Below are 132,707 nucleotides of genomic sequence, written 5' to 3' on the forward strand. Positions count from 1 at the left end.
GCTGAGCTTATTCAGGGGGAATTTGGTTTCCTCACTGGGGTGGCTTGATCTGCTCCTGGCCTGATCGGTGGGTCCTCTTAACACCACACTGGGGAACTGTGTTTCCAGTTTTAGTGGCTGGATCTCTACCTTGACCCCGGGGCTAAAGGCCTTATCTAGGCCTTCCTTATCTTTTCCACTTTCTCCTTGTCCGTGTTTCCTTTACCCCCACCTCCTTGGAACATGCATCTGTCTCTAAAACGTGTGCTGGGACTAGAGCTCCGCCAGCACCTACAAACTTTCCTACTGTCCAGAGAGGAAAGTCTGTCCCTTGATTCCTCACTGCTAAGCTTGCCTGCCGACCAGCACCTCCTGTTGCTAGCGTTCTTACACACCACTTGCTAGTTGCTAACACTGTTTCTCAGCTGTGCCTCTAGCTTATAAATCAGACTTTCTGGAATTGAGCATGGGGACGTGCCTTCTTATTAGCGCTTAGGTTGAGATCTGTGGGTGTAGGCCTGCCTCACCCGGGAGGTAGGCCAAGGGCTCCTTCCGATGTGGATCTTTTGCGCCTATTGTGTAATGAGATATTATCAGGCTCTCTCCTAGTTTCACTTGTGACTAAATCCTGGGCTTCAGAATAAAAATAGAGGATGCCATGGGTTCCAGGTGCTGAAGGCTCTCAAACTTGGGTGAGCATGAGAATCAGCTGGAGGGGCTTATAATACAGGCTTCTGGGCCTCCTCCCAGAGTTCCTGATTCAGATCTGGGATGGGGCCCAAGGGTATGCACTTCTAATCAGTTCCCACGTAATGCTAACACTGCTGGTTTGGGATCCGCACTTTGAGAAGCACTGGGTTAGATTATTACTTGTCTTCATGCTGTCTGGCTGATGGAAGTTTCTCTCAGTTAGCTGCAGCTGGGCTTTTTAGGCCTGCCTCACCCAGGAGGTAGGCCAAGGGCTCCTTCCAGTGTGGATCTTTTGTGCCTATTGTGTAATGAGATGTTATCAGACTCTATCCTAGTTCCACTTGTGACTAAGTCCTGAGCTTCAGAATAAAAATAGAGGATGCCGTGGGTTCTAGGTACTGAAGGGTTAACCAGGGATGGCTCTAGGAACACAATTAACAAACAAGCAAACAAAAAAACAACTTAAAAGTCAGTGTCTTGGTTCAGACTCCTCTGGCTTTTATGCTATACAGGTAGGGGAGAAAGTGAAGAAGCCTGCCTTGTCCTGGGAGCGGGGAGCTCAACCCCAAACTAGGCTGCTGGAGGAGACCGTGGGACCCATAGCTGTGTTTCTACCACCTGAGAGCAGCATTCAGTTCTGGTACAGAGAATAGGTATGTTTCCAAGGGTTCCACATGGCATCGGGTTTTGGCTTTCCTGGAATGACACGGTGGTCCGGTTGGAGTCCTAGTCTTGGTGAAAGCTTGGAGGAAGGCATATCTGTTCACTTCCTGTCCTGCCCCATCCAGTGGTTGTTTGAATTAACCATGCTTGGTGCTTGCTCTTGTAAGCAAAAAACTTATTTATCAAGGTGTAGGGGAATTTATTTTTATTATTTAAAATTCTGATACAATACACATACAATTTGCTGTCTTAACAGTTATTTTAGATGGTATGGGTCAGTAGTATTATGCACATTTAGATTTTTTTTAAATTTTTATTTATTTATGATAGTCACATACAGAGAGAGAGAGAGAGAGAGAGAGGCAGAGACGCAGGCAGAGGGAGAAGCAGGCTCCATGCACCGGGAGCCCGATGTGGGAATCGATCCCGGGTCTCCAGGATCGCGCCCCGGGCCAAAGGCAGGCACTAAACCGCTGTGCCACCCAGGGATCCCCTGCACATTTAGATTTTTGTGAAGCACCACCACCATCTATCTCCAGGACTGTTTTCATTTTGCAAAACTGCAACTCCCTGCCTGTTCTACAACAGTTCCTCAGTCCTGCCTTCCCTAGTCCCCGGCAACCACCACCATTCTCCTTCCTGACTATACTAAGTACCTCCCATACGTGGAATTATACGGTACTTGTGTTTTGTGATTGACTTGTTTTGCTTGGTATAATATCCTCTAGGTTCATCCTTATTGCAGCAGATGCCAGAATTTCCTTCATTTTGAAGGAAATAACCAAATAATATACTGTGGTATATATATTCCACATTTTGCTTACCCATTCATCTGTCAGTGACCACTTGGGTTGCTCTCATCTATGGCTATTGGGAACAATGCTGCCATGGACATGGATGTAAAAATATCTCTTTGGCTCACTGCTTTCAGATCTTTTGGGTATATCCCTGGAAATGGAATTGTTAGATCATATAGTAATTCTATGTTTAATTTTTTGAGGAAACATTGTGCTGTTTTCTGTAGTGACTACATCATTTTATATTTTCACCAATGGTGTACAAGAATTCCAATAGAGGAATTTAATTTGCTTCTTTGGGTTGACCTGACTTCCTTGAATTCCTGATATAGTCTCTTGTCCTGGAGAAGGCTGAAATGCTGGGACGGGTGGATCCTGGCAGGAAACACATGGCACACTTAAGGGGTAATTGAAAAGAGTTTAATAAGGGATAATGGAACACAGTCAAGAATAGGGTTAAGGAAAGAAATAAAAGATGGTGAAGAAGCCAGGGTCCAGCAAGGGTGGATCAGACCATTTCCATGTCTGAAAAGGTGATTGTTCTTGGAACCCAGAGAGTCCTGTAGCCATGGGCAAAGGGACTCTCAATAGGGGTGTGGCCTTAGATAGGGGAATGTAGCCACCATCAAACTGCTGCAAGGCAAAGAGAAAGCTGGAGGAATAAATGCCCTGATCCTTTTCTTTTCCCATCCTCTGATTGTGTGTTAATTACTTCTACTGGCCAAAGCCAGATGGCAAGGGAGACCAGTGCTATAATCCACAGAGAACCTTCCCATCACTGAGAAGAGCAAAGATGGGGGGAAAAATGACCCAGGAGAGCACAATAGGGAACAATCCATGCGGTTGGTGTTGGGTCTGCTAAAACCGTGTTCACTACAGCTCAGCAGAGCACCATATGTTTGCAGATCTTTGTCTCTGATGTTAGAATGGGGAGCCCGGAACGGGTTCAGAGAGGGGCAGGGGTCCTGCTCTGAGTGGATACTCACTTCTCATTGAATATGTTTTCTGTATTTGCTTCAGATCGTGGCAGGTTGTTTTTCAGGCGGGCCCTCATTCGTTTGTTTCTGACACTGACGAGCAAAAGCCAAGTTTCTGCATTTGTGTGTCACATCACACCTCTCAAATAGCCGAAAGTGAGACATAGTTCAGATAAGTTGTGACTCTGGGAGGGTGGCTAGTATGAGTCTGAGGCATGAGGAAGTAGTGCAGTCATAACAGTTGTTTGGAGTCGGGGAGGGCTTCATTATTCAAATATATAGGATAAGTATGAGGGTGCTGGATTCCTTGGGTGGAGAGGAGGAGTGTGAAGAAACTGATTGTCAATAGTGAAGAGAAAGAAGAACAAATTGTACTGAAGAAGGAAGGAAAAGTCAGAGGACCCAGAAGACTAACTTGCCTAGTTTACCATTTTGCAGACAGCCAACCATCTGAGATTCTTGTAGTAGGAGAAATGGAGAGCTGCCCAGACCCGTGGTGATGGGCTTCACAGGAAGTGAGAAACCTACCTTTGTAGTATCAGTCACTGGGCTTTTGGGGCTAATTTCTATTTCTTTTTCTTTTCTTTTCTTTTCTTTTCTTTTCTTTTCTTTTTTTCTTTTCTTTCTTTTCTTTTCTTTTCTTTTCTTTTCTTTTTTTTCTTTTCTTTCTCTTCTCTTCTCTTTTCTTTTTTTCTTTCTTTCTTTCTTTCTTTCTTTCTTTCTTTCTTTCTTTCTTTCTTCTTTCTTTCCTTTTTAAAGATTTTATTTATTTATTTATTCGAGAGAGAGCAGGAGTGAGTGAGGGGAGGGGCAGAAGGAGAAGTAGACTCTCCACTGAGCAAGAAGCTCAGTGTGGGGCTCGATCCCAGGAACCTGAGATCATGACCTGAACCAAAGGCAGACACTTCACCGACTAAACCACCCGGGGGGCCTTGGTGCTAATTTCTTACTGCAGCATAACTTAACTACCCTGACTGACACGGGGCCCTGTTCAATTGTCACTTCCTCTGAAGCTTTCTTTGCCATGTCACAGAGCGGGTTTCCCATCCTGGTTTCCTTCCAGTATCTTGTCTTGCTTGGACTATAGCACTTATTCTACTGTTTATACAGAAGCCATGTAAGGACAGGCACTGTCTTTTATTCATTTTTATTTTCTTGGTGCATTTCTCTTTTCCCTCCTCAGTGCTAAACACAGTGGTAGACATCCTGACTTTTGAAAATAAATGACATTCTCAGTGTATGCACTGTGATGGGCCTGCGTTAGCCTCTTCTAATAATCCTTTCTAGGCTGGAGCCTCTAGAGTAGAGGCATCGTTACTTTTATTTTTTAAATGTAAAATTTCTTTGATGTTAATGTGTTGAGTAATATTAAAAAATAAAAAAGAATAATTGCCTATAGTTCCACTGCCCACAGAATTCCTGATGATATCAGGGAAAGTAAAAGACATTGCTAGAAGATTCAAATAGTAGAGAAAGGTCCCTCTCCTCAAAGGTAAACATCTAAAATTATTTCTTTTGTATCTTTGCAGAAAAGTATGCAAATATGTATCTTTGTGTGTATACATATACATGTACACAGACATATATATATATTTATGTTAAAAGGATTAAGCTGTACATACTCTTGCATACCTTTTCTTCCCTAAACTAATAATGGTATATCAGGTGCATATTCTCTACACCAGAATAACTACTTCATTTAAAAAAATATGCACATTATCCGTGGAACAGATTTATCGTAATTTAAGTATCATTGGATTTTTAGATGATTTTTACGAACACTTACAAATGAAGAATGGAAAGTTTCTAGAATGAATGCGGAAGTCCAGGTGGTGCATGAAAAATGAGAAAGAACATTGGAAGGAGTAGAAACACCCTATAAAAATAAAAAAAATTAGAAGAACATAAGTAGTAAACTAACATATTTGAGGGGACACTTTGTTTTCACTCCTGATTGTAGATGTGTTGAATTTTGTGAAAAATGAATACAAAAATGACAGTAGGGATCAGAATGACCAGAGGGAGAGAGAATCTTGGCAGCAGCCTCTAATATTTACTAGACTTGAGAAGCACATAGGGAGACCAGGCCATCTGGACAACAGTTACCCTCGTCAAGTCCAGGAGTGACAAAAATACACGGTGGCATCTTATTGGGGTGTGGGGTGTGGGATAGAGAGAGGCTATATAAGCCTAGAGTGAGAGAGCATGGCTGTGGTGGCAGTCTCAGGCCATGGGTTTAGGGGAGGAGAGAGATTTCTTCATGGATGGTTGCTTTAAGAAAAGGAAGAAGGAATAGGGTTTATGGCCCAGAGGAGAGACAACTTAATTTGGGGTTAGTCCAGGGAGTTTAGGGTTTAGGTAAATGGCAGTGTGTATGTGTGATTGTGCATGCAACATCAACATTCTATTTTTAAAGAAAAATAGAGAAAGGAATGGTTACAGAACTAGTTTTGAAACACTTGGTGGTACATTTGGTTGAGCGCCTGACTCTTGATTTCCGCTCCGTGAACTCAGGGTCGTGAGATGGAGCCCTGTGGAGCCTGCTTGAAATTCTCTTTCCTTCTCCCTCTGCTCCTCATGCTTGGGCTTCCTCTCTCAATCTCTTTCAAGTGAATAAATAAATCTTTAACACACAACAAACCCCCCCCCCCCACTTCCTACTATGTGTCAGGCACTATGAGAGGTACTCTGGAGGAGAACTAGCTTTCCTCCTTTTGTTCACCTGCTCTCCTGTGAAGTAGTTTTCATTAATCTCTTGAGATTAGGAAACTGAGGGGCTGTGTATATTTTGAATATATTCTGTAAGCCTCTTAAGATACATGAGTAGAATATTCCGTGGGGGACAAGGCCGAGCATCTAAGGGGGAATGTAGAAAATCATTCTCTCTCTTATTTAGCATGCATGTGTCCAGAAAACAGCCCACAAAGTGTGAGTGCAAGGGCAGCTGGGACGTTAGAGCACATTGTTTGAGCAGTCGCTGAAAAGCAGAGGCAGAGCTATGGTAGAGATTTGCTCTCAGAGAGAGCTATGTCCTGTGTGGTAGGGACACAGCATGAAGATCTATCAGTGATCAGAGGCTATTGTGGTTGATGCATCCAACAGGGTCAGGGAGTCAGATTTGAAAAACAGAACAAAAATGTTGGCCAAAACATGTTTAGGAAAAGGAAGGTACTGTGAGTAAAGGGAAAGGGAAGAGAAGCCCCTCGGGGGACCTGATAGAGTCGGAGGGAGGATGTTGAAACTCCAGAAATAATGCTATCAAGAAAAGCAAATGTTGTTTAGTGCAGAGGAAAAGAGGGCTGGTGCAGAGTGGAGGTCAGTGAGCAACACCACACGGCTGAAAGGGGGCTCGTACTCTAGGATGATGGAGATGCACGCGGTAAATGGGAACCATCCTCTTTTCTATGAGGGCCGCTCTGATTCACCCTGAAACTCTTGTCCACACCTCCCCACATATGGAGAGTCTAGAGAGGAACGCAGAACCTAAAATGTTTGAAGTTATACAAAATCACTTCCACATGGAAAAGTTAGAAGAATAAATTATTTAAACTTAATGAGACACATCAGAGAGGAGCTTTGACAACCGTTTTCAGCTGTATTAAGGTTTATGAAGTAAGGCATGTTGACAGCACTGACCATGTCCATTAAGGAGACCTTAGAGAGGAAAGGCCAAACTCCATGTTACCTTGGACTTGATCACACAGAAGATGGTGATCCCTCTTAATGACAGTGTTTACATCTGAATGAAAGCTTCAGAAACTCATTCTATGCAGAACGCTGTTGTATCAACTATTCAAACGGGAGATGGCTTCAGTCCTCTTGGATCCTACAGGGAAATTAAAAATATTCTTCTTCTTTCACTTCCTCAGATTTTGGCCAGGTTGGGAAGGTGACAAACCTATGCAACTATATTTAGAAAGAAGGTACTTAGAGCAAGTGAATTCCGCTCACTGAGAATTGATAATTATCAGTAATCTCAAAGGGGTGTCTGTTCATGCAGGGTCTCTCTGGAGGAACTGAAAAACTCTGCAAGTTCATATGAATATTAACTTCTTGTGTGTGCCAATTAGGACAGAGCTTGCTATTCTGAACCAAACCTACAGAGCTCCTCAGGGTTCACCTTCAACTTATATAGATTATTTCTCTCTCACGGTGGCCATTTCCTAGAAGATCTATTTTGCAGGCACAGAGCAATCATGAATATCAGTCAGCACTTTAAGGAAGAGTTTGTATCTGTGTTAATATAAGATATTTACACTCTGTTGCTTCAATATTTTACATTTTTTATAATTAAAAAAATGAAGTTTATTATTTCTACCCTTGTAAGAGTACTGCATGATGATTGAGGTCAGGATAACAATTACTTTAGGGAACGTCAGTGACTGGGATGGGGCATGGGGGGAGCTTATTGGGAGATGAAAATAGTTATGATTCAGATGGTGGCCACCATTGTGTATACATATGTAAATATTGGTCCAATTGTAAGATTTGTGTACATTATGTATGTTATAGCGCGTTTAAAATTAGCAATACTGGTTCTTATTAAATATTTTAAAAATACAGAGAGATAGAAGAGAAAAAAATAATTTATTACTCAGTAAATTATTATTAACCTGGTGGACAATTTCAGGAGTTTTTCAATGTATATTCTTTACAAATTGAGATTATAATTAATACACAGTTTATATACCTTCCCCACATTTTTAACACCAGCATTTTCCATGTAATTATAAACTCTTGAAAAATGTCATTTTCTCCAGAGATATTAGAGTTGAGTCGGGGATATTCACAGATATAGGGGATGCAGTGGTGCCAACCTGTAGAATACAGCATCACCTATGTGGGGGACATGTAGTTTTGGGCAAAGGTACAGAAAGATGATATGCTTGAAAACTTTAGGCTGGTGAGAGGAAATTTTGGAAGGTCTGGATTCTGGAAGAATTGATAAGCAATTCAAAAGAGTTGTAGCTTTCTTTACTTTTAGAGAGGGAAAGAGAAAAGGGGGGAGGAGCAGAGGGAGAGGGAGAGAATCTTAAGCAGGCTCCACACCCAGTGCAGAGCCCAACACGGGGCTTGATCTTCTAACCCTGAGATCATGACCTGAGCTGCAATTAGGGATGAGACGCTTAACTGTCTGAGCCACCCAGGCATCCCAAAAGAGTTGTAGCTTTTTAAGAGAGGCTTGTGCTATACCTGAATCTAGAATGTACTACATTAAGAAACAGAAATGAGGACCTTTACCTCAGAACTTCCCTACTGGGGGTGGGGTGGGGGTGGGTGGGGGGTGGGTCATGAATGGGTTACAAGTGGGCTGAGATATTTATGTTTTAGTCCTTCTGCATATCTGGGTGAAGCTTGAGTGGCTGGGGCCCCTGGGCCTCAAGTAGTTTCCTCTGTTTCCCCCAAGCAACAGTCTAAATGTGTGCCACAAAGTGAATGAGGTTTGGAAGCCCAGCTCATGCAACAAGCTATCTCACCTACTGAACCCTTGCTTGCAGCATGAATCTGAACAGATAACATTCAATAAGCTTATACTCTAACAAAGAGTACAAGTTATTTTGTGGTTTTGGCTGGAAATGTGCAAATCTCTAGTTGAGTAATAGTAGCACATTAAAAATTTCTTTCTGGTCTCATCTCAAGTTTGTCCTGACAAGAACCTACAAGGTAGATGCTATGAATGAATTTATAACTAAAGAGCCTGAAGAGCAGCGAGGTTAATGGTTTGCCCAACATCCCATAGTAGGTGATGCAGTTGGGGATCAAACCCAGATTTTTTGATTTCTGGTCTTTCTGCTATTCAGATGGGTTTTAATCCTTGGTACTTTTCAATCCCTTCTTGCCCCCAGAATTCAAAGGGCCAGTTTGAAAATGCTGCACTGGATTGAAATTGAAATTGAAATTGCTTCATCTGGATTAGGTGTAGCAGTTGTGATGATTAAAAGCAAAAAAACAGTTTTTAAAATGTCAATAGTTTTTAGTTTTTTGGGGTTTTCATTTTGGTTCTTATCTTATTCAGTCATAGTGTATCTTTCCTCAAAGGAAGGTAGAGGTTATATTTTCCCGAGCTTGTACATATTTGACACTGTGTTTAGGTTCCTGTCATACAAAGCCAATAACTTGGCTGGGTATAAAAATTCATGTTTACCAACTTTCAACCTCAAAACTCTCTAAATGTTGCTCCATTACCTTCTTGCATTTAGTGTTGCAAACAAATTAACAAGCCCACTCTGATTTATGAGCTTTTTTCTGGTTATATTTTTCTGCCTAGATTTTGATAGAATGCTTTTTAAGAAATCCTTGTAATTAAAAAAGTATGACTATCAGTCTAAATATGGTTATTCATGATTTTGCTTGTAATGTAGTGACTCCTTTCAATATTTGTCTTTTCTTGGGTCCAAGAAATTTTCTCTACCCCTATCTTCAATTATCTCTTTAGTTTAAATAGTTATAACCTTGTTTTATAAAGATTTTTGCCTCTCAGAGACTGAGAACAAAAGTCAAACCTATTATTTTTCTCCTAATTTTCATCTTTATTTAATCTTTCAAATTCTGGGAAAGTGTATCAGATATGTCTTCTACAGTATTCACTTGATTTCCTGAATTTTAAAACCTTCCTGTGTTGGTTACAGAGCATATTTTAATTTTGCTTTTGCACTTTTTAAAGATAATCATCCTTGCTTGCCTTGCCTGTGTTCACTTTTATTTCATTTTAATTTCTTGTCATCTCAATTTCTCTTTCTTTTCTTTTAAATGACTTTTTTTTGTTCCTATTTCAATGCTCTGTCTTTTAGTGTTTTCTTGAGGGTGAAATCCATTAAGTTTCTCTGACACTCATTCCATTATCTTGATCTATGTAGATATCAGAATAAACTAGAGTAATGGGTTAAAGAAGAAGGAAGTAAAGGATGGGTCTCGAGGCACCTGGGTGGCTCAGTTAGTTAAGCTTCCAACTCTTGATCTCAGCTCAGGTCTTGATCTCAGGGTCCTGAGTTTAAGCCCCACGTGGGGCTCCACGCTGGGGAGCTTAGTTTATTTATTTACTTATTTATTCTTTTTTAAGATTTATTTATTTATAAGAGAGAGAGAGAGAGAGTGAGCGAGAGGGCATGAAAGTGGGGTGAGTGGCAGAGGAAGAGGGAAAGGACAAGAGAAAGGGTGTGGGAGAGAAGACTCCTTGCTGAGCATGGAGACCAATGTGGGGCTTACCCCCATGACCCTGAGATCATGACTTGAGCCAAAACCAAGAGTCAGACACTCAACTGACTGAGCTATCCAGGTGCCCCTGGGGAGTCTGCTTTTAAAAACAAAAACAAGAAAGGATGGATCTTCATTAGATAATGTTGGATAAACAGTAGAGGAATGTGATACAGCCACAAGAAAGTACTTAGTGCAATACCTAATAATAATAGAAGATGCTCAAAAATAGTAGCTATTGATATTTTTATTTTTCATGTGATTTTGTACATGCAATTTTATTTTGTGACTTAAGAGATTATCATTCTTGATTTATGAGGTTTAGAGAGGTTAATTGATCTTCTCCTGTTCACACTGCTAGTTGATGTTAGAGTTACATCTCCTACCTTTGAGTAATGTAAATAGATCATCTGAGACCTATAAGTTGTGTGGAAATGATGTAGTTTAATGTCCTTATGTTTCAAATAAAGAAACTAGCTTTGAGAGGAAGAGGATTGTTAGGATTTTATAACCACTTAGTAGTAGCGTCTGGACTAGAACTCACTGCCCCACACCTCAATTTTTCTTTCCTGTTTACAGAAATTTTATAGAAGTCAATCACATACTATTTGGCTTTATACTTCCTTCCACAGAATCCACCTCCCTCCCCTTCCCCCCTAAATATGCTGGGCTGATGGAGTTTTTGTCTGCACAGCATCCTTTCCTTTGGGAAGCTATCCCTTTTCTATTTTATGTAGTTCTGGCGAGACTATGAGTCATAGTAGCTGCCCATCTGGTTGCATATATAGCATATATAAGGTATCTTATAATGAAGAAAAAACTTCCCATTTGTTTGCAATGACTAAAGTTAATGAGGAAAGGATTAGGTTAGTAATATTATCAGGTATGATCATTGTGTTTACAGGCTAAACAAGTGAAGTATGTCTTTATTGGACAGTGTTGGACGAATAAAGCTATGGAATGTAAAATAGTAAGAAGGGTAGCTAGCTCTTTATTTGCCATTTCTCACCCCCTAAGTGGTTTCCACTAATGTCAGGGAAGGTGAGGTCAACAACATATATACTAGAATATGGGGTGATAAGGTTGTGACTGGGAGCTGTGGCATGCTAACAAAAATGTCATTTCTTCTGTAATATTTTTCTTTATCCTACTTAGGTGAGCACCTGCATTTTCTATGGGTAGAGGTAATGTTTATGCCATTTGTTTTCCTAAGTCCTTGAGTATACTTTCAAGCTGCAAAATAAAAAGAGAATGTACTTTAGAGACAGAAGAAGAAAGAAGAGTCAAATTCAGAAATGGTGCTCTACATAGACTTGACAAATTTAACCGTTGAATCCAAACAAATAAAACCCAATTCCACATGTGAAATAGTCTCCAGAACTCAAGCCAACTTTTGTGTGGCTGTAGCAGTCTAGCAAGCAATTTCAAAAATGGTAACCAAGAGGGAGGACTCTGTATGCAAATTGATGAGATTATCACAGGACTCAGATTGGAGCCCAGAAATTCTGATATGAGCACGTTCCCATGACCCTCTAACGAAAGCCACATTGGCGGTGGGATGGGTGGCACACTAATCAATTCCCTAGGGACAGAGTGCTTTAATGGCATGCCCTTTTGTGTAGTGAAAATTATGCTTCTGAAGCTATAATGGCAGTTTAGTCATTTGGACCCCTGGGGACAAGGGCTACAAGTACATGTTGGCTCTTGGGAGGTTATTCTGAGATCACCACTGACAATGATGGTGTGGAGGAGGTGGAGGAGGAGGAGGAGGGTGGGGAACAATCGGCCTTATCATGCACTGTGCCATTCCCCCCTGCTGGGAAATGGGCTGTCTCAGAGGGCAAGGAGATCCAAACAGACCTTCATCCATGATTCAGAGCTTGCCTTGCCTTTGCTGTGATGACTTAATTTGCTTGCTGAAGCTTTGGCAACCACCCTCTGTGAGTGTAAGTCCCTTAGTGCAGGGTCTGAAGTCCGTGAGAAGTCACTCTCACTCTGTTAGGGCAGTGAAAAGAATGTGTATGGTACCATAATAATATACATGTTATTATACATTTGTCTAAATCCATAGAATGTACAACACCAAAGATGAAGACTAAGGTAAACAGTGGACTTTGGGAAATTATTAAGGGTCTGTGTAGATCCATCTCTTGTAACAAATGTACCACTCTGGTGGGGAATGTCAAGGTGGGGGAGGATATGCATGTGTGGGGGAAAGGGGTAGATAAAAAACCATTCCACTTTTCAAGTTTGTTGTTAATTTAAAAATGCTCTAAAAAATAATCTTTAAAAAAGTCTACTCTACCTTGGTAAGAGATCCATGGGGGCTGCCTCTCCTTGCCTACTCTTTCCCTCCCTGTTTCTCATGTACTTTTCCAAAATATAACAAATATCAGATGTGAGGGGCTGAGTTGTGTGACCGCCACTGCCCCCCAAACCCCAGTATATCAGAATGTAACATATTTGAAGTTAGAGTCTTTAAGTAGGTGATTCAGTTAAAATGAGGTTATTAGACTGGATTCTAATCTAATAGGACTAGTGTCCTTATAAGAAAGGGAAGTGGGGATGCAGACATGCACATGTGCAGAGGAAAGACCATGTGAATGCCCAGGGAGAAGGTGCTCGTCTCCCAGCCAAGGAGAGAGGCCTCTGAGGAAACTGACCCTACGGGCCCCTTGATTTGAGACTTCTGGTCTCCATAACAGTGAGACGATAACTTTCTGTTGTTTTCAGCCAGCCAGTCTGTAGTACTTTGTTAGAGCAGCCTCCCCAGACCGAACACCTTGTTTCCTATCTCCCCATCCCCTGCTCACCTGGCTGATGCTGGGAGCAGGCCCACGCCCTGGGGGAACCTGAATGGTGGACACCAAGACCTCTGGTGCTTGCAGTGAGCTCTGCTGCTCCTTACTTCAGGTCTATACATTTCCAAGCACCAGGCGACAGAGTTATTATTTTTTTCACATTAGAAACGTCAAGCTGATCAAAGAAACAAACACTTTTAATGAAACATATGTGGGACACTTAGAAGGGGAAGATTTACAATGTGTCCGCTGTGAAACCAGAAGGCTTATGGAAAGTGTGAAGTAGGAGGAGAAAGATAACCGGCTATGATGCCAGAGGAGACATGGCCTACATATTAAACAGAAGGGAATATAATTCCCATCCATAAAATCACAATTCATTTCCGTATCTAACATAAATCACTAATACACACATAGGATATTTTCATCTCGCTGCGTTCAGTTCTTTCCACACTGATCACAATAATGTACACTTTGATCTCGGGAAAGGAAATTAAACTCAGACATCGAGATATAAAATTGTCAGAGTTGCTTCAAAACCCAAACTCTAAAAATCCCACCTCCCTTGTGGGAAATGCATTTTGAGAGTTAAGAATAATGTCTGTTTGTCTAGTTTTTGAAAATTAGACAATGTCTTAACTCTCTTTTGCCCCTTTGAATCTAAAATAAAGTCCCAGTTAGGAGTGGGATGGTGTCGTACAAGAAGAGAACAAACGGTTCCACTTTGGGGTGGTGTGTCACCAACACTGCATTTGGGATGATCATGTATCTCAAACAGCATGAAAGCTAGTTTTTAATACCTTGACTGGATATTGAATTAATATTCATTACATTTCTACAGGAGACTGCAAAGTATGTGTGGGTTTGTCAGTTGGTTTCTAGGGAAGGTAATAAGCACATTTGCTCTTGTATACAAATGTGACCAATACATGATTCCCCTCTATCATTTGTCAAAGGGCTCACCAGGCATGCCTTAAAATCAATTTGGAAATACCCATAAATAGGTTGTCCATGCTTTCAAAAATTTAGATATTCCTTTTCTGTTGGCATTTTCAAAGCTTGGGCTAGACTCCAGCTTGCAAAGGAAGGATGAAGCCAGGAAGCAGAGTGCGGCCCACATTTGCCCCTGGCTCGGCCCTCCTCTTCTTTTTCTGTCTCAGGTGGGTCCCCAGGAGAGGAGTCTTTCATCTGATCCCAAAAGAGACTTTTCATTCCTCTAGAAGGAGTAAGGTCACCAGGGAGTGGGGTCTTGAGTAGAGAGCTGGAGGTGAGGTGTGTGTGGATGTGTGCACATGGGTGTATGTGGGGTGGGGAGAGGACAAGAGAGGAGGTGCCAGTGGGCAGAACCTCCCCATGGGTCCAGACAAGGAGAGCCTGGAAGAAATGGTTGTTTCTGCATCTTCGTAGATCCAGGATGCCAAGTCAAGTCTCTTTCTTTACATTTTCATGTTCACCTGAAACTGAGCCAGTTATTGCCAACTCGTGGTCCACATATTCTTGAGGATCATGGAGATACTTAAAAAATGTGTGAAGGCATGGATCTTCAACAGAAAAAAAAGAACCATTTTGACCTGGATATATGTTTGAATGTATCAAATGTATGCAGATCCCCGAGGAAGTAATAAAACTGATTGCAAAGCATTTCTAAATTCAGGGTAATTGGTCATTATTTTCTCTATGTATAGATCCTAAAACACGACTGGTATGATTTGGAAGTCTGAATTTTTTTTTTTTTTTAACTTCCAAAGAGTACTCTTCCCTGAGGGGATGTTCAGATCCTTCATATGCCCCACTTCTCTAAGCTTATAACATTTTGGTTTTGTGATTATAACTCCAAACCCAACTAGCTGGGTTACCATTTGGTAAGAACATGCCAGTGTCAAAGACATGATGCATTGAACAGTGAAGGAGGTGTTTTTGTTCAGACTACTGCAACCCAGAGTATGTCATTAATAAGGAATGTCTCAGGGAAAAAAAAAAGGCAGGGGATATGGGGTTTTACGGAGGCAAGTAAATAAGGAAGTCATCCACGAATCTTACGGGAATTGTGAGGAAGGATAGAAACATGTTGAATTTTGAACATAAAAGAGAAAAGGGGTTTGTTGCAATTAGCTTTTGCCAGAAACAAAAAAGGGTAAAACAGCCATTGCTGTTTTCAGGAGCACAGGATTCAGGTGAAGTTTAACCTTGTCATTGGCAACATGGTCAGTTGAGTTGGATTAGCCACTTTGGCAGAACTTCTGTTCGGTCTATTTAGTGGGCCTTGATTTTACAGTCACAAAGCTCAGGTGTGCAAAAATTAACCTTCTTCTGTAACTGAATTGAACTAAGATAGGACGTTCTCCTTCCACTGATGCTGGGGCACTATCAGTTATTTCCACATCAACTTAATCAAGTTAGGGTATTGGCTACTTGAGTATTTAAACTCCTTCAATTCAGAACTGGGTCTTCTCTTCTTCTTCAGTATTGATCAAAGTACCAGGGGGTTGGGCATTGTTCTAGCATCAGGGGTAGGCATTTAGTCCCTCCTTGCTCTATTTATTGCTGAAGGATCTTCAGGGTCCCTTATTTCTAGCCAAACAAGTCCCTCTGAGTTCCTGTACATCTGCATGTTTGTCAGTGTGGTTCACTGCAGGCCTCCACAGGTCTGCTGACATCTCCTAGCTCTTCCTGGCTTCTCTTGGGTGCAGCAGGAAAGAACCCAGATTTTGTAGAGATCTAATTTAATTTGGGGAGCTACCTTTAAGAAATAGAACATAAACTTATGATTTTATTGGGTCGAGTACACTGCTGAGTATATTTCCTGGCTGAGAAGAACTTCCATTTTGACTAGGCATCAATGGAAGCTGAGTGCTTCACTTATAATTTCACACTTCTCATGACTAGAAGAAGTTTCCATGGGCTAGCATCTGTTTCTACACATTTAAAACCTTTTCCCTCCACTATCCATGTCGCTCTGGTTCTTGTTGCTGTAGGATATGTTCATATCATATTGTAACTTCTGGCTCTGCAACTTTGTGCCATGACTCTGGGTATTGGCACAGTGGATGCTAGGAGGATTTTTGGCACCCATTTGTATACTTGGATGGCTAGCAAAAACAATTAGACACAGAAATGACTGGGAACCATATAAATATATCTGACTAAACTCAAATATAAGTGTATTCTCAACTCAACTTCCTCTTAGCTGCATCCCAAATATGCCAAAAGCTACTCCAACATTATCTGATGGGGAAGTGTGTCAGGGGAGAAGTTGGAATGGAAGGAGACAATGGTCTCGACCAATTGGTGGTGAAGTTTCCCTTACTGTTGCAAATTTTTAAAAAATATGGGATTATGTGAGCACATTGCTAGGATCCTTTCTGGAGCTTTGTAAGGGGACATGCAAATGAGGGCACTGAAGCTTAAATTTCTTTAGTTTCATGATACATTTTATCTTGTATGCACAGGGAACTTCACATGCCCTTTCTGCTTTACCAGTTCTGTGGAAGATGCAGGGTATTGTTGGAGATCCTCTCTACAGACACATTACAGAGCCACTTCTACTTGACTTTCCCAAAAACAATGGTGGATCAAGGGTCTTCTCCATGAGACTGCTGATTACCTAAGTGTCAGCCTTCGCTTGGAGGACCTCTCTCTAAGCCTTTTTGGGGTTTCTAGAATTTCTTCCCTACCCCAGGGCTTGGCCCAGAGGGAAGAGGCATGCCATCTAAATCCTCAAACATCTAGACTCTTCTTGGGCCCTTGTTAGCTAGCTTTCTCTTCCCCCTCTGTGCTGTTCAACATCAATCTCTTCTTGAGCCAGAAAACTATTGTCACCTCATTCTCTTCTCCTTTCTGGTTTAGGGGTAATCGCTATGCCCCGAGTTCCTCAGACTGTCAGCTTTTTGAAGATCAAAGCTCCTTTTCTTTTTCAAAAAGCCTTGCTCATGCAATGAAAAGACTCAGTTTTCAAGACTCTTGTCTCCTTTTTAAAATTCAAAACACCTGTCTCCGTCTCCTACTGACTTGTTTTTTGCTGATTCAATGAGTGGAGGACTGTGGGGCTATGAGAGAATTTTAGGAAAAGAAAAACCAGATATTATCTTCATGTTTTATACTGCCACATTCATTTTGGGGCTTTAGAATTCCTAATTCTTGGTCAACAATTTTCCTAAGAAGACTTATTAAATGAAATTATCAATACTTGTCAGGTTATGGCATTGGTGGCTAATTTTCAGAAACTATATAAAATTCTTTTTCTGTTTATTATTAAAAATGATGTAGTGATTACATAATATATTGAAGCTATCTATATTGCTGCTGTTTTGCTAAGAATGCAGGTGTGAAATGACGGGTATGGTTTCCACCCTCATTTGGCTTCCCCTATGCTGGTTGGGTGAACACAGAACACAGAAGTATATAATTTGTAGGATACTTACTTATAGTATACACTACAAAGAGAAGTACAAACTGCCATGAGAGAGACTAGCAGAGAGATTTGATTTACATAATCTCAAAGTAGTTTGGGATTGTAGTGGTTTTTGTGTAATGAATGTTTGTTGGAAGACCATCCAATTAGACAATTGGATGACAGAAGGAAATGGAGCTCTTCATTCTTCCCTTCATACCAAGGGGCAGAGACAAGTTTTTCTAAACTTTCTCTGTGTGTTTTCTGTTCCAGAGGCCGATTTCTTTTTTCTTTTTGACCTAAAGACCTGGCTGATCCAGAACATTATCAGGATGATAAGGTATTAAACCCAGTTTTGAGAGATAGAATGTTGAGGTTAGTGCCAAGAAATATCTTTAGCTTCCAGACCAGTTTTGTAAGTGGTATTATGATTCCTAATAAGCTCAACTTATCCTATAGAAATTATTTTACAGATGAGGGAAGTGAAAACACAAAGAAGTAAGTTCTCTGTCCTAGTAGTTTTATCCTACAATTCAAGCCATGTCTTTCCTCCCTGACAAAGTGCCTCAGACTGTGCATTGCTGTATCCTGGTTGGACTCTATACTCAATTCATGAATTTTTGAGCAACTTCTTCTGCCGTGAATCCAGGCACCAAGACCATCAGATGGCCCCTCTAGGAATTTACAATTGGTAAGAGAGACTACCACACACACATACACACACACACACAAAAGTTAAAATACATTATGAAAAGTATTTCATAGGACAAGGTGCTATAGAAAAACAGAAGGATACATTCCAGTAGGGGAGAGAGATAGAAACAAGATTATATAGCTGTGGTGTCTCATACAATGGCCATAAGCCAAATGTGGCAACTTAAACTTTATTAAAATGAAATAAAAGTAGAAATTCAGTTCCTCAGTTGGACTAGTCACATTTAACTTCTCAAATCCACATGTGGCTATTGGCTATCATACTAGACCGTGCTGATATGCAGCATTTCCATTATCCCAGTAGGTTCTATTGGACATTGCAGGTCTAAAGTTATGTTATGATGATGTGACAAATCCAAGGAGGCCAAGGTAAACTTCTGAGATGACGGACAATATGTTTCTGGAGAGGAATCATCTTGGATAACCTGTACCAGTCAGTTGATAAAAATCACATTACTTATTTTTAACAGAAGAAATTAAATATAAAGAATTGGAGAATCTCCAATATTCTTCAGATATTGGAGAAATAAAAAGGCAAAAGGAACTAATATATCATTTTCAGGGCTTGGGAAACAAAGTTCAACAGTCAGAATGATTAACATGTAGAAGCTTGGAGATGGGTTGGGTGAAGCTAAAATTAAGTCTTTTTAAATTAAGGCTTTTGGAGGGCACCAGCTGGCTGGTTCTAGTGTCTTTGAACTTGGAAGGGAAGTCCTGTGGGGCTGTGACACAGACCTTTGAGGAAGAGATGCCATTCAGCTGGCGTTGGTGCTGCTGAGCTGGGAGGCAGGGCTCCCTGGGTCCTCAAAGTAGGAGAGGGGACCCTTGATGGCTGGCTTGCCCTGTTATCTCTCAGAGGGTGTGGAAAGGCTGGTTCTGGGAGTGCTGAAAAACTGAACTCTGGAATCAACTACAGTACTGGAGTGAACTGGAACTGTGGTGGTGGAAAGTGTGCCTGGGGTCATGCTCCCAGAAACAGGAAGAAAACAGGAGGCAAACACAAAGGACTAAATCCCTCTTCCCTCCTTCTGCCTCCTAGTCTTCTTTTAGCAAGCCTTTGGCAAAGCCTAACAGGGAGCTGGCTGGCAAAGGAGAAACGTGGTTTGCAGAGTCCCAGCCCAAACATCACAAAGCAGAATGTGGGGAAGTGCGGGGCGGGGTGTTGTATAATAAAGAATATGACTGGCCTTTGTCCCTGGCTTTTGGAAGGAAGATTTTAAATGCTTGGAAATTCCCAAGTAATAGGAATTTCTTTGTTATTCAAAAGCCACTTGGATCACACGTGAAATTATGCTATCAAGATGACTCAGATGGGGACTGGTCACCAGAAAGACCAACCATGCGATGACAGGGTTGGGACTTGAAGTGAACTTGGCCTCCACAGGAGGGAGAGGGGCTGAAGATTGAGTTCAGTCATGTGGCCAATGATTGAATCCATCAGGTCTAAAAAATGAAACTCCAATAAAAACTAGATGCCAAAGCTCCAAGGAGTTTTCTGGTTAGTGAACACATCAGTGTGCTGGGAGGGTGGTGGGTCCTGATTCCATGGAAAAAGGTACAAAAGCTGTGTGTCTGGGACTCACTCAGACCTTGCCCTCTGTGTCTTTTCATTGGCTGGTTCTGATTTGTATCCTTTATGATAAAACTGTGATCATCAGTATGGTGCTTTCCTGAGTTCTGAATCATTATAGCCAATTATTGAACCTAAGGGGGGTTGTGGGTTTCCTTGGATTTATAGCCAATTGGTCGCAAGTGCAGGTGGCTTGGGCACCCCCAAAGTTGTGACTGGCATCCAAAGTGTGAGCAGTCTTGCTGGGAACTGTGCCCGTGAACTTGTGGAGTCTGACCCTAGTTTGGGGTGGTTTAGTGTCAGAATTGAATTTCACTGCAATGGGGAGGGACAGGGGATGAATTTGAAGCCCTGAAGCAATTATTAAATGAATTAGCCCAGTCTGGAAAACCACTGATTCCTGTGACGGGGTAGTGTTCTCACGATTTATGCCTATGTAACAAACCACCCCAAAACTTACGCCCATGGATTTTTGCGAATCAGAGATTCAAGGTAGGCTCTTCTCTGCTCCATGACGTCTGGGGTCACAGCTGGGCTGACAGTTAGTTATGTAACGATAAAGCACAAAGCTTACCTATATGCTAAAATTAAAAGTGAGTCTTCTTAGAGTTTTTTAATCAGAAAATTTGGAGTAAAGTCTTCCAACTTGAACTTTTCTCCTTTCTCAGTTGCCCCTACTTCACCAGTGCTCTTTGCATGAGTTAGCGTGGCCTTTGGGCAATCCAGCTCTGCCTGTCTACAGCGACATGCTGGTCACTCTGCCCACCAGCCAGGCTTGGGAGCTCATAATTTTAGCTGACCTTTTTGGCCTCTGTGATCTTGATTACAGTATTATTATACTCCTCCCTCAAATGATGAGAGCACATCTCTACAAGCCAGGCCCCACATCCTGAAATAGAGCAGAGAGTATACGTGGTAGTGTCGAGGAATTTGGAACCAGACTGCTTAATTTATTATATACCAGCTTGGTCACTTACTAGCCTGTGACCTTGGACAAGATGCATAACCCTCCCTGTGCCTCGGTTTCTCCATCTGTAAAATGGGGTCATGATCTCAGTTCTCATCTGACTTTGTCACTAACCAGGTATGTGGCTTTGTTCAGCTCAGTATTGTCATCTGGACTGGATGGTTTGTGACCTCCCCTCCAGCTCTGCATTTCTAGATGGGAGAGTGTTTTGCAAAGGATGAAAGGAATAATACATTATAAGGCACTTGTCATTTGTTTGCTCTCCCCCCAAGTCATTCCAGGACACGGTGGTCCCTCTGTGCTCTGGGTCCTACCTTGCTTGGTGCAGTTGCTGAGCATCATCAGTTGGGGTGGGTTCCTGGTGCAGCAGCAAGAGCTCAAGGTCTCAAGTTAGATGGGATTTGAATTGTAGTTCCATTACCTGTTTGGCAAAATTATCCAGCCTTTTGAACCCTCTGTTTTCTCATATAAAACAACCTTGTGTTACTTGGGATGCATCTGGCTACAAATAGCTGACCGAAAGTGGCTTACAGAGGAAGGCCATCCACACCACATTGGACGAGAAGCCTGGGCATAGCTGGTTTGGGAATTGGTTCAGTGAAACCAGATTGGCTTTTCCCGGCTTTTTCCTTGTGGTCACAAGATGATGGTCATGGAAGGATGTCAGCAGACAGGAAGCAAAGGGTGGGAGCTTCTTGTTGTCTAACTGCTTCTTTGGTAAGGCAGGAAAATCTTTCCAAAAGTCACCCGCAAAAATTTCCTCAGTTTCCATTGGCCATGGTTGGGTTCCATGTTCATGCCTCAGCTGCAAGGAGTGCTGGGAAAGCCTGCATATGGCACTTGCAGCCTCCATCAAGTGGAGGAGAGCCCTGCCCATAGGAAGGGAGAGGAAGAGTGGCTTTCGAGCCAGCAACCAGTGGTGTTTGTGACAAATATCTAGCTTGGACGATTGTGAGGATCAGATGACTTAATTTATTTAATTTGTTTGTTAATTTTTGGCTTACCAATAATGCTTATATAGCAGTTATGCTATGCCAGGCACTCTCTAATATCAACCTATTTACTCCTAACTCCATGAAGGAGGTACTATTATGATCTCCTTTCCCCCCCATTTTCGTTGAGGAAGCTGAGGCCCTGAGAGATTAGAATAACTGGCTGAGGGCTCACAGCTCAGAAGTAAGTGATAAAGGGAGGCTGCAAACCTGGCTCCCGAGCCTGTGCTCCTAACCCTTGCACCACACTGCCTCCCACAACGTGTGTTCTAGCACATTTGGCAAGCTGCCTGGGGAGGCTGGTTCCCATCCCTCCCCTGATTCGGCCGCAAGAGCAGATGGATGCTGAGTGGAAGGGGCAAGAATTAGAGCAGAATGTTCCCCTTCCAATGCCCCCCTTCCTCCATCCGTTCCAGTTTCTTGTGTTTAGTTTTCCTCCTCTGGTGGATTCCTATCTGTTTCACAGGAACTTGTGAAATCTATTCTGAAATTCTCTTTATTTAAGGTATGCAATGGAAAGGGTGACTTTTTTTTCTCTCTCTTGGTTTTTGGAAGCTGGGACTAACGGGGAATACATATTTTCTGTTTCTAAGGGTGAACAGAAATGGGCTGATGGAGAGACACAAGGCCTTGTGGGGGGTCGTCTCTGAGAGTTCTCTTTTCCTGCAAAGAGGCAGCTCCCAGTGTAGTGAGAACGCTGGAGTGGCATGGTCTTCCAGCAAGATCCCTTTAAAATAGCGTATTCTCAGTACGCTGTTAATTAACCCGACGGGGATGGCATTGGAAACGGATGAGCCTTGTGGTGGCTCGTGCTGCAGCATGCACACAAAGATGGAGAGGCAGGAGTGGGGGTTGTTTTTGGAGGACCCCCTTCCTAAGGACTTGGAGGAAGTGAGCCAAGCATTTGTGACATAAACCAGTGAGTCAAGAAGGAACAGGAAAGGACTATCACAAGTTTCCTAGCTTGGGACACTGAAAACACAAAAACAAGGTCACGTGTCCACACAGTGAAGAAAGGAGTCTCTGAAAAGAGAGGAAAAAACAGCCAAATATAACTCCACATAAAGACGATCAGAAAAACATCCTTGCTGGTTTGACAACCAACCAAGAATAACATATGAGTTCACTGAGCTCCAAAAATGGGGGGAAAGATAGAAGCATAAGCCAGCTAATTTAAAAATCAAGAAGTACATTTCTCATCTTCATGCAGAGGAATGTTCCGGAGCAGATCCTCATAGAGTAGAGCTAGCCCCTTAAAGCGGGGGTTTCCTGTAGAGATGGAGCAGCTGCACCTTTGATGACTCCTTGGATATTAGCAAAACACTTGCTAAATATAGAGGAACATCAACAAGTCATAAATAAGGGAACAGGAGTGGGAAACTCCATACAAAAGGTGAGTGGGCAAGAACAAAGACATCCTTTTCTGCCAAGGCAATTATCACGTGCAGCATCGAAGCATTAATCACTGAGTCATTTAAAAGTTCAAGTGCCAAATAAGAATAAAAGTCCCATGCAGGAAACTGTCACATATCAGGGCCCTGGAGGCAAAGTACTACCTAGTATCTGTTTCCAGCACTCTGTTCCGTGGAGTGCAAAGGGAGCTTGACATTGGCCGGGACTCTGAGGACGTTCCGATGGCCAGGTGGCAAAGAGCTACTCAGGCTGCCAGTCTGGTGTTTTATTTACGTTCATTCTTTCTCTGTTGAAGTTTCCTTGACTCTAAGGGAAGCCATAGAACCTCGATCTTGATTTCCCTCAGGGATGTGGGATATGAGCTACCTAGACCATGAGCGTGAGACGATTGGACCACATTGAGGTGGACCACACTGGGTCAGATAAACGTTGCTGTTTTCTCAAAACAAGCCAAACATGTGCTGATTGATTTCTGCTCTTCCTGTCCACCCAGATTAAATCCATTTAAACTCTGAAGAGTCTTAAGACTTACTAAGTGCCACGTGTAGGTGGTGTGGTGCTTGGATCTACACCATACATCATGTCTACATCATCACACATCAAGCAAAAATAAGCATGGCCCCACTTCCAGTGAGTCTTGGTCTAAGGAGGCTTTGCCATAAGCAAATGGAAAGCTGGCAAAGCTACTCCCACAGTTTAGGTGATTCCTGCTGAACACAGGAAAGCATCTTATCTTGATATTCCGGGGAAAACTGGTGCCCAACCCCATGAACAGAGCATATAATTTCTAAAATTGTAACCTATCAATCAATTCATAGGCCCTCAATGGATCTGTAGAAACAATAACTCTTTTTAGCAACCTTATATAAAAAAATATCTTCCCATTATTTGGTCAGTCTTCCGTCTAGTGCTGTACGTCAATGACCAAGGTATTGAAATAAAACAGTTAAGCCAGAGTGGGGTGACCTAGTGAAAGAGGGAACAAGAGTGGTTCTCAGGTGTGGGTTTTTCCAGACAGTCACTTCTGGTCTCTAGGGAGCGTGCAGTTTTGATTTCTCTGTTCTACGATCTCTGCTTTTCTCCCTCATCTGATGGGAATCCCTGTTGAAACCTGATGTTGTATGTCAGAGGATCTAAGAAGCTGCCACTCTAAAGACAATCCATTATTTTGCGTTCTCAGTGAGAAGAAACTGTCAAACTATGTCATGCCTTTAGACTGTAAATGCATTCTGATTTCAGAGATGTGAAAATAGCAACAAAGAGAGAATTTATGATTTGAGAGAATACATATTCATCATTTTCTTGGAACGTAAGGAAATTTGGGGTCTAACATGCCTGGACTAAATGAATACACGCAAGGTAAAGATCCTCCTTCGGCAAAAACTTCCTTTAATACATATTTCCACAAAGGGCTCAACTGAGACTTCAAGACAAGCATCTCTGTGGAGACTTGTTTCAAATGTCAGCCACCAGAGCAGTTATTAAAATGCGGCTGGTGAATCAAGTCAACAAACCATCAAACATTTCTGTGGGTTCCAACCTACGACATGGCAGAAAGATGAGCAAAATAGATGAGAGTGGCAAGAACAATAACACGTCCGCCACAGTGAGAAGCGCATATGTGCACCTGGGTATCCAACTGCCTTCTAGGCGCTGCTGTCTGCAGCTCTGTTCTGCTCCGGAAGCCACAAGACTTTGGGAGAACAGCTCTGGAAATGACTATTTAAGACAAACCAGGACAGGGTACGAAGGGATGAGGTCCTTTGTGTTTCTCCTGTCGATTTGGCTCTCGCACATCAAAGTTCTTTGAAAAATTTCAACAAAGATGTTATATCCATAACAAGTACAAGAGAGTATGTTCAACATCTATTGTATAATTTCAAAAATGATGACAAAATACACCCAGTAAAAAGAAAAATAGTACTGATACTTTTGAAGCCTTGTGCATGATGTCTCCAAATGGTATTGATCCCTTCTTCTCTCCAGAGATATTGGCCATCCTGAATTTTCTGTGAATCACCTGCTTGTTTTTGAAACTGTATATGACTTCATTTTGCCTGTTTTGGAAATTTAGGGAAATCAAATTACACTGCATGTAGTTTTTTAAAACTTGCTTTATTATTGCTCAGCATTACACATTTTAGATTCAATCGTGTTCCTACGTAGCCATATTGCATTCTGTTGCATGACCGCCATGATTCATTCATACATTCTCCTGTTTGTGGGTGTTTGAGTTGTTTTGCTTCGAAGAACAATGGTACTATGAATATTCTCATACATGTCGCCTGGTAAACATGTACCTGAGTCTAGCTCGGCTACACAGCTGTGAGTGAAGTTGCTGTGCTGTGGGGTGTACACGTGTTTAATTTTACTGTGGGATGCTGAGTAGTATTCCGAAGTGGGAGTAACAAAGTGGCAACGTACTTTCAACAACAGTGCATGAGGGTATCTGGCATTCCGTATATTTGTTCTACATCTTACTAATATTTGATATTGTTAGACTTTAAAATTTTAGGCACGAGATGGGAATGAATGGTGTCTCTTTGTGGTTTCATCATACGTTTTCCTCATTGCTAATGAACATTTCCCTGGATGTAACAGATAGTCATCTCGTCTCATCTATGAAATGCTTCTTCATCTCTTATACACATGGGTTGTTGGTCCTTTCCTGGGTTGTCTGACTTTTTCTTACTGACATAGGAGTTCTTTATTTTCTGGATATTGATATTTTGTTAATTATAGGTATTGCAGATAATTTCTCCCAGTTTGTATCTTGTTCTTGTTCTTTTTCTTTTTTTTACTCTTTTTTTGGTGTCTTCTGATGAATGGAAGTTAATGTGGTTGATTGAATCACTATTTTTTCCTTACAGTTTGTTCTTTTTGTGAATTGTTTAATAATCTTACCGTATCCTGAGGTCAAACATGTTTTTCTGTCTCTTTCTAAAAGTTGTAAAATTTTCCCTTCCAATCCCGTCTATCTGGGATTGATTTTAATGAATGGTGTAAGGAGTAGATCTGTTTTCTTTTCTTTCTTCTTTTTCATCTTAATTTTTTTTTTTAATTTCTAACCCATTGTCCCAGCATCATCCCTTAAGAGTTGCTCCTTTTCTACTTATTTGTCTTGTCACTTCTTCCATGTATGTGTGTGCTCTCCTCAGATCTCTCTCTTTAGGCCTGGAGACTATTTTGCTGCCTGTGTACTGATACCACTGTTTTATTTTCTGTGACTTTATAATTCTTGCCTGGTAGGGCACACTATAGTTTTCACGTCTGACTGGAATAGGAATCAGTCTACGCTGATAGATAAATAGAAGATCTCCTTTAAATTCAAAAATCTCAGGAACGTCGACTCTAAAATATGCTGGCATTGAGTATTATAAGAAAATAAAAGGATGAAAAAAAATAAGTCTCTTCCTTCAATAGCTCTATTTGAGCCAAATGTACATTCTTTTGCAAATATACACCAGAAAGCTAGGATACACTTTGCTGAAGACTAGCGGTGTTGCCTATTTTTATCTTTACAAAGGTGTGAAGATACATTTGGGTTCTCTTCTTACAGGATCCAGAAATCAAACAGTTGAAATGGAAAGTGTTGATGACATACACACTTGCACCTTCACGGACTTCTACTCCCAAGGACATTGGTTCCATGCTCCCCATCCAGTCACTCAAGGCTAAGAAAGCACACCTGGGTGACCAAGTCCTGCCTCTACAGAGAGCTCTGGTTCATCCAATTTGCTCCCATTTTATTTTAATGAAAAAAAAAAAATATAACGGAATAGATAATAAAGTTCTCCCAAAGATGCCTTCTTTAGAGTTATCTAAAGTTTATCAGCAAAATAACTTTGACTAAGTTAAATGGCGATGTGTCACACACCCAAAACGTGTGAAGCAATTTGAAAAAATATTTTAAATATGCCATGGATTTGTAAATTAATGCAGGGCTCACTGTGCTTGAATTTCCATTTCTAAACTGCTTCATTTGCATGCAAAGAGTGGGCAATTTTTGTGTGTGTGAAAATTTAGCCTTAAGAAATGAAAATCAAAAACTCAGCAACTTGAAAAGAGCTGTTAGGCATAGAAATTGTTTAATCGGTTTCCAGCAGGGCCAATGGTGTTGGCATTTTGAAATACCAGATTGGATTGGCATCCTAGAAAAAAAAATCCTCAGCTCAGAAAAAGTCGCCTAAAAAAGCCACCATCTACAGAGTGGTGAAAGAAGATAGCCGAGATATGACAAATGCCAATGGAACAAATCCTGTGATCGAGAGAGAGCCCGAAGTGTGAAATGAACAAATGTTAGATGTGATAAAATTGCTGTCAGTGCTACCCCAATCATCGCTTCTGACAAATACAATGCCCGATCAGAAAATCAGGTGCTCTCTTCTGAGGGATTGTTCCGCGGGGATCTTGGAGGAGGACCCAACACTGTGGTGTGTCTTCAAGCCCGTGTTCTCATTGTGGAGTACGTTAAAAAGGGGGCTAATAATTCTCTCCATGACAAGGTTGAGATCCTAAGTTAGATTTTCATTCCAGGGTTTTTAAAATGCAAGTTTAAAATAAGATTTCATTTTAAACACAGCTCTACATTTTGTGAGGCTTTTGTAGCGCAGACCTTGAAAATTAGACCAGAATACCACATTTGGTTAGAGACCAAGTTTCTTTATTTACAGTATCCCAAATGAAAGATGGAAGGTTAGATCTACCTGTTTATAATATTGACAATGGTCAAGAGCATAATAGTAATAGGAATAAAGCCCCCAATAATAATCATACACACTATTCATTTATTTCTTACCTTATTTCTTACACACCTCTTTGGGGTGCCTGCTTTGGGTTGGGTATGATCCTAGGTGCTGGGGATGCAAAGTGCATTGCAAAAATGAATAAGAAACAGATCCTGGTGCCCTAAGAAGTTCAGTCTTCTCAGTGAGTCTCTTCCTGGTGCGTTTTACGGAACAGGCTATCTCATTTACTTACCTAATTTTCTCTCAAAGGGTCTGCTGACTACGAAGGGTCTAGATAACAAGGAAGGAAATTCTATCCTTTCTTGTTTTCTCTTTAAGACCATATGGAAGAGTAGTGAGCTCAAGGAAAGTGATGCTATTGTCTTACTGTATTTGAGATAGATGCTTTGCCCACGCGGATTCTTCTCTCGACAGGATGGCAGAGAAAACAGGACATCGACAGTTCTGGTTTCCCTTTCCAGGGCTGGGGATGGAATTCTTGGGTAAGAACAAGAGGATATCGTAAGTTCTTCATGCTAAGATCCCCTCTATTTGTTTTGTCACTGAAAAAGAACAAACCTCACGGCCTAACCCTTTCAGATATGAGTCTTGTTTCCTAAGTTCACAGTGCCATGTTCTGCACACGTCATTGTTTGTTGATTGAACACAAGGTTCTGTGTGATTAAAGTATTGTATTGCGTTGTCTTCTGTAGTATATTCTTTTTTTTTTTTTTTCTCTGTAGTATATTCTTGAAAGAGGAGAATCAAACAGCAAATGTTAATTTGTGCCAACCCTGAATGTATTTAAAACCGGTTATAGAATACACTGATGGGGAGATTGGAAGACAAGAACTCTAGATTTTTCAGGGGAAACATTATAAGAATGGGCCCTCTGTAGAGATTCTCAGGCATTGTCCCCTTTCAAAAAATCTTTCTGTGGGCAATCTGTAGACTGAAGTATATATGGTATATATGGTTCAGACTGACTTGAAGGGCTAAGACTTGAGTTCTGTTTAAATCCTTACCAACTTGCTATCAAGTACTGAATAATCTTGTGATTTACCAATGCATGGTGGATATAAAATAATTATTTTTTAAAATCCGGCTACACATATGTGGCATATATGTCCTCAAAGAGTCAGAATTTATTTTCTTTGTTGGCTTGGTCAAAAGCCCATATTTCAAGTGAAAGTAAATTAGTATATGGCAGATGCTTCAAGATTTCTGTTTAATGATATCAAACATAAAACCCACTGTTGGGACACCTGCATGGCTCAGCGGTTGAGTGTCTGCCTTTGGCTCAGGGTGTGATCCTGGAGTCCTGGGATCGGTCCCAATCCGGCTCCTTGTATGGAGCCTGCTTCTCCCTCTGCCTGTGTCTCTGACTCTCTTGTGAACGAATAAATAAAATCTTAAAAAAAAAATTAAAAAAATAAAACCCTTGTAAAATCTTGGTATGGATTCCAGGTAGTATACATTTCACAAAGAAGATGAGGCTCAGCATGGGATTGGGCAGCTCCCTCAAATCACACACCTCAGAGCTAACACACACCCTCTGCCTGTGTCTCTGCCTCTCTTGTGAACGAATAAATAAAATCTTAAAAAAAAAATTAAAAAAATAAAACCCTTGTAAAATCTTGGTATGGATTCCAGGTAGTATACATTTCACAAAGAAGATGAGGCTCAGCATGGGGTTGGGCAGCTCCCTCAAATCACACACCTCAGAGCTAACAGCTCATATCAGTGAGGAATGCTTCTGACTTCCAGGAACAGAAAGTCTGATCAATGGTGGTCGAGGAAATGGACACTGAAGTCTTTGAAATAATGAGGAATGTGGAGGTAGGTACTTTTCAGTTGGTACAATGGATCAGCAATGTCTTCAACGTCTAGGAGCCAGGCTTTTTCTACATCTTGTTCCTCCATCCTCAGTATATTTGTTTTCTGTCCTCATGGTTATCACCTCATGTTTGCAGTGTGGCTGCTGCATCTCCAGGCATCATGGGCTCATGCCAGCATCCTAAGCAGAAACTGAAGGCCAGATAGAGGCTAAGGATCTTATCCTCAGAAGCTCTTTATTTTTGGACAGTGAGAAGAGGCTGGAAAAATCTCACATTCTCTTCTCACTGTTCAAAACAGTATCACACAACAGCCCTACATAGCCACAGGGGCAGGGGAATGGGATCACCATGAGTTGTTAGATCAATTACTACTTACTTCATGGTGCTGGGGAGAGACCCGCCTTTCTTGAGATCTAGTGATACCCGCTTACTACCTGAATTCATTGTCAGAATTCTGTGATCAGGGAAGAAGGTCACGGGCAGTGTCTGTGCAGATTGTGGGATGTGATGGTATTTGGCTTTGAAGAGTTGAGAGAAGCAGTGATAAGAAGTGGGTTGGATCATGAGCTATGGAGACAAAGCTCCCCAGACTGAATTTTGGATTTGGTCCTTCCTAGCTGTATGACCTTGGGCAAGTTACTTAACTTTCTGCTTTGCAGTTGAATTATGTGTAATAATCCCTACTCACAGTGTTGTTATGAGAATTACATGAGATAATATGGGCAGAACACTTAGTGCAGAGCTCTGCATGTGTTTAAGCACAAGTCTCCTTGGCTATGTCAGAGCCTAAAGGAACAGAATGGAGGGCTCTCTGGTGTTAAAGACTTTGGACTTGCTTTGGGGAAAGCACTCTTTTGAGGGGCAAGAGGCCAGGTTTGGGGACTAATGGCTGTGTTGTTAACTTGCTAATTGTTTAAGACTGAGTTCCATCCTAGGGCTCCATTTCCTCAAGTGTAAGATGGGAATCATGGTCCCCAAGTTCCATTGAGTTCCAACATTGGGAGGCATTGGTGACCTTTTGGTAGCAGAGGGCTGGTGGGATGGGTCCTATAGGATCCTTAGGGGCCACTCCCATCACACTCATGGAGGAAACTGGAGACTTCCTGTGCTTTCTCGGATGACACTGTTTGCAGTTGTCCATATGATGATGGAATGTAATGGAGGGACTCGTACCCTCCCGGTGGCCCATATGCTTTTTAAAATTAAAAGTAGCCATCAGAATGAGTTAGATGCTTCATCCTTCAAATGACTAACGGCCTCATCTGAAGTGACTCCGTGGTTCTGAAATCCCCACAGGGCCTCTGCCTCACTGTCTGTCAAGACTTGATTTGATATTTGAACTCAATTTTACATCAATAGGGCATTCAGAAATGTTCTTAGTTAACTTTGTACTTAGTTTCAATAAAAACAAAGCAAATGCATAATTAGCATTTTAACAATAAATAAATTAGAACTTGAGATTGCTGTAACAATATACACTGCTAGAGAAGAATCGAAGAAGGCAGTCTAAAAATAAAGGCGAACTCATAAACACACTCCTCTTTCTCTCTGGAAATCAAAAACACACCAATGGTTTTATGACAAAGGACGAATAATGAAGGGAACTGAGAATGTTTCTTCCCACCTAATAGTGGGAAGGTAGTCGTGTAGAGTTGGATGAGGAACAGTTGTATCCAAAACAATAAGCTTGCCCTAAAAGCCTTGATTATTAGTTCCACTTAAAAAAAGCAACAACAACAAGGATAAATGTAAAACTGATGTTAGGAGATTTTTAAAAAGCTGCAACCCATGAAAACTAAATAGTCATTTGCAAAATACTGTTCCAATCAACAGAATTGTTTCCTTCAGAAGAACTGTCTGTCGGATGCTCCCCATACTCCGTCCTGGTACAGCCTGGAAATTGTTCTTCCTAACTGTGGGACATGGAGCTGTTCAAACGCTTCATGGAGTCTGCTGTGCCCTTAAAAATCCTGAGTGTCGTAGTGGGATAATCAGGCTCAGATTTAATGTCACAAATTCTCCAAGGCCTTGTGCAGGTAAGGAGGATTTGGGGCCAGTGACGAAAGCAACCTGCGCTGAGACGAGGAGCATGTTAGCTACGAGGGCTCCTCGGTAAGGGGGGACCCACGGTTCACACCAGCCCTTGGTGTTGGCTCAGACTTTTGGGACTCTGCTTATTCCAGACACCTTCTGATTTAGGTACAACATAGCATGGGGGCAAGTGTTAACCCGTGTTTTAACTTTCTCTAAATTGCTTTCTGGTGATGTATCCTGAGGCTCATGGGTCTAAGAAACAAACTAACAAAATGCACAAACAGAAATAGGTAAAATAATTCTGTGGAGTGAAGCGATTCATATTCTGAAAAGTATTCTTCTGTGTTAAATAATTTATAGAGGGAAATGGATTCAGAACAGAATCTTGAAAGTATTTTAGAATTTGGAGATACGTGTATGTGTGTATGTGTGTGTATTTGCATATGCACACATTTGAATTTTAACTTCCCTGATCTTGGGGTGAATCTGATAATGACATTTATCCTGGAACGAACTTAATGACTTGCCTCTTTTCTGTGCTCGTTTCTCCCTACCCTAGCCCTCTGGGCCTTGGCCTCCACTTTGGGAAGAATTTTAGAAAATGATTTTGCTTGATTAGGATCCATGGGAGGACACTTGGGTATATTTAAAAAGTCCCCATAGCCTGCAGCAAAGTGGAGTTGGGTAAAAGGGTAGAAACAAATTAGTAATGAAAAACTGTTCCCAGAGTGAAAAAGAACCTAGGGACCCAGGCACAGGCCAAGAGGACTGGGAGAGAGGCAGGGTACACTCAGGCCAAAGCTCGTTAAATAGAAATGGATCAGAGGGAGGAAGAAAGCAAGTGGCTTGGAAAGGCAGAGGAGCTGTGCATCCGCAGGGGCTGCGGCTGGCTCTGAGCACTGGGAACTCCATCACAGGGAGTCCGAGCTGGAAGCTGGCTTATAATCACCACCTCCAGGCCCATCACATCGCAGATGAGGAAACCAAGGTGGAGCGCATTGCTCAGGGTCCCAGCCAAATCAGAGCAGAACTCCCTGCTCTCAGCCTGAGGCTTCCCCACCATGGGGCAGTGGCCCTTTTCTTTTAGATTTGGTCTCTCTTGCTTACTGAAATTTCACTAGGAAATTAGAAAGGAAATAGAGGAAAGCACATTTTACTAGCAATTGACAAAATGATGGGGGAATTACAGCAAATAAAGTAAAGGTAACTGTAAGAAGCTAGAATTTCTCTCTCTCTTTTTTAAGGATTTTATTTATTTATTCATGAGAGATCCTGAGAGGCAGAGACACAGGCAGGGGGAGAAGCAGGCTCCATGCAGGAAGCCTGATGCAGGACTCGATCCCAGGCCCCCAGGATCACGACCTGAGCCCAAGGCAGATGCCCAACCGCTGAGCCACCCAGGTACCCTAAGAAGCCAGAGTTTCTTAACACAAGGGGTGCACTGGAATTTCCTAGGAAGCTTAAAAATAAATACAGTGACAGACATCCACATCAGACTAATAAGAACCGGTGTGAGTTAGGCCCTGACACTGATCATTGTAAAAACTCCCAGCTGATTATAATGTGTAGCCAGAGTTGGCACGAGAGATCTGGATTTGAATCCTGTTATTATTAGCTGTGTGATGTGAGGCAAGATACCTAACCTCTCTGAGCTTCACTTTGCTCCCGTGTGAGATAGAGCCTTTAGAGCCTGCCTTTTAAGATTGCCGTGAGATTAGGTGAGATAAAGCATACGACTTGCCTGACAGTAGAGTGTTGAGTATTTGCCATTAAAGGTTTGTTTCTTTTACAAGAATCTGAATCTTGATTCAGTGGTTAGAATTAGAGAATCAGTTTTTATTTTGTAAACTGTTAGTGGGTTTCCTTTTCTCAGGTCTTCTTACCTCCCCGAGCACATTCTCAATGATTCTCCTCAAAACTTCAAGAGTGGTTTTCAATTTCTAAAATAAGGCAATGGGGCAGAGTATGCAGTCACCAAGAAAGTAATGCTCCCTTCCCTGACAAGTGGGATTCCGGTGGGTTGCCTGGCGGAGGTGAGCTTCTTGGCTGGTAATAGAGGGTAGCGTGGGGCTTTCCAGAATGAAACCACATGGCACCTGATACACAAATACAACACTAATGGCATCAAGTCACATGTTGAGAAAACCTTTGCTTTCTCAATTTTCTTTCAGCGATACTTGTACTATGAAGACATTTTGCTTGGTAATATCACTAATTAAATAGAAGAGATCTCAGAGCCTTTTTACTTAGAATTTATCATTGTTTCACCTTAATTTCATTCCTGTTTGTGTTGCCTTTTATTTATGGTAAGTGGTTTCCATTTAGAATAATCAATGTATGTAAGGAAGAATGTTCCAGAACTCTTCAGTGAGCACTAGAGGAGTGATAAGTGGATGGGAAAAGTTCACGAAGGTGGGAAAGTCCTGGGTTCTCACCAGGGCTCATCTGTGAGCCCTCAGGCTGGAATAGAAACACACTCTTTCTGGGACTCAGTTTCCTCAACCCGAAACTAAAGGTGTTAAGCCTCCACAATGCCTACGATTGCTTCCAATTTAAGCATATCTGATATTCAAATTCCACACAATTTGTGCTTTTAAGGATAATCTTGTTCATTAAACACACACACACACACACAGGAAATGGGATAGAAGAGGAGGGTTTCTCTGCCTCATTTCCCCATAGAATAGCTCATGGGTTACTTGGCTGGGATCTATGCGCTTCTACCAGAGTTTTCTTCTCTTGCTGATAGACCTTAGTCATTAATGTTAAGGACTGTTGTGATCTGGACAATTACCTTCATTCAGGTGTAGCGCCCAAGCCAGGTGTCCTCGTTTGCGTATTTCCTAGGCAACTAGATCTGTGGGTTATTGCTGGGGTAGCGTATTTCCTTCTTTTTAGCCCTCTTGAGAGATCTGAAATGCAGGACAGGTTCTCACGCTGCACAGCGGTAGTAAAATGTTAATTGGTATAAAACGGCATCAGGTTGGTGGTTTGGATAGAAGGTGGCATCAGTGCTCTGCCCGGTGCTATGTGAGTCTTGGTCTGTAGCCCCCAGATGCTGATGGCACGGGGGGCGGGGTGCTGGGTGTGAGGGGTGTGGGACCCTCTCCATCTTCAGTGCTGTTCCCTGAGGTGGGTGCCCACTGGGAAAGGCCAGAACTGGGATGTGTCTCACAACGCAGTGCAGAATTTTATTATTTTTATTTATCATATTTTATTTTTTAAAGATTTTATTTATTTATTCATGAGACACACAGAGAGAGAGAGGCAGAGACATAGGCAGAGGGAGAAGCAGGCTCCCTGCAGGAAGCCCAATGCGGGACTCGATCCCCAGACCCCAGGATCACGCCCTGAGCTGAAGGCAGATGCTCAACCATTGAGCCACCCAGGCGTCCCCAGGGTGCAGAACTTTAATAGGTAGTACCAGGTTCTGGCAAGTGCTTTCCCCCAAGGCCTGGCCCTCTGAACCCTGGCCGTGTGCAAGCTGGGGTTTTCTCTCAGCACTGCTCTGGGTGGGAGGACAGAAGCAGGAGGGTGACTGGGCCCAAACTGTCCTCCCCACTCTATGCCTTCACTCCTCGGCTGCCGAGTCATTGTCAACCTTCATGAAGGCTGAAGTTCCAAGCCCTCCTTTCCTGGTGGTGACTCCTGCATCAGCCCTGTTTTGTGTGGTTCCCTGTATCCCTCTTGTATCCCAGGCACTGTTCTAGACTCTGGTGCACTAACGTATCTAATCCTTTCTACATTATTCCCTCCCTGCAAAGGAGAAGCCAGAAGCTTAGGAAATGACCTGGTTTGTCCCCAGGTGATAATGGGTTCTGAAATAAGCAATTTTACATAACCCAGTCCTGCAGAAAGTTTTTGTTTTTGTTTTTGAGAGAGAGAGCATGGGTGGTAGGGGAGGGGCAGAGGAAGAGGAAGAGAGACGCAGGGCTCAATCTCAGGACCTTGAGAACATGACCTGAGTCAAAATCGAGATTTGGATGATCAACCAACTGAGCCACTCAGGCGCCCCCTAAAGAAAGTTGTTTTGGACTTTTCCAGCAGAGGAGCACTGTTTAGGGAATTTCCCAGCAGGCCAAAGTATCTGGGATGGATATGACCTCATTTTGATTAGGGTTGGGAAAATACTAGTGACAAAACGCCATAATTCTTTTGGGGGCAAAGGGCTTGGAAGAATAAGGAGGTGGGTGTCTTGTTGGGAGTCAATTCGGAGGGAGGCGATTCATGGACCACACAGCTGTCGGCAGCCTCATAAAGGGAACAGGAGCCTTGGCTCTGAAGTTGCAGGTGGATCCGTGAATCTTATCGGTGGGTGGCTCTGGGCACGAGACTGAATTGTTTAGAAGTCTGTGGAAATGTGGTGGTAAGGAAATAGAGAGTTTGTCAGCAATGTATTCACTCACAAATACTTGGTGAGCATCTGTTAAGTGCCACACGCGATTCTCAGCGCTGAGGATACAGAAGTAAACCACCAGATGAGAGCCTGGCTCCCTGGAAGCTGTCGAGATATGCCAACATTTGAAGGTTGAGCAGAAAAGGAGCATGCAAGGATGACCGGGGAGGAGGCTGGAAATGGGAGGGAAGGGTGTCAGGAAAGGCTACAGAAGAGAGTGTTTCCAGAATAAAGATGGCCCAGAGCTTTATCGGACGGACAGGGAGTCTAAGGTGAGGGGGATTTGTACACCCTGCAGCCGTACGTCCTGACGACTCACAACTTTTCCTCCTTGGCCTTTTCTTGAGAGGCTCTAATAGTCACAGCCCAAGAGTGCAAATGATGTATGCATTGATGCATATGCTTGCAGTAATGCTGGGCTCGTGCTGCATTCTTCCGGGAGGCAAATTCTGTTGCCTGTGGTGTGCTGTAAAATGCAGCATTTGAAGTGGTATTCTTTTTTGGGGTCAAAACAGATCTGAGCACCATACGTAAGTGTGCCGAGCTGTGAACAGAGCAGCGATTTCCTGAGACGAGGTGTGTGTCTGCCAGGATCAACCACAGGCCTTGCCAGATCCTTGTGGGAGATGAAATGCCAGGGAGCAGCCTGCCACCACAAAGAGAAGCTGAATGGCAGCAACACCTCCAACGACAGAAAATTTAGAAAATGTTCCTTGGAAACCAATGCCTCTTTGTGCAATCATGACAATACCAAGACACCAACCCATTTGCTCCTGAGAATAATTACGCATGCCATTTGCATGATCCTTGAGAGCTTATAGAGTGCTTCCAAGGATGTTATCTTGGAGATTGTGTTGGAACTTGGAGCTTGTGGTCAGCTCAGATGAGGAGCCCTGGTGTGCCAGCTTGCAGAGTCCCTTGTTTCCTTTCCAAAGGGGTGCCATGGAAACCATGGCTGCCCCTTGAGACTGGTGTCCTGCCTTTAAATGACTTGCTTCCCAACAATTTTGGAAATGAGAAATCATGACTCTGAATCATGAGAGTATGGGAGAATTTCTATTTTCTCCTATATGTCTTAGAGTTTTCCAAATTTTTCTGTGAGAAGCGTGGCTACATTTGTAATTAGAAAAGAAAAAGAGTTGTTTAAAAAAATCAGAGGAAGCAAGCTTCTGAAATACACCACGGGATTGGCCGCCTACTTTGATCAAGCTTCCTGGGTCACAAGAGCCTTTGCATTTTTGAAGAGGGGCCTTAGAGGTCATGCAGTCAGACCCACTCATGCACCAGCGTGCAGAGAACACAACCAGCCAGAAGCAGTGTCCTACTTCTTTAAAATAGATACTTGGAAAGCTTTAACACCAGCAAAGCCAAGCCAGAGATATCGATCCTCTTAGATGAAGTGAGATGGATTCTGAATGTGCTATTTTCTCTTTTAAATAAGTTTTTTTTATTAAATAATATGTGCTTTTTAAAGGAAGTGTGGCAAATAAAAAGAAAAGGAATAATATTCTGGTAAAGACCATCTTGAAACTGTCCCCCCAACCTTTTTAAATGGAAATGGGTGGATATTTTTTTTGTTTTGTTTTGTGTAATAGTATTTATTTTTATTTGAATTTCTGGATTTCTTTTTCCAGAATTCTTAAATCTGAATAGTGAGAGTAACAACTAGGTATAAAAGTGTTTTGAAAAGCTTCATCCAGAGTGAAAGAAAGGCTGCTTTCTACAAGTACATATAGGTGAGATTCTTTGAAGGATATCCCACAAGACAGCTCATCAGTTTTTTGTTTGTTTGTTTGTTTTTTAGGACTTCGCCTGTTTTGGCTTCATTTGAATTTGAATTCTAAATTTTAAAAAAAGGGCAGATAAACGGTATATCACCAGACCCCTTGCCTCTCCAAGACTGGATTTCTGTATCATTGCCCAGAAAGATGACTTGGCAGGGTATAATATGCTTGGTTTACAACTATGTCCTCAAGATGTATTACTCATTGCTTCATTGTTATTTAGCATTTAGTATTAAAAAGTAAGAGACCAGTCAGACTTTCATTTCTTTGTGTATACTGATTTTCTTTCCTGCCTATAAATATGTAATATTTAAAACATTAACCTAGGAGTTACACATGATTGGGTCAGCCTTGGTGGTTTCCCCTACCCCAGTGATTTCCTTGGAACCTGATGAGCTGTTCCAACAACAAACTCTTATTTCTTTTTCTTTTTCCTCTGGAGGAAGATTTTTTTTAACTTTGATATGGACATTGTGTGTCGTCCAATTGCTGTACTTTTAAAGTTTGATCTCTATGTATTTTTCTTTAAGATTTATCTATTTATTTTAGAGAGAGAGAGAGAGTCTGCGTGTGTGCATGTGTGAGCAGTAGGACAGGCAGAGAGAAAGAGAGGGAGACAGAGAATCTCAAGCAGACTCCTCACTGAGCATAGACCCTGATGCAGGGCTCGATTGCATGACTGTGAGATTATGACCTGAGCTGAAATCAAGAGTCAGATGTTTAACTGACTGTGCCATCCAGTCAGTTATATTTTCTCTGGTTGTTTTAATTTTTGTCTGCATTCTAGGAGAACTACTGGGATTTGTTCTATAATTGATCAATTTTCTACAATGGCAATTATGTCCTTTACTGCCTCCAATACATTCCATTATTGCTTTTCTAATTTTCCTGAAGTCTTTAATATCTGACCTATATCATTTTTGCTGGCTTTTTACCTACATTATTTCTCTTGTAGTGAGTGATGTTCTCTTTTTGCCCCATGGAGAACAGGTTATTCTCTATGTAAATCCTAATCCCAGATCATTTTTTTCCTAATTCCAATTTCTGTAATACATATTTTTCAGAAGTCTGCTCATCCTCTAAATCTTTGTAATGATTTCTTTCACATTTTTTATTCAATTTCCCCTTGTTCTTTATGTTTTAATATTTTTTTCTTTTTGATTTATCCTCAAAGAGAAAGGACATTTCACCTACTCTTGGCCTTGTTCTTTGGTGCTGGTCACATGTCTTTCTTAGAGGTTGAGCTTGATTTGATTTCCAGGGGGACTCTTCAGGACTGAGATGAAAGTTTCTTCCATGTTTCCTGGCTTTAACATCCTGAAAAGATGGAATGCACAGAAGTGAAGCTCCTGTTTCTTCCATGTTTCCTGGCTTTAACATCCTGAAAAGATGGAATGCACAGAAGTATATGCTCATACTAGCATATACTGCTAGTAGAGCTTTCCATGTCTCTGCCCTCCCCCATTTATATTATGTCATCTGGAAAGATGATATCTCCTCTAATACTAGGCATTACTTCCAGCTTCTCTGGATTTCTTGAAAAATATCTAATAGGGGCTGTGGCATAATCTAAAGGGTACTTTCTGAGACATCCTAATCTGAGTATGCATCCCAGTTCTACTTCTGACCAGCTTTGTGATCTTTGCTGTATGACTCTCTATCATTGAACTTTATTTCCTAGAATGAAGATAATGGTATTGCTATTATTTTGTGTTGTGACACTAAAGAGAGAATGTTTGGAAAGTGTTTAGCACAGTGCATTGTAAATTTTATATATTAGCTGCTGTTATCATTATTAATATTACTATTCTGTCATTGAATACAGGTCTAAAGAGGCGTTGATTGGAGTGGAGGGTATGAAATTGCACACTGATCTCTTTGAACACAGGCACCTCATGGTGGAAAGGCAGCTGTCCAATTTCGTCATTGACACAGATGTTGAATTCCTGAATCTTGGTGGACAATGGGGGAATATTTTCAATCAGGCACAGAAATGGTGAGTCACAAAATGGGTTTCCAATCTGGTTTGATCTGCTTCTTAAGTAGTAGAATTTCCTTAAGATTCTGATAAGAGTTTGATTGCAAATCACAGTTTTCTTATTGCTGTGATGTTTCATCTTCTGGGTCTTCATAGGTATTTTTGTGGGAAGGTGGTGTGTCCAGAGCTATTATCCAGGTGCAATGTTAAGTTGGAAGTCTGCAGGTGTATTTCTCAGTTAGTTTTCAAATACAAATTACCAAATTTAACTAGTTAGATGCATAAAAACAAAATGTGTTGCATGAGTGATTTTCTTTCATTTCTTGGAGCTCTGTAAGTAATTCTGTTTTTATCTAGATTTTACTTGTTAAATGAGTTCTAAGCCAGGGATGATGGAATCTTCTCTTTTGTTTCATTGTCATGTCGATATTCTATCATTCTCATATCATACCATAATGAAATTACATGTTTTCCATTCTTATGGACCTTTTGTACCACTTATTTGTGTTTCCTATAAGCATTCTTTAGGATCAAAGACAGAGTTGAATTCAGTGCCCTTGGCATTGAGATTCGAATATATTGGAAAAGGATGCTTGAACTTCGCTGTATGATAGAGCACTCCTGCTGAAACCATTGTTATTCTAAAAAATATAAATCTTTGGATGTGGATTATTTCTGTGTGTTGTGGAAAGATAGATATATTTTTAGTTGTAGTGTTTTTGAGATAACCTCGATGTGACTCACCAGCGCTCAGATTCAAAGCTGCTCTGTTTTTCTGTTGGTGGAGAATGCTGGGAGAAGCTTATTTGGTAGTGGTGGAAAGAATATTGTCCCACTGGGTAGGGGTGGTACTGTCCAGTCTGAGTTTTGCAAAGGCTGTGTCCAATTACTCCCTAATAAATTTAGCACCAACATGGCACTTAATTGTAAAATGTTTTCAATTCTCTGAAAAACTCTCCTCAGACGTAGGTCATTACCATTATCACCCCATTGTTCACAAAGTGTAGTGTAATTCCATATGTCCCATGGGTTTTTTGGTTTCTTTAGTCAATTTATTTCCATTACTATTTACTGAGGTGACATTTGGTTGCTTGCCCCATGACAAATGGTGAGGTTAGAATGCCTTGTTCTGTGGTTGGGACATTGGGACATTGGACATGATGCCTTTCTTTTGAGCATAAGAAATACAAGGAAACACAAACCAATTAGCCCTTCAAGTGAGTGCCGAGGATGCCAGGGACATGTGGTTAAGTTACATAATGATGAGAAAGTCAAAAGAAGTACCATCCTGGGGCTGGAGAAAAGAGGTCACTGTTTTGAGGGATTTGGCTTTATCCTCAGGTGTGTTATTGTTCATGGGGCCCCTGGAGGCTCTGATGTGTCAGATATCTGTCCTGATCATAAACAAGTCAGTGGAAAGTTAGGCACTAACTTGAACTAGAAGGACTCAATATGGCCAAAGATTTATCCAGCAATGGAAAGTATCCTGGAGGGTATCAATACCTTTGCCTGCTTGTATCTTTTAGTCTGATCTGCCAGGAATTCCTTCTTGAAAAGTCCATGGTACAAAGCACAATCCTCTCCTAGTTTAAATCAGAGCTATGTCCTTGGAATTAAAGGCTTCACTGACCTGTAATCTTCTAGTCTTAGGGAAAAGGGGAGAGTGGAAAAGGAATGGACATTTACTGTGAAGCCATTTACTGTGAGAAATGAGGCACTAGGTTCTTTTCAAACATTGTTTTGTTTAATCCACACAACAGGCAGCTGGTATGACTCCTCTGGTGTCACCACTCCCCTGATGGTTTTATTGTTATCCCCTTTTTCATAGATGAGGAAACCAAGGGCAGGAGATGTGTTTCACCTACCAAAGATCCCATAGTATGCTTGAGTCTAGGTTCAGTCTTGGTGAGCCAATGGTTCTCAAACTTTAGCAGGTATCAGAATCACCTGGAGGGTTCATTAAACCACAGATTGAGGGGACTCATTCTCAGAGTTGCTAATTAAGTTGATTTGGGGTAGGGGTCAATAATTTGCATTTCTAACAAGTTCCCAAATGATGCTGGTTTTGCTGGTTTAAAGACTATTCTTTGAGAACCTCTGTTCCATACTGTACTGTATCTTTAGAAGCATGAGTCAAACTGGAAGGGTGGGCACAATTGACTAACTTCTTTGATTTTAGCCCTAAACAATAGGCCATGTCCCCTTAAAGGAACCTAGCCTGCTGCCAACGTTCCCTGGGTTCCTGTAAAAACTCTGCCATGGTTTTGGTCTCCATTTCTCAAATTAATCCATTTGGTATTTGATGTTGCCACCAAAGTCTTTGAACTTTTAGTGAATGAGATGCATGGTTGTGGAATATAGTTGGTGACTAGATTTATTTGCTTTATCTGGCCTTGGTTGAGACTTTTATCCTGGCAGTCCTGCCCATCTGATTCATAGCACCTACAGGGCAGTCATGTGAAATTTAGGTATAAGAGCTTAGAGGTGAAATTCCTGGATCATATCCAAATGGGCAAAGGCAAATTCATGATACCAGATAAGGAATCACAGTGGTCCTAGGATGGAAGATCTCCTGTATGTTCCATGATAGTCAATAATTTCTGAATTTACTATGTATTCTTAGTTAATACACATTCTGCATCTCTAAAAGGGAAGAGATTGATCCCAGGAATGGCTCTGACTGTGGCAAAGGGTTAGATTCTGAGTTAAATCTCAGATTCAGGTAGGATAGTGACTCTGGCTTTGTGCCATCAAAATGGACGCCTATTCTTTCTGGATCATCTCACATACTTTTATGGACCAAACTATCACCCACAGAACTTTAGCTCTGGCCTCTCCTATCTAAAGATGTATTAGGTACCTTTTCTGTATTTGTCGCACTGACTGACTTTGTTCTAGTTACTATGACTGTAACAAACAAGCCCGAAGTGTAGTGACTTAAAAAATGTCAACCTTCCTTTTACCCTCAAATCAGCAGTTTGGGTAGGTTTAGCCATGTTGGTTTATTTCTGGGACAGCTCAAAGTGAGCCACTAAAACCATCTTTCTGGGAGTTGATATTAGTTATTGGTTGAGCCATAACTGGGCCTATCTCACAAGATGGTGGCTAGATTCCCAGGAAACATATGTATAGAGAAAAGGAAATCCAAGAGACGGTCAAAGGAAATCGGAGAGGCAGAAGCCATATCATATCATCTTTTATGACTTAGCCTCAGAAATCCTATAGTATCACTTTCCCCACATTCTATTAATAAAGCAATTAAAACCTGTTAATCAGGTGAGGAGAATAAACTTTGCCTCTCAGTGGGAAGAACTTTTCATACAATGAAAAGAGTGTATGATATGTATATATACATATGTGCATAGTGTATCTGTGTATGTATGCAGCCACCTTCAGAAAATAAAATTTGAAGTGCACTTCTTAGTCACCAGAGATGGTGTTCATGAGCAACAGGATGGTCAATCATTAACATTTTCGCACATATTCTCAGATGCTGAGCACCTATATAGAGGTAGAGAAAATCAAAAGAGAAATAGACTTAGCTCCTGACTTAAGAAAGTATTCAATTTAAATGTCCAAAAGACAAAAGAAGAGAACACAATCCTTTCCATCACAAAACAAAGAAGTAGGAGCAAAACAAGGAATCATATTTATAATAGTACTATGCTTTATCATTTACGAAGAACTTTTATATACATCGTCCAATTACAACTTCACAAATATTTTGTGAGAGTATTTTATCAGTGTATAAAACATATTCTTAACATGTTAGAATTTTGGGAGGATTTTAGGTACTTTGGATAATAGAGTTGAGAATGGTTAACTTAGATTTCATGAGAGAGGATTCCTTCGTAGGATCCCAAAAGAATAAGAAATGACCTAAAGAAGAGGCATTTGACAGTTCTTTTGAAGAAAAGAAATAAGTAAATGCAGAATGGGGCAAATAGTTCAATTCCAGGGAGAAGCAAGAAGATGCAAAATGTAGCCTGTTTTGGGCAGAAAAATGGAGACAATGGGTGAAGAGAGAGGATATTTAAATAGCAGCCTAAATCCCTGATGAGGGCTTTTTTTTTTTTTTTTTTTTTAAAGATCTATTTATTTATTCAGAGAGAGAGACAGAGGCAGAGACACAGGCAGAGGGAGAAGCAGGCTCCACGCAGTAATCCCGACGTGGGACTCAGGATCCCAGGTCTCCAGGATCACACCCCGGGCTGCAGGTAGCACTAAACCGCTGTGCCACAGGGGCTGCCCCCTGATGAGGGCTCTAATTGAACTTCTGAGGCAGCTGGGTGTTGTTATAGGGTCACCCACAGGGCCATGATGTGGTCAGAGTGGTAGCTGTGGGAGGGAGGATTTTTACAGCTGGGTATAGGGCTTGGAAGCCCTTTGTCCCAGATCCACGACTGAGGTAGCAGGGAGGTTAGAGTCCTCAACATGACTGTGGAAATGAAGAAGAAGAGTATTATAACTGAGAAATATGGGGAATCTAGTGAAGGGTGATGAAGGGAATATCCTGTGCTTTCTTGAGCTAACTGAATATTTAGACATCAAGATTCCCTTATGTCCTATGGCAGACATGAGTATGTTACAGATAGTAACACGCATTTGACATTCACTCTTCAATTAGCTGATCAAGCCTGCTCCTTGAGGGCAAAGACCTTATCTTGTACAGCACAGTGTTATGCATGGGAAGAGCTGATAAATGCCTTGGATTGGCTCCCCCGCTAGGAGACTGAGACAAGAATTTGAGTGCAAGTTAAGGGTTTAGGAGGTGGGCCCACTCAACATGGGTGGGAAGTGAGTAATAGGTGTGACTTCAAGCCAGTTTACTTCTGTGGACAGCTGGAGCTCAGTCTTGCTGGGCAATTTTTAGAGATATCAAGAGTTGCCCATATTGAGGGGCAAAGAAGGTGAAAGCATTTATCCCCTTACCTCCATTCATATCGGTGAGAGTTGTTTCTGAGGCATTATCTTTCCCATGTTTCTCATTTTTCTTGCTGCTGTGGCCACAATAAGCCCCCAGAATCCATGACCAAGATTCAGTGTGTGTAAGAGTGAAAGCCACTGAGTGGTACTGGCAGGCATCAACTATGTCTGCTACAATACACACTGAATGAATACATGAAGGAACAGGAGAACACACACACGTGTGTGTGTGTGTGTGTGTGTGTGTGTAGGGCTCTTACTGCTTCTCACCCACCATTTCCTTCTAGAACACACACAGCCTTTTGGCTTTTTTAATTCGGCCCATCCTTCCAGCCTCTCAAGGTGCCTTCATGTTACTTCTCTGTCCTTGAGCATGTTTACAACATCTCCCAATTTAGTCTCATTTGCAAATTTAATTAACAGGCTATTTACCCCTCTTCCGGATCATTAATGAAGATATTAAATAAGACCAGATCACACATCCATCCCCAAAGCACTCTTCTTTTTCCTCACCCACCAGCCCTTCCCCTTGTATTTTCTCACAACTCAGCGACCATTCACTGTCACGTTGGCCCACAGGGCCTTCAAGCTATTTCTTGGTCCTTGTCATAAGTCATAACCAAGATAATCTAAGTGACTTTATCAAAGAACATTTAATGAGACGCTGTTAGATGTGCCACTCTAATCACACAGTATTAGCTGCATTTCCTTCGCCCAACTAATTTTTCAGTTCTCTCAGCAAATAGTTTCCTGAGGCAAGCATTCAGACAAATTTTAATAAGTCCTGGCATTGGCATGGGTGAACTTTATTGTGGGGGAATAAAAAACCTAATTATTTCTTCAAATGTCACTTGCTTTGTAACCACATTTCTATGAGGGGTGTGAAAACACGCAGTTCTATTCTATAGGTGGGCTTTAGGACACACAAAACAGTATCAAGTCCTGACTCTATCACTGACTGACTCCCAACCCCCACATATCTCTGCCATGCTATGAGGCCATTTAACATCTCTGACTGTGGAACAGCCCCCTTCCCCTAACTGTCCAAACGGCAGTAACATCTTGACTTTGTCATACAGAAGAATGAATCACTCCAGCTTTAATTCAACACACATTTCTTTTTACTCTCATAACAAATGGAACGAGAAATCATGAAAATGATAGTTCATTAAGGTACTCTAGTGCCAACATTTATGGAACTTGTGGAATTATAGAATTTGAGAGTTGGAAAGGACTTTAGAAGTCATGGGCCTGGGACATCTTCCTGGGTTTGTGGCCATCTTGAAAGTGTGTACATGCTTCCGTACGGGGGTCTCAGTCCCCTTTTCTATGTCTTTGCATCTTCTAGCCTCTGTTGAGCATGTTGATTGCTTCTTCCAATATGACCCATTCCATCAGTGGACAGAAGAGATTCTCAAAAAATCTTTTTTTTTTTTTTCTAATTTCAAATTGAAGGTAATCTCTTTGTAACTTTTGCTCATCTGTCCTCTGGTCTCTGGAACTACATGGAAGCCATCTAATCTCTTTTCTACACAACACGATTCTTGGGCAACTTGTCTGTCCTGCCAAGAGACCTTTGGCCTGAGTGTCTGTGATTCTTGCCACAGGTACTCATAGGAGGTGGTTACCATCATTCTACTCACTGGGCTGAGTTCCTCCTGGACACGCTTCAGTTTTCCAACGTCTTCCTTAATGAGTCAGTCACTTGGAACTCTTAAGCCAGGTGTACTCTAATCTGTAAATGTGCAGTTGATTTTTAAAGCCTTTAAAAAATCAATCAAGCAATCAGCAAGAGTTTATATCCCTTAAAAGCTTCATATAAATACTTAAATATAAAGTATGAAGGCAAGACAAGCTCTGCAGAAACTGGGGAGCTATCAGTATGCATAAGTTTAAGGGGGGAGAAGCAACTTTATTAAATCTTCATCTTGAAGCTCTCATCAAGAAGGGAACATGTGGTTTAAAAAAGTGTGCAGAGACATCTAAAACAATGCATGTCAAGTGTGGGGGATATGCTAACACTCTAGCATAAATCAAGTCAGTGGGACCAAAGGGCACTGGTAGTCATCATATTTGCTGCTGTCACGCATTCATGGGGGAAGATCAGCTAGTTGCACTTAAGGATGTTCTTAATGAAGTAATACAAAATTATGAGATTTTTTGAAGTCTCAGCTCTTGAGTATATCTTAACATTTCATAAGACTTGATGAGAAGGACACAGGAAGCACTTCTGCTAGTTGCTAAAGTATGACGGTCACCTGGAAGAAAAGTACTCATGAGATTGCTTGAGCTGTGAACTGATCTAGCTGCTTTTTCATGGAATACTGTTTTTGCTTGAAAGAATGACTGGCAGAAAAACTAGAGTTATTCAGATTTGTGTATTTGGCAGACACTTTCTCAAAAATGAAAAAAGTGAACCTGTCACTTCAAGGGAAAACAACTGACAGTGTTTCTTGCCTAGGATAAAAATTTAAGCTTTCAAGTGAAAATTAGAATTTTGGAAAACTTCTAACCGCCACCATGAACTTGACAGCTTCACAATACTTAAAGACTTTTGTGATAAGATTGGTGGTGATATTAACAAATGCAATTTTTTGATATTGTATAATTAAATGTGTCAACATTTGGAAGATCTACATAACTTGGGGAACCAAGATTTTCCAAATGACTAAAGCTGATAATATAAACTCATGCATGGGTGCTCGATCCATTTAATATGCAAGATAGACCAATTGATTTTAATGTGACTGATTATAAACGTTTGACTGATATGGTTTGACATTCTATATTGCAACTGACCTCTAAGAACCTACTCTCTCTTTTTTAAAGATCTTATTTATTTATTCATCAGAGACACAGAGAGAAAGGCAGAGACAAAGGCAGAGGGAGAAACAGGCTCCCCTCAGGTAGCCCAATGTGGGACTTGATCCTGGGACCGGGATCACGCCCTGAGCCAAAGGCAGACACTTAACTGCTGAGCCACCCAGGCGTCCCATAAGAAACTACTCTTGTTGAATGTTGCATAGTGTCAAAGAAGAAAATTCATACCTATCAGAAAAGGCTATGAAAATACTTCTCCATTTTCCAATTGTATTATGAGGGCAGATATCCTTAATTTACCTCAACAAATAGAATGTATCTCAACAAATTGTATGCAGAACTGATAATCCCACTGTCATCCATTACACCAGATGCTAACGAGATTTGTGAAGAAATAAAAAAAAAAGTAACTTTCCCACTACTTTTGTTTTGTTTTGAAAAGCATAGTTAATTTTCACAAAGATATGGTACTTATGTTAACACTTAAAAGGATTATGATTGTTACTTTAAAATGCATTAATAAAGAAATATTTTAAAATTTCTCAACTTTAACTTCAAATATGATATGAACTGATACTCTAACTTACATAAACAAAAGCTCACTGGCATCCTAAATAATTTTTTAAGTGTCAGGGGGTCTTGAGATAGGAAAGTTGGAGAACCGCTGAACCTAAACAAGAGTGGATGATGAATGGATAACTGAATAGAAGGAGGGAGTAAATCCCCTGGAAATGATGTGGTCAATGGGCTCATAATTACAGGCAGCTGAGAGGGCTGGGATAGGAGAAGGGGAGGATTAGTGGTGATTGGTCTGTAAGAAGCATGTAGGGAGGACACAGAGGATTTAGGACAAAGTCCAGAAAAGAGATTAGAGGATTGGAAAACAAAATTTATGATAAGAGGCAAAGAACTTGTATTGAGAGCTTCAAAAATGAGAAAATATTAATACAACTGTTAAATTGCTTATGTCCCTTTGGGCTAATGACTGGATTTAAACAGTAGTGAGGGGATCAGAGTCACAGAGATGGGATGAAATGAAGATTATTTTTGGACTGTAGAGATATTTATTTAGTAATAATCTCTTTTATTAGGTGTAATCTATGCAAAGTAATATACTAGGTGTCTAATTTCCTTTTTTTTTTTTTTTAAAAAAAGGTTTATTTATTTATTTGAGAGGAAGAGAAGAGGGAGAGAAGGAAAGAGACCATGGACATGTGAGCAAGGGGGGAAGGGCAGAAGGAGAGACTCTTAAGCAGACTCCATGCTGAGCACCGAGCCTGATGTGGGGCTCAATCCCACAACCCTGAGATCATGACTTAAGCTGAAACCAAGAGTTAGATGCTTAACTTACTGTGCCACCCAGGCATCCCTTTAATTTTCTTCTTTAAAAATCTTTTCCAGCTTTATTGAGGTATAATTGACAAATAAAATTGTAACATATTTAAAGTATACAAGAAGATAATCTGATACATGTACACGTTGTGAAATGACTACCACAGTCAAGTTAATTAATATTTCCATCATCTCACAGAATTACTATTTGATGTGTGTGTGTGAAAATGCTGAAGATCTACTCTCAACAAATTTCAAGTATACAATACAGTATTATTAACGATAGGCACTATGCTCTACATTAGATCTTCAGAAATTTGCTTTTTAACTGAAAGTTTATGCCCTTTAATATCTCTCCACTTCCCCCAACGCGTAGTTCCTGGCAACCTATACTCCACTTGTCTTTCTCTGTCTGGCTTATTTCATTCCGTGTAATGCCTTTGAGTTTCATCCATGTTGGCACAAATAGCAGGATTTCCTTCTTTTTTACGGTGGAATAATATTTACATATATACACAAAAATAAATTCAAAATGGATTAAAGTTTTAAACATAAGACATGAAACCATAACATCTTAAAATGAATTTATTTTTGCCTACGTATGATTATTATGGATTTCAACAAACTTTTTTTGAGTGGAGTTCAGTCAAGAAAGGTCAAAGTCTAGTATCTCCTAGACTTGGTCCTAGATATGATGTCATGTTGGGCTTCAAATTGATATGGACACTTGTCCTAAAAAACTTTTCTCTCTCTGGTTTTAGATACTCTTCTCAGTTATTTTTTTTTTTGTGTGTGATACTGTTTTTTTCAAGCCTTATTCAAATGATGCAGTCCATGTAAAGCATTAGAGAGAATTTTTTCCTGTATATTTTGCTTAGGCATCCCTTGAAGGCATCCTAAGACATCTCTTCACCAAGCCCTCAGTCCTGCTTTTCCTTGACCTAACATGGAAGCCTTACATGGAGCTTCTCCATCATGACAGCTTTATTTTATTTTATCTATCTATCTATCTATCTATCTATCTATCTATCTATCTATCTATTTATTTATTTAAAATCGGCTCCACACCCAGCATGGAGCCCAGTGCCAGGCTTGAACTCACAACCCTGAGATCAAGGCCTGAGCCAAGACCAAGAGTCAGATATTTAACTGAGCCACCCAGGTGCCCCTGTCATGACAGCTTTATAACTGACTTTTCCTCTGAGCCCTAATTTGACACATGGCCTTCTGTCCTTAAATTAGGAGCATATTTCTTTCATGTTTTTTTTATTTGAGTAAAGCATATGAGAGTTTTGTAAATCTTTATATTTTTATATTTATATCTCTTGATTTGGCTTTTTCCTCCAGCCATTGCTTTGGACCATCATTTCTTCCAGTCTTATCCTTGTCAAAGTATATAAAATAATCTATCTTGGTGAAGAGATTAACTTTCTTTTACTTTCAAAACCAGACACTGAGAATAGATCTGCAAACGTGGTGGTCAGTGGTTGGTCGGGGGGCTGGCTGGGCACACCCAGGAACACTGACAGTGTTCCAAGGCTTCTCAGCAGAAAACACTCATCTGACTCACTACCACTTTTTAAAAACTGTTTATTCCGTACTTCACATAGTTTACCTCATTTAAGTCTTACAATGGCCTTATTTCAATTTTTCAGCTGGAAAAACTAACCCTCTGAGAAATTAACTAACATTGAAAATTCAGAGAGAACCAGTAGCAGAACTGGGATTTGAACCTAGAAATGTCTAACTCCAAACCCTGCGCTCTCCACTCTCTCTACAGATGTTTAAAATATAGAAGCAAATCTCGACTTGTGGCATGTTAGACAAAGTCAGACTAATTTTAGCCTTGTGAATTTTTATGCTAGGAATTTGACATTACATGCAAGAAAATAAGAAACTGCTAATTAAAAATGACGAATAAAAATAAACAGAATCACCCTGCAAATTCTTCTTTTACAGGATTTCTGATTAAATGTTCTAGGTTGCAACTGAATGACTCCAATTCTTCCTCCACTTTCAGCTTTCTGTGAAATGAGACACTTTTATTTTTCTTGGCCCAAGATAGTTTAAGTACATCATCTACTCACTAATATTCCTATTCAGTTACTCCTATGGATTCGAGTTGAAATTATGTCCACATGCTTCAATGGAAGAACCAACTTCTTGATTTGTATTTGATGTTAATGGAGATTGTATAATTCACTTTGCATGTTATCTTTGATCGTAAGTAATAACCAAGCAGAAAATCCTCATTTTCAAAAGCACATATATGGTAAAGAACTTGTAACAAGTTTAAAAAAAAAAAAAAAAGGAAACAAGAAGAGAGAAACAACTCAAAACTCCACATACCCAAAACCTTCTTTAAGACACACATGGAATCTCTTAAATTACATTTGTATCAAATTAACTTGGGTGGTCTGAGCGTCATCAAGCATGCAGAAAGGGCTCCCATAAAAAGCTAATTTAGGAAAGTCGTTAGGGCATTGACAATAGAAGCAACCTGTTGCCTCCTAGTCAGTGTGTTTTCTTTTAGGGAAACTTGCTTTTTTCCTGCCCATGCTGGAACTATCTACCACTCTCTAAGAGCTCAGCCTTAACATCTTCATGGGTGGCTCCAAATGGTTGCCGTTTTTTACCATGTGCAGAATGATGATTTCTCTTTATGTCTTTTTAAATAGTGTAATGACTAAAATACTGTCAGGTAGACTTGTGTACATTAAAGTCAAGAAGCACTCAAAACTTCCCAAACTTCTTGCATATCAGCAATTCAGTTGTTCATCAGAAAGTGAATGCTAACTCTAGAAAACGTGTTTATCAGGTTGCTATCTAAAATGTCTAAGGGATGGAACTGAATTAGGATAGAAACAGCAGTGGATTGTCAATGCTGCCTGCTGCTGGGTGGGGGAGAGAAAAAACAGGAAAAGGGGTGGGGAACGGTTGCTGAAGTACCTGCTTGCACAGGATAATCACAGCTCAGCAAGGGGAGCCCCTATTTTTGCCTCCAGAAAGGCAAATGGTATTGATCTCAGCTAGAATTTACACGATGGCTTATCAAAACAAAACAAAATTCATAAAATACAGTTTGCCTCTCAGGACATACTTCAGAGGCCTTGGAAATTGGGTTGGTCTGTAGGACTGAAAAACAGATGCTTGATTCCACTAGTTCATTTCTAAATTGTCCATCCAGGTAAAATGTTGGACGTGTTCCATTTTATACACAATGAGTATGTACTGAATACTTACCCTGGCAAATATTTAATCATGGATATCGTGCCAGGTGCTGGAAATCCCATCTTGTGAGCCCCTCTAACGGGCTATTAGCCATTCTTGTCCCTTTAACAAATCTATATAATCAGGAAAGGAAGCTAAAAAGCTAAAACTGTGGTTTTTTTCCCTTCCCAAACTGAGAAATCCCAGGTCTTCTCTACTGTGAGTTTCTTCCCTATGTGGCCTTTGTACACTCACACATGATACCCATTCCCATAAAACATTCAGGGAAGGGGGAACACAACAACCTCACGTAAAGCCTGCTTACACATTCCAGCTTTCCCAATCCTATCAGTCTTTAGGTTTTTATGTTCTCTCAATCTAATTGTAGCTTGCGTCAGAGCTTCACCAGTGGGTTTTGCTATCACAGTGCATGGGGCTCCTGTATCAAAGAATCCTGGAAACTTCTCTTTTGCATCCATTGACCATTTTGCTCACTTTTGTGGGAAAGGCTTTGGGTCCCCAATGACGGGCTGAGTTGAGGGACCCTGGTCCTTTTGTGCATCTTAAATTTGATGAATTTGCTTAACCAATGCCACAAGCACAGGTTGTTAGCCAGATTTTTCATTGTAATCTTTGCCTTCAGGCTTTTAAAATTTCTCCTGAGATATATAGATGGGACCGTTTGGGTCACCTTAATGTTGGGGGACCAGTCGGGGTATCTTGGCCCACCCAACCTTTGGTCATGCTGTATTAAGACCATTGTTTTAACCCCTAATGTCCATTTTAGCTATCCCATTTCTAAATAACCATATAAAAATTTCCACCCTGCTAAACCATTCTCTTTTCTCTCCTCCGCCTTTCCCCATTCTCTTGTTAAGGACACTAATTCTTTATTAACATCTGAAAGGCCTTCCTATGAGAGGAAGCTGAGATGTTCCATAATGTTTCCCAAATTGTCCTTTGGTTCTGTAACAAAATTCTATGGAGTGCCCAAGGAAAAGGCACCCACCCTTCACCAGAACATTTACCATGATAGATGGGGGTAACACTTTGGTCCAGCACAGCAGGCTGGTTCTTCCCTCAGGAATAATACCCCCTCCCACCCCACCATCATGGGGGCCTGGATCACACACCACACACCACACACAGCCATCTTCGGTAGTTCCATATTGAACTGTGGGTCCTGCATGAACTCAAATATCCTCTTCTACTCTGCTGCATTCAAAACCAAAGACGTAGCCCCCAAAGTCACCTCTCTCACAATCCACTTCCATAAAGTTCTTTAGGAAGCTGATGATACCGGTCTACAAAATGAAACAACTCCTTGACCTTATACCCTGTGGTTTCAGTAGTTTCTTGATTTTGCCCTCCCCCAACACGGACTGACTCCTTAGTGACCAGATGTCTTAGAGGTACTTTTTGTTAGCAGATAGCAATAGCCAACATTTTATATCTCACTTTTAACTTACTGGTTTGCATTTCCTTAGGCATCCAATGAATCTACCTGTGGCACTGGCTCCATCTCTAAATAGGTAACTTTTCCCTTCAGTAACTGATTGCTGCACGGCAGCTGCTCCATGCCATGGATGACCATGTGTCCACCCAGGAAACCAATGTCTTTCACCACCCCTCACCCCTTTATCCTTTCTCTTCCCAAACCACATATTTCTATGAGCCAAGACCAGATCTTACTGACACTAGCTGTAAAGGGGGGAAAAACTCAGTTTTCCATCTTCCTGTATAGGGGAAAACCTAGTTCTTCACTATCATGTCTTTCTTTGTCCTGTGTATATCTTTTACCTTCACAGAGAATACTTCATCTCCGGTCACCAAATGTGGGTTCCCTCCATCTGCTCCTCAGATGTGATTAACTTACTAGAGCAGCTCACAGAACTCAGGAAAACATTTACTTACATTTACCGGTTTATTAAAGGATAGGATATAGAAGATGAATCAACTGCTAGCTGAGGAGATACATAGGACAGATTCTGGGAGGGTCCTGAGTGCAGGAGCCTCTGTCCTCTTAGAGTTGGGATGCATTACCCTCCAAGTGTAGATGTGTTTCCTAGCCTGGAATGTCTCTGAAACTTCTACTTTTACTTTTAGGATTTTATGGCAGTTTCCTCACCTAGGCATGAATCAATGGTTAATTCCATTTCCAACCCCTCTCCCCTCTCTGGAGGATGAGGGATGGGATGAAAATTTCTATCTTCTAATCATGGCTTGGTTTTTCTGATGACCATCCCTCATTTGAGAGCCATCCAGGAGTCACTTCACTAGAACAAAAGATGGTGCTAGTACTCTTATCACTTAGGAATTTTCAATGGTTTTAGGAGCCCTGTGAAGGGGGCAGGGACCGATACATGTATTTTCTAGTTATCTCATAGGAGCCTTTTCTTTATTAACATCCAACACTCATTCAACAATTACTTGGAGCTAGGCACTGTTCTAGAGGCTTTACTTCCATTAAATTAATTTAATCTCACAATCCCATAAAGTATAATAGTAACTATTATGATCTCCATTTTACAGAAGAGGCACAGAGAGGTAAATGACTTGTCCATAGTCACTTGTAAGTGGCAGGATTGGGGTCTGAACCTATGAAGTTTGTTTCTGGTATCCATGCTCTTAAACCCTGAAGGATTTTGTTCATGGGTAAAGCTCCCCTACTACTTGGCTTCAAAGGTTGGTGAGTGGCCCTAGATGCCATCCTCATTCACTGGCTTTCCTCAGAACAAGAGTGCATGCTGACCATGCTTCCCTGTAGCGCTCAGTAAGAAAACTCCTGTCTAAATGGGATTGGCTCTTTCACACACACTTTGCTTCATGTAGGGTGGGTGTGTCAGAATTATGTGGAGGATGCTAGTTAAAATGCAAATCCTGCCCCTGCTTCTGATTGGTATGCTGGGGCAAAGCTTGGGAATATGTGTATATGATGTGCGGTCCTCCTGGCTAAGGTAGGTGACCCATGACCACACTGGAGAAATTGATAACACAATAAAGACAAATTCCTAAAGTCTAATTATATTTCTTTTTGTTTTTAAAGATTTATTTATTTTAGAAAGAAAGTGGGAGCAGAGAAAGAGGGAGAGAGATTCTTAAGCAGACCCTGAGATCAGGGCTCTGAGATGGCGATCTGAGCTGAAACCAGGAGTTGGACACTTAACCTATTGCAGGCGCCCCAGCCTGAATATCTTCAAGTACCTTCCAATGGGTTTCCCCAGGGCATCCTGTATACTGCACAGAATGGTTACTTTGTGGGTCCAGAATTGAATTCTTGTTTTGTCTCATTTCTTTAACCCTTCCAAACTCAAGTGTTTTCATGTGCAAAATGGGAAAATAATACCCCTTTTGCCTATCTCAAGAGTGTTATGACAACACTTTGGAAACTCCAAGGTGCTACACAAATATAAGACATTAGTATTCATTGTTGTTTTTCCTGCTTATCGCAAGTACTGCCAACTTCACATATGCACTGCTAATAGCTGCTTTCAAATTGTGTTGACATTTTAGGTGATTCTTAATGGACTTTAGTGTATTTCACTTGGGGGCTCCGTGCTTCTGGGTCTGGCTAGCTCTGGGGCACCAAGATGAGGGAGGAAAGAACCCCAAGGAAGAGGGCTGGAAGCTACTTGATAGAGGTCAAGACCAAGGTCTGAGTCAAGGCAGAGTTGGGGGTCAAGTTAGTGAGGTGCTCAGACCAGAGTCTTGGCAACAAGTGGTCCAGGTCTAGAACTAGGGTTTGAGGCTTTGGATGTAGGACAGGAGCCTGGAATTGTTGTGAGGCTGGAGCTTCTTATGCAAACCCTCTGCCCAGAGCCTCTCCTTTTGTTTGCCCATGATGATCCTGTGTCAGCTACCAGGAGAGTGAGGGCCACACGTGGAGGAAAGAAAGGTGGTTCTGGAAGTGTGACTCTGCAAAGGGACTGTTTTTGCCCCTCCCCCCTTTTAATTTAGGCTGTTCAGAAGGAAACCACCACCAGGCTGATTGCAAAAATTCAATTAAATTCTTTTTAAACACCACAAAACCAGGCTAAAAACTGTGTTAAGTAGCCACCATTAAGGGACTATCAGTGAATACATAAGACTAATCAAACTTGCACTTATAGTAGTACAACTTGAAGTGAATGAAACTTCTGAATTTCTCTAGGATATTTATAAAGAAATTGTTCTCAAGTACTTTAAAATTTTTAAATATTTTATTTATTTATTTGAGAAAGAGAGTGAGCACAAGCCAGAGGGAGAGTCAGAGGGAGAGGGATAATCAGACTCTTTACTGAGCAGGGAGCCTGATGTGGGTCTTGATCCCAGGACCTTGGGATCATGACCTGAGTTGAAGGCAGCCTTTTAACCTACTGAGTCACCCAGGTGCCCCTGTTCTCAATTATATTAAACAGTTTCTTTATATTCCTATATACTAAGAGAAAAAATAAAGGCTTAATATTAGCCATGATTACATGAGGAGATTTCAGGAGAGTCTTTGTCCAGTTTTTTCCCAAAAAAGCTGATTCCAAACAAGCTGATTTACAATTATTCCTTAAATCAGCCTCTTCTCTGTGATAGCAACAGTTGTATTTGGGTGAGGGAGGGGCTATAGAAGAGTCAATGTCATTATAGTCAAGAGAATGTTTATTTATAAATACATTATTCCATGAAATCCTACACCTTCTTTAAAGAAGCAGAAAATCAACCCAAATTTGGATTTGTGCATGACCACGTGCTTGACAAGTGACAGATTTTTCAGCTTCTTTGAAAGGTCCAAATTGGAGTTATCAACGCTGTAGAGGAAGGGGCTCCAGATGGGTGTCTTCATCTGAAATATTATGCTCCACAGAACCTGACTATTTTAATCTGGCCTGAAACATAGAGTGGTCAAGAGCAGGAGAGAAGTCCATCAGCCCAGGGCTGCCAGGGTGGCTCAGTCAGTTAAGTGTCCAACTCTTGGTTTTGGCTCAGGTCACGATCTCAGGGTTGTGAGGCTGTGCTCTGTGGCAGGCTCTGCACTGGGCATGGAGCCCACTTAAGATTCTCTCTTTCCCTCTGCCTCTGCTCCTCCCCCATCTCTCTCTCTGCCTCTCTAAAGAAAAAAGTCCATCAGCCAGCAGTTTGGACTCAATATGCTTGCTGAGCGCTGCCTGTTTGCAAGGAGGGGACTGAATCCATGGATATCCAAAGCCATGTGGGCAAAGGGCTGTAGAATTGGAGGACAATGACCAATTCCCCTCTTTCTGGTAGTTCTTGGAAACAAAGTCCCTTTGCTACCTCCTGTCAATGGGGGTGGTAAAGGGGAAGGTTGGGGGCACTTTGGCCTCTAGTAATTGCCAAGTCATTATCAATATTTGTTTCATTGGAGTAAAAAACAGTGTACTTGCCCTATAGATGTGTTTCCAGATGAGCCCCTTAGATATCTCTTCCTGCAGAGTTACAACCCTAAGGGTCCCCACATAGACTTAGAAACTTTGGCCTCCGGAGAAGCAGGACAAACTGGAGGTGAAATTGAGAAGGGAATACAGATCATGCTAGTTCCTTTCCCATGTGCTTCCTGTAGCCAGCCACCCTCTCTTGCACAAACTCCCAGTACCAGCCAGCCTTGGCCTTCTTCGAGGGGGACCATTAGCTTTCCCTTCCCCTTAATCATCATTTCTCTTCCTGTTTTCCTACCTTCAGATTGCAGCAATCAGCTAGATGTCTCTAGGGTCAAGGGCATAGAGAATTCACAGGAAAGCAAAATATCTGTTAGCAGGTGAATGTGTGGCTACCCTCCAGAAGAACTTGCTGTTAGAAACAAGATATCCTGGGCAACAACAACAACAACAACAACAACAACAAAAACCTGCATCCCCAGAGGCAGTGTTTTAGTCATTGCACCTGGCATGTGAGTGTGTGTGTGTGTGTGTGTGTGTGTGTGTGTGGTGGGGGTTGGGAGGAAAGAGAGAGCAGTTAGTTACAGGAAAGCTACTCCTGGAGCCAATAGGTAAGGCTTGCATTAACTCTTGAGTTATTTATTCAACTATTTAATTCATTTTCATATGTTGTGTGTATCCATTCAATGATATCTCCTTTAGATACATCAATTTTGCCTCCTTTGGATGTACCTGAAGTTGAAGTTATATGATGCTACTGGATCAATGATTTTGCACAGGATGCCTTGTCATTTCCATGAAATAACCATGCATTTAAGTCAACAGTTGATTTGACTTCCCTCATAAGGAGATTGTCTTGTGATATAAACAAAGTATGTAAGGCCTAACAAGGCAGTGGCTCCTTCTATAAACTGCTGAGTCCCTAACACAACCCTATGTATAAAGAAGAGCTTAGCTAGCTAAATATATACTTTCTTGATGATGAAAATGACTTTTGAGGCAATTATGTAAAATATTTCAGGTGAAAGAGATTAGTATTATTTTGTATGTATATATGACCTGTGTTTGTAATAGCAAACAGCTCAGAGTTCCTAATCTGTTGGGAAGCCAATCTGTTATGGTACTCAAAGCATATGTTTCTATTTATTTCATTACATTTGCTTACTTGGAACATAGGGTGAAATCAGTAGAATTTAGAAGTGATTATAGAGCTGCATGGTGACAAACTCTATGATTTTAGCTTTTGGTTCTTTCATGTAAAAGTAGTGTATCTGTCAAAGTACCCAAGGGCTTCTCAATGGAATACTTAGTTTATCCATTTACTTCCTCAGTGAAGAGCATTGATTCCCTGGCATTCTTTGTTAGTTTGTTTTTAGTTTTCCAAGACCTGAGACATATTAAGGAATGGACAATTTCTTCACATATTGAAACTTTTTGGTAATTGCTTCTTTTGAACACTTCCATTCAGATGAATATTAAAATCTTAAATGAAAGAAGGGACTAGAGAAGTTATAGGCCAGAGAATTATAGAAGCTAGGGAAAGAGAGAAAGATGCCTGCCATTCCAGAATTCAATAGTCTATAAACTCCAGCCAATCAAATTAATATGAGAGTGCAATGCAGCTAACCTAGATTGCTTACACAACTTTCATCTAGTCAAATTCCTCCCAGAATTCCTGTTTCCATGAACATGTAGCTTTCCTGGACTCAGGAATCAATTTGATTTTTACCTTGAGGAAACACATACCATATATGTCCTGAAAAACACAAATGCAAATTCAATGAAACTCTATAATATTGAACCCAACTATATTGAATCCCTGTATATAGCAATCAAATTGGAAATCCAGGTCTATTACACGCACATGTAATATTTCTAGAGTATATCAAATTCTATCCTATATCAAATTTTTTCCTCGGGTTCCTAGAAATTTAATATAAGCAAGTTTCACTCTATTTGAAAAGGACATGATGCAATATAATGTGTTTTTCAATGAATAGAATTCTTGGTAATTCAATTTATGTTCAGAACTTCTTAAAGGCAACTCACTTCCTAGAGGCCTCACACCAGACTTCAGTTCTGAGAACCTAACTCAGGTAACATTTTTTTTTTCAGTGTGAAAGACCATGAAGAAAAATAAAAAATCAGAAAGAATTTTGGTGATTCATATACAATGATTTTAAAAATAACCATGGCACACTCTACAGTCAAGTAGAGAGGGGTTATATATTCGAGAGACCATGATAGTTCTTGATACAGGTATATAATGTATGACCATCCTCTGGGACAAAGAGCTTCTCATTGCTGGGTACCTGTGCCTTCTTCCTGCTTATATCTTGAGCACATATAGTAAGTGCTTAGGAAGACTTGGCTGAATTAATAAGTTATCTGATGACAGGGCCATGGTCACAGGCACAAAGAAAGCTTATAAGTCATTGCCTCCTTCTGCTTGCACGGAGCCAGTTTCTTTTTTTCTTTTTTTGCTCTTTTTTCATCTACACCTGTAATTTGAGGTTTCTTTCCTTCAATAACCCAAAATTGTTAGTTTCTATTGTTTTACATTTTCTGCCAGTGTTTGCTTTTATTTATCTTTCTTAGATAACCAATCTCTGATTCTAATTGGTTCTTATTTTATACACACATCTATATGTCACGTAACTTTGACTTTGGTTATTGTTAAATGAAATATACTGTTACAACCTGTGTTCGGCATCACCTGAGTAGTAAACCTGGCCCATTAAAAATGATATGCACTCATTAAAGAAATTCCATTTAAAATCTTGGAAAGCCTACATTAAGAATACTTTCTCGTATCACTCTGTCAATCTTTCCTGCACCTGTTAGCATGTTTAGAAAATGGCTTTTTATAATTCACTCATCTTGTTGCAAGTGGAAAAAGATTCACAAAAGTAATTCCGATTATTCAAATTGTTTTGTAAAACATAAAATTAAGAACATATCCTATAATAAGCACTAATAAACTCAGCAACTAGATATAAATAAAGTATAGGTTATTAAAGTATTCTAATATGATGGGAAGGAGTTACTGGCTCATATAATTATCCTTGCTGAATGTAAACAGTTACAGAGATAGTTTTAACTATTTTTAGTGCTTGAAATCTTGAAGCTTTCCTGGATAAGCCAGTAGGATTGGTACAGTTCCCATCATTACAGTTCTTGTTTTTTAACTCCCCACACATAATAAACCTATGAACTCCATTAACTGTAATCGATACGCGTGCAAGGATGTACAGGCCTTTCCTTGGCCCTCTCGCCGCCTCAGACAAGAAGCCAAAATGAGTATGACGCCAACTCCCATTCAAGTAATCAGGTACGCCATTTTTCATTTGAAAAGAAGTCCTCTCCAATAATAGAAATGCTGAGAGAGGTTATTACAATAATAAATGAGTTGGCAGGGTGATTTATGCCTGAAACAAATGTACCTTCTGATGGAATCCTCTTTAATTCCTTATAAATCCTAGGCTTAGTGGACAGGGTCTGACTCTGGGAATCTGCCAGTTGAATGCCCGCAGTACTTTGGATTCACTTGGTTCATTTCTTGTGGACCAAACAGCTGTTTTCGATAGTCTTCCCGGCAGGTATCTGTTTGGGGATTAGTAATGCTTCACATAGTCATACATCACAAGAAATGGATGTGTAATTACATTAACTATGCTTCATCTCTTTGGACTCACTTATCCCAAATCACTGATACTGGAGCCATTCAATGAGAATTTTCCATAAACTGGTTTACCTTCTTTAATAGCAATGACAGCTTACGTTAACAGAGTGATTTTAACTCTTCAAAAATGCTTCTGAAAGCCTTTCTCCTTAGATTTGTCTTAGAGTGTGCCTAAGTTTGTTCATCTGAATTCAGTGTTCCTGAGCAAGAAGACCCTTCCTGAGTCCACCTCAAAATAGAACCAAGTGTGAACATCTCTAGGATCTGAATTAAGTTCTGAGGAGCATTTGGAACCTGGAAAGGATCTGTGCAGGATCACGGAATTTCAAGCTGTTATAGATCCTAGGCATAGGGTCAGATCACTGGTGGTCACTGAGAAAGGGTCAGGAAAATACTCCACCCTGCAAGGAAAATTGTCATTCATACCTATGAATCTTTGTCATGTTTTCTTTCCTCTTAGAAAATGTTGTTGTTAAATGACAAATGTATCCTAAGTCTAGCTCAAAAACTTTACCCAAATTTTCCCCCAAGAGGGATTTCTTTTAATGTCCTTAGAAATTCTGTAGTATTTTATATCTTTTTAATTGCCTTTCTGTTTTAGTTGTCACATCACCTCTCCGTAGCTTCAAAACACTCAAAATCATAAATTCCATGAAGGTAAACTTTTCATATCCCCACATTACTGCATAGTTCTTACCCTGTCCATTCCCAACAGAGGCAGAGACTGTGATAATATTTTACTCTCATGTCACACAAAACATCTCCCACAGTACCTGTACGTAGTAAGAAGCTTAATAAATTTGTCTTGAATTAAGTTACATTTAATTTAAAGAAATGAATAATTGAAAAAATGACTTTATTGAATCTGAGACAATGGTCATGGTTACAACAGTCATTGCATTATAAAATATTTTGCTTCATTTGTCGATTTCATTCACTCATTCAATTACTGAGCGTGTACTATGTGCCAGGTATAGTTGTAGTCATTGGGGAACACAAATAAGATTGTGACTCTCGTTTTAGTGGGAAAAGATAGAATAAACAAAGAGACAAACAAATATGATAATTTCAGAGAATAATACAGTCCATGAAGAAAATGAAATTAAAAGATTGTGATGGAATATGCCTGGGTTCAAGAGTGAAGGCGGATCTTTTTGAGAAGGTGACATTTAGGCTGAAACCTGAATCATGAGGTGAAGTTGTAGCATGACAACAAGCATAATAAGTTTTTGGAAGCCCTGAGGAAGACCCATGTAACTGGAGCAAAACCAACCAGGGAGAAAAGTGTGGAAAATAAGAATGGAGTAATAGGAGTACCTAACAAGGTGTTCTATGGACTGAAGTGTTCTATGGACACTTCTATGGACTGAAGTGTGATGAGGGCAGGTACAACAGGAGGAAATGAGGATATCACTTCTAAACTGTGGGAAATGGAGTAGTGGGGTTGATGTGGGACTTCCCCTCCCCTCTCTCCTTCCTTCTTTCTTTCTCTCCTTTCTTCTTTTAAGTCGGCAATACTGGAGGTTGTTGGTGTTCTGATGAGGACGAATCATTAGATGGCAGGATAACAATGTAGATGGCAAAGATTACATTCTGGAAGGGTGGCTCATGAGAAGCCAGAGCACAGAGGCTGGCCAGGATGGGGTGTGGACAACTTCTCAAGTGGGGCTCTAATGTTAACTGATGGAACCATGAGGAGCTCCAGGTGGTTTGCATTCATTTTCTCAGAGGCATAGGAGGCATGGCCATTGGCAGAGAGGAGGTGTAGGCAGTTTTAGAAAGGAGAAAATACAAAGTTATGTTTTGGGAGAGTAGGAAGGTCAACCTCCCAGGGAGCTATAGTAGGGTTGTCTGGAATGGTTAACATATGCATTGATCACTGTATGTGGTTCATTTTGAAGTCGGTACATTTTAACAGATATTGGAAGAGTTTTGTAAACGGAACAGGATTAAAGAAAGGTCTGGAGCATGTTCCATTTGAAGAAGGACTAAAGGAATTGGGCTTAAAGTACTTTTGGCTTAAAGAAGAAATATTTAGAAGTAAGGTAGAGCACTTAAGAGCATGGCTGTGGAATTTGGCAGACTTTGGAGGCCTAGCTCTTTTGTTATTAGTTGTGTGGCCTTGGACAAGTTATCCACACTCTCTGAGCCTCAGTTATTTCATTTGTGGGCAATATAAATAAACTTCCTATATTGGGTTCCACATGAAGGATCCAATGGTATCTGCTATTTATTGTGTTTACGTGTGTGCGTGTGTGTGTGGCAGGGAGATATTTCTCTTTAAATAACGTAGAAGAGACATCAGAGCTTTTTTATGGAGAACTAGAGCACAGATCTAGAACATGGAAATTAGAAAGCATACAGCAAAGTAACTTTCTTGTAGCTGGAAGCTGTTCTAACAAGAAATGGGCTTCCTACCGGTGGAGCTGTTCACACTGTAGCATGGTGACCAAGCTTGGAGGGTTTTGAAGGGACTATTCCTGCCTTAGTGGGAAGGTTGGATTAAAGCACTACAATTTTGTGGTGAATGTATGGATATGCATGAGTGTATTTAGTACATATGCATGTAAAACTTCTCACTGTAAATAACCAGCACCACAAGTTTGATTTGTGTGTGCCCAAATACTTGGATTCTTATAAAGCCTGAGAAACCAACAGTATTATATTTCTGCCATGTTATATTACTGGATCATCCATTCTATTCAATCGATCATCCATGTATCAAGAATTCTATTAGGTAGATATATTATTCTATTTTATAACTCGGAATAAACATGAAGAGAGATGAGATTATTTGCCCATGACCTTATAGGATATTATATAAGAATCAAGACCCAGTCCTATGATTTGCCGAAGAATTCCTACCCAGCTCCATCTACTGAGTGTCACAGACTTTACAAGTTAAGTGCTATTCAAAGTTAACTTCTCTTATGAATTATGAAAAAAGGGGAAGACTTACCTTAAAGATGATCTTATATTGAATATTTTTTTATAATGCCTAATTATTTAAGATAATTTATCTCATCAATTCTGTTATGTTGATGAGCAAGCTTAGATTCAATTTGTAGAGTACTATTGTAAATTACTTGTGTCATAGTATTTCCATAACACAGCACTAAGGTATAAAGTATTATTACATCTAAATTTTATGATGAACAGGGAAAATGGCTGGAGACATTCATGAGAGATACTATATGCAGACTTTAAAAAATCATTTTATATTATTAACTCAACAGAAAGACTTCAGCTAATAGAGTCACATAAATCTGAATGGATTAGAGTTTTTGCTGAGAAAAACCACTTCTTATAAGACTTTTTCCATAATTGAAGGCTTTTACCAATTATGTTCAAATATTGTGTAAAAGGAAAAGATTTTCCATCACTATTTCTGGTTCCACGGAGAAAATATTTTACTCTAGTGAGAATCAGAGGAGCATTCAGGTTTTTTTTTCCCTCTAATATTCAATGCAAGCTGGCTAATGCTTCTTTTTAAATTAGAAGGAAATATTACAAAGCTCACTTTCTTAGAGATAGAAAATAATACTATTATTTAGAGGAAAAATGAAGACATTGTTAAGCAGATCAACTTCTGAGTTTTCTGGAAAATTATACAATCTAAGGAAAATAGCTGGAGCCTCAGCAGCATTTGGTAGAAACTGGAATGCAGTCAAAGGTGGTTGAATGGGGGAAATTAGAGGAAACGGATGAGAAAGCCATGCAGTGGATATAATTCAGTTCTGGTGGATTAGATGTGATGGTAACCAGATCTTTCTATTCAGTAATCAGCCTGATACTAAATATCTTCAGAATATAATGACTTACAGAAGAACTCTGTTTTTCTTTTTTCCTCTCCAAGAGTAATAGGAGGTAAAAATAAGGAAATGTTCCTCGCAGTTGTGAACAAGAGTAGAATTTAACCCAGTGATGGAAAAACAGCATCTCTGATTATTGGACTATCTCCCAAAGAGAAGGGCTCCATTAAACCATTAAAATGGCTAAAGACTGACTCATGCATATTTGTCTGCTCTCCTTTAACATCTATAAAATGATTACATAAGGGTTTTTGAAAGAAAATCCTAGGGCTGTATTAGTTTCCTAGGGCTGCTGTAACAAAGTACCACATACTGCGTAGCTTAAAATAACAGAAATTTATTGTCTCACAGTTCTGGGACCAGAAGCTCAAAATCAGGGTGTCGGCAGTGACTTGCTTCCTCTGAAGGCACTTGGGAGCCATCAGTTCTAGGTCTCTCTCCTAGCTTCTGGAAGCCTAGCTTCTGGTGTTCCTTGGCTTGAAGGTGCATCATTCCAGTTACATGGCTGTTCTCTCCTTTTTTGTCTTCCTATTATTTTCAATCTGTGCACGTCTGTCGCCCAAATTTGTTCTTTTATAGAGACACAAGTCAGATTAGGATTAGGGCCCACCCTAATGACCTCATCTTAATTGTATTACTTCTGTGAAGACTATTTCTGAATCAGGTTGCATTCTGAGGCACTGGACTGCTCTAGCTAAATGTGTCTCCCTTAACCTCCCCACCAAGTTCATATATTGAACCTATTTCCAATATATATGATGGTGTCTGAGGGGATTCTTTGGGAGGTGATTAGGTAGTGAGGCTGGAGCACTCATGAATGGGATTTGTGGCCTTAGAGAAGAAACCAGAGAGTTCTCTGACCTTTCCACTATGTGAGGACACAGTGAGAAGCCAGAATTTAAGAACCAGGAAGCTACATACACCAGACACTGAATCTGTCAGCACCTCAGATCTTGGGCTTAGCTTCCAGAACTGTGAGAAATAAGTTTCAGCTGTTTATCTGTCCCTAGTCTATGGCATTGTTATAGCAGCCCCCAAATGACTAAGACAGGGGAGTTTGGACTTCAACATATCTTTTTTTTGAGCAGACACCATTTAACCTACAGCAAGTACCTTAAACAAATATTTTCTTCCTTTTTGAGAAGAGTTGATCATGTGTGAAGAAGGCACAATTCTTTCAATTTCTTATTATAGCATCAGAAAGATAAATTACCATGTTAAGGTGCTTTTTAGGATTATTATAGGACTTTGGCACAAAGTACATCCCAGAATGTATTCTTTGACTGACTAATGTTGTGATCACATGGTGTGCTCATTTTCCAAAGCTCTTTACAACCTTTAACTCACTGTGGCATCATTCAGGGTGTGAAAGATGGCCTTGTTAGCTATAGCCAGAGACCATCTCCTCTAGTGCCCTTGTCACCTTTGACCAATTTGCCGAAAAGCACAACTGAGCAGAGGAAATTTGAAGTGAGAGAATATGGACAAGTGAATTTACATGGGATTTGGAATCTTTGATTCCAGGGCTCTGGAAGAGCTGGAAAGGAACATTAATGATGAATTGACTGGTTTGTTTTTTTCTTGAATCTTCTGAGGTTCCCATGTTTTCCCACTCTTCTGGTCTTTGATCTGAGCAGCATGTTTGCTTGACTCACTGTCTGCCCAGGTGGACTGTCTCTCCTCCCTCCCCTCTCTTGGCTCATCCTAACTCCACTTACCTCTATGGACTGTACTTACTCATTTCTGTTGTATGAACTCCTCCTCTTATGATTTCTCAGCTCTGGTTAATGATCTTGTAGCACATCTATTTGCATTTGTCTCAACTTGAGACAAACTTGTTTTATTGTTGTTTAACTCCTGAACACCTTGTGTATATTTATAATATCTCCCCAACCAGATCTGGAACTTCTTTTGGCCAGGGACTGTTTCTTTCTCCAGTACCACAAAGCCTGGTACACAGTGGACACTTAATGAACTGATCGTTGAAACTGCAAAATGCTACTCATTTCCAGGGGGTGGATTTTCCTTGTGATTTAAGCTTCACTTAATGCATGTGTCTCTCAAAATGGAAATGACTATCTTCAAATAATAGGTCACATTTTCAGGGACTCTCATATTACTCCCGTTAATCACACCAAATGAATCCTTAGAAAATTCTACCAATCCAGGAAGAGGGAATGTCAACCTCCCTGATTTTTGTAAATGACAGTATTACGGATTAGATTCCTTGCCAAGATCCTGTGATTATTGAATAAGTATAAAAATAAAACTATAGAATACTTGATATGATTGGACGTTTTGTGGAAACCAGTGAAAGAGCTGGTTTTGTATCCAGAGTGCCTTAGGGCTAAAACAGAGCAGCATGAGTAGACAAGTGACTGGCCAGCATCTGGATGGCACACCCTATAGGGCTGTCAAGACGGTTCGATGTAGTAATGTGTATAAAGCTCAGAGGCAAAAATCAATAAGAGCTATCATCTTTGTGATGGAAGTGCCACTTATTGACTGTACATATACCCAAATGCATACATCTATGAAGTGGAATTAGACACCATTGAAATAGATATTTTAATTTCCTGAAGTGTATCTATCCTAAGGCTCACAGAATTGGTAATGTTGGCTTGATAGTCCATAGGAAATTGAAATAATGGAGTCTTTTGGTAGCATATGAGTTGACCCTATGCATAGAGGCTGAACCTAAATGCCAGATTGAGGAATAAATTCTAATTCTTTGATTATAAAAGCCTTTTCCCTGAACACAGCACCTTGCCATCTGTCTTTTTAATCTCTGCAAGGAAAACCTCAGCCTGATTCCAAACTCTCTCTCTTCATAATGGGAAATCTCTCTGTGTTTGATGAACCTAAGTGAAAAATGCAGTCTCATATCCATGTATTTATTAAATCTTTGGTTGCATAAAGGCCTCACTCCAAAGTAATGTTCAAAATAAATTGCTTCTATGATTGTATTGTTAGAATGCACATGTATGATTTCTTCTCTCTGCATTCTAAGATGACAATGTATCTTGGGGAGCGTTAATGATGCAAATTCAAACTACCTGAGCAATCAGCAACAGACAGATCAGAAAATTGTAGCGATTGGCCTAAAGACTCCTTGACTTCTTTTTAGAGCCAGGAGGGCCCAGAGGCCTCTTCCAGGAGTTTGGCTTAACACTTTTTTTTTTTTTTCCGCCTCTGCAGAGACTCTAAATCAGAAAAAATTTTCGCTCAGGACATGATCGTTTTTCCCTGTGTTTAGTGGTTCACCTGAGTGCTTGTTCAAGATGCCAGATCTGCCATCATAGCCAACAAAACTGTCCATGGATCTTATAGCCATGCTAAGTCCCTGACACTTTATCCCTCCCAGCTGTATACATGAAAGTGTGGCTTCTGTGGCAGGTCATTTTCAGTTGAGTCTGGTGCTTGCTACATGAGCAAACAGGACCTACCCACTAATAGGTTTCAAAATGCTCTTGAGGGCTTCTTGCTACTCTTGGACTGTTCGTATCCAGATGGTCAGAAACCCTCCCCTATATTGCCAATGTTTTTCCATTGCTTAGCAAGCATTAAGAATTTTGCTTTCTTACCTCATTTAGTTTTCATGATGATTATCAGAGGGAGAGATATTTTTTATCCCATTTTATAGATGGAGAAACTAGGGCTCAGCATGATTAAGATATCCACCAATGTTTACATAGCAAGGTAAGTAGTAAGATTGAGATTTGGATTCAGTCGGACTGAATGCTAAAGATTGAAGGCATGATCATCCTGCCATATCTTTGAGGTATGGTAGGGAGCAGTTAGCATTCCTCTTGGCTAGAACCAAAACCCAGCTCTGCTGCGTCCTCCTCATGGGATCTTGTGCAGGTTTCTATATCTCCCTGAGCTGTCCCTTCCTGCTTGTGAAATGAAGCTAACGAGACCCTGCTATCCAGGGCTATTGGGATAATTAAATGGGATAATGCATGTGACGCATCTGATGCCTAATGTGTCCATAACTGGGAGCTAACGCTATTGTAATGATATATCGCCGTTACATAAGTGCCTGGGTCTAACTCTCTAGTTTAAGGGTGAGCCTTGCTGTTTCTTCCATTCACAGGGGACAGTCACAAACAGAGACTGTGTGAAGGGAATCTATTGGAGATGTCCTACTTTCTTAAATACAGTAATGCGCTAACTGCATGTGGTCATTGGCTTACAAGGTCCAAAAAAAAGGGCTTCATTTCCAAGGATGGTAACTCCAATCATCCTACCTCATAGTGGAGGGACAGTGGAGAGTAGGATTCAGAGTCCTGGTCTGAGAGCAAGGTGACATCGCTTCTAGTACCTAATAGGTCACAGCAAGCAGCGTTTTGTTATAGCTGGACCTCAGAGTTCTCATTTGTAAAATGTGAGAGCAGAACTAGGTAATTTGCTAAGGTTCTATGTACTCTTGATGTATGTGAAGGGAGTCTATATCTTTCCTAAATGTCTCTATCATTTGCTTTTAACAAGAGTGGTGGGATTGGGTTATGGAAGAAGAACAGCAGGAGAGCTATGTAGAAAAAGAGAAAAGTGACAAGAATACAGATATTCATGGGATGGTGGTGGGGGTGGGTTTAGGCTCAGGCCAATAAGTTAGGAAAAATGAAGGAAAGAAGAACCAAAAGAAAAGGCCAGACATAAGAAACAGTTGCAATGCAAACAAGGAAAGGCTTGGGAGATAATAACTCCTATATTTGGTGAAAAACATTGTGATTTGATGCCTTTACTAGAACTTGATAGAAGGACACATTGTATTTGCCTAGTAAAACTGAGAGGACATGGTGCTGGACTTATTTGAGTCAAAAGAAATGCTTGTAACAGATAAGAAGTAAGAATTCTTCAGGTGACTCAATATTCTGACCCAAAAATCAATCTAATAATTGAAGCGTAATGAATGATTTTAAGATGAATTGAAAATGGGGTCAGGAATAAAACCATTAAGCACTTGATCTTAGCCAAAAGGCCAAGAAGCAGAATAAAATCATTAAGAAGTATGTTTAATAAAGCATAAATAGGGATCCCTGGGTGGTGCAGCGGTTTGTCGCCTGCCTTTGGCCCAGGGCACGATCCTGGAGACCCGGGATCGAATCCCACATCAGGTTCCCGGTACATGGAGCCTGCTTCTCCCTCTGCCTATGTCTCTGCCTCTCTCTCTCTCTCTCTCTCTCTCTCTGACTATCATAAGTAAATAAAAATTAAAAAAAAAAATAAAGCATAAATAGTCCAGAAACAGACTAAATTATATATAAAAGCTATTATATCATGAAGATGGTATTTCAGATCAATGGGGAAATAATGATTTCAGTAATTGACATTGGAACATTAGACCAATTATTAAAGTATTAAAATTTCTAAAACTTAACCTTATTAAAACTAGGTGATCTTAAAAGGTTAAATTTCTAGTTCACGTTTTTCAGCTAGATTAAATTCTAGTTAGATTAAAGATTTTCAATGTAAAAAAATGAAACCATAAATAACCAGAATAAAATTTAAGACAATATTTTAATAATAATGAGGTGGAAAAAGTCTTCATAAATGTAATACCTTGAATAGAAATAATAAAGATAAAAGATTGAAAAGTCAGAACACATGTAGTCAAAGCAAAACTAAGCAAAAATACAAGAAGCAAACTCTTATATGATCAAAAATATCATTGACAAAGAAGGACAGGGTGAGAAGTATATTTGAAGCATACTTGTTAAAGGGATCTTTATCTTTAAGTCATACTGAAGTTTGTCAAGTCATTTAGAAAATGATGAATATTCCATTAAGAAAATGAGAAAAGAGGGACACCTGGGGGCTCAGCGGTTGAGTGCCTGCCTTTGGCCCAGGGCGTGATCCTGGGGTCCTGGGATTGAGTCCCACATCAGGCTCCCCCTGCATGGAGCTGCTTCTACCTCTGCCTATGTCTCTGCCTCTTTCTCTCTCTGTGTCTCTCATGAATAAATACATAAAATCTTAAAAAAAAAAAAAGAATGGGAAAAGGGCTATAAATGGGAAATTTACAAAAAAATTTATATGGAAACCTCCCCCAAATTAATGAAAAAATATGAAAGAAAATATTGAGATATCATATTGTACAAGATGAAGAAAAGATAAATCCTACTATTTGTGAAGATGTCAGATAATGAACAACCTTCTGCTCTGTTTTGGAGGTATAAATTATGTAGTCATTCTGAATGATAATCAGGCAAAGGTACTGTATCATGTACTGATGTTAATTATAAAATATTTCTTATGAAAGTACTAGAATATATGAAACAAAGACAATTATTTCAGTTACAGGAAGTATAAACCCAAATGACTATCAATAAGGAACTGACTTAAAATATATTATATATCCATATAATCGAATACCATGCAGCCCTTGCAGTGCCCAGGTGGATTTATTTTTAATCATACAGAAAGCTGTCCACAAAGTAAAAAGATACCTCATGAAGCAGTTTGTATAGATATAAGAATTTATCTTTATATGAAGATGTATAAGTTTTCAATAAAGTGATTTTAAAAATAAAATAGGTGAATCACAAAAACATTTAAGTTTGTATACAAAGAGAAAAATGTTAGATGATGTGCACCAACCTATTAAAAATGATAATATCTATGTGATAGATTGCATTTTGTCATTTTTGTCATTTTCTGAAATTATTTGTGGTGAGCACACTACTTTTATAACAAACATTAAGGCTATCCCATTTGAAAGATAAATATATGGGAAAACATTTTTAATAAAAAAAAGTAATAGCAATTAATATCAAACACATTTTTGCATGTTTTTGTGAGTTCTAGAACAAGAAAGAAGAAAGTTTCCAAGTTCTGGCACTCTGGCCAGGCCCGGGTACATCTGAGAGAAAGCTCTCCGGCAGAGCTGCAGGTGCCATAGTGGGATGGTGTGGCTGTATCACGATGGTGACTGGCTAAGGCACGTGAGTAGGATGCTGGTAATGTCTGCTGCAGGGCCTGAGCTAAAGCAGCTAGGGTGAGAATCTGGACTTGAAGTTGCTTTCAGTTTGATATACTCCGAACCAGCAAACCAGCAGTGCAGAGGACGTATGCAAGATCAGGATTTAGGTAAGTGAATGCAGGTATAGTGGATGCCTCCCTGCCAATCCCCCTCTCTAGTTTGTTCTTGACATGGACTTGGAATCCAGTGTTCTTTGCAGCCCCTTGGAGCGAGGTGCTGACTATATAGTTGGAGCCATAGACTCTGCCCAGCTTAAGCCTAGACTGAGGGATGCATTCTGTTAGTCCTCAGGGTTCATTCTATTGTTCTGTATGCCAATTCCTGGACTTTTATATTCTTCTCTGTCTTAATTTTTACTAAGTCATTGGGTTTATAGCATGTCTGGTTCTCACCTAGCATAGAACCAGTGTTAGAGATTGACGTATAATTCATCTTACTCCTAAAATGGATTTAAGAAGGCTAAGAAAAACACACAAGGTGATTTATAAAAATACAGAGATAAATAAATGAGAACACCAGGACAAAGGGAGAATATGAAAACAAAACAATAAATCTAAGAGGTGAGTTAGTGTACAAAGCCCACGACATGTTTACAGTGAGACTTAGATATTTGTGAGAATTGAGCCACACTTTTGGGCTCTGAACATCCTAGTACTCAAAGGAAAATGATCCCTTAAAAAGTGACATAGTGCAAAAAAAAAAAAATGACAGTGTTTTTAAGGTTAAAAACCAAACACACACAAAAATACAAAGCAGAAAACAGTTGACCGGAAGCACAGCATTTCTGAGACTCCAAAGGAGGGCACAATATGATGTAGTAAAATACCATCTTCAACACCAACCTCAGTAAATACCATAATTCAGCAGTGAATTTTTTTCTGTTATCCCCTTGTTCCATTGTTTCGTTGACGATTCTATTTGTGCTGTCAAAGCCAACTTTGGCATGAAGCCAAAGCAAAATTTAATAAAACTATTTTAAGATGCAAATCAATGCAATCCAAGCATGCAGTTTTCTGATGGGCTGGTTTGAACTAAGGGCAAATGTAGATTATCTAGAGAAATCGATAGACTTTATATTCTTCAGGCAATATACTCTGAATATTATTTTTCACAACCAAGCTTTTGATATAACTCTTTGGATAGCAGAGAGTTCAAGGTGATAGTCTCTGGAAAAATCATGCAGTGAGATTGTATGTGTATGTGCGTGCGTGCAGCTGGTTAAGGACAGATTCATATATTCTAGCAATCAATCAACCAAACCAAAGGATAGAGCTGACATTTTCTTAGGAAATTTAAGAAGTATACCTAGGACAGGTGCTCAATAAATGACTCCTACTATCTATCCATACAGATATTTCCATATTGCCTGTTGGATTGCTAACATTTAAGTAATGTCTATATTGATATTTTTAGTATAGTTAACTCTGTGTCTACTGATTTAGTTATATTTTATCCTTCTAGTTGCATGGTGTTTTTTTTTTTTAAACTATTGTGGATATTGGTATGCTATTCAAAAGAAAAGTGCCTTGTAACAAAAATGTTTATGAGCATGAACGTTTTGATATCTTTTTGAAACCTGTACAACGAATTGGCTTCACAGCCTGGCATTTTCAGGGGATGTGTGAGCGAGTAGCCTCATTATTGATAAATATTTTAAAACACGTGGTATTTACCCAGAAGGTCCCAATGGCTCAATGTGCCTCCTGCAGAAATGGCATGTAATAAAAAACTCCAGAATGAAATTTCAGAGGAAAAAAGGATACTGCACTTAAACAAAAATTCAATAAAAGAAATGTTAGAAAATCCCCAAAGCCTTCCAACCAAGTTATGGATTAATTGCTTGGCACGTTTCCTTTTTTAATTCCAAGCTGCCTTTTTGTTAGCTGAGTAAACAAAGCATCTAGAATAAGTCAACTTCAGCCAACGATGACAGCCCATTAACATCATGACTGATAATAATGATAATCCCCAAAGGGCTTGACAAGGTCCACATACAGGCATATTTGACCAGCAAGGACCATGTTGAGAAAGAAGGCAAAAAGAGCTCTTGTTCTTTCTGATAAGAAAAATAGTGATGTGAATGGTCATAATAAAAGAAGGGCCTATCTTTTTCACTGTGTCTGGATGCCTACACAGTAGATCCAGGAACTCTTATGAAAAAGGGTGTAGGATTCGGTTTGGGGCTACAGCTTGCAATCAGTCCTGTGGGGCCGAGGAAAGGGAGGAAGAATTCTTAAATCCTTATTCCAGCAGTCTTTACAAGGCTGTTATACCAGAGGGTTTCAGGGCTGGAAAGGGATTGATTGCTATATCACAGAATTGGTAGTTAGTACACTTGTTCACGCCTCAAGGAAAATGTTTTCATTAGAGATCATTTTATTTACATAATGTAGATCCTATCTCTCTCTCTCCTCCCTGAATTCTCTCTGATTTCCAAAAGAGCTAGGGCTTTGCCTTGTACATTGTTTGCAGAAGGTGTATAGTGAATATTAAATAATGTTCAGTTGCAAAGAAGAGATATTCAGAGTAGGTTCCTTAAAAAAAAAAAAGCAAACAAAAGAAACCACAAAGCACTTCTCCCCTCTAAGAAGAAAAAGCTACTTCAAAATGAATCGACATTTAAATTTTGGTTCTAATCCTTGGTGATGCCCTATTATGTACGTTTCCATTCTCACTATGTTCTGACTTTTCCCAAAGATATCATGATGGAGAGATTCATGTAAGAAAGAATTCTCCTAATGGATAGAAAACCATCTCTTGAGCAGAATGGTTTAAGATGAATCAATAGGCAACCAAGCCAGAAGCTCTCTGACCTTCAAAGTCTTGATATTGTACTCATATAGTTTAAAAGAAAAACTTTGCCCAGATGAATCAACATTTCATGATTGAGATTGTTGCTTGCTTCTGTGAATGCCTGAAACTAGTGGTGGACGCTTATTTTTCTTTATCCTCCCTGGGTATTGCATTCATACTGAAATCCTGAATTATATCCACCCATCCTATTTCAATCAAGGCAAAAAAGGAGTGCTCTTAAAAAAAAAAAAAAAGACACTGGGGTTTTCAAGCTGAAAGAGACAGCAGAGGTTAGTGCAATTCTTTAATTTGGCAAATAAGGAAACTGAGTCCCAGAGGGGCTCAATATGATCCAAGATGATGCAGCTACTCAGTCGCAGAACTTAGACAATCATGTATTTATTAGGCAGCTCATTAAGGCAGTAAAGGATGGAAAAAAAACAGTCATCTTTTATCTTTTGGAAAATAATATACACCCGGATTATGGTCAGGAATTTTTAAAGCTAGATTAACCTAAGGTTTAAGTAAAAGATTCGCCTTTGGTTATTGGTAGAAAACTCATGTTGAAAACTTTTATAACAACATATGGTTCTATTTTCTGGACCTAGAGACAGTTTGATGCACTTCTTTCTTCAGGAAATGTTTGCTGAGAAACTATTATGGCTAAGACACTGTGCTAGGTGCTGGGAGGATCCATACCAGTGCCAGCATCCTAGCCTTGTTCCCCAGAAGTTATAAATTGTTAAACTGATTAAACTAGAGCCCATGAGACTCAGGTGGCTCCAGTGCCTACCTAAGCAAATCAAATCTAAGTCCGTAAATACCTCAAAATGATGCAATTGAAACCTAAGTACAACCATTCACAAACAGCCAACGACGCTTTAAGATGCAGCCAATCAAATAATTCCCTTGTTTCTGCAGTATTTCCCCCAGCGCTTCCAGGCAGAGTACTTCTAACCCCTTCTAGTTTTGTGTTTCCTGATTTGAAACCATTTTTGCTTCAAATAAATGCTTAGGATTTTGGATTTTTTAAAATGCCTCAGTTTATCTTTTTTTTTTTTCTTTGAGAGGGAGATGGGGGGGGGTAGGGAGGGGGAGAGAGAGAGAGAGAGAGAAAATCTTAACCAGCTCCATGCTCCATGCCCAGTTTGGAGCCCCACCTGGGCTCCATCTGATGACCCTGAGGATCACAACATGAGCTGAAACCAAGAGTCCAAGGCTTAACCAACTGAGCCACCCAGGTGCCCCTAAAATGCCACAGTTTATCTTTTTAATAAATTTCAGCATGGGAGATAACAGAAGTGAGTCATTACATAACTCAAATCAGAATGTGACTTCTGACCTCTATGATGACATAAAGTACCATCGCAAGTCTGGGAGAGAAATGAGTAGCTTTTAATTGGGGGAAATTGGAGAAAACTTTCTTAAAAAGATGTGAACTCTGGGTGGCATTGAATGAGAAGATTGGACAGATGGATGTTGGGGAAAATCCTTCCAGAAGGAGGATGCGTGAGGAACAAAGGTGCAGAGCAGGGAAGTTTGAGGTGCATTTGGGAGGAATAGCAAACTAGGTGATTTGAATAACAGAGTAGAAATTTTTATAAGAGGTGGAGATGAGATAGGTATGGGATAGAAAGTAAAGCCTTTGGCCACAAAAATAAAAACCCAATTCAATGTGCTGCTTTTCACTACATTACATTTTAAATACCTTCAGGAAGCGGCGGGTTACACATGTACAGACCCTTTCCTTCTGAAGAATCCTAAGGAATCTGATATCCTGTAAGTTCAAATGTGCCTAGTTGTCTAGTTCTAGAAGGAATTGATCATTTATCTAGTGTAGGACTAGAAGCCCACAGAATCTAATGGGACTACTTGATTGCAGGATGCAGGTTGGACCACGTAGTTCATGGCACCCGTGTATATTAGGAGATGTTGGGATCCATACACCATGTCTAGTGTGACACAGTGGTCAACTTTGCAACCCTCTGATCAGAGGCTGGAAACAGAAGACATTGTTACCCTGAGTTCAGGTGTTTCTTTCTCCTCCGTCCATTCATTGATTATTCAGTGAACAAAATTTAGTCAGAATTTTTAATGAACCAAGCAGTGTGCTAGAAACTCGAAGGCAATGATTTTTAAAAAAAAGAAAGAAGGGGATCCCTGGGTGGCTCAGTGGTTTAGCGCCTGCCTTCGGCCCAGGACATGACCCCGGGGTCCTGGGATCGAGTCTCACGTCGGGCTCCCTGCATGGAGCCTGCTTCTCCCTCTGCCTGTGTCTCTGCCTCTCTCTCTCTCTCTCTCTCTCTCTCTCTCTCACTGTGTGCCTATCATGAATACATTTAAAAAAAAAGCTGTAAGTGTGCAGATCTTCTAGTGTATAAATGCCACGCGGAAAGGGAAGTGATGGGTCATGTGGTGGCTTCAGCGGCACACAGTCCAGGTGGTTCTGGCTTCGGGGAGAACTGAAACAATTGCTCATTGGCTGGACCCTGAGCTCTCGGGAATGGGGCGGGGGAGGGTGGGGGGGGCATCAGGTGGCACAGGGGCCAGGAAACAGGCCATACACCCCTGGCAGTCAGCTTAGGAAACTGGAGCCCAGTCATCTTTCTTCCCTTCTTATTTTCCTTCTTTTTTGTTTCTTTGGACAGCAATGGTATAGTTTTATGTTCAAAGCTAGAAATCCAAACAGCGGTAGTGTTATGGGACAGCTGTGATAAGTACTTTAATTATTTAGAACTGTGCTGTTCTGTGGTAGCCACCGGCTGCCCGTGACTCCTGAGCACATGATAGGTGGCTCATCCAAACTAGGATATGCAGCAAGTGGCAAATAAAAAGTTGATTTTGAAGCTGTAGTCCAGTGATGAGGATGTGAAACAGCTCAGCAATATTTATATCGATTATATGCTGAAATGATAATATTTTGGATGCATTGGGTTAGATAAAATGTATTGTTACATTCAATTTTACCTGTTTCTTTTAATTTTCTTCAGTGTGGATATTGGGAAAATTTATTTACTATTTATTTATTTATTTATTTATTTATTTATTTATTTATTTATTTATTTATGATATTGGGAAAATTTTAAATGACATATGTAACTCACATTCTACTCTTGGACGGTGCTGGGTTAAAGTAGCTCTGATGCAGTTTTTAAGAGTGAGCCAACTTATATGTGGTTAAATACTTCACTGAAATGTCTTTCTGAGCCAAAGCAAATTTGCTATTAAGACGGCATCATTGTTGTTACATGAAGGTCAATAATTTAGACAAAGGCTGGTAGTCGACTTTGCCTGATGGCTGTACAAGGAGTTTACTAAGTGAGTGACCACAGGCTCAAGCCTAGTTAAGAGTAATAATGTAACAGTCATCGAGGAGCATCTTTACATTTGAGTAACTAATGGGAAGATTATGCAAAATACAAATGTGCGTTTACTGTCAGGGAATCTTTACCTCGTAATATTTATTACAGCTAAAAATAATATGATTGGCAGTCAATTCCTTCAAAATTGTGAAATTCACACTTTAAAAAACTCATTCAGGCCCTCACAATAAATCTAAATTAGAGAGGTTTGAGCTTATTTCTTGTGGCATAATCCATCGGCCTCTCCTTATTAATAAAGCTGAGTGCTACTGTTATTAAAACAAGGCCAAATAAATTGTCTCCCAGTGAAGACTTGCTAGGCCATGTGAGCCTGAAAGTACCCTGACACAATGACACAGGTTTAAGAAATGGGTACACGGGCTCATTAAAAGTACAAAGAGTCAGAATCCTGGAATGGGGTAGAAACTATTATTACTGTTTTAATTTTTATTATGGGCAATTTATTTTAGCTGTAACTGCAACACATTTCATAAAACAATGAGGCATGCATGCCAACTGGAACATTCACTCCAGGGTGATGGCAGATGGAAACATACACCACTTCGTTTTAAAATCAAGGGCTCTAGGTGCTGATCTCAGCAGAGGAAGTGGCAGAGATCTCAAACATCACCCACAAATTTTAGCCTGTTAAGCTCTAGATCTCAAGTGCTCTTTTAAAAGATGCAATATTCCCGCCAAAAAAGCCAACTGTATTTTCCTCTTTCCTTGGGGGTCTAGCAGAAAATTCATGTTTGAACTATACCGAGACAAACAGGCCACCACTCATCGGAATAAGAAGGAGCAGAGACAGGCATAAGTGTTTTAATATGGGGACCTTATGTCTCTGCATTGATTTATTCCATTGCTCATTCTGGTCCTCCCTACTCCCTAACCGACTCCCATAACCCCTCAGAGTTCCACTGAAGAGTGCCATAATTATTTACTCTAGGCCCGAACAGAACCTCCCGCAAATTCATTTTCAAGATCGACCATCTTTAATTGAATCATTACTGTTTTATCTAAGCTTAGAAAATAAAACCAGAGAATTTCCTAAGCTGCCGTCATACAGAAGCTGCAGGAAATTGATTACAGAGAGGGCACGGAAGCTGTTGTATTAACTTTCTTACAAGAACGCCTGATTGTTTTAGGATTTCAGGATGGTAAATGGATTCCTTTGGTGAGTACAATTTTAGTGCACAGAATAGGGTTTGTGATGGCCTATACACTTATGAAGTAAGACATTTAGTAATGTAATAGTCCTAACATTTAAACCTCAGATGTATTTCCATGCACAAGTGGTTAAGAACTTAAAAACAAGTAATTATCAATAGCATGTGTATGCAATAAGAGAAGCATCAGCTGAAAAAAGTTGTATTTATGACATTGGCAAGGAGGATACATTAATTGACTGCAGAAAGGAGCCAACATAATGTTTACTCTGCATTTTTAAAGTGATAGGAGGAAGATCCTAGAAACTCAAATGCACTTAGCTTTATTTTGTGAAGGAAAGCCTGAAGGAACACTAATCAGGGAAGAGCTGTCTGGGGTGGGGTGGGGTGGGGTGGGGGGATCTGAAGCCTTGAAATTTCATGTTAGTCACCCAGAAGGAATCAACATGTAGATAGTCTCACAACTAATGCACAAGATCACATTTTCGGGTCTGTTAAGAGACCTTGGTTTTCAAAAAGATGGGTAGTTAGTGAGAGGCTTTTGAATTGGAACTTTCTGTAATACTTGACCCTGTTTTCCCTCCAATGAGCTCCTGTTCATCTGGGCTTTCTTCATGGAATGAATTCCCTTCTATTCTAACTCTGCTTACCAAGGTTCCTGCTACATTTTAAGGCTTCATTCAAGCCTGCATCTTCTAAGAAATCCCAGACTTGACTCCCCACACCAGCCTTGCTCAAGGTTATCTTTCCTATACCTAAGTGCCACAGCCATATTGTCCTCTTGCACATTTTGTCTTCATTGCACTTATATATTGGGCCGATGTCCCTAATTAGAGTATAAATTCCAAAAGGTCAGCTCTGTGTCTTACTTGATTTTGCTTTCTGCCTCCTCCTTACCCTCCCGCCCCAAGGTGTCAAGTAGAAGTCTTAAACATAGAAGTTATTCAATAAATATTTGTTGAAAGAATCAATGAAATTCAGTGCTAAGCTTGCTGTGGAAAGAATCACATATCAAGGACCTTGCTTTCCATTAATTTAAATCGACGAGTCAGCTATAATGGGTCCTTGACATTATGATTACCAGTCTTGAGTGATCACACTCCAGAACTGTCCATTTTATTCTGACACTTCTTGCTGCAACCCCGGACTCTCTTTACTCAAGTACTAAATAGATGGAAGAAAAGCATCCAAAATGAAGGAACAATAATATAGTTTTGAGAATTTTGAGGTAGCTCTTGAAGTAACTGACATCCTATCAGGGTGACTGATGCAAAAATTGAGGATTACTATTATTTTACAAAATTTTTAAATCTTTAGTAAGCAAAGACTTTTCATGTACATAATTTATGGGAGGCAATTTCTATTCATCAAGTATACCCCAGTAAAGCTGAAAAAAATTGTGGGAGGAGGAGAGGAAAAGATCTCAGATTTCATAATCTAAATCTTACTATCTAGTTACCTTGGTGTTGTGTGTATATAACAATTAGTAACAATTAAGACATAAAATACTCAGGAACCTCTATCTAAAACAATTTTTGTTTGCTTCATCTAGCTAGTAACCAAAGTGATTAAAGAAATCCCCAAGGGGCACCTGGGCGCTCAGTGGTGGAGCATCTGCCTCAGCTCATGTCATGATCCCAGAGTCCAGGATCGAGTCCCACCTCTGGCTCCTCACAGGGAGCCTGCTTCTCCCTCTGCCTACATCTCTGCCTCTCTCTCTGTGTCTCTCATGAATAAATAAAATCTTAAAAAAGATAAATCCTTGAGTTATCTCGATGATTTTCTTAGTTTGACATTAATTACTAGAATGAGAAGCGGAATGACCTAATCACTCCTTAAAGAGAGATTGTTTGGCACATCAAGTTCTGGTGGAAAGCTGTAGCATATATCGTGATTTTAAGAAGATATGGCTACTAACCCAGGTTACAAAGCTTGGAAGATCTTATAATGGGAGAGACATTATCTTGCTATTTCCAGGTCCTACTGGCCGTGTTTTAAATTATCCTCATTCTTTATTAAGATTTCCTTAGTGATGCCACCACTCTAAGTGTTCGCTATGTCTTGTTTCCTTTACCACATCCTCCAACGAGCACTTCAACTTTCCTTCTCTTTCTGCTTTTTCTTGCACTTCCCCTAATGTCATGTGCTTCTCAGAGTATAAACCTTGTCTAAATCAGTTTCGCCGAAGTGACCAGCTTGTTTTCTCCCAGCTGGAGAATAATCCTTATTATCCCAGTGGTGAAAGGAAGATGTGTTCTTTGAAGCTGAGGCTCTCTCAAGGACAAGACGGTGCCCCATGGTCATGGCCAGACCTATATCACTCCCAGCAGAAGGCTGGACTTTATCTATCCTTCTCTTCAGGGTGGTCCTGCAGATTCTTTCAGGTCCAGGTCTGTGGGGCGTGTGGTGGGGAGTTATGCTCCCATGTACAATTTTGCAACATTACCAGACTATGTTTTTTACTTTTCAACTGGTTTCCTGGATCAATGATATTATTATTTTTTTACTAGAAAATCCTAGCTTGCAATTTTAGAAGGCATCACCTTGCTCAGAAGGAGTGAATATTTCCTTGTGTTTCAGTTTGTTAAAGGAGGTGATACACTCTAGTAGAGTAGAGGTCTGATGATCTCAGTTGGTTAAAGCCCATTGTAAGAAAGGCCGATTTCACTGGGTCTCATCCCAGATGTGTGGATTAGTAGACTTTGCTCTATGTCTATTTTTTCAAGCATTATCTTGACCTCTCTCTTCTCCATTAGAATATATGAACATAGTGTTTCATCCTTCATAAGGGTGTTGCAAACATGAAATGAGTTAATACTCTTATAATTCTTAAAACTGGCTCATGGTAAGCTCTCAATAAATGTTGTATTCTATTGTTATGTAATTATTATTATTCATCTAGTATTTTAACAGATGATTATTTAGCACATACTGTGAGCTAGGCTCTGTGCCGGGTACTGGCCATTCACAATGGATTGACCAGTTACGATTGTGATGAAGACCATAAAGAAGTTAGAAGGCTGCCCATATGGGTCATTCTTGGTCCAGTTGCCTTAGAGAAGACTCTTCTGAAGAAGTGGCACTATGAGCTTAGAATAAGGGATCCAAAGATTATCCTTATTTTCTAGAAGCTCTAGCTCACTCCTTTTCAGTGCCGTGTAGTATTCCATAGGGATACTACTCCATAGTACAAGTACACCACAATTTATTCAACCACTGTCATGACAGACAATGTTGTAATGAACATTCTTGTTCACATCTCCCTGTGCAGGATTTTTTTGTGCAGCATTTTGTAAAGGAAGATACTGTGAATTGGAATTGCCAAACCAAATGTCTTCACTATAAGCTTTGTAAAAATGTCATTAACGTGTTGGTTAAATAATAAAACTTGGGATAGGTGTGGTTCTGTGAAATTTGGATTTTCCACTCATTACCAAGTGTTTATGAAACATTGTTTGGGACAGAAACTGACCTAAGGGCTGGGACGTGGTGCTCTATCTCTAGATTTTCCTTTTCCGTGTAACAGTGCTCTCTGAAAACGCTTTGGTAGGGCCTGGCTTTGAGCATTTGGTCAAAGCTAGCTGCTGCTGCTTGCTCATCTTACCACTTTGATGGAAGTTATTACTCTTTTGTAACTTAAACTATTTTCTGTCATTATTTGTTCAGCATTTAGTACTTACGACTTTGCCCTTGCATTAATATTATCTTTGTATACTTGTAACCAGAATAACTATTAGTGAGCTTCCTGGGGCAGTTCTTGTAGCTGCACTGTTAAAGCCTGGGGCCATGGTGGGAGCTGGCAGGGATTTGAGAGCACTGTTTTCTTTTTTTCTTTTCTTTTCTTTTCTTTTCTTTTCTTTTCTTTTCTTTTCTTTTCTTTTCTTTTTTCTCTTTTCTTTTCTTTTTTCTTTTCTTTTCTTTTCTTTTCTTTCTTTCTTTCTTTCTTTCTTTCTTTCTTTCTTTCTTTCTCTCTTTCTTTCTTTCTTTCTTTCTTTCTTTCTTTCTTCTTTCTTTTCTTATAAAAATATATGAAACCTACCCTCAACACATTTTTAAGTGCATAGGACAGTATTGTTAATCACACACATAGAGTTGTATTGTAGATCTTTAGAGCTTTTCCATCTTGCATGACTAAAGCTCTGTACCTATTGATAGCAACCCTCCATACCTGCCCCACCACCTCACCAGGCCCTGGAAACCATCATTCTACTTTCTACTTCTATGAATTTGACTATGCTAGATACCTCACATAAGTGGAATCATTTAGTATTTGTCCTTCTGTGGCTGGCTCATTTCACTTAGCATCATGCCCTGTTTTCTAAGGTGGGGTTATGGTCGGGCAGGTCCTTATGACCTCTATAGGATCCCTCTATTTGGCTAGTACTATAGAGCCCAAGTGGAGGAAAGCTGTATTAAGGGTTTGTTTCTATGATAGAGGCTTTCTACACATTCCCTATTTTGAGTCTCTTAAAATCCTGAGACCTACATTTGATGATCAATGTTTGAGGACAAGGAAGAAACACAACCCAGAAAGGCTGTGTTGCCTCATTGCAAGTCACATAGCCAGGAGGTGGTGAAGCAGATTTTCTATAGGTTTCTCTTACTCTTAAGTCTGTTTTATTTTTTAAAATTTTAAAGAGATTTATTTATTTTAGAGAGAGCTAGAGCACACAAGCAGGGGGAGGGGCAGAGGGGGAGAGAGAGAGAGAGAGCATCATAAGCAGACTCCTTGCTGAGAATAGAGCCTGATTTGGGGCTTGATCTCAGGACCCTGAGATCATGACTGAGCCAAAATCAAGAGTTGGGTGCTTAGCTGACTGAGCCACCCAGGTACCCCTAACTCTGTGTTTTAAAACAGTATTCTCATGCTGCTTTTTGGTGGATGTCTGAGTCCTCTAGTTTCTAGCTATGAGAAAAAGATGTGCATGGTTTCTAAATTCATGTGTCTTGAGATGTGCCTTTGAAAGTCAATGATTTAAGGCACCACCCACAGCAATTGCCTCCCCCAGAGACCTAGGATTCCTATTTGACTCCTCTCTTTCTCTACATCCAGTCCATATCAAAACGAAGCAAGGGCTATTATTCACTTTGACAGACTGGGCTAATGTTGGATGGTTGACTTCACATGCTACCTAAAGTTAAATTTCAGCTTTGTAAGTGAGACCATCCCAGGGGTAAAGTCAATGCTCTTCTGATCATGGATGGGAGGAAGCAGGCTATTCACAGGCCCACTTTTCACCCTCCCTCAAGCCCCCAGCCGTCTCCCAACCTGCCTGGCATTTTCCTGACCACCAAGCTTCCTGGCCTGTGGAAGAATGGATCAGCTTGTCCTTGTAACGGGTGAAGGCAAATTGCTTGGCCCCTTGTACATGAGCAATAACAGATATGGTGGCTCATTACCTTTCCTTTTTATTTCCTGAAAATTTCTTCCATTAAGCATTCTGTTCTCCTGTCAAAATTCAAAGTATGCTCCAGCAGCCCCTGTGTAGCCAAATATACTCTGGGTCCATTCATTTAGCATATTGTCGTTTTCAGACTTTATGTCCTGTCAGAGAAAGACACTCACAGAAATAAAACAAAAGAACAGAAGTCTCCAAATGAATGGGCTTGCTTCATGGAGGAGAAAGTTGAAGTATTAAAATCGCTCATCAGATGTTCTGAAAAATCATTTCAGCTGCTCGAAAAAAAAAAAAAAGAAACAAAATTTTATTTTGAAGGATGTGTTCCAAGAACTTCCCCTTTGATTTTTTTTTTAAACCATCTGTCATGTTTGTTTCATTCCAGCCTTGAAGTAAATAGATTTAGAGAGTATACGGCGGCCATTGAAACCTTCCGCAGAAGAACAGAAACAGCCTGCTCTGTCAGTGCCCTTCTGGTATACTTTAATCAAAAGGCTTTGAAATTAGAAAAAAAATCCATAGACATTTTGCTTGAGTTGGAATATGGTGTGCAGAACACAGAATGTTATTTTGACCTATTGTGGAATGTCTCAAAACTTTTTCTTTTACTTTGGGCAGCAAGGAGACACTAACACAGAGTGACTTTTTATTGGCACCAAGGAATTTGTTTTCCCCTTTTATGCTCTGGTTGAGCCCTTGGAACATGCGACTTCATTTTCCAATAGAGGTGAACCTTAGGAGTGCAATTCTTCACCTAGAATGAAGAAGCTTGGCTTTTCAATTCATCTTGTCTACTTAACCTCATGATATAATTTTTACTTTTTCACTGACTCCACCACAATGAGCTTGTACTCCTCCATAAGAATCCCCAAGGTATTTGGACGCTTTTCTTGGTGATTTCTTTTGAACTCGATGCTTTTTGTTCCTTAAACACCACCTGGAAAGAAGACCCATGGACTGGGTATCACTCCCTCCTATAAGACAGAATAATTATTCCCTGGAATGAGGGGGCTTTCATAGATCAATAACTGCCTCAGAGCAGGAAAGACAACAAGAATGTGAGAAACTCATTATAATATAAAAATATTCTAGATAAATAAATGGCAAGTACTAACATGCTCAAAATAATAGTGTGGAAGTGACTGACAAAGTGCGAGCTTGTAAACTCAGATACATAGCTGTGCAAAAGCTCCGTGATGATTAAAAATGATGATTCTTATAGACTATTTCAGTGATAATTTGTTTAAAATAGATGGGCCAACTCTACCACTTATAAGTGTTGATAGAATGAAAATTAGCATACGCTGTAAGATGTGAAGTAACCTGATTAATACTTAAAAATATCAGGGATTCATTAAAATGTAAATGAAATGTAAAACCTAATGTGACAACACCGAAATATTTACTGAAGAAATGATATAATGTTTGGGATTAGCTGCAAAATAATCTAGCCTATGTGTTGGGGAGGGATTGGGGATTCGGATTCAGAAGAAACAAGATAGACTAAGCATTGCTAATCACTGGGAGTGGGTGAAAGGTACACAGGGGTGCAGTATATACTCATCCTACTTCTGTATATACTTGGAATCTTCCAGAAGAAAATTAAAGCATAAGGATTGGGGAAGAAATCAATGTGACAGATTGAGGGGTTTGGGGGTATTGGAGTGTTTCATCAAAGAGCTTGAGGTAGAAAAGCATAGTGTGTAGGCAGTTATAATTTATTTTATGATTTTCCCTTACATGTTGATAAATGAGAAGGTCGAGACATTCGAGAAGACAATGAGTGATTCTGGTGCCTGACTCAGATCAAAAAACTCAGGAAGAAAAGAGAAAGATGCTGCAAGCAATTTTTTTTTAAAAGAATGATGTCTTGTAATTCGGATATTTGAATGATTGGTTTTCCCACCTAATAGAGGGGGTAACCTCATTCATGAATAACTTTATACCTATCCCAGGATTATGCACAGAGTGTTGTCTGCAATCAACCTTAGTAATGGTTTGGATATTAGCTGAATTATAACTTAAAAAATGTATATCTGGTTGAACATTTCAGATTCACAAGGTGTGCGTAGCTGCCTTATAACAAATAAATGTACCCAAACAATGTTAAAGCTGGATTATATGTCGTTGTTTTTATTGATAAGTAAGAATAGATGAATGAAAAATTATATCTTTTTTTGCTATCCTCACTCCCCCACCCTTTTATTGGCTCTTGGAATGCCCTGTGCTTGGTTTACATCAGCCAATATATATAATTTAGAGATGCTTGACACAGCAAGTTCTCATTTTCAAGCTAAACTGAAGGGGATGGCTTATGTCACTGACAGATCCACGAGAGTTAGTTTTTCTAAAACAGTATTCTGTGAAGCCTTCAGATTTTTCAAAATGCTTTCAATTTGGTGATGTTGTTGGAAAAATATTTGCTTCCAAATCAGTGTGCAGCGTAAAACAGAAGGGCTCAGGCCTCGCTGCTTTGCATTAGCAGGAATGAGGAATATTATTACTGTCTCAATGCCGTAGTAATTCCTGCTGCTTTGGAAGCTGAGTGGTTCCCTGAGAAAACTATTGCTAGTGTTTTTGCAGCACTTGAAAATACCAAACCTGCATTGTCACAGTGGACACACTGATACTTTGATGAATATCTTGATTTTTTTGCATCATTTCTGGGGTAAGATTTGAAAACAGAAATTTGCATATTTGTAATAATTCTATTATGATGACAGCACAAGGGATCCTCAACCCACAGCCAGGCACATGTTACTATTTCTGTAGAGCCTCAGGGACCAGCTGTATCCTTGGAAGTCTGCTATTTGGCACCAAATAGAAGCCAACTACAATCTACTTTCTTTTCTCAGGAGGAATATTCTGGAAGGATCAGAAAGGAAGAACTTTTATGAGTAGTCTTCTGAGCAACATTCAGAACAGGGGTTAAAATCAGGTATTTTTACTTCCTATTGTATCACCCTTCCATACTGAGCATCCTTGAAGAGGCTACCCAATTCTCAATCCCAGGCCAGGGCAAGATCCTCAGAGGGAAGAATCAGAGGGAAGGGGATAGGACAGAGCATGGCCATTCTCTGCATAAGTCTCAGAAGTCAGCCTGGGGTTCTTGATGGCAACTGTTTTCAAAGGAAATATTTATGCTTCCTTAAAAATAAGACACCAGGATAAGACAGCAATGACTCAGGGAGTTTCACTTAAATTACATTTTAAAAGGATCCAATAGAATTTTTACTTTCTGTCTGGAGATAATTGTGGACCTGACTCATTTTCAGCAATTCAGGGAATTTCGACTTGTGAATCTAATTGCTCGGACTGGACTCAAGATATTTAGGTCTGGAAAATTCCTCTCAGAAATAAATGTTTGGGAAGAAGAGGTAAAAGATGCTCTCCTTAGTTTCCTCTGGGAAGTAGGTGAGACTTATCTCTTGTGCTTCCCCAGTTTCCTCTTTCTAGACCTCATCGCATCTCTTTCTTCTCAACAGCTCCCAGTCTTTTCTCTTTTTCCTTCTTCCCTCTCGCCCTTCCCCTTTTCTCACTCCCTCTTCCTGGCTTCCTTTCTCACACACAATCACATTCTTTGTTCTTCTTATCAAAACCTACTTCCTGATAAGGGTCTGATAAAATTTCACATGTAAACAAAAATGTTACCCCTCTTTGAAGCAAATATGCTCGAGTTATTTGAAAAGAAATCAAAATATCAAAAAAAAAAAAAGAAGAAGAAGAAGAAATGAAGCCTTAGAGTTTGAGCCATCGGTAGTAACAGGTGTGGGAGGATATTCTGGGGTGGAAGAGTTGTCCAGGAGGCAACTGCCTCCCCAAGAAAGCTTAGGGTGTTACACTGCTGTTGTCCATGGTTCCAACCTGGGAGATGCTTGTGAGCAGCTTAGGAGGAAGGGCAGCCTGAAGGGAAAGTTGAAAACCAAAAAAAACCAGACTTGAGAACATGTCCTCAAATGACTGGCAAGCCCTAATGTGTAAGGTGTCTTGTTTTGTTTTGTTTTGTTTTGTTTTTTTAAATGAAGCAATTTACAACTAGCTAGCAAAGAACAGGTGAAGTTTGAGTCCAAGTAGCTGAATGGCCCTTCCAAGTTTGCTCTGTGTTTGGCCACACCCTCTGGGATTTCCTACCCAAAAGCCTGGTGCTCAGAGTTTTAAACCTGTTGACAAATGCACCTCAGGGCCTGGCTAACACATCTGCTCAGTCTATAATTTGTAAGGCAAAATTAGAGCCAAGAGCACATTTGGTATTCTGCAAAACACAGATGAAAAACCCAGAGTTTCATCCCCAGCAAGTTGGGGTGTGACAGCCCCTGATCCTCCTGTTGCCAGTACCGTAGCTTTGATCTGGTTTCTAAGGCTGAAAAGGCTCCTTAACCAGTGGGAAGCTGGTAGCGCTGTTAATTGAGAACCACATCCATGCTCGTGCTTGGGAAAGGCTTTAGAGTCAACTCATTTCAGAGAAAACTCAAAATTTGGAAATTGAAAAAGAGGGAGTTGGGTGGTTTCCATAGCAACTTTGCCATCTGCCTAGAGCATCATGGGGTGGCCTTTCCCCACTTTTTACAAGAAGAAACTTAGGTATTCTTAGTGGAAATCCCTAGGCTTTAGCTTCAATTCAGGCAAATTCAGGTCTGGGTAGAGAAGGCGAAGTGGGCAGAGAAGGCAGACACGTGATCCACCGAGAAAGAGAGAGCAGAGGAGCTTTATTTAGACTGAGAAAGTACCGGTTTGAAGCAAGAACTGAGATCTACAAAATTCCACATTTAAATAGGCCTTCCTTTAAAAGCTAAGAGTTCCAATACCTGATTCACTATGACCTAAGGCAGAGTGGGAGGGTGCAAGGAACTCCAGAATTTTATCTTGAGCACTCTCTGACCATTTCTAACTCCGAAGGTTTCAGAAATAGCAAAACTGATGCTCAGGGGGAAAAGGAGGACCAGGTGGAGGACCAGGAGGAGGAGGAGGAGGACTCTGACACTTACTGAAGTCTTCCCGGTGGCAGCTCTAAGAACATAAAACCTCTGAAACCAAAGGACTGAGTGTGAGAATACCTAATGTTTCAGAAATTCCACCAAACTTGTTCTGTGGGTAAAGGGCAATTCTTGTAAGTTTTGGGGTTCCCCTTCTCTGATCGTATTACCACTCATTTTGGTAGCAATGTTTAGACTATGGGTTTGTGATGTGCAAATTTTGCAATTAAAATATATTTCTGCTTTTATCTCTCCTTCCACTTGTGTTGAGATGCCTATGATCAGCATCTAGCCATGTCTATTAAGTTTGCCTTAGACTCTGCAACATATTTTTCTTAAAAGACAGTAGAGGGCCATTAATGGGCTTGCCAGTTACAAGGGGAAAACAAGCCCAAGCCCTGGAATTAATAAAGATTTCAGAATTTGTCTCTTTATACTAGCTAAGGAAAAGGAAGCTTTAGAATCTCATCCTAAGAATTCTAAAAAGAGGGAACCCTCTTACACTGTTGGTGGGAATGTGAACTGGTGCAGCCACTCTGGAAAACTGTGTGGAGGTTCCTCAAAGAGTTAAAAATAGACCTGCCCTATGACCCAGCAATTGCACTGCTGGGGATTTACCTCAAGGATGCAGATGCAATGAAACGCCGGGACACCTGCACCCCAATGTTTACAGCAGCAATGTCCACAATAGCCATACTGTGGAAGGAGCCTCAGTGTCCATCAAAAGATGATGGATAAAGAAGATGTAGTCTACGTACATGATGGAATATTCCTCAGCCATTAGAAATGACAAACACCCACCATTTGCTTCAACGTGGATGGAACTGGAGGGAATTATGCTGAGTGAAATGAGTCAATTGGAGAAGGACAAACATTATATGGTCTCATTCATTTGGGGAATATAAATAATAGTGAAAGGGAATAGAAGGGAAGGGAGAAGAAATGGGTAGGAAATATCAGAAAGGGAGACAGAACATGAAGTCTCCTAACTTTGGGAAATGAACTAGGGGTGGTGGAAGGGGAGGAGGGCGGGGGGTGGGGGTGAATGGGTGACGGGCACTGAGGGAGGCACTTGACAGGATGAGCACTGGGTGTTATTCTGTATGTTGGCAAATTGAACACCAATAAAAAATAAATTTATTATTAAAAAAAAGAAAAAAAGAATTCTAAAAAGAATAAATCCGAAACTCTTATTACAAAAGGGATTGTAATAAAAAATAGTTACAAAAGAATTTATAATTGAAAGTCACATGTCAGTCTTTTACTTTCATCTTGATGAACCTTGTTTTGTTAGGTTGCTAGTGGGATCCTCAGACATGGTGTGGGGCATTTCCCTCTTTAATCCCAAACTTACCTCCTCCTATTAAAACGAGCCCCTCTATGTTATAAGGCGATATTTCACAAGGGAGAACCACAGAAACTGTATGGAAGAGGTGAGAACATCAAACATCATGGAGAATAAAATCACCTATTTAAATTGTGGGATGGAGTTATTGCAAACATCAGCAATTTTTCACCAAGGTAAAATGCTCTATAATGGGGAAAAAAAAAAAGGGTGTGTGTGGGGGAGTGGAGAGACTGGTCAACCACATTCCCACCTAGAAATTTTTTTGCATGAAATGTGCTGGTAATCCTGGGAACACCCAAGTGGAATAAAGGAGTTTGAGTCCCTGTTAACATAAGTCAAAAAGCCTAATGGATATTGTATGCTACGAGAAATAAGATTGAATGAGTTACATATATATACTCAGTGTAGTGATTTTGTTATTATGCTATGATCTAGTTATTAATGGTTGTCTGGGCCTGTAATAACTAAAATGTTGGAAAATTAGTTTTTTTTTTTTTTTGCTTAATTTTTTGGAAGGCTGTAATTTTAAAAACACAGAGTCCCTAGAATAAAACATAATTAAAAAGGAAAATGTGAGTTTCTGTACTCTAATAGGTCATTTTTCATTAAGATTTTTGGCTGTATAGTGCCCCAGCATTTGTAGTTCTTTGATTTTTATGTCAAATATAAATACAGATATCAGATTAGATTCTCTAATTAAATAATTAAGATGGCAATCCAGTGACATTTGGAAGACAACCAACTAGTGGACCCAGCAAACCTGCCTGATTGCATAGTATGCAAATTTTAATCATCCAAATTTGCAATAGCATTATATAAAATATTAATGACTTCATGTACAGAAATAAACATAATGTGAATTCCAAGAAAGGTAAAAACCTTAAGAAATGCTTCTGTAATTTCAAAGCTGGGGGAGCTGAGTGATTTATAAACTGAATGATGCAGTTGCCACTTGGTAAACTCACTTGAGCTTGAGATACAGAGTCATTATGTTTTTTACCTTCTTAGCAACCTCTGTGAGTGATTCTAATGACAATTGTACTATTATTTTAACATTTGCCATTATTTAAAAAATTATTTGATTTATTTATTTGTGAGAGACACAGAGAGAGGCAGAGACACAGGCAGAGGGAGAAGCAGGTTCCCTGCGAGGAGCCTGATGTGGGACTCGATCCTGGGACCCTGGGACTACGCCCTGAGCCAAAGGCAGATGCTCAACTGCTGAACCACCCCGGTGTCCCAATATTTGCCATTATTATAATTTAAAATCTTCTGCCTAGAACATGTCTGATTCATAGTTGGTGCTTAATAAATATTTGTAAATGAATAAACAAGTTAACATTTTACCTCTTATATGAACATCATCTGAGCATTCATTAAATGGTGGTGGTACTGCTAGCCTCGAAAAGTACTGAAAAAATAATATGGTAGTGAATTTGTGATGAATACTATTATTGTGTATCTATGATTTTGATTGTATATGTATGAGAGAGAGAGGATAGAAGAACGAGAGAGGCCGTTTTAAAATTTGATATCAAAGCAAAAAGAAGATACAAGGGTTGTAGATTTTTGTATCTTCTCCTGTTTATACTTACTCATATGAAAGCTCAATCTTGACAAGTGTGAGTTTTGATTCCGTGAGGTCTTCAGCCACACATTCTTTTCATAAAATGTATTTGTCTGGCATATAAAGTTGTTTAGAAGAGTCTAGCTCTCCCAGGAGAGGATGTTTGGAACAGATGTTCACTCTGTTGAACTTAAGGCAGTTACCCCTTCCTTTGTGTACCTTTAAACTGATGTAGAGTTTTGAGCAAATTGCTGACTTGTACCCCAATTCCATGTTTATGGTACTTGGTGATCTTTTGTCATCTACTTCTTCCTTGATATTGTTATGTAAGATACAACCATGTTAGCAAAGTAGAACTGTAAATTTGGCAGCTCCTAAAATCCAAGATTATGTTTTTTAAGCATATGGAATAAATAGAAGAAAGAGGTCAGGCTTAAATGAAAAGCTTTTTCTTACATTGTTATTGAGGTCCCTGAGGATGCTGAAACAGTATCTGGCACCATTTTAAAACTAAACACTGAAACTGGGGTAGATGCTATTTGGAAGACAAACATCATTATTAAAGATAGCAAGGCAGAGCATGGATCTTTCTTTACGGTCTAAATGGAAATTCAACTAGTTCCATTTTCAGTAGCTGTCTATTTCTCTTTCAGGGAGGAGCATGCAACCCATCATCCATTTGTTCATCTTATTGGCTCCTCTTCGAGTTGAGGTATATAGGGCGTAAGGCCAGACTTGCAGACTTTCAAGATAACATTCAAGTTGGGAATTTGAGTCCATGGAGATAGTAGTACAGGAGGCCATTTCACCCATTTTTGGGCAAAAGTTTGGAATGTCTTCACGGACATTGGCATAGATTAACAAAATAATTGATCCTAATTAGACCAAACTTTAGATCACTCATCTATGGGAACAGCTCTATTCAGTGTCCATAGAATGGTCTGAGATCTAATCTGTGAGGCTGATTTAACTTATTAAGATAGTGTGTCTTCTGCAATGTGATAATTCTCCTTGTAAATTATTGTAAGTAATTTATTTAGGAATTTTAGTATTCATTTAGTAAACTACAAAGCTTAAAGCTGTCCTGTAAAAGAAGAGAATATTCATAACTCAGGTTTTCTTAATTCAACTGCTTCAAGAGCCCAGGAAATATGTACTTGCAAATCTGTTTAGCAAAAAATATATGTGTATTTATTTAAATAGAACCTAGATTATAATAGTAAACATTCTTTAATATCACAGTCACATTAGAATTTTTGCAATGGGAACAGTGGTCAATTTTAATAATCCTCAATTCAAATGATTAGCTATCCACTTTCTGTGCTTGGCTATTTAGACTTTGTTTCATGCTGACTTTGTTGTCATCAGTGTGTTTGGATGATCATCAATTTTGCAGAGCTTAACCCTTCAAGATAAAAATCCTTTTGCCTCTCCCCTGCGTGGTTAAATGGGAAAATCTGCCAGGACTGATGAGCAGCCCATCAACTATACATGGTGAGCCACAAAAAGACTATAGAAAAGATTATAAACATCTATAGTATTAGTTACAGGGACATTATCCATAAAGCATGTAATCCTATCCAAACCTTCCTATGACAGTTTCACAGTGTGCCAGAATTTTTAGGATATTTTCTATTTTCAACCCGTGATCCCGTGTAATACATAGTCTTGGCATTTCTTATCACTGCCAACCATGCATTTCTCATTTTTAAAAAATGTTTGTTCCAAATTTCAATACTGTGCATCCTTTTTGCCTTAGACCAAATGCCTATCACACATTCTCATCATTTTAATTAAACTCGGGCCAATCCAGGGCAAATGTTTGATTTTGACTCAAAAGGTGCATGCAAATCACAAATTCTATGCGATTCAGAATGGAAATACTTGCTGTAGCCTTCTTGCAGTGTGTGGAATGAAACAGTCTGCCGGATTTGTGATTGCACATCGACGGAGAAGACCTGCTGATTCAAAAATAGAAAAATAAACCCATGTCCACCTGATAAGTAAGCTTCATGTGTCTGTAGTTGAAAGATCATCAATCTAAAGAAAAGAAAAGCCTGGGCCTGGAATGAAGCAGTCCTCAATTTTTAACCCAGCATCAGGTAAGCAAAGAGCTAACTGGCCACACACAGGAGAATCTCTGGGCCCTGGGAAATCATACATCATGAGATCAGCAATCAGGAGCTCTGGAGTTCCTTTTCCTCTTCCAGCACTCTCTACATGGACTTTGACAAGGAAATTATTCCTTTTCCTGGCTTATAAAGCAGAGGAAACACTAAGGAACCATGCCTATTACACATTTTTCACAGCTTGTGTGGTCAATTAGAGCCTTCAAAGAGGCAGTTCTATAATTGCTGAATTCATTTTCATGAATCAAGATTTTATGTAAACATTGATAACTGGAAGCTCAACAAAGAGAAATTCATTAATAAAGAGTGTCATCAAAATAGGTGCCTTAAAATCCCTTTTGGTCTGTTTGTTGCCATAGCGAGTTACAGCAGCAATACAAAAATAGTCTTTTTTGTGTGGGGGGGACAAGGGTTCTGCACACATGAATTTGGGATATACTTGTCTGTTAGGCACATCCTACAATTCAAATCCTTACAAACAAAGTTTTTGGGCTTTCTAGACTTTGCCTATGTCTAAGAGGAGGGGTATTGTAAGATTTGTGGGGACCTGAGTTTGTAGCATGGGCTACAAATGTTAGAGCAAGGAAGAGGTGGGTGCTGTTAGTGTTCACAGAATAAACCCTTAGGGTGGTTACAGCTTGAGCAGTAATGAGGAGAACACTAGTCCTTGAGTTTACTTGAGCTTCCTTCTGACCCCATTCACCAGTACTGCTGAATACTTAAGTGTCTGTATGCCCTGAATGAAGTGCCAGTGTGAGCCACATTTACATAATACTATTATTTAGCAACTTGTAATCAACTGGCTCAACCTTCCATCTAGTGCAACAGTCAGTTCAATGATGTATTGTACCTGCTTTGTGTCATTACTAGTCACAACATATCTATGATGTAGATGCTATTATTGCCTCTGATTTCTAGATGAGAAAATCAAGACTTCTAATCACTCTGATAACCATCTTCATCTTCCTAAACAAGACAATTGTTCCATTATTAGGCAACTCAAATGAGAATATTAAGCTGAAATCTTCCTTCTTGGCCTTGTTCTGTACTTTACAGTAACAGACGATTAAGCTAATCCTCTAACAAAGGATTAAGACCACTCCCATGCTTTCAGTGCTTCAACAAAGCATCTTGGGCCTCTGCTATCTTCTGGGCCCACTGAAAATTTAAGTTTCTAAAATTATTGTCACTTGTTGTGTTTTTAAAGGAGTTCTTTTGAGGGGTAGCTGAGAAATAATAAACTACACATATTTAAAATGTACAGTTCAATAATTTTTGTGTATATCTGTGAAATCATCACCCGAATCAAGATAATGAACATTTCTACCACCCCCTACCAAAACTTTCTTGTTCTCCCTATACTTAATCTAATTTGAACTGTTTTGAGACTTATCCATGTTGTAGAGTATTGATAGCTCATTTTGTTTTATTCTTTTTTTTTTAATTTTTATTTTTTTATGATAGTCACAGAGAGAGAGAGAGAGAGAGAGAGAGAGAGGCAGAGACACAGGCAGAGGGAGAAGCAGACTCCATGTACCGGGAGCCCGATGTGGGATTCGATCCCGGGTCTCCAGGATCACGCCCTGGGCCAAAGGCAGGCGCCAAACCGTTGTGCCACCCAGGGATCCCTCATTTTGTTTTATTCTTGAGTAGCAATTCAATGTATGGATAGATCATACCTTATTTATGGACATTTGGGTTGTTTCCAGTTTTTGCCTATTATGAATAAAGTTCTATCAACATTAACGTTCAAGTCTTAGGATGGACATATGCTTTCATGTTTCTTTGATACAAACGTAGGAATTGTTGGATTGTATGGAAGGTGTATATTTAACTTGAAAAAACTGTCAGTCTGTCTTCCAAAACATGCTACCATTTTGCATTCTCATCACCAGTGTGGTGGTGTTCTAGGCGCTTCACATCCTTGCCAACATTTGATACAGTCTTTTTAGTTTCTAATAAGTATATAGTCATATCACATTGTGGTTTTACTTAGCATTTTTCTGAGATTAATTACACTGAGCATTTTGGCATGTGTGTATTTGCCATTGTATATCTTTTTGGGGTAAGGTATCTGTTCAAATCACTTACGTATTTAAAAACCTGGATTATTTTCTTATTGAGATTTAAGAATTATTTTTTTAAAAGATTTATGTATTTATTTTATAGAGACAGAGATCAAGTGAGAGAGAGCAGGGGGAATGAGCAAAGGGAGAGGGAGAGAAAAACTTCAGCAGACTCTATGCTGAGTGCAGAGCCCAACTCAGGGCTCAACCTCAGAACCCCAAAAACTGAGCCAAAGCCAAGAGTTAGATGCTTAACCAATTGTGCTACCCAGGTTCCCCGAGATTTAAGAATTCTTTATATATCCTAGATACAGGTCCTTTGTCAGATATATATACCGCAGATATTTTTTCCAGGCTATTGCTTAAAGGCCAGATGTTTTTAATGTTGATTAAGACCAGTTTTTTTTTTTCTTTTATGGATCATGGTTTTGGTGTTATATCTAAGAAAACTTTGTTTAATCCAAAGTCACAAAGGTTCGCCCTATTTTTCATCTAGAAATTTTATAGATTTAGGTTTTACATTTAAACCTATTGATCAAAGTAAATTTGGGGGGTATATGAATATCCAGTGATTCCAAAAGCATTTGTTGAGAAATTTGTCCTGTCTCCACTGAAATGCCTTTATGCCTTTGTCAGAAATCAGTTGTCCATATATATAGCTCTATTCCTGTACTCTTTATTCTGTTCCATTGTCTTGCTCTCTATTTTTACACAAAGAGCACATCGTCTTCATTATGGTAGCTTTATAATAATTCTTGAAATCAGACAGTGTTGTTCCTTGAAACTTGTTCTTTTTTAAAGTCATTTGGTGCATTTTCTATCCTTTGTATTTTCATATGAATTTTAGAATCAGCTCATCAATTTCTACAAAAAAGATTCCTATGATTTTGGTTGGGATTGAATTAAATGTAGAAATTAATTTGCAGATATCTGACATCTTACAATATTGTCCTGATCCATAAACAAATATTTTTTAAAAAATATGTAATTTCTCTCAGAAGTATTTAGTTTTCAGTGTACAAATCATTCATATTTTTGTGGTAATTTTTCCTGTTTATTTTATATTTTTGATGTTATTGTAGCTGATATGTATTTTTAAATGTCAATTTCCCATTGTTCCTAGTATGTAGAAATACAATGAGTTTTTTATCTGAATTTTCTAAGATACAGCCTTGCTAAATTTATTTACTAGTTCTAAATTCTCTTGGATTTTCAACAAGGACTATCATGTCATCAGTAAATATAATTTTACGTTTATCCTTCTAATCTAAATTATTTCTTTTCCTTGCCTTATTGTATTGGCTGGCGTCTCCAGTAAAACACTGAAGAGAATATGTGAAGGAAGAGGTCCTAGTCTTCCTTCTGATATTTGCATGTGTCTTTCTTGTTTTATATTCTACAAGGTCAGCCTAAGTCTTTTGTCTTTCTATTCCTAGTGCTAAGTGCAATATTTAGGACATAGCAGATACTAGCCAAGGGTGATTAACAATTAATGAAAGAAGAATAGGATCCATTCCCTGCCCACAGCTTAATGGGTGAGAGAAGAGAGATAGACATCGGCATGCAAAATTTTACTATAGCATGAAAGTGTTTTTGAGGATGATGATAAGGTGCAGAGAGGAATACTTTTTGTCATCTGCTTGTGGCAGGGAGAGAAAGGGAAAAGGGGCTCCTGGAAGATTATCTGGAGAAGGTGATGGTGAGTTGGATCTGGAGGAATCAATAGTCAGGAGAAGAAGAAAGAGAACCTTAAAGTAGAAGATATATTGATAGCTTATAGTATACTTGGGAAAACAGAAAAAATGCAATATGGGGCACCTGGGTGGCTCAGAGGTTGAGCGTCTGCCTTTTGGCTCAGGTCATGGGCTGGGGGTCCTGGGATTGAGTCCCGCATCGGGCTCCCTGTATGGAGCCTGCTTTTCTCCCTCTGCCTGTGTCTCTGCCTCTTACTGTGTGTCTTTCATGGATAGATGAATGAAATCTTTAAAAAAAAAAAGAAATGCAATATGGAAAACTTTCAAAAATTTGAAATTTGGCTTTCATATTTCCTTTCTCCCCTATTCCGTTTCCAGACTTACAGTCCCAGTGCCCCCAACTCTGCTTCTCATGAAATAATTCCTGACTCACTCACCACTCTGGAGCCTTTCAGTTTATCTGCATGTCCTACCTCAAAAATATAGCCTCCAGAAATGAATCCAGTTCCAGGTGTGACTAACCAACCAAAGTGCAGGTACATATTGCTCTTTTGGTCTGAACGTTGTAATTATAGGATCCAAATGCATGTGACCCACTTACCTACACCTGCTTTCTCCAAATATAATTTTAATGTTTTAAGGGAACTAAACCTGGAAGCAAACTCTGTGCCACTTTCATAACATTTGATTCAAAAACCCAAGGGGTCTTGTTCATCTTAATATTTCTTGTTATGCAATCTAGCCAGAGTCTAAGCACACATTTCTTCTCTCATTTAAAATAAACTGTTTTGACTTTTGGGGATGAAGAAGACTTTTACTTCAGTGGGAATTTCTGGGAGATATTTGCATGAAGAGGGGGCCAGGGAATTGTCCTGTTGTTTTTAGGGAACCTTGATGGAGTCTGGTGGAGTCCTATATAATTGTTTTACTCCATACAATGAGAAACTGATATTAAATCCTTCCGATAGAAAATAATTACAAAAGATCAGCATCTAGCATTTGTCTCAATAATATAGTATCTAAGGGACCAAATATCTGCCCTATTAAATTATTCTTGGCAAAACATACTTTCAAATTCTCAAAGCTAAGGAGGATGGATGATAAGGTCCTATTTCATTACTATTCATTATTTCTTATTTACTGTTTTTCTCTATGAAGCTTGCAACCCACCAGGTAGTCCTTTAAAAAACTAACACCCATATACCTTCCCATACACTCAAATGCCCATGTGCACATTCACGTGCATGCATATGCACTACACACATTCAGAGAAGTGCCTATTTATCCATTAGCATAAGCCAATAGGTCTTTTTTAAAAAAGATTTATTTATTTATTTTAGAGAGAGAGAGAGAGAAAGAGAGGATGAGCAGGAGGGGCAGAGGGAGAAGGAAAGAACATCTCCAGCAGATTCCTCACTGAGCCTGAGGTGGGGCTCAATCTCAGGATCCTGAGATTACAACCTGAGCCCAAACCAAGAGCTGGACTGCTCCACTGACTGCTCCACTCAGGCACCCTTAAGCTAATGTGTCTTAAGAGAAGTGTGCTCTCTTGTCTTTTCCTTGCCAGACACCTGGATAGATTCTGAGGTGGGAGGAGTTTCTCATAAGGGCCTCTGAAATAACATTTCAGAGGAGCTGCTTTGTTTTGTTTGAAGGGAGATAAATTTGCAAACATCAGCTCTTCATTGACATAAAGTCATGGAAACCCATCTCAAGAGTCCATTGCAACGGAGAAAAACAGAAAAGTCAGTAGCTGACTAGTATGATGGTAGGTGGCGACCTCTACAATCCTTTCCACTGCTTAATTTATATAGGATATTTAACATGATCAACTATGTTTATGTATCCTGGCCTATCAGGACATAGCAAGGAAACAAGGGTACTTAGGACAGTCAGACTGACCTTCAAATCAGGATGAGATAGGGGAGGCCCCATTAGCAGGCAAAGCTTTGACAAAGCTGTTAGTAGCCATATCACCCTATAGAGCAGTGAGCTATCTGTTCAGCCTTGAATGTTCTTACTTTCCTCTTCCCATTCTTCTCTAACCCTAAAAATTGAATCAAACTGTACCAAATCAAGTTGAAGACCTGTTGGCTGGTCTTGAACCAGCCTTTTTTTTTTTTATTCCTCATGCTGTAAGTTTAGTAGGCCATGTGGAACTAGAAATTTTTTGGTCTACTCTCAGCCATTGCTTAACCTCGTATTTCCTTTACAATAGTGGTTTCTCTGTCTTTTGCGGGGGGGGGGGGGAACCTCAGGAATAGACATACCTTAAGTAGCTAGAGACTTGTGGATCAAAGCTAAGGAGGAGATGTTCCTTAGCTATAATCTACCTGGTATTGGGCTATCCCAAACCTATTGTGTTTTTCATACTTGTGTTGTATTGTTGCCTTCTTCAGCCAGGTCTTGACCCTACTTTTTAGAGCTGCAGAAATGCCTGGATATAACCACTTTCCTTTCTGGTATACTTAAGATTCTTTTGTGTTCTCTGGGAACATATTTTCTCCAGCCAGCTATGTCTAAGAAGACAGTGTTCTACCCTGCTACACCATGGAATTTTCTCTGACTTTAATAGAACAAGAGTGGATTAATTCAAGAAGGAACTACAACTCTCTCACCTCCTGAGCCCTCTACTAAGTTACTACAGTCTTTGCTGAACACACATGGGATGCCTTGCCCACATTATTCTCATTCTTTGGCCAATTAACAAGAAGTGAAGGAATGTTATGAATCTAGGGATATTGTTTCTGACTCTTTAGCAAAGAAAAGCCCTAAATTCACTAGGGCAGTGATACAAACAAATGACAAGTGGTGACTTTCATGAACCTCAACCAACCACAGCTGCATTAAACTAATGACCCAAGAAGTCTGGTATTTTGTTATCATATAGGATACAGCCCAATATCAACACTCTGAAGGAAAAACATGTGTGAGAGAAGCAACCCAGCTTCTGCCAAACATTGGGATAAAGGCTAAATAAGCAGCTGGTGATTTAAAACAGAGATACAAAAAACACAAGTTTGATGATTCCTGACCATGCATCTCTTTGCAATAGGCAGAGTAAACAGAGACAATTCCTCATCACACAGAACTCTACCACCTTCTCCATTAAATTAGAGAGCAATGTATTTCTCAATCAACTGAGAGGCAAAAGCTCCTGATTGGTGACACATAGTTTAATTTGGGGGATCAAAGTCTGGTTTGGTTCAATTCAGTTCAGTTCAATATAAAGAAAAGCATTTATGGAACCCCTACCAGGAACTAGACTATGTATTATGAAGAATGTGGAGTTGACTAAATTTCTGCTTTCAAAGAATTTAGCATATCTTAGGAAAGTGTATCTCAGGAAGAGATAGAAACATTTAATTATGAAAGGAGAGCTGTGTTATAGACCGTCTGATGGATTGACAAAGTGCTGTGGATCCAGCAGAGAAAACTGTAGTATCTAGAAGGAGAAAAGTGAATTGGGACTTGATCACTGAGTAGAATTTGAGCCAGTGCAAGTGGAAGGAGGTGTGGAGGCATGGTAAGGAAGAGTGCTTGGGAATTAATTAATGGTTTGATAAAAAAGCATTGAGTCATGAAGTTCATTGTGTGTTTAAGAAACAGACTCCTCTGACATGGCTTATATAGAGTGTATTGGGAGATAAGCTACCATAACAGGCTAGGGCTAGTTGTGAGGGATTTTGGATTATATGCAATGAGTTTGGCTTTCTGATTGATTGAGAAATTCACTCATTTGATGAGTATTTCTTGGAAATCTACCATGTAAAGGTTTACATTGTTGATACAATGGTATATGAGAGACAAGCTCTCTTCTCCTATGGGGCTCCTATTCTAGTAGGGGGTTAGGATGTTGAAAAGTAGACAAATGAAGAAGATAATTTTAAAGGAATATAATTGCTGGGAAGGAAATAAGGCAGAGTGATGAGAGAGAGACAGAATGATGGTGGTCCAGGGTAACCTCTCTAAGGACATGATATTTGTGCTGAGACCTGATGAAAAGACATCAGTCATACAGAGATGAGGGAAGGGAGACAGTTTCATGCAGAGAAGTAGTAAACAAAATCTAAGAGAAGAATATGTTTGGGGAACAAAAAGATGAGGCTATTGAGATCATAGAAAGTGAAAGGATGTGGCAAGAGATGGGTTAGAGATGGGGGCAGAGCTTGTTCATTTAGGGCCTTGCAGGCCATATTAGAATGCGGGTTCTCTTCTGGGTGGAATAGGAAGCCTGGGTGGGGTTGAGGCAGGGGAGTAGCATATGCTTGCTTATGATTTTCTCTGTCGTGAACTGATGGTAGTGGATCAAGAGTGGAAATAAAGAGAAATGCATGGAAAGGCTCCCAAAATTTGGGTGAGGTGTGACAGTGACTAGGATGAAGATGGTGCCACTGAGAAGAGGCAATGAACTTGGCATATATTTTAAAGTTAGTTCCAACAGGACTTGGTGTTGAATTAGATATGTTGGAGAGAGGTGAAGAACAATCAAAATGGCCCTGAGAGTTTTAATTGGAACAGGTGGTTGTGTCATTTGCTGAGATGAAAGACTGGAGAAGAGATGGGGTGATTTGAGGGGTACATTGATATTTTTTGGCTAGATTATTAAGTTTGAGTTGCCTATCAATCATCAAAGTGGTGATGTCAAGTGAGTGGCTATCATGTGAGTTGTTATTCTGATATCAAGATAAAGATCATGATTGGAAATAATAAACTTAAGCAGGTACTTAGCATAGAGCAGTAGATAATGTAGACTGATTTCTAAAAAGCTGTGTGTTTTTTAGGTGTCTTACTAATAATACTAAAGGCTCTGCAAGTATTGATATCTCTGTGAAAAGACTATTTAATCATTGACCAAATTTCCAAGCTTAAAAATACCGTTCCATCAGTAAGAAAAACACTAATAAGAATGAACATATTGACTAATTTGTAAATTTTCAAGGCCTTGTGTAGTGTAAATGCCTGCATTTGCTGCTATGGATTCACTTTATCACAATGAGATATAGAATGGTGTCCAGTGGGTATTTTCTGGACCAGTAAAGTTTTGTAAACTTGGACATTGAGAAAAATCTTATTGCTTATTCATGAAATATTTTAAGCTCATTAGGAAAAGTAAACATACTAGCCCAATCATGACACTGCTTAAAAAATTCAGAATTGAAGTTTCCTTTTAACAGTCTCTGAATACCTAATTTTTGGGCCACTGGATTCATGTAAGAAAATGATTGAGGAATATATTCAAGATGCCTTAGGAGAGAAGACAATACCATATAGAGGTTCTTTAAAGCTGAGGATATCATAGGAACACTTCATCCATGTTAAATAATAATTGCATCAATAAGAACAAACTTTCTCAACAGAAATTTATTAGATCTTCCAACTCCATGTGAAATCTTTCAAAGGATTCTTTATTCAGCTGCAATGCTGTCTTGCATGATGGGCAAATGAGGATGAAATAAAGCCTGAGAATGTGGTCAGGGAGACTGAAATGGAATAAACAGACCAAAAAATATTGAACCAAAAAGTAATGCATGAGCTGAAGTACATCTGGTGAGTATGCATACCGTTGCTGTACGCTAGAAACCATTACAAACCATTTGGAGTGATCAAAAAAAATTGCTGCCCAGGTGCAGCAGTTTATATTTTGAAAATGAAATAAATCTAGTGGATACTGTGGACGAAGAACTTGCAAAATCTTATTAGAAAAATAAATCTGTTTTGAGTTAGAAGAGTGAAAAAAATCCCAACAAATTACTGGAGAAGAAGTGTTGCAAAACTCAATATATTCATGTTTATTCAATAATCACACACATGTTCCATTAAGAAATGTAGAAAAAAGTGCAATAAATATTGACTTTCACAGCAAAATGTAGAAGTATATGTGCAAGGAATAATGAATCCTTTTCATGACAGTTTCAGAAAAAATAGAAACTTTGAGGCATTTACCCAGGTTGAAGAATAAGAAAGCTGTCCTCTTTAGTAGCAGGGGAAAAAAAGCATTTCAAGTTAGTTGTAGAGATATGATTCATTTGACTTGATTCTTTATATATAGTAGAATGAATTTGTGTTGGTTGTTTCTTGAATGTAGGAAATCATGGGGAAGACCTGGACTTGGAGCCCCTTTGGTTTGGGAGGGGAGCAAAATCATGGGCGGATGTCCCCTCCTATGCTGTTGATTTTTCTGAAGTTCCCTACATCAAGACTCAAATTCAGTGTTGCTTGCCTTAATGGGTTTGGGGCTTTGGTGGAAACTGCTCTGTGTTCTAAATATCTCGTGTCACCCCCTGGCAATATTTCTATCCAGAAAAAAATCGTGTTAAACTGAATTTAAAAGCAAACTTGAGTATGAGGGGCGATGACTATAGAACATTTTGGAAATACTTGTGCTTTGCTAATCAGAGCATAGTGTACAGTCTTTTAAAAGGGGGAAGTGACACACTAATGTGTATCAAAGATTTTAAAATGTTCATAGCCTTAATCTATTAATTCCATGAGATCCAAAGAAAACAGTCAGAAATATATGTGTAGGACAACTTCCATGCAAAGGCATTTAGCTGTATTGTTTATAATAGTAAAAACTTGGAATTGACTTAAATTTCAAAGTGAAATGATTTAATAAATTAGGTTATGATTCATGGTAGAGTACTGTGGAACTTTTGGAAACTATATGACAAAGAGGTATTTATTTACCTGCAGGACTATTCATGATGTATTGTTAACTGTGAAAGCCAAAACAATATATATCACAATATGGTTTAGCTTCTGTTGTGTTACCTGTGTGATATTGTTTATATGTAAGCCATATAGAAAAACGACTGGAAGAAAGTACTTGAAGAATGTTAACTGCTTACTTGTAGGGGCTGGAATTATGTATGATTTAAATGTTCCTACCTTTGTGCTTTTGTCTATTTTCAAGATTTCTGTGCTGATAGTTGCTTTTATAGTTTTAGAAAAACTTCATGTTATTGAAGAGAAAACAAGCAGAAGGTTAAAGGCAGAGTTCTGCCCTAGTTATTGTGAGACAGAGGCAGAACCTCAAGTTTTGTCTTACTGAATCCGTGGGTGAAAGCAGTCCTGCCCTCCCTGTCTCTACGTGGCCAACAGAAGAGTGGAGTCTTAGAATGGGTCCAATTTCAGCCAACAGTTCTAAAATGTGAATTATTGGTTGGACCTGAAAAGAATATCCATTTATTCGACTGCAAGGAGCTAATCTCTGGAAGCATCCAATCTGCTGTGTGATTCCTGGTGGGACAACTGAACGGCAGGCTCCACCTCCAGAAAATCGCTTAACCCCTAACCCCCTACAGTGCAGAGCTCCCACTGGCCCCCTGCTGATTTCTCAAGAGTTCCCAGGGTTATCATCAGCTTGGTGGGGCATAACGCAATAAGAGAAATGGGCCCTGGGTTTTACAGCTCCATGTGCAAATGTGGACACAATCACTTGCCCTCAACATTATAAGATCATATAATGATGCTTGGTAAATTGCTTTGAGATCCACAGGCAAGACTGTAAAATTCCATTACCAGTCTTTAATCAGTATTTGTATTCACTCATGTAGGAACCATTGAAAATCATTGATCCTGAACTTTATGTAGTCATCAGCAAGTGAATCTGGGAAAGTTTAGGTGCCAAGATCTTAGCAAACTAACAAGATAAGCAACTATAATAGCATTAGGCAGATAAAGGCATGTAAACCATTATTTATTAAGATAGAGGAAAATCATTAAGGAAACAAATCTGCTGAAAAACAAGGCTCTGTGAGAGCAAATCAAAATTAATGGGAATGACTACTACTGATCTGGACAATCATTTCATGTCTCCTTCTATTGGAATGGTACCTGAGAGTTGATTTTATCATCAAGAACACTAATTTCCCATTTTGAAAGTTTTTGACCAATATTTCATACGGCAGTGTGAGCCTTATAGCTAATCAATAACAATTCAGAGGAATTCTTTCAATACTTTTTGTCTATGTCATATTAACATCTATGTGAGGGTGGCTTGTACTATCAATTTCATTGGTTCTACTCTGTTCATCAGAATGTCAAAGTCAGCCATCCATAGTGCTATTGGAGCTCTACTATGAGGGCATGGTGATACATTCTGTCAAGGGTTTCTGTTGGTTTTGTATGTAACTATTGATTTTTGAGAAATTTTCACTATTGCTATGTGCCTTATTTGTCAGTTAATATAGCACTGGAGCTATATTAGTGCTGTAGAGCTAGTTTTGTAGACATCCATACATCCATCCATCCATCCATCCATCCACTCATCTTACCTTTCTTATGCCTTGTGTCAGGGACAATTTCAGATGCTTTACAAAATATAAAATTAAGTAGTAATGGTTTAGAAAAATAGGACAAAGGCAGAATAGTAAGAAAGATTAAATAAAGGCAAGAGTGAATTTAGTAAGTCATGAGTCCTCTGTATTTTCTAGAAGTGGGCCAAACTTCTAGTGGCCAATGCAGAGAGAGAGGAAGAGAGTCAGAATCATCAACCCTTGTTTCACACAGCCCTTAGCTTCCCAGGAGGTAAACAAAACAGTGGCAGGTACAACAGATAAGTCTAGGGCAACAGTAAAGCTCCCTCCATCCTCCTGCTCAGCCAGAGGAATTCTGAGTTGATTTTATATGGTATGGGTTCTGTGCAAGATTTAAGATCAAAAGATTCTCTTCCACTAAAAGACACACTCAACAACCACACAATTCATAGTGGTCCAAAGAGTAAAACTGACCCATGTACAGGTAATGCACATCCATTCTTGGTACCAAAGCTGAAGATGTATCTTCCATGGAAACTCATGGGCAAGATGATGATGTTTACAGTGAGGAATGTAGTCAATTACACCCTCAAAGAGAATTATGGAAGGCTAGTATATGTTCCTAGTTGAAGGTTTAAGTATCACATTCATCCATTCGGCTATTTAACAAATATTTATCAAACACCTCCTATGTGAATTGCATGCAGCCTGAAGGAAGGAGGTAGGTGGGTGGTAGCTGGTATACTACTGAATATAAAGTATGTTTTCTGATTTTGAGAAATAATTCTTTTTGGTATTAGCCATTTATGAAAAGTTAAACAATAATGTAGATAATAAGATTAGAACCATTAAAGTAAGACAATGAGAGCTTTGTAAACAGAGAATAGAAAATGAGTTTTGCCAGTTATAGAATCTTCTTGGAATGAGGTCAGCCTGAAATTCTTTAAAGAATGTCCAGGGTTTCTATAAACAGAAATGAGAATGGCATGCAGGTATGTTGGGGTGCTGTACACATAGCTCACTAGACAGAAAATAAAATTAAAACTATTAAGAAAAAGTGCTGAGCATGACTTTTTGATTGGAGAGAGACAATGAAGAAAGTGAGGAAGGTTTGCAACTTCTGTGTAAAAACCCAGAGGTTGGGATGCCGGAGTGGCTCAGTCAGGTAAGCATCTGCCTTCAGCTCAGGTCATAATCCCAGGGTCCTGGGATGGAGTCCCACATCCAGCTCCATGCTCCATGCAGGGAGCATTCTTCTCCCTCTGCCTATGTCTCTGCCTCTCATTCTCTCTCTCTGTCTCTCAATAAATAAATAAATAAATAAATAAATAAATAAATAAAATCTTAACAAAAAATTCTAGAGGTTTATTGATATTCTGCTGTGGATGATATTGGTATCTGCCAATGTGAAGGATTGTATTTTCCGCCTTGGCATAGACCAGTGACATCTATTGTTGAATTTTTGACTAGAGAAGGCATGAAGACATTCTAGAGGGAAGCAAGGGTGAGAAAAAGAGAGCAGAAAGTGGCTTTTGAGATCAAGGCTATCCTTACCAATAAGTTTTGGTAAGTCATTCTCATTTTTCCAAAAAAATCCAGCACGATCCCATGTTTCATTAGATACGTGATTTTTAAAAAGTCACCCTTCTGGGATTGGTGTACTGTGTAGGAGAGTAGGGATTGGAATTCTAGATATTAACTGTGTTACCTAGAGTAAATAACTTGGCTTTCTTTAGTTGTGTCAGTTCCTTAATTTCCAAAATGGCGATGATAATCAGTCATCTCCCTGAGATGAAGATTAAGTCAGGGTTGTATTTATGAAAACTGGTAAGATTTTCATAGCTTTAGAATATCCTCAAAATTTGAGCAGCGCTTTTGAGCTAGCTACGAAGTCACAATGGCAGAGACAGTGTAGCTCCCAGAGCCTAAAATATTTACTATCTGGCCCTTCACAGAACTAGTTTGCTGACTCCTATTCTAGATGTTATACAATGCTTTATAGTATAAAGTTATCTTCTCCTCTTTTGAAAAAGTTACCCTTTAACATCTTTATTTTCTCTCTCTCTTTTGAACTGAAGAGGGATTTTAATTGATACCTTTTACTACATACCTGTTCCATTTTATTGACTGTATAAAGGTGACAGTTTGATGCGGGTATTGCAGTCAGCATGCAGAAAATCAAGAGACATCTATGTTCTGCTGAAAGACTGATCCAAAATATAATTAAAATAAGCATCATTTAGGCACAATATGGGCTGAGACAAATGGTAATTCCCAAGTTTTAAAGTGACAGTGTTGGAGATTTTCCAGACTTTTGTGGCTTTTGCTTTGCCCCTCCTTCCTTCAGATTACAAATAACATCTTAGACAAAAAGAGATTGCTATCAAAATTTAATCTGTCTCTTTTGCCCCTTGCACCAAAAGAAGTTAGTAAAAGAAACACACACAAAACCCAAAACCAGTAGGAGGAGGACAATAATAAAGATTAGAGTAGAAATAAATGAAATAGAAAACTTAAAAAAAAAACAACAATAGAATGGATCAATGAAACCAAGAGCTGGTTCTTTAAAAAGATCAAGAAAATAAAAAAAAAATCAAGAAAATTGATAAACCTTTAGCCCAATTCATTAAAAGAGAGAGAGAGAGCAAGAGGGAGAGAGAAAGAGAGAAGACTCAAATAAAATCAGAAATGAAAGAGTAGAAATAACAACTGACACTATAGAAATACAAAGGATTATAAGAAAATATGAAAAATTATATGCCAACAAATTGGACAATGTAGAAGAAATGGATAAATTCCTAGAAACATATAACCTTAAGAAGAAATAGAATCAGGAAGAAATAGAAAATTTAACTGATTGATATCAGCAATGAAATTGAACCAGTAATTTAAAAAAAAAAAAAAACCCAAAAAACAAAAATCCAGGACCAGATGGCTTCACAGGTGAATTCTACCAAACATTCAAAGATGAGTTAATACCTATTCTTGGGACACCTGGGTGGCTTTGAGTATTGAGTGTCTGCCTTTGACCCCAGGATCAAGTCCCACGTGGGGCTCCCTGCATGGAGCCTGCTTCTCCCCCTCCTTATGTCTCTGACTCTCTCTTTCTCTTTCTCTCTCTCTCTCTCTGTCTCTCATGAATAAATAAATAAAATCTTTAAAAAATGCCTATTCTTCTCAAACTATTATAAAAAATAGAAGAGGAAAGAAAGCTTCTGAATTCATTCTATGAGGCCAGCATTATCCTGATACCAAAACCAGATAAAGACATGACAAAAAAGAGAACTAAAGTTCAATGTGTCAGATGAATATAAATGTAAAAAGTCCTCAACAAAATATTAGTAAACCAAATCCAACAACACATTAAAAAAAATCATTGACCACAATCAAGTGAGATTTCTTTCTGCAATGCAAGGGTAGTTCAATATTTTCAAATCAATGAATGTGATACATCAACAAGAGAAAAGATAAAACAACATGATCCTTTCAATAGAGGCAGAAAAAGCATTTGATAAAATACAGCAGCTATTCATGATAAAAACCATCAACAAAGTAGGTTTAGAGGGGACATATGTTACCATAATAAAGGCCATATATGTAAAGCTCACAGCTAACATTACACTCAATGGTGAAAAATTGAGAGCTTTTAAGATCAGGAACAAGATAAGAATGTCCATTCTCATCACTTTATTCAACATAGTACTGGAAGTCTTAGCCACAGCAATCGGACAACAAAAAACAATAAAAAACATCCAAATGGGTAAAGAAGAAGTAAAACTATCACTGTTTGCAGATGACATGGTACTATATACAGAAAACCCTAAAGACTCCACCAAAAAACTACTAGAACTGATAAATGAATTTGGTAAGGTTGCATGATACAGAACAATAAACAGAAATTCTTTCTATACACTAATATAAATAATAAATAATAATAAATACACTATAAATAATAATAACAGAAAGAGAATTTAAGAAAACAGTTCCATTTATGATTGCACCATAGATAATAAAATACTTAGGAATAAGCTTAACCAAGGAAGTGAAAGACCTGTACTCTGAAAAATATGAAAGAGACTGAAGATGACACAAACAAATGGAAAAATATTCCATGCTCATCAATTGGGAGAACAACTATTGTTAAAATGTCTGTATGACCCAAAGCACTCTACAGATTTAATGTGATCCTTATCAAAATGCCTTGTCAACACCATTTTTCACAGAACCAAAACAAATAAAAACAAACAAAAAAGAACTAAAAAAATTATTCTAAAATTTGTATGGAACCCCAAGACCCTGACTAGCCAAAGCAATCTTTAAAAAAAAGAACAAAACTGGTAGTTTCACAATCTAGGATTTTAAGATATACTATAAAGCTGTCATAATCAAAACAGTATGGGACTGGCACAAAAAAAGACACAGATCAATGGAACAGCATAGACTGAGCCCAGAAATAAACCCATGATTATATGGTCAATTAATACATGACAAAAGAAGAAGAACGTACAATGAGGAAAAGACAAGTCTCTGATAAATAGTGCTGGGAAGATGGGACAACTATTTGCAAAAGAATGAAATTGGACCACTTTCTTACCCCATTCACAAAAATAAACCCCAAATGGACTAAAGACCTCAATGTGAGACCTGAAACCACAAAAATCCTAAAAGAGAGCACAGGCAGTAATTTCTCTGGCATTGGCCATAGCAACATTTTTCTAAATATGTCTCCTGAGGCAAGGGAAACAAAAGCAAAAATAAACTATTGAGGCTACATCAAAATAAAAAACTTCTACACAGCAAAGGAAACAATCAACAAAACTAAAAGACAACCTACTAAATGGGAGAAGACATTTGCAAATGACAAATCTGATAGAGGGTTAGTATCCAAAAAATAAAAAAGAATTTGTATCACTGAACACCCAAAAAACAAATAACCCAATTAAAAAATGGGCAGAAGACATGAACAGACATTTCTCTAAAGACAACATACAGGTGGCCAACAGACACATGGAAAGATGCTCAATATCACTCATCATCAGGGAAGTGCAAATCAAAACCACAATGAGATATCACCTCACACCTGTCAAATGGCAAAAATGAAAAACACAAGACACAAAGTGTTGGCAAGGATGTGGAGAAAAGGAACACTCTTGCTTGTGATCATGTATCAGGCATAAATATGGAGAGTCATCCAGAGAATGGTCATCCTTCCCTCCCTATCCTTTCCTTTCTCTCTCTCTTTCTTTTTTTATTTTTTAAAAAATCATTCCAGGGACACCCGGGTGGCTCAGCGGTTGAGCATCTGCCTTCAGCCCGGGGCGTGATCCTGGGGTCCTGGAATCGAGTCCTGCATTGGGCACCCTGCAGGGAGCCTGCTTCTCCCTCTGCCTGTGTCTCTGCCTCTCTCTGTGTCTCTCATGCATAAATAAATAAAATCTTTAAAAAAATCATTCCATTCCCAGTGTTTTTGGTGGCAGTTATTTCGTTTGAGGCATATTTCCTTAATGCTTTAGTAATGCCTGACCTGCAGTAGTGCTTAATACAGGGTGGATATTATGTTTTTAGTAACTTAGATGAAAAGGATACTGATACTATATTCCCACTCAAATAAGCAGTCCACCTTCCAGTTTAGGATTTTTAGGCTATCATTACAGTAACTTAAGTCAATACGTTAAAAAAAATCAGCTAACTACATTTCCAATGTTACTACATGAGGAAAATCAGAATATCAAATACAATGTTTATTATTTCTTCATACAAAAGGGAAAAACACAAATTCTTTTAATTGCATTTTTAATAATAAAAAGGAACATAATCATTACTGGCAGAAGATGTATTACTTTCATGGGGCTCTGCACGCCAGCATTTTGTGCTATTCTCTATTACAGTCACAGCATTAATTATTGGGGTCTAATTAAGCAAAATTACACTATAGACCCTAATGAAGTCTCTAGATTCCTAAAAAAAAAAAAAACCCAGCTATCTTTCTATATAATTTTAAAATTAGCATTAGTAATATAAGTCAGCCTAGCTGACTTTTTCTGCTCAGCTTATCTTTGAAATACTTTTTTTTTTGGTCTACTGGTGGAAGTTTGGGAGTTGGTTTTTAATTTTGTTTTGTTTCTAAATCTATCTTAGTGTTTTTAAGGAACTATCCACTAAAAAAGATTCTGAAGCAGAAACGAAAGGAATAGGGTGCTCGAGAGGGGACTCAGAAGGGTTTATTTATTTATTTTTTATGAGAAATCATTTGGAAAGCTGAAAGTAGAAAGATACCAAGAGACATTAAATATGGTGCATCTTCTCCTTTCTAAAGAAGAGGGGCGGCATGTGTGATGGAGACACTTCATTATTCTCTTCTTTTTTTCACTTATCTACTGGCCTTCAGACCTCTGTGTGTTTGCTCATTCAGCCTTTCAACAGTCTTTGACTGGGGTGCCCCATGGGTCAGGCCTGCTGGGGTTTGTCTCCACCTACAGCCACGCACAGGCTCAAGGGTAGGCGTCCCCACACACTCTTTTAGCTCGTTCTGTGGGATCTTCTGGCCCTTTCCTCTAGACAGGTTCTTTGATTAAAGGCAGTTACAAGTTTCTTCTCTCCTGGGAGGTACCAGCCCTGGATCATAACCATTTCTAGTCCTCTTATAAGCCTAAAATAGTCTTATCTTCAATGTTGCCACTTGCCTGTCTCCTTTTCTGGATTCTTCTAAATGCCTTTTCCTTTCCCACACTTCCCAACAGGCTCATCCTTGATTGTCTGTGTGTCTCTCCTGGCTCTCTTTCCCTTGGTATTCACAGCATATCTGGCCATTAGTCCTGCACTGACAGTTCCAGATTTGATCTCCTTTTGGAGTGCTCTGCTTGCCCACAGGGCATCTCTTCTTGGAAATAGCTTCACAAAGCATAGATTTTATCTGCTTTATTTACTGATGTATGCCCAGCTCCTTCTTTTCCTTCCTCTCTTCCTCTTCTGTTCTCTCATTTCTAGCCCAGTTTAATCCTTGCCCTCCTTACTGCCCCTGAATTGGTCTATCCAGGGGCACAATGACATCCATCTTGTGAAATCTCTGACCCAACCTCTCCCCTGTTAAGACCTTTTCTTCAGAGCACCATGATTTCTAATGTATGTCATTCATTGCTCAATATCTCTTCCCACATTAGATCATGAACTCCATGAAGTCAGGACTAGATCTGCTTTGCTCACCAGTGCTGGACAAATAGTAGGGGCCCAACAAATATTTATTGAGTAAATAAATACATAAACTCTCTATGTAATGGTTAAGTGAGTATATTTTAAGTTATTTATTTATTCTTGGTATTATAATCCATACTGTGTACAATGGTCACAATTTTCATAAAAGCCATCACATTCTTCACATGGCTTCTCTACTGAAAAAGCTCCAGTGACCTCATTTTACTGGTGAAATTAAAGCATTCAATTACTGCCCCTGGCTTGTGAGGCACCCAGCCCAGAATAATCCTTTAAGAGTTTGGCCACAGGGTAGTCTATACTGTTGCACAAGGGAAATCTCACCTGACTGCAGATCATCATATAGACCCGCTGACCCATCCCAGAGTTTGTTCCTATTCTCTGGGCTATCCAGCTGACTTTAGGTTTCACAGTAAGTGGTCATCTTGTCCCACCCCTTGGCTTAATGCCCATTCCTGTCTCTGGGTTCAAACATCAGCTGCCCTCTGACTAAGAGTTTGTATTGTTTTATTTATTTAGTTTTTTTTGGGGGGGGTTATGTTGTTTTAAAACCAAGCTCTCACAGTGGTCACTATTCAAGCTACCCCATGGTGGCCATCCATCCGAGCTTGTCCAATCTCTTTGGCACAAGTGCCTCCAGGGTTGGGACTGCATACCTAACTCGCCATTACTTTTGACATAGTTTCTGTGCTAAACAGAATATAGAAGAATCCATTCTCATTCCTGCACTTTTGTTCATTTTGACTCCCTCTCCCCTCCCAACACAAACTCCTCTCTTTTGTTTACCTCCCTGAATCCTCCTTGTTCCAGTTTTTTCATAAATATAGGTCCAGCTTCTTAGGTCATTCTGAAAACTGTGCTTGACTTGTATGATCCATGCTGGTCTCCTGTTCAGTGGCCTGTGCTTTCATTTAGACACATCCTGCTTGTTATGTGTAGTTACAATCTAAATGTCAAGTTAGGATCCTAACAATTCTTATTGTAAAGTTATGAACAACCCTTCCTACCCATCTCCCACATGCTGGAGATCACCCTATGTTGGGGGATATGCTTTGATGAAACTTCCTGGTGAGGTGCATGAACCTTCAGAACCAAGATGCCATGTCTGGGTTTGGAAAAGTGGAGCTGAGGGAAGATGTGGTAGGGGGCAGAGAGAGAACTGATCTGCTCTGGTACAGAGGTGGGGAGAAGGAGAGAAACTGCATTGGGGAGGAACAATTTGAACCAGAGAAGTGATAAGTAAGAAACTTCTTTGTGAAAGACTATTGGTTTATTCTTTCTTTCTTTCTTTCTTTCTTTCTTTCTTTCTTTCTTTCTTCCTTTCTTTCTTCCTTCCTTCCTTCCTTCCTTCCTTCCTTCCTTCCTTCCTTCCTTCCTTTCTTCCTTCTTCTTTCTTTTTCTTCTTTCTTTCTTCCTTCCTTCCTTCCTTCCTTCCTTCCTTCCTTCCTTCCTTCCTTCCTTCCTTCCTTCTTTTTCTTCTTTCTTTCTTTCTTTCTTTCTTTCTTTCTTTCTTTCTTTCTTTTCCTCTCTTTCTTTTCTTTTCTTTCTTTCTTTCTTTCTTTCTTTCTTTCTTTCTTTCTTTCTTTCTTTCCTTTCTTTCTTTCATTTATTCATGAGAGAGAGAGAGAGAGAGTAAGCGACATAGGCAGAGGGAGAAGCAGGCTTCCCGGGGGAGCCTGATGTGGGACTTGATCCCAGGACCCTAGGATCACACCCTGAGCTAAAGGCAGATGTTCATCCATTGAGCCACTCAGGCATCCCAGACTATTGGTTTCTTTATACACAATCTTTAATCAAGATTATTTCTAAAAATCTCACAATGCTTAGTGTCATAACTTTCATGTGGTCTGAGTGTTATGTAATGTGATACTTATAAAGAGTTATTTTAACTAAACACAGTGTTACCTCACACCTGTATGAGAGGTACTCAGTAAAACAGAAGAGAAGTGAGGCACGGGAGCAAGTTGCATGGACCATGTTTCATGCTGATGTGCTGGCAAAGATCTTTAAAAATGAATACACAAAACCTGTTCAAATCACACACAGAAGTTTTAGGGAGAAAAAGATGGAATTTAGCTTATTTTCTCTCATTACGCCATTTATGCATATATATTATAATGCCAAACTAAGCTTTTTGTCAGAAGAATTAGAAGCATTATTTTCGATAATGCAATTTTTCTTCTGTGCATGCTATGTCTAGTGAGAATGGCAATAAGAAAGCACGCATCCTATCCATGCCTATATTCACAGTCTTCACATCTTATTCCATCTAATCCCATCCACTTGGCTTCTCCTCTGAGACATCATTGTTCTTATCATAATGTTCTGGCCTCACTTATTCAACTACATGCATGATCTAGTCTCTTCTTGCTACTTTGGATTCCTACCTTTACATCTCCTTGGCTCAGGACCCACTTAATTGCTTATGACACAACACCTTTCCTGTGTTGACTGGTTGCTAGGAACTTCCTTTCTTACATGCTACATCTGTGGGCAGCCCTCTACCTGGTCTATTGTTCTACAGACCCCATATCTTACTTGAGAGGGTGTTAACTGTTTCTGAAGGAGGATAACTGGAGTGGCAGGTCAGCCATGATGGTGGGGGTAATGATTCTAATGCAAGGACCAAGACATTGGTGGTAAAGGAACTGGCACCCTCTTGAAAAAGTTTGTCACTGCTCATGAAATAGAGCAGTTTGAATCAAAAGGAGCAAATATGGAAAAAAATGTATGTATCATCCCTAAGTGAAGTGGAAAGAAAAGTTTTCTGGCTAGTGTGGGCAAAAACTTTTCTTTTTCATTAATACGGGGTCACCATCTGTATTGCCACAGATATTCTCTCAACATTTTCTTTTTAATTGAAATCTTCTGAGTTATTATTATGTTTTTTTCCCTGCTTGGATTGCTAATAGCCCTAAATAATCACCTATATTGGGTTCATCTTGTCTTTTTTGGAGGCCTGTGTAAGCTCAGGCATCTAGAGATTTAATTACAGAGCTCTCAACCCTTCTTTGTTATTTTCATAGACTGGCCCCTGTAATCAAGCCAATGCTTGGCAACTCTTCACTGGAAACTCCTTTGACACCCATCAAGTCATTCTCTTCATTAATACCTTAATAAGTCTTCAGAATCAAAGAATAACTGAAAAATAAACATAATTTCAGAAACTAGAGTAAAAATGAGCTTTAAGTGACAGGGTGTTTGATATGCCACGAATGGGAACAAGAGAAGGATTGATTAGGGGTACAGGAAGGGATCAGTAAACCTCAAGGGATATTAGACAGAGTGGTGGTGATCTCCACATTTTGGAACTTCTAATCCCATGAAAAATTGAAATTTGGGAGATTTGTGTAAACTTAAAGGTTAACCTCTAAACTACCTGGAATATTTTTACTACATTTAGATTTAGATTTCTGGAAAAGCAGAAAATTTTAAGAGACCACCTTGCAATGTTTAGAATCTGAGTGATTGCTTGAAATTACATGGGCAGTGAAGTGTTGTAGTAATAATTGAAATGCTGCATGACATTGCCAAACCTCTTAACAAGACCCAGGAAGCTGTACCTTGAGTAATGTAGTCAGATAAGAAAGTTATTGATAGTGTATTTAAGCCCAGTCCTTCTGAAAATGTGATTTGAAATTGTGTTCATGTGGCTAAATGAGATTATTTTAGTAAACAAAAAACAAATGCTACCCAGACCCAAAACAAAATGATTGAATTCAGTGAAGCAAGCCTTTAAAAAAACTTATGTGATATTTAAAATACAGATTGACTAAGGTTTTTCTTTTCTTGTTAAGATCATGAGAATACAAGCTTTGAGTTTTTGATCTCACAAGAAAGATATCCTCAAGTAAGAATTTACTTCTACTATTATTTCCACTTGCAAGTAAACTCGCTTTTTATTCCAAAAGAAAAGAAGCCATTTTAAAGGAGTTCCCCTACCCACATGCCCAGACCATCTTTTTCCTACCAGATGTACAACCTACTAGAATCTGCATCCATCCTTTCCTCTCAACCTTCTGTTGGAATAAGGAGTTATTCTTCCTCTTATCTAAAGCTACCTCCTCTTCTTGTGTTCTAGATCTCATCCACTCTTGCTTTTTCAGCACCTTTCCCTCTATAATCTCTCTTCTCTGTTGCCATGATTTACCTTTCCATTAGCATTTCACTACTCTAGTCTCATCCATCTTAAAATCACCCTCCCTCCCTCCCTTAACTATACCTTATCTTTAGCTCCTGTTCAATCTCACTCATTCTCTTATAGTTAAATTTCTTGTTATTCATTTCTCAACCCGTTCCAATCTTCATTTAATTCCCCTAACTTTATTGAAATGACTCATTTAAGGTCATTCATGACAATAAATACAATGTCAATAAATACAATGAACATTCTTCAAATTTCATCGTAGTATCTTTCATAAATGCTGACTGTTAGCACTTTGAAACATTTGCATATCTTTTACCTCTTGATTTCTATTTTGTATCTTTGGCTAGTCCTTACCAAACCCTCATATTGGGTTATCCTCCTTTACCTGCCCTTTGGATTTTGAGGTCCCTCAGGTTTGGGTCTGCTCTTTTCACTGTACATTTTTTTCCTTAGATGGTGTCTATCACATTTGAGACTTCAGTTACCACTTATGAGTCAAAGACTTCCAGATGTTCAGAAATCCTTTCTGACCTCCAAAGTATATAGATAACTGCAATCTTGTCACCTCTGCTGGGAGGTCCCAAAGGCATCTCAACCTCAGTATGGCTGAACCTATACTCATAATCCCATTCTGGAAGCCTGACTCTTCCCTAGTGTTCCCTTGTTCAGTGAAAGTCACTGTCATCCACTCACTTGTCCAAGCTAGACACTTAGGAGCTCTCCTTCCTAACTTCCCCTGCTGAATTCATCATCAAATACTGTCAGAACTTCTGAGTATCTCTAAAATCTGCCCATTTCTCTCCATCTCCATTTTCTCCACCCTCATCAAAATATTGTGATTTCTTGCCTAATGGCCTCCTACCAGTGATCCTGTTGCCCTCTAAACCCTAGCCAGAGTGAAAATTTCGGAATACAGACTGGGTCATACTACTCTGTAGCTTAAAACTCTTCAGTGGCTAGTTGGAAGGATATTCCTAATCTGAGTTTGACATTTCCCTGGACTCCTTTTCCACCATCCTTTCCTTACTCTTTGCCCATCAAGTATAATGCTTTCTTCCATGGTTTTCTGTTCAACTCCTAGACATCCTTTGGATCACTGCTCAAATACCACTTCCTCAACGGTGTCTTCTCTACACTAGAGTCTCTCTCTCCCACTCTATGCTTCCTTTAAAGGAATTGCTGCAGTTTGTAATGATGTATATGTTTGCATACTTATCAGTAAATGTCTCTCCTCCAGAGAATCTGCTCAATTAATATCTATTGAATAAAGAGGACTGAAACATACTTAGCAAACTATGTGTGTGGATGGGAAATTCTCTTTCCATTCATAGGTAGTGAGAGAAGCAGAAGGCAGGAGAAAGCACAGCCTGGACTCTGTAGCTTAGGACAGGAGTGAGCCAAGTCCTAGTCTTAGCTTAAGGTTAAGGTTACACAGAAAAAGTTAATAGTTATACAGTCTGGAAATGTTCCAGGACCATTAGTTGGGAAGTATCTGAGAGAATGCAGTGGTTAAATTTGTATGTGAAATGGGACACTGAAGAGCTGGTCACTCCATTGCAGCTGGACTCTCCTCCTACCCACTCCCTTGACTCTACAGTCAGTATATCATCCCTTGCAGCCCCCACAGATCCATTTTGCAATCAGTTTATATCTCCTAGCTGGGACTCTTCTCTTGACACTGATCCTGAAGTGACTGACTGCAAATTACAAGCCCCCAAAGGCTTTTCAAATTTGGGCTAAAACAATTGAGCACAATTTAAGATGATTGGATGGTAAGGAAAGTATGTTCCATAGACTGTTAGAGCTGAAAGAGAATATTTAGTCCAATGTTATCATTTTGTAGATGAAGAAACTAGGGCCAAGAATAATTAAGTAATTAGTTTAAAGTCTCATACTAGTTTTTGGAACTGGTAAATCCAGAATGCAAGTACACACTGGCTTTGCCTGCTACCCTTGCTAACCTTCAGAGTCGTTTTCATAAGTGTTCAGGGGAAGAGCTTCAGGTTTCAATTCAGTTATGGCTATGGTCTGGACGCTGGTCCTGTAACAAAGAAAAAAATAAATAAGGTATGAGAAAATGCATTAAATCAAATCTATTTAATGTCTATTTTCAGTTATAATTACTTGCCAGCTTTAAAGATAGTATCTTGTATCTTTAGTTATTGTTAGTGGTAATGTATGCGAGTTGTACAAGAATGTGATCTTCATGCATCTATATCTTGTATTTAAAAAAAGGAATCAGGCTTGTTAAATATCTCCATTTTTTTCCAATGAATGTATGGATTTTTATGTAAGCTCAGAGATATTTATCCTTCATAGTGTAAGTGAAAACTTGCCCTCAATTCATGAAATTGCTAATTATTTGACTCTCCTTGTAGGCAAGGCCATACTGAAAAAGTGATAACCTATTTGGAGACACATGTGCAATGTCATGACAATTAGTTTCTACTACACCAGCAGTTAAGACCTTCTGTTTCAAACCTAGAAGGCAGCTGCCAGTGACTAATTGCTTGTTTTTTTCTTTTTGAAGTAAATGGACTCTATGATGGTCCCTGATAATCCCCTCCTCCTGGTATTTGTGTTCTTGTGTATTCCCATCACTTGCGCGAGGGTGAGACCTATAACCTGTTTCTAACTGAAAGGTTACAACAAAGGTGGTGGGATTCCACTGCCATGACCATGTTATATGAAATTGTAACTTCTAACCTGCCCATAGATTCTTTGTCTTGCTGGCTTTGGTGAAACATGCTGCCATATTGTGAGCTACCCTCTGGAGAATTCCAGTGGCAAGGAACTGTGGGGGCCTCTGGCCAGCAGCCAGAAAGTAACTGAGCACTGTGAACACATGAGCTTGGAGCAGATTCTGCTCCAGTCAAGCTTTCAGATGGGACTCCAGCCCTGGTTGACACCTTGAATGCAAGCTTACGAGATACCCTGGACCAGAGGATGCAGGTAAGCTGTGCTGAACTCCTGACCCACAGAAGCTGTGACGTATTGTATGCAGCTTTAACAGCTAAATTTGCTGTAATATTATATATAGTGATAGAAAAGGAATATGATTTTCTTTTGGCTATAATTGCTATATCCTAATTTTTTTTAACCACATAGTAGTAAAAATTAGGACAATTTATGTCACACACATAAGGGATCCTTATGTCCACCAGATCCTTATAATATCACAGCAAAGCCTCTTGGTTTAGCATGTAAAGCCCTTCACCATTAATTATTTTTTTTAAAGACTTTATTTATTTATTCATGAGAGACACAGAGAGAGAGAGACAGAGACAGAGACACAGGCAGAGGGAGAAGCAGGCTCCACGCAGGGAGCCCGATGCGGGACTCAATCCTGGGTCTCCAGGATCACGCCCTGGGCCGAAGGCAGGCACTAAACCACTGAGCCACCCAGGGATCCCCCCACCATTAGTTATTGACTAATTTTTCCAGCTTCTTTTTTTGTTATGATTCTGTCCTTTCTCCGCCTTCCCAGCACACAAATCCATATAACTTCTTCTTCCTTCTCATTCTTCCCACGATATTCCACAAAGCTTCTCCTTTCCCTGGAATGTCTTCTTTATGTATACCCTTCCTTACCTTTTAAGAATTAGCTCACTGATTGACACTTCTCTGGATTACTGTGTCCTCACTTTTGTATATTTAATAGCACTTTATCAATGTACATGATACCATTTACCACTTTATATTATAGTTTATACAGGTAGCAAGGTGATCTTTTATGTTAATTTGGATTTTGTTTTCCAAACTTTCTCTTTCATTTTCTTTTTAAATAGATGGACGCAGTATTGGCATTCCTTTGCTTTGGGGATTTTTCGCAGGGCGGAAAGCAGATCTTTGAAGTTTTATGACTTTTCTGTTTGTCTTTCTTCAAAACCAAATGTGTTGAATAGATTGTGCTGGATATTTGGAAGAGGGAGGAGAAGAGGGCAGAGTGCCTTTGAAGTATTGAAGGGGAGCGTTTCTTGGAGTGGACAGAGACATGACTCTGTTGCAGTGCTCCAGGGGCGAGGAACTGACCTTGGGAGATAGGAGAAAATAATAGGCCTGGGGAGATAGGTCCCATCCTAGAGATAGGAGCTCAGGCACAGGACTGTGACTGGCCGAAGAGTCCCATGTGCCAGGCACAGACTGAAAGTAGCATTGGCTTTGAATAAGAGCGTTAGGTATCACCATGGCAACTAGGGCATGCCAATGACCCAAGACTGGAGAGGCCTCTCCATCTGTGTACCGCCCAGAGAACATCCCCTCTCCAGTGGGGGAAGGGGAAAATAATGACTATGATTGAATTTCCCACAATGTGTTGGGGAAGGGTTGTCTCTGAGTTAAATTTAACTTGAGGTAAAAAAAAAATTTTTTTTGATATTTCTTGCACACCTGTTTGTAGATTAAGATTCATACCAGTATGAATGAGCCCTAAGCACAAGAAACATGAAGAAAACTATAGCAAGGCACATCATAATCAATTTGTTCAAAACCAATGATAAAGGGAAAATCTTAGAAGCAGCCGGAGAAAAAACAAGCATTACGTACAGGAACAAAGATAAGGATGACTGTAGATTTCTTGTCAGAAACAATGCAAGTGAGAAGGCAGCAGAGCCACATCTTTAAGGTGCTGAAAGAATAAAACTATCAGCCTAAGATTTTCATTGGGGGTGGGGAAATCTCTCTCAAAAATGAAGGAAAAATAAAGGTTTTTATCCCCTTAGAAATACAAAGGCTGAAAGAATTTATCAGCTGCAAATCCACAGTATACAAAATGTTAAAGGAAGTCTTTCAAGAAGATAGAAATGACACCAGATGGAAATGTGGATCTGCACCAATGGTTCTCAACTGGAGGTGGTTTGGCCCCTCCCCACCCCCTGGGACGTTCAGCAATATCTGGAGACATTTTTGGTTGTCACAACATAAGGGAAAGGAGGGTGGAAGGCTCCTAGCATCCAGAGAATAGAGGCAAGGAATTCTAGTAAGCATTCTACAATGTACGAAGCTGCTCCCACGCCTCTTCCCTGCCCCCAGCAAAGAATCAGTTGTAAGATGTTGAAAAAAATGCTTAACAAAACAAAGGAATTACACGGGTATGTGTAAATATTTTTCTTCCTATTTAAATCTTAAAAGACTATTAGTCATGTAAGCAAAAATAATAACAATGTAATGTGGGTTTTAGAACAAATAGGTAAGTAAAATATGTGGCCAGAACACAGAGGCTGACAGCTGGGAAAATCAAGTATACTATTGCACACTATGCATCGTACACTCTATGGGAAGTAGTACGCCATCCTTTGGAGGTAGACTGGGGTAAGTTAAATGTGTAACTATAAACGCTAACATAACTGCTAACATAACAAAAAATAAAAGTGGTTGCTAGTAAGTTAGTGAAGGAAAGAAAATGAATCATAAAAAATAATCAATCAATACAAAAGAAAGCAGAGAAAGAAAAAAGGGGTGAGGATAATGACAAAGAACAGATGAGAAAAAACAAACAAAAAAACCCCCAAATAGTATGATAGACTCAAACCCAACCATATCAATAATGATTTTAAATTTAAGGCCCAAACACATCAATTAAAAGGTAGATATTATCAGATTGGATTCCAAAAAGACCCAGGTATACACTACCCGCAAGAGACTCACTTTAAATAAAAACACAGGTAGAATGAGAGGTAATTAAAACACACAAAACGTGCCAACACAAATCAAAACAAGATTGAGATTAACTACAGTAATATCAGAGAAAGTAGATATCATAGCAAAGAATATTATCAGGTAGAAAGAAGATTCCCTCATAAAGATACAGTGTCGATTCTTCAGCAGGACTTACCAGTTCTAAGTGTTTACAATACTAATAATAGAACTTTCAAATGCATGAGCAAAAACTGGTAGTGTTTCAAGGAGAAATAAAGTCACTATTATAATCAGAAATTTATTTTTAAAGATTTTATTTATTCATGAGAGACATACAAAGAGAGAGGTAAGACACAGGCAGACGGAGAAGCAGACTCTTAGAGGGGAGCCTGATGCTGGACTCGATCCCAGGACGCCAAGATCACGCCCTGAGCCAAAGGCAGGCGCTCGACCATTGAGCCACCCAGATGCCCCTATAGTCAGAGGTTTTTGATACTGTACTCTTAATAACAGATGGAGCAAGTAAGCTGAAAATCAGTAAGGATCACACGAAAAAAAAAAAAAAAAGAAAATCAGTAAGGGTATAGAAAACTTGGACACTTGCTCAACTGATGTGACCCAACTGACATTAGTCGTTTAAAGAACACTCTAACCCCCAGATTCAGAACACAAATTGTCCTCAGGTGCACACAGAACATTTATCATATTCTAGGTCATAAAACAAATTTCTAAACATTTAAAGTGTATAAGTCATTCAAAGTGTGTTCTCTGGCCATGATGGAATTAAATTAGAAATCAATAATAGGAAGATCTCTGGAAACTCCCCAGATATTTTGAAATGAAATAGTGCACCCTGCCTGTCTTCGGGTCTAGTGGGAAGTAGCAGGTCACATTATTCTTCTGCTTGGGATTTGAATAGATAAGCCAGTAAAGACATCAGGATGATTTAGATTCAGTCTTGCCTTCCCAGGAACAGTGGAAAGAACAATTTGATCCCCAATGGTCTTTGTAGTCCTAGGTCTTTATGCACAGACAATAAAATCACATAAATTCTTAGAGAGGAAAAAGCTGATTTAAATTTCTAAAACATACTGTAATATAATAAAGACCAATATAATTTTATTGCCTTGGAATCTAATATATGGTTATTTAGCCAACCATTTTAGGTAGCACACTTTGAGAGGTTGTTTTTAAAAACATATAAAATATAAATATAAAAATATTTTTAATGCTTTATAATTAGTATGGTCTTCATAAGTTTGCTTTAGGAAAAAAATATAAAAATGCTTTACAACTAGTATGGCATTCATAAGTTTGCTTTAGAGAGTAGACAAGAATGTTTATAGGTAAATGGATGCTTCCAATATGTTCATATTAATATATGAAGATTTATAGTATAAGCAATTTGTTCTTCTAAATTTAATACACTAAAAATATATTATGTTTCAAAAATGGCCACAATGATATTTCCAGTCTCATTTATTTTTCCCCAGGACTTTGACATCAGGAGGTGGAGTCTGATCCTCCTCCTCTTGAATATGGACGTGCTTTAAGTCACTTGCTTCTATTGACTAGATGGGGGTGGAAATAATTCTGTGAGCTTTCCAAAGCTAGGTTGGAAAGGTGATACAGCTTCCACCTGGCTTTCTCTCTCTCTCAGGCTGCTTGCTCTTAGAACCCAACCGCCATGCTGTAAGAAATCTGTAGAGGGACACCACAGAGGTGCTCATGTGGAAGGGACCTGAGGACCCAGCTCACAGCCAGCGGCAACTCCCAGACCTGAAAGTGATAGAGCTTTCAGGTGATTTCAACCATGAGCCTCAAGTCTTCCAACTGTTCAAGGATAAGTTGTTTCCACTATGGTCTAACTTTGGACCCAAGAATTCATGGGTCAAAAGTGGTGGTTTTATGCCACTAAATTTTGGGGTAATATAATACACAACCATAGTAATTGGAACACCAATACCATCTTATTTACTGTCCAGTTTGTTTAATAAGCCCACTTTAATTTCATGTTCTTCATAAATAATCACAAATTTTGAGTCTGAATTCTTAAGATTTTAGTATACACGGTGGTTTCCGTATAGAATGTAAATACAGTAACTATATGGTTATACTTGTATAATTTGATACATTTCTGAATATCTTAATGAATGGAGAAATATTATACATGGATCTCAGAAAAGACCACAATCTCCTATGCAACCAGTGTGTGAGCAGATCACTTATCTCAGAAATAAGGCCAGATACACTGTGGAGTCTCCCCACCAGGGTCCTGGAGCCAACTGGGACTGGGTTTGAATCTCAGTTCTATTGCATAGCAACTGTGTGTACAAGAATGAGTTCTACAACATCTCTAAGCCTTAATTTCCTCATTTGATTTTTTTGGGAATAATAGAAGCATCCATCATATAGGATTCCTATGATGAATAAATGATATAATGCACATGGGAAGATTCATTAAATGTTGGCCTCTAGGGTTATATGTATGAAATCTGTCCATTTAAATGCATGCCTTGTCGTACTACCTTAACTTCCAAATCTGGAAAATTTCCTCCAAGGACCCACTGCTGGGCAGAGCTTGTAAAATTGACTTTTACGGGGACTCACTGGGCTGTTAATTGGGGTGACTTTCCAGGGACTGATCACTACTGTTGTGCCCTCGGGACACCCCTGGAAAAGTGCAAAATGTCCCCATAGGACCCTGGGCTAATGTCCACTGGCTTCCAGGTAAGCTGATTTGTGTCTTTGTGGATTTCAATTTGGTCCAGAGATTCCCTTCTCCTGACTTGCCTCACCGAGAGAGACACAGGAACAACTTTGCAGGATGATAATTTCCTGCAGACTTTTTTGAGAAGTTCCACTGTTTGTTTTGGAAAACAGTGAGGGTAAAATAAAACCAAAAGATTTGCTTTTTCCTCTGACAGTCTGGCTGGGTTGACTTAGTGGCACTCACTTTGGGGACATGCCCCCGTCTCTCTCCCTCAGCCCTTCCAGGGAGAACAGTCTTGTGTGATTTTAATATGATCATGTCTTTACCATGTGGTCTATCAGCTGTCAGTGACAGTGTGTTTCAGAGTGTCTAGAAGGGGTTTTAATTGGCAAGATCTTTAGTAAATTTGCAAATTAGTGATCTGCCGGCTGATGTTATGACAATGTCTAAACACTATCAGTGCCATTTTAAAATAATCTTTCATCGATACAACATTCATCTTAATTAGCCAGAAAATGTTGGTCCCAGAGGAAGCTCTTTACAGTTTTGTGGATTCGGCATGGGGCTTGGGGATGAGGTTTGCTGAACTTGATCTTTTTGGAAAAAAAGAGATTTATTGAAGTTATTTGTATTTTATTCGACTTATGAGGAGGTGCTGGGCAGTATTCTGAATTATTGGAATGTAGACCCAGGAATGAGCCTAGATGTTCTCATCTATATAATGAAGCAGTTGGACTAGATGGTCTTTTGCTTGTAGTTTAGAGAGCTATGTAGCTTACATACCTGGATTTCTGCGTTGTGGAGTTCCTTCTATTGTGGCTTATATTCTCATGAAACCTGGCGGGTCCTTGTAGTACCCTTAGGAGGGTACCAAATTAATGCCCTGGTACTGATTAAGTGGATTATCAGCCTTACAAGGACCACTTGTCTTCAGGTTAATACTGGACTGGACATGACAACTTTTCTCATTAGCTTGAAGACATGATTCATGTCAGCCAAAAAGGCCACCATTTTCTTTCATTTCAGGGATATCAGCAAGTTCCTGGTAGTGCTCAGCACCCTCCAGGTGCCCTATCAGTGATTACTAAGTCCACCTGATTAATATCCTTCATAGTATCAGCATAAGGGTCATTTAATTTAAATCTGAACAAATTCTTGGTTCTATCCAGCTGCACAAAAATGCATTAGGGAATATTTTTCTGGTATGAGTTTCTGCCCCAAAGCATGAAATTTAGTACAAACTCAGCCCAGGTTACAGGATAAAGATGCCAGATGGCTGTTAAAATGGACCTTTGCTTGGCCTCTTCTCTTATAAAAATAATTTATGACCTGCCGCTCTGAACTTCCGATAGTGGGCTTTGTAGGCACCCTGACAGTTTTCTCCCACGTTGGTAACTACCCTACACTGCCTCTAGGATAACGTTGTTCTTGGCAGCAGCCTTAAAATATCATGAGAGAGTATCATCAAGATCACTTGGCATTCCAGCCTCCTCATTTTACACAGTGTTGTTATTATTTAGAGACAACTCCAGGAGATGGACTGTCAGAACTCAGGACTTCAGGTTTCTGTAGGGTTCAAGGCATGAGTTGAAGGCTTTATTTGTAAAGTGGGAATGGTCATGCCTGCTTTTCAGATACTTGATGGATTACATGAAATGGGTTTTCTGGCTGTATTAGTTTCCTAAGGCTCTGTAACAAATTACCACAAATTTGATGGCTTTATTGGCGCACAATCTGGAGGCTAGAAGTCCAAAATCAAGGCGTTGGCAGAGACATGCTCCCTCTGAAGGCTCTAGGGACGAATCCTTCCCTGCATCTTGGCATCCCTTGGCTTGTGGCTACAAAAAGTCTCTCTGCCTCTGTTGTTGCATGGCCTTCTTCCCTGTAAGTGTGTGTCTGTGTCCAAATTTCCCTCTCTTCTCTCTCATAAGGATTGCAGTCATTAGACTTAGGGCCCATTCTAAATCCAGGATGATTTCATTTTAAGATCCTTAACTGATTATATAGCTGCAAAGAACCTATCTCCAAGTAAGGTCATTCTGAGGTTCTGGATGGACATGGATTTGGGGGTTGGGGGACACTGGTAAACCCACAATACTGGTTTCTTCTTGGGAAACCTTAAATTTTCCCAAATAGAGTGAGAATGCTAAAAATATGCTGGGCAACCAAAAAAGCTTGATAAACAGACAAGTTAAGGGAAGAGAGGGTAATGGAGGGGGTAGGTGGTGGTCGGTATCCTATAGCATCTGTGTCAGAGAAAGCTTTTCTGCAGAGGTAATAAGTGAGAAAATGTTGGATGCAGTGGAGGAGTGAGCATTCTGAAATGCTTTGAAAAGAGCTTTTCAGGTGGACAGAGCCACAAATATCAAGATGCTGAGAAGGGAACCAGGTGATATGTTTTGAAGAACAGCCAGGAGGCCGGAATAGTTGGAGTTGGCATGAGATGAGAGGAGATGAGGTTGGAACAGTAAATGGTGGTCTGGCCATTTGTAGGCCATTGTAAGACTTTGGGCTTCATTTTAAGGGTAATGAAACACCAGTGGGAGTTTTTGAGCATGAAAACAGGCTAATCTGATTTACATTTTCAAAAAAGTCACTTGGGTTGCGGTGTAGAGATTAGACACAGGGAAAGTATAGGATCAGGTCAGTGAGCCTGAGGACATGCCAGTCATTGAGGCAAGAGATAGCGGTGCTTCAGAAAGTGCTTGTCAGGGTGAGTTGTTTCAAAACTGAGGCCAGCAAGATTTCTCGAAGGCCTGCTGGTAATCCTTGGAGCCCACTCTACTTCATCTCCTCATTCCTGCTTACCTTTGCAAGATTTTTCTTCGTGGCCCTGGTAGTTTCAGTGTCTTGGGTTTGAGATCAGCTATCCGGCCAAAAATTCATCGGTTGTCTTTCTCTTATATTTCTGAAGGCTTTGGAACAGGAAGCAGGTTCCTCCTGGAAAGTCCCATCTGCTATGTTCTTGTTCTCTACTTGTGGATTTGCTCTGTGTACCTGGAGACAAATGAGGCACGGATGGCTGAACGGGCCTGTCTTCTCTGATTCACAGTCTCGTTCCTCCTCCTGCATCCCGTGTCTGCTCAGGACATATGGCTGGAGCAGCCACCACACCTGCGCAAGCACTTGCTTTCACAGACCCAGCTGTCTGGGGCTCACCTGAGCACACCTGTTACCCTTTCCTTTGAAAAGCTGGCCATTGATTTCTGACTTCAAAGCTTCAAATCATATAGGGGAAAACTAACGTATTTATCTGCCCCCAAGTGCTCACACTCCAAAAGGCCTTAGTCGGCCCGGATTCTATCTTTTGCTTTTGGATAATTTGCAATTCGGTGGCATGAGAGAGTTTGGGAAGCAGGCGTGCCTGGGGAGGGGTGCTGAGATGCCTGACTCCACTAACCACGGACTCTGCTGCTACCACCTGATCCCGTTATGGGAACTGAAACCAGACCTATTGAAAGTCTTGATGGATGCGGCATGTGGGGCAGGTGGGAACTGGTTAGAAAAAAAAGGAAAAGGGGAACAATGCACATTCAAGTGTGACCCACCACACATTTAGTGTTGTAAATGCTTCATCAGATTCCTCTTACCCATTTTTGGAAAACTTGGCCCACTTCCCATTGTAGCAAAGATGTATGTTTCTCTTGGACACACATGTCCGCGTGCGCACACGCGCACACACACACACGCAGCTTTGCTTCATACCAGGTCTGTGCCAGCAATAACTTCTTATTAAGTACTTCAGATTTAGGATAAAAGAATATGTAAGAACAGGAACATTTTTTCCCTCTGAGCTTGAAAGAACTTTGTGCCTGTAGAATATGTACTGGCTTGCATTCAAACATAAATATGTACCACAACACAATTCCCTCCAGCTCAGAGCCGGGTTGCAAGAGAACCTTGGATCTGAATGAGCTGGTGCCTGAATTTTTATCCCATTACCCAATGAAATCCCATCCCAACTCAGTCTTATTCCCTGTATAAAGCAGCTTAGATAACTCCTGAGTTTCCCTCTGAAGAAGTAGATTTTGGCAGATAACTAATTCCTCTGGTTTTGTTATCAAAGCCGCTCCCCTCCATCTCTTACTCATTCTCCAACAGCTAATCTTCCTCCATAAACTGCCATTTTTCACTCTTTAATCTGCCTATTCTTCCTTTCTGTGTTTAAAATGCAAAGATCTGTCGTAGCTGGGTGACAATAACCTCCTTTCTGTTCCCCGACTCCTCCCTTCGCCTGCTGTGAGTACAACAGGCCCAGGTTTCTTTTGTCTGCCTCGTGCAATAATGACTGTCGCTATTGGCCACTTGAGCTTTTCCAAGGGTAGAGGAAAATCCAACCTCAACCCCAGTCCGGAGTGCTGGGGACCCCCAGGTAGTGACTAGAGACGCAGGTAGTGGCTAGAGATTTATAGTCATTGCCTCCAGGGAGACACCTAAAGAGACCAAAGAAGACACTCCCCTTAGCAGGCACCTCAAGCCCCTGAGAGTCTGTGTCTGTGCCGGTTGTGCATCTGTGTCCTTGGCCCCCCTGGGCCAACCCTGCTGAGCCATCGTGGAGGTCCTCACCAGGCCCTTCTGTGTGTTCCTATAGCTCCACACTATTCCCCACTTGCATTACTTATCATACATGGGTCTGGGAATCATCTGTTGTTTCCCTGGACCCTCTGTCAGGGTTGGGGCTCATTGAGTCACTGCTGCATTCTAGCGTCTAGAACAAAGACTTGCACATTCAGGCACTTAAGCTACATTTGCTAAATTCATTCATTTATTTGGTCAGTCATTTGTAAATATTTTTCCTGTTCTATGCCAGACACTGTTCTAAGTGTGGAATAAACGAACAAATGAGCAAAAGTGGGTAGGATTCCCACTGTCCCCTCAGGCTGCTGCCCCTTTGTGTTCCTCTGGAAGTTTATTTTAAAATTATTTCACTTGGCTAGTTAACAAACAAATGAACTGTAGCAGGGTATTGCGCTGGCGAGAGGTGAGAATCGTCTATGTCGGGAAGAGGTGTCCAGGGGCCTCCCTCCCTAGGACTCTGTTCCATCCCCGTTTTTATAACTGTCTTCCCTGAACCTAGTCAATCATTTTTGTTGGAAAAAGAGTTTGTGCCATATTTATGATTAGGAGATGGACATATACTGGCATGTCTGGTGACCAGGCAGGGTAGGAATGGGAAAGGCCAGAAACCAGAATACATTGAGACAGCGGGGAGTCCTGGAGAGAATGTGCCCCAGTGAGAAGACTTGAGGCCAGCTCCATAGGGGGGTCCAAGGAGGCAAGGGCCTTAGGGACATCTCTCTAAGCTTGGTACCCATTGAAATCTGCAGCTCGGCTAAGGGATCTCTCTAATAGAGTATTATGGGCTGAGTATTTGTGTCCCTCCAAAATCCATATGTGGAACCCTAACATCCAAGGTGATGGCATTAGGAGGTGGGGCATTTGGGAGGTGATTAGGTCATGAGGGTGGAGCCCTCAGGAATGAGATTGGTGCCATCCTGAAAGAGACCCCAGAGAACTCTCCTGTTCCTTCTGTAATATGAGGACACAGTAGGAGAAAAGGTCACCATCTATGAATGAGAAAGTACGCTCCCAGCAGACATCAAATGTGCCTGCACTTTTATCTGGGACTTTCAGCTTCCAGAACTGTGAGAAGTAAATTCCTTTTGTGATCAGCAGCCATCCAGCCGGTGTTATTCAGTTAGAGCAGACTGAACGGACTCAGACACAGAAGTAACTTTTTATTTATTTATTTATTTATTTATTTATTTATTTATTTATTTAATCTATCTCAGAAGTAACTTTTGGGGCTGTTGGGTCACAAGGACAAAAGTATCCCCCTGTGGGACGATGGACCCAAGAATGGAGCAAGAAGCAGTCTGACTCCTCAGGAGACTCCTTAGGAGACTCCAGGTAGCAACTCCGGTCTAAGGTGGAGAAAGTCCTCAGAGAGATGTAGGCCCTGGAGCCACACTCTCAGGGTTTATGAATAATAGAAATAATTTTGGGGGGGACTGTGACCCTTTGCATACCTGCATACAGGTGGACAGTCAGGACATTCTCGTTTCTGGCCTTTTAGATTGATTTTGCTCATAACCTCCATGGACAGGCCCCAATGGCAACTACAGCTTGTGTCTCCAGCCCTGGCCCTGTTTGGTTTTGCACTTGCCCATGTCAACCTGCCGTGTCTCACTTTTATTCTCACAACC

At 39.8% G+C, this 132,707-nt stretch overlaps 1 long non-coding RNA gene across 1 annotated transcript; it reads left to right on the forward strand.

Moving 5' to 3' along the window:
* The first annotated feature begins 615 nt into the window (after window positions 1-615).
* Window positions 616-72,111, forward strand: LOC144280912 (uncharacterized). The gene is made up of 4 exons (XR_013349350.1): window positions 616-671; window positions 1,182-1,322; window positions 39,752-39,922; window positions 71,860-72,111. It is a non-coding gene; the product is annotated as an uncharacterized LOC144280912 (long non-coding RNA).
* Window positions 72,112-132,707: the final 60,596 nt, after the last annotated feature.

Source organism: Canis aureus, chromosome 1 (assembly GCF_053574225.1).
Source record: "Canis aureus isolate CA01 chromosome 1, VMU_Caureus_v.1.0, whole genome shotgun sequence".
Classification (NCBI taxonomy): Eukaryota; Metazoa; Chordata; class Mammalia; order Carnivora; family Canidae; genus Canis; species Canis aureus.